The 137,551-nt window shown below is 51.7% G+C and overlaps 5 protein-coding genes across 13 annotated transcripts in view; 2 read left to right on the forward strand and 3 right to left on the reverse strand.

The window, feature by feature from the left end:
- The window catches only part of EEF2KMT (eukaryotic elongation factor 2 lysine methyltransferase), a 6,267-nt gene extending 970 nt beyond the window's left edge, over nt 1-5,297 (forward strand). Inside the window, exons 3-9 of one of the 5 annotated variants that reach the window (XR_009488608.1) lie at nt 1-36; nt 232-336; nt 782-1,080; nt 2,262-2,566; nt 3,465-3,614; nt 4,346-4,721; nt 5,010-5,297. The exon at nt 1-36 is cut by the window's left edge and continues 45 nt beyond it. Coding sequence is in view for 4 of the 5 variants with exons in the window: in XM_059861445.1 (XP_059717428.1) it covers nt 1-36; nt 232-336; nt 782-1,080; nt 2,262-2,566; nt 3,465-3,614; nt 4,346-4,446 (996 nt within the window). In the remaining variant the exon portion in view is untranslated. Of the gene's footprint in view, nt 37-231; nt 337-781; nt 1,081-2,261; nt 2,567-3,464; nt 3,615-4,345; nt 4,914-5,009 lie in introns of those variants that run through there. The other 4 variants (XM_059861445.1, XM_059861447.1, XM_059861446.1 and 1 more) reach the window with 4 other exon arrangements.
- Nucleotides 5,298-6,626: 1,329 nt separating this feature from the next.
- ALG1 (ALG1 chitobiosyldiphosphodolichol beta-mannosyltransferase) lies at nt 6,627-16,169 on the reverse strand. The gene is made up of 13 exons (XM_059861444.1): nt 15,954-16,169; nt 15,803-15,880; nt 14,501-14,604; nt 13,886-14,034; nt 13,304-13,393; nt 12,579-12,689; nt 11,373-11,488; nt 10,432-10,470; nt 9,811-9,870; nt 8,984-9,094; nt 7,946-8,060; nt 7,170-7,245; nt 6,627-6,843 (listed from the first exon to the last, which is right to left on the reverse strand). The coding sequence occupies exons 1-13, from the start codon at nt 16,162-16,164 to the stop codon at nt 6,709-6,711; spliced, it is 1,395 nt and encodes a 464-aa protein (XP_059717427.1). The 5' UTR covers nt 16,165-16,169; the 3' UTR covers nt 6,627-6,708.
- Nucleotides 16,170-23,148: 6,979 nt separating this feature from the next.
- On the forward strand, nt 23,149-33,725 carry NAGPA (N-acetylglucosamine-1-phosphodiester alpha-N-acetylglucosaminidase). Of its 4 annotated transcripts, none has more exons than XM_059861202.1 (12): nt 23,149-23,328; nt 23,575-24,060; nt 26,709-26,848; nt 27,821-27,929; nt 28,158-28,286; nt 29,063-29,271; nt 30,048-30,095; nt 30,409-30,537; nt 31,443-31,574; nt 31,730-31,790; nt 32,329-32,581; nt 32,720-33,725. In XM_059861202.1, exons 1-11 carry the CDS (start codon nt 23,165-23,167, stop codon nt 32,561-32,563), a joined length of 1,842 nt encoding a protein of 613 aa, XP_059717185.1. In that variant the 5' UTR covers nt 23,149-23,164; the 3' UTR covers nt 32,564-32,581; nt 32,720-33,725. The 4 variants fall into 4 exon arrangements, with proteins under 4 accessions (XP_059717185.1, XP_059717186.1, XP_059717184.1 ...); XM_059861203.1 differs by having other exon boundaries at nt 23,575-23,806; nt 23,927-24,060; nt 32,329-33,725; XM_059861201.1 differs by having other exon boundaries at nt 32,329-33,725.
- Nucleotides 33,726-34,049: 324 nt separating this feature from the next.
- SEC14L5 (SEC14 like lipid binding 5) lies at nt 34,050-75,136 on the reverse strand. Of its 2 annotated transcripts, XM_059861199.1 has the most exons (17): nt 75,068-75,136; nt 71,213-71,318; nt 69,291-69,366; nt 55,157-55,306; nt 54,916-55,047; nt 52,687-52,815; nt 51,867-52,089; nt 50,139-50,251; nt 45,446-45,635; nt 44,495-44,583; nt 44,030-44,100; nt 43,186-43,357; nt 42,440-42,574; nt 41,933-42,070; nt 40,985-41,230; nt 39,910-40,088; nt 34,050-38,972 (listed from the first exon to the last, which is right to left on the reverse strand). In XM_059861199.1, exons 3-17 carry the CDS (start codon nt 69,351-69,353, stop codon nt 38,867-38,869), a joined length of 2,136 nt encoding a protein of 711 aa, XP_059717182.1. In that variant the 5' UTR covers nt 69,354-69,366; nt 71,213-71,318; nt 75,068-75,136; the 3' UTR covers nt 34,050-38,866. The 2 variants fall into 2 exon arrangements, with proteins under 2 accessions (XP_059717182.1, XP_059717183.1); XM_059861200.1 differs by lacking the exons at nt 71,213-71,318; nt 75,068-75,136 and adding an exon at nt 64,457-64,605.
- Nucleotides 75,137-81,184: 6,048 nt separating this feature from the next.
- Nucleotides 81,185-121,057, reverse strand: LOC132335404 (syntaxin-binding protein 4-like). Its single transcript, XM_059861935.1, has 22 exons — nt 120,880-121,057; nt 119,318-119,391; nt 112,369-112,464; nt 111,498-111,567; nt 110,423-110,497; nt 101,883-101,968; nt 101,058-101,178; nt 97,889-98,030; nt 97,593-97,699; nt 96,692-96,845; nt 95,045-95,117; nt 92,053-92,150; nt 90,329-90,425; nt 88,216-88,343; nt 87,637-87,729; nt 87,076-87,141; nt 86,792-86,980; nt 86,238-86,354; nt 85,097-85,146; nt 84,119-84,249; nt 82,793-82,850; nt 81,185-82,028 (listed from the first exon to the last, which is right to left on the reverse strand). The coding sequence occupies exons 1-22, from the start codon at nt 120,924-120,926 to the stop codon at nt 81,926-81,928; spliced, it is 2,175 nt and encodes a 724-aa protein (XP_059717918.1). The 5' UTR covers nt 120,927-121,057; the 3' UTR covers nt 81,185-81,925.
- Between the last annotated feature and the right edge of the window lie 16,494 nt (nt 121,058-137,551).

Here is a 137,551-nt window from a genome sequence, read left to right on the forward strand (position 1 = left end):
TACAGGAGGTGCTTCCTGACTGAGCTCATCAAAAAGGTACCTCTTGCTTTTCAGCTTATTTTTCACTTGTTTTTCTCTCTTTTTTTTTTTTTCCCTTGAGAATACCTCATGCAATAACCAACCACAACATTCACTGTAAATACACTGTACTAAAATGAGGCTTCGAGTGCAGTTGTTTTCTCTTTCATGGCAATGTGATGCTCAGAGCTGCCCTGTTCTCCTCCCCCACAGCTTGAATCCACAGCAGCTGAACCCCTGGATGAACTCTATGAGGCACTGGCAGATGTTCTAAAAGAAGAAGAAGAATCTACTCACTGTTACAAAAACTACTTACTGGTAAAAACTGACTCTGCACTGTTCTAAACCACATTTACTCACCCAAACAAAGCAAGAATTGGCTTTAGAAACACCCACCCTTATTGTAAATGCAGGGTGCCTCAACCAAGGCAGGAATGATGCATCTGACTCCATGTTCTCAGAAGGCTAATTTATTACTTTATTATACTATATTGTATTAAAGAATACTATACTATACTATACAGAAAAGATACTTACTGGATGCTGTAAAGATAATAATTGAAAACTTGTGACTTTCCAGAGTCCCGACACAGCTTGGCCCTAACTGGCCAGAGAGTCAAAACAACTCACACCAGAGTCCAGTCAGGCAATCCCCTGTGGGTAAACAATCTCCAAACACATCCTAGAGGAGCACAACACAGGAGAAGCAAATGAGATTAGAATTGTTTTCCTTTTCTCTGAGTCCTCTCTCGCTGCCTTTCAGCTTCCCAGGAGAAAAACCCTGGGTGAAGGAATTTTTTCAGAGAATGTGAATGCCACACACCCTGAAGCTTGGAGTGTTTCCTGCCTTTTTCCAGGTGCTCCTATTGATTGTAAACTCTCAGTCATGGCCTGTGCTGATGCATCTTTGCCTCCCTGTGTCCCACAGCCCTCGGGGGACTGTGTGAGCCTCTGCGAGAGCACAGCGCTGATCTCCGGGGGCACCACGGGGCTCCTCACGTGGGAGGCTGCCCTGCACCTGGCCCAGTGGGCCCTGCAGAACCCCGGCCTCTTCAGGGGCAGGTATGGCAGCAGCAGGGCTGCACTAGAGAGCTCCTCATTCCTGCAGGATCTCACGATGCTTTGGCTGGGAAGGGACATCATTCCATGTCCAGGGCCATCTCCCACTGTCCCAGGCTGTTCCAAGCCCTGCCCAGCCTGGCCTTGGACACTGCCAGGGATCCAGGGGCAGCCACAGCTGCTCTGGGCACCCTGTGCCAGGGCCTGCTCACCCTGCCAGGGAACAATTCCTTCCCAATATCCCATCCAGCCCTGCCCTCTGGCAGTGGGAGCCATTCCCTGTGTCCTGTCCCTCCATGCCTTGTCCCCAGTCCCTCTCCAGCTCTCCTGGAGCTCCTTTGGGCCCTGGCAGGGGCTCTGAGGTGTCCCTGGAGCCTTCTCCTGTCCAGGTGAGCACTCCCAACTCCTGGCTCCAGAGCAGAGGGGCTCCAGCCCTCTGATACTGTGAGCTACACAAATGTAATTTCATAACAGAAATATTTAATAACAGACTGTGCACACAAAATAACTGAAATGACACCCTTTGTCTGCTGAGTAATTGCTGCTCTTGTCTCTTCTGCCAAACTTTAACCCAGGAGAGGGCCTGGTTTAGGACATGGTTTGGGATCAAACCCTTGCACTGTGCAGTCTGACCTGCTCTGTGAGGTCAGCTGTTCAGTTTTCAGTAATTTCACTAACACCCTTCCCTCCATGATGGGATTCACCAAGGATTATCTATGTTAGATTAGTGTGCAGCTCTGATCACATAATTTTCACTTTATTATAAGCAGTCAAGATGAGCAAGGAGTTTTGAGGAAAGATAATTTAATAATAATTAAGCTCACAGGGGAAGGAACTGTACTGCTCAGTGTCTGTTTCTCTCCACTGACTAAAAACTGGAGAGCCAGCTCAGGTGGAACCAACTGTGCTGCAGATGGCTAAAGCCAGGTGGGAATGTCTCTCATCCCTGTGGTGGGAATGCTTTTGCCTTACAGAAATCAGCATTTCAGCTAATTATTTTTATGCTGACAATTCCACCCTCAGTTATTCCCAACTCTCTGGTTGCTGGGGACAAAGGTTAGAGTGTGGATGGTTCATTCAAAAATTATTGTAATTATCTGGAGCTGATTTTACCTTTAATTATATTTAGAATGTTTTGATTTCTAACTCAGTGCGGAGTCCTGATAGTACTTTTTACTCCTCAGGACAGTCCTGGAACTGGGGAGTGGGATTGGCTTCACTGGAATTGCCATCTGCAGGAGCTGCCAGCCCAGGACATTCATATTCAGTGACTGCCACCCCCGTGTTCTCAGACAGCTGGGGGAAAACCTCCAGCTGAACGGCCTCACCCCAGAGGGGGTGACCTGCAGCATCCAAACAGAGTCCCAAGGACAGGAGCTGGAAGGACAGAACTGCCACACCCCAAAAGTGATTGTTGCTGAGCTTGACTGGGGCTCAGTGACAGAAAAACAACTGCTGGCTCTCAGAGCTGACATTGTCATTGCAGCAGGTACTGCAGCCACAGAGAGCTGGGGTGGGCAGGGCTCAGCAACCCCAGCAGCCTCTCGAGGAGTAACAGAGTAACAACAACCAGCTACAGACTGCATTTGGACTTGTCTGTGTATAAATTCAGAGAGAGATTTATAAATAATCCAGTCATGGAAAATCTGGTGGCAGTTGGATGATGATGGTGGTACCTAGTGAGAGCAGAATGTCTCAGCTGTAGGTCTTACACCCTGATTTGGAGCTTTGCAAAGAAAAACCTGAGGATGCAGGTGCAAAAATGACTTTGGCATTCCAGGTATCACAGGATGCAGTGAATGGGAATTGTATAAAGGAAGTCACTGCATGGTACCTAATGGCAGTGACACTGCTCAGTGCCCAAACCAGCCCCAGCTGGACTCTGAAGGCAAGAGCTGAGGGGCACTGACATCTCTCTGCTACTTGCTGTTACTCACTGCAGCACAGGTAACTGCAGTGGTACACACCTGTGCAGCTCTGTGTAGGGAACAGCCCCCCTGAGCATCAGCATTCTGCACCCCTTGGTGTTCCCTGACCTCCCACCACCATTTCTGCTCTCCAGGTTAGGACTCCAGATGAAAACATCTGCAAGTCCTTGGCAGCAGCCTCTAACCCACTCATTTCTAACAAGGCAGGTTTGTTTTGCCAAGGGCAGTGGGAGCAGAGCACCAACTCAGTGGTTCTGCTGCCTCCCTTAGGATGGGCTTAAATAAAATATCTGACAATCCATTTACTGAAAGGAGCACTGATTTTTAGTGATGAGGGCATAGCCCATAAAATGTCAATATTCTCCTACACTGTGAAGATTTTATTTCTGCTTTGCAGTTTTTATTCTGGTTTTTACTCAATTCTCGATAAATATTGTATGTTTGTTTTTTTTTCTCTAGATGTGGTGTATGATCCTGAGATAATTTTAGCCCTCATTGGGATGCTACAGAAACTCTCCACCTCCAGGGCAGACAGGAAAGCTCCTGAGGTGTTCATTGCCTCCACAATCCGAAATCCAGACACGTATCAGCTGTTCCAGGCTGAGCTGGGTGGGTGCTGTTCCATCCAGTGTTCAGCAGTTCTGCCTTTTTGCCTCTTTCCCCATTACTTGTTCTGTGGTAGAGAGGAGCAGGAGCATTGTCCAAGAGCTGGATCTTATCCTAGAGCTGGATTTAAGAGCAGTAGCTTTTGCACATGGATTTCATCAGGAGCTTGGAACTCACCTTTGGGTACATCCTGGCTATCACAGCTCATATCTGTGAGGGGTGATTTGTAAGTCTGGTGCCAGTAGGAAAGTAAAAAGAGGTTTAAGCTTAAAGGAGGGAGCCATCAGTGCTGCACTGCCAGTGATAACACCTGAGATGCATCCTAAACCCTTGATCTTATCTTACCTGTTCTTTGACCTGACTCTATTTTCTCATTTTCTCTTTTGACAAAAACCCCCAACTAGAGGTTAAATAGAGATTTGGGGATGTTTCTTCATATAAACTTATAAAACCTATCCTTTGCAGTGTCTTTGCTGTTCAGCTGGTGTTCACCAACTGGACCTGATGATTCCTGTGGGTTCCTTCAGCTCAGGATATTCTGTGAAATGCTGGTTAATTCACAAAGTGACACTGAGTGTTCAGCAGAGGCATTAATGAGATTTTTAAAAAACACTCATAAGCATTTCCCTGTCAGTCACAGCATGCTAAAGATCTCTTCTTACAGAACTTGTCATGCAACTTTTGCTCTTCATTTTATTAGGCATAAATATGATTCTCAGTGTTTCTCTTCACAGATAAAGCTGGGATCAGGTGGCAGGTGATCCCAGCCCACAGCAGCTGTCATTTTCTCTATGATGAGCAGCCAGATGTAACTATTCTACAGCTATTTATATAGGCTTGGCAGACAGAACTGGAATTTTGAAACCAACAGGAGCTGTCTCAGCCTCGTAACAAGATTATCCTGAATTCTGGAAACGAGGTTCTGAGGATACAGCTGGACACATGGAGTCCCTCCTCTTAATTCCCAGCATGGATCCAAGCCTGCAGCTGCCCCTGGGAAGTGACTGAACCTCAAGCAACAGAAACCAAAAAGCTTTAATCACACTTGACTTGATTCTGTAGAAGACAGCAGAATTCAAGCAGGGCTTTTTCCCAACTGTGTTGTGATTTGTAAGTACTGGGGGCAACCTGCAGGATCACAGGGTGAGCATCTCCCACAGACAAAGGAGCAAAGCAATGTTTCAGAGTGATCAGTGGGTTTTGGTTTTAAAAGCAGCTGTAATAGTCTACTCTGGTGTTTTATGTCTGTGTGTACTTGCAGTTTGGGTTGGCTTAAAAACCCCCAATAAACAGTGACCAGTACCTGTGGTTGTGTCCCAGGATGACTCTGCTGCAAATCAGCTGCATCTTTACTCTGCAGTGATGACAAGTCACAACTGATGTCCCTTTCTCTCACAGGACTGCCACTTCCACAGTGGCTGCTGGCAATCCAGGCAGGGCTGGCAATGAAAAAGGAATTGCTCTCCATAGCAGTGTTCCAGGTGTCCTGCAAGGAGGAAGGACTGAGCTCTGAAACTTCCATCATCCATTAATCCCTCTCCTGTTGGGCAGCATTAGTCCTGAAGCACAAAACTCAAAGTGATGCTCATTCTTCTCTTTTAGCTTCCTTTTCTCTATTAAAAACTACTTAAAATTAAATAAAAAAACTTCAACCTCCTCCTCCTGTAGCAATGGAGAGAAAACTGATGATACCTAACTTGAGTCCTGAAGAATCTTCTTATTCTTCAAGTTAAAGACCACAACTGCTGGGATTGAGCAGAAATAACCCCAGCCCAGGTTTTGGCTCCCTGTCCCCAAAAAGAAAGAACTCCAAGGTGTTATTTCCAGAGCAAACACAAACTGGCAGCCCACACAGGAGCTCCTTTATCTCCCCTCACACAAAATTCAAGACAAAGGTTCTGTACAGAGCTCATTTTGGATCTAAAAAGTTCTGTTATATGAAGAGGACACTTCTCTAAAGCCTTTGGCATTACTGTCTAATTAGAGAAGTGCCTAATTTACCTCCATGTGCACAGGAATGGCCAAACCTCTGGACAGGATTTTGACTGAAAACAGGAGAAAACCACTAAAAAATTGGCAAATCAATCTTTATGGATCATTCTTCAATCCATAAGCTGGAGGTTTTGCCAAATTCCTGCAGTAAAGCAACTTGACCCTATTATCACCTTTTCTCTTTTGACAAAAGTAGATACTCAGTAGTTGCTCAGAGTTTAAAACTGCTGGTGCAGAACCCAGTCCTCACCTCCCAGCCAGAAGCAGGAGCTCTGAGGAGCAGTAAGCACAGTCCAAGCCAAGTGCATTCACCAATGTCTGACAACTATTTTATCATCAAAAAGGTGATGAAAAAAATCTTGTAAGCATTAGGCTTGCATGTGAATACTGAGCTTAATAAAAAGCTGAAGGCTGTACCTGAGTAAGCACTCACAAAGCAAAGTGCCTTCTGACTAAGTTATACATACTTTCTCCATGTATTTTGAGTTTATTTTTTCCTTTTCTGTCCATCTGTCCAAGAAGAGAGGAATTTTAAGTTCTTTCCCAAGGGCACATTCATTTCAGAGACAGGGACAACACTCACTGCAAGCTCTGCTTTGCTCTAAGTGCCCAGTAAAGCTGTCACACACCAGTGCTGTGCTTCCACACCTTTGCACACATTGTCAAAAGGGAAAACAACTTGGAAACAAAATGGTTCTGTCCCAATAAACCCACACAGGAGGATATTCAGTGCTTGGGCAGTTACTGGCCATTGAATTGACCAGCTGAAATGAAACAACTCCAAGGAAAAGCATCTCCCATGTGCCAAAGAAACCATACCCAAATCACCTACTAAAGTGCTGACTGTACAGGAGGTGAGGCTGGTGATAGTTTCTATCTGTATTCAAGGATCTTCACCAAAAAGGGCCCTTCAAGCAGCACAGGTTCTCACACAACAAACAGCCTCAGCACCTCCTACTCTCCCAGGACGCTGAAACTGTAAAGGAAGTGTGAGAGCCAAGAAAATGAATTAGAAACTGCAAGTGCAGACAATACAAAATCTTTATTCACTGTTTCCCAAATCCCTGCAGCTGCAGGAATGTGTCTGACACCCTCCTTCCCCCAGTCATTCCCTGCTGCCCAGCAAGGGAAGGACAGTCTGGTCCCAGCTCTGGTCCCAGCGCAGCTGCCGGGACGCTCGCAGGTTCTCTCGGAAGCTGGCAAGTTTCCCTTCCGGGCTCGGGAAATCCAAGAAAAGCATCTGGAATTTAAAAAGCAAAAGCACAGAAAAATAACTATCACGTTCCATTTCAGGCTCATTCCAGCCTCCCCAGCATTAGCCCTCAACTACAGCTGCAGTTCTGCGGTCTGGCCCCATGAAGAGAGAACAAGGACAGAATCTGAAATGCTTTTGCCAGCTTCAGCTTCACATTCAAACAGAAGTGAGGCAGACAAAGCTCACCAGGCCAGGCAGTACCTTGTGAGAATGCAAAACACACAGGTGATGTTCAGAGCTGAAAAGGCTGCTCACCCAGTGGCACCTCTGGGCTTATTTCTGGGGGGAAAGAAATCAGTCAGAGCCATTACCTTCAACTGTTTTGCAAGTTCCTGCGAGTCCCTGAATACCAGCCCATTCTCATTGTGCTTCACCAGCTCATGTAAACTGTGAAAAAAGCCATAAAAGCAGAGCTGAGGCAAAAAGCAGCCAGTGGGACATTCACAGTGTGGCACAGTGACATCCAAAGGGAGCAGACCAGGGGATCTGTATCATTATGGCCCCACACCTGACATCGTGGAGTTGAGCAGTGAAAGGCTTCTCCTTTCCAAGTCAGACTAAATCTACCACAACTGTACTAAAGGGCCCTCATTCTGTCTTTGTGCCACTCATCTGGACATCCAGTAAAAACCAGGGCAATTATCTACTTTAAAACTAGATTTTTTTTCCACCAGGAAAATCTGTCCACGATCCATCATGAAATCTTCACAGGAATTTATCTTCTTTTATAAAGCTACTGTTTTCCCAAAGGACCATCAGTTCCAAGAATGCCCATGCACACACTCAGCCTTTCACTGAACAGGTGTGTCTATGCAGAAAAAAAGATTTTTTTTTTTTAATTAAACATATGGAAACAATGGAATCCAGGGATTATTTTAAATCAAGTGCTTGCATTAAATGCTCCCAATTTTGCAGAAGCTAGCATTAACTTTTAAACTTAAACCAACCTTGATTTCTATCTTATTTAATTTTAAAAATGGCAAAATACAGGAATCTCATTGAATTCCTGCAGTAGCTGCTGAACTCTGGCTTTGTAAGAATATTGTTTTATGTGATTGCCTTGAGCTGTAACAGAATAAGCTCTTACCATTCAAAATGTATTGCACACACAGGCAAACAGCAGCCAAACATATCCACCACCTTCATGGGCAAATCCAAACCACTGGAGGATTTATGGAGACACACCCCCAGGTCTGCTGAGCCTGAAATCCAACACAACACAGTCTGAACTCTCCGAAGGCAGCTCCTCTGTCCTCCTGCCAACCTTTGTTTTTGTGCTGCTTTGGATGGAGCAAGTGAAACTTTCAACTACCCAGATACAATTTCAAGGAATCAGGGGAAAAAATAAAGCACAGGGTGTTCTGGGACTCAAAATTAGTTATGTTTTAGAAAAATAGCAAGGGAGTACGTGTTAAATTAAAGGGGATTTTGAAGTTTTATGTATCTTAAAACAGCCTTTCTGCCTCTTATTCTGCTAAAAGTGGGTAAGTAAAGGAAAACTCCATCCCAATCCCATCAGTATACACTGTGACCTCACTAGTGACCTCTCCCAGCTGAAGTCAGCTCAAAGAGAGGAATTGTAGTGAGATTTTACAGACATTTTGTTTATTATTTAAAAAGGACCAAATAAACAGTGTTTCACAGCCACATAAATTGTCAGCCTCCAGCCCTGCAGAAGGAAGATCACATTGAATATGGATTTTATAACTCTACTACTCCCCCTTTATGCTGTTGCAATGAAGATGCTGAGGGAATAACATTCCAGTGACATGTAAATTTAGAATTTCAGCTACTTTTGGTAGCTCAGCCAACAACATTTTCACTTCATTTACTGGAGTGACCCTGAAGGTAAAGTAGAACAGGCACAGGCACCTGTATTTCAGCACTGCTGGAAGAAACAGAGTTCCAAGAACAGGCTGAAACAGCACAGCTACTTCTTGGGAAAGCAGGGAAAAGCCAGCCAGAGGAATTCAGCAGCTTTGCTGGAATGAGTCAAATCCATGAATATCCTGTCACTAACCAGCAACATTCCTGGCTATATTCTCCCAGTCTGCATCAGCCCCCTGCAACTGTGCTGAGTTGTTTCCCACACATCCTCAAGCCTTTTCCATCACCCATTATTTACCAAGCAGAAGAGGGTAATCCTCAGCCTCCAGCCAGGGTGTACAGATCTGGATATGCTTAAAGTGCAGCTTTTGGATCAGTCCATTGTAATAATCTTTCAGAGGTCCTTTACCTGTGTAAAACAGAAAAAAAAAAATGTTTTATCAAGATGACTGAAAACAGTGTGGTCTGTGAAATACAACCTCCTGTTGGAGGAGGTGCACAAACAGGGTACAACATTTGTGGTACCCTAAAAAGACATGAAAATATTTAAGTTTCCTTGAAAGGAATGTGCACATGGGCTTCTCTTACTCAGTACTTCAATTAGTTTTCCATCAATGTAGAATCATGGTGTTTTTAAGGTTGGAAAAGCCCTCTCAGATCAAGTCCAACTGTTCCCCAGCACTGCCAGGGCCAACACTGACCTGAGTGCAACACCCACAGGGCTTTCAATTGCCCCAGGGATGGGGACTCCAGCCACCACTGCCCCGGGCACCTCTGCCAGTGCCTGACCACCCTTTCCATGAAGGAATTCTCCCAATGTCCAGTCTAAGCCTCCCCTGGCACAGACTGGGGCTGCTTCCCCTGACATTGCTTTTGCAGCATCATCTCACCATTGGCCTTAGACTGTTTTCATGCAGAGCTGGAGCAGACAGGGAGGCTCTTTAAGGATGTGCCATAATTGGTGGATGGTGCAATAACTCAGCTAGAAATCCCTGTCCTGATAACCAGGCACAAAGGCAGCAGTCCCTCCTTTCTCCCACCAGCAGCAGAAGAGTCAGCCCAGAACAAAAGTGACAACTAAACCTTCTGTTGGCACTGGAAGAACTGTAACACAAACATTCTCACCTGTTATCACACACACCAAAGCTGGAAGCTCAGCTCCCTCCTCGATAAACCTCTCATAATCTGGAGAAGATAAAACACTGGTCAGAGCTGACAAATCCCAGGGTGCTTGCCTGAAGAGTGGTGACAGTGCATTAATTATTGACCTTCCCACTACAAGCAATTTCCTAACGAGCATGTGTGAGTATCACAGCAGTAAAACCAGCAATGTTAACATTTACAGACTCCTCCAGAAATAAATCAGGCTGTTTATGCATGAAGCATTTCTTCAACTGCTTCCCAATCAGTTGCTTCAATAGATCAATTTGGAATTGCAGCTGCAAAGTCTACAAGATAAGACAAAGTACTCCCTCCCTTCCCATTAGCAGATACCTGTGGAGAGCAGATGTAATAGCTCAGAAAATAAAGCAGCAGTTTAGGAGCCAGTTAGAGATTTGACTTTCCCTGACAACTCCTCTAATTGAATTCACTGTTGTATTTCAATTACTAATCTGAAATTAGTGCTAATTAATCAAATACAACTGCATTTTCACCTGAATATAGAAGCATTGCTCTTTAGCAAAACCCTTCTTAAGTGTCCAGAAGATCTCTTTGAAAGAGTGAGATCAATTCCTTCATACCAACCTTCTAAAGCTCTTAAAAGGACTGAGAAGTCTTCATCCTCTGAAAGAGAAGGCTTCATTAGTAACATTCATATTTCTACCATTTTTCATCTTTGACTTTAAATAACAATTGAGACTTCCCTCATCTTCACCTCCACAATTTAAATACAGACCATGTACTCAAAGGTTAAGTACATAGTTTGTACTTAAAGGTTACTATTTACTAAAATGTTCTATTAAAAATCCCCTAGTTAATTTTCATAAATAAAAATCCATAACCATACACAGTGTTTATTTATTTCCCTTGTTGGCAACATGACAGACAAACTAGCTACAAATACTTTATATCTTTGAAGCTATTAAAATTTTCTAGTTTCTGAAGCTGAGAATGAAGTGTAAAAACTGCCCTGATGATTCAAAGATAAAGACAACCCTGCCCATGGTCACTGGCAATGGATTTTTTTTTCCAGTCTCTGTTCCCTTCCTCATACAGAGGAAAAAAAAAAGTACATAATTATGTAATAAACATCATCAGAAATCATTGGACACACAAATTGGTGTGGGTTGGATGGGACCTTAAAGCTCAGCTCATCCCAGCCCCCTGCCATGGGCAGAGGCACCTCCAGGGTGCAGGGTGCTCAGTAAGGAGTAAATATTTAAGTTTCTCAATCTGTTTTACACCATGCAGGATCATATGTCTAGAATGAAAGCTAAAAAAAAAACAAAGAGGAAACCTCTTAAAAGAGTTTCTTAAATCATTCTTGAAGTTGAGCTCTATAATTAAAATCCAACTCCAAAACAAGATCACTCATTTCTAGTATTATTTAAGTTACACAACATTTCATTGTATCATACACACCTTGTCTTCAAATTCTCCCAGGAGAACAAAGGAAAAACACAACTGGGAGTGAGAAAAAGCACAAGCAGCCCTATTTGACACGGAAAGCAGAAGTGATTCCCAACCTGTCCAGCTGGTGCTGCTGATGAGGAGGGCTGGCCGGCCCCCGGCCTTCAGCACGCTGCCGCTGCTGCCATCCCTCCGGGTGAAGGCCGAGCAGTGAGCACCGGGACTGACAGCTCTGCACTATGGAAACACAACTTCCTGAGCATCAGCTGCACACAGCCAGCGACAGCAGGCACCACTCTGCTCTACTGGCACCAATTCCCACACATTTGGCTTCAGATTTGCTGCTCAACTTGTGTAGAAACAGAATTGTTACATGACAGAAATACCAGGACAGGGCAGGCCATTTCTCCCTCTTTCCTGCTGCTACAGGCACAATTCCACTTTCCAGCCAAATGTTTTCCTTCAGAAGCTGAGCAGAGTCAGCCTCCCTTTCCACAGTCTGTCTCACACTTACCACAGCATGGAGGCCAACAGCACATTTACTCAACTAAACTGAGAACCTCTGTTGCTTTGATTTTTTAAGATTTTCTAAGCTTGTTGATGTTTACATTCTTGTAACAAACTTTCTCAGACACTTTCTGTAAATAACTTATTGTTTTGCATTCTTTTATGGAGGAAGAGAAATTTGATAGACTGTTAGTTTGTCAAGTGTCATTGGAGAGGTGGCACTGTCACCCTGCAATCCACTGTCACTTTTAGAAATCTATAAATGTTTGAGTCAGAAAATGAGCTTCCCTTTTTCACCTTGAGAACAGCGGTGTGTGCTCTTGTGTTGTTTCGTGTCCTATAGTGACAAACCTACACATTCTGAGCTGGGCATTTCCAAAAAATCCCCACCATGCACTGTGGATTTCACTGCTTTTTCAGGCCTTAGTTTGGTGAAGCCAGCTCCCTGGTACACCTGCTGCAGGGACATCCTGCACTGCCAGAGGGAAGTGTTTAACCCTGGGACCAAGATCCTGAAGGCTGTGCACAGTAATGAAGGAAGGGATGCTATTAAGGAAGCATCCAGGCACTGCAGTGGGGTCAGTGGGAAGCAGACACCTGCAGAGCTCCACCCCAGCCACTCAGCACAGACTGCCTCAGAAACAAAACACTTCTACTACCTGGGCTACCACAGCTCAATCATCTCACTTCTGTGGCCTCTCCAAGGCACCTCAGTGGCCCCTGTGCCTGCTGGGGTCAGAATACCCCACACAAGGATTTTGGTGACAACTCCAGGTGCCCATCAAGGATGCAGGGGCAGCTGCACTTGCACATACCGTGGTCTGAAGGGCTCGTAGTCCTTGGCAAGTTTCATGAACAAGTTGTGTTGGAGGTCTAGTGGTGTTTCCTTAAAATAAGATGCTGGTCTGTCATACAATGTTACAGCCCTGGGAGGAAAGAAGTGTGCAGCTTAAATAAGATACAGATGGAACAATATGCACATGGTATGGGGCATGCTGCAACAATGTGATCAGAAAAAATTACCTAGAAAACTAAAAAATTAAGTGTACAGCAAAGTAATTCGTGTTTTGATTCTTACAACTTCCTGTACTCCTGAAGTTTGCTGGATCACAGCAAGGCAGGCACAAGTAACAAAGAACCCCTTTCTTGTGTGCTTATTCTAGGGGTGAAATGCACCTGTAAAAACTGCAGACATCACTGGCCTGATTTTCAGACTTACTCCTTATCTTGAAGCCCTCAAGAGAAGCTGGCAGGGCAGAGGAACCGTTCAAATCCCAGTGACACCTGACCCTCTCTGGCTCCAAGGCAGCCTGCAGCAAACGTCCTGGCTCCTGGACTGCCACCTCAGCCAGTGGGGTGTTAGTTTGGAAGGATGATGATTCCTGAAGGCCCGCACCACACTGGCCCATCACTAAACCGAGCTGATGTGTTTCAGTGGTGGTGGATGAGCTCAGGAAAGCTGCTTTTGTAAGATCCCCCTGAATCCTCAGGGATCTGTTACTTAGCACACACACACACTGAATTGAGGCACATGACTTACTTTATCTTGAAATTCACCCAGAGATCTTTCTTCATGGCATCAGTGACACACAGGTTATAGTCAGACAAGCGCCCAAAAAGCTTTTCATACCTGACAAAAACGAAATATCAGTCAGAAACCACAGGCAGGCAATTGCAGCAACTGCTCCCAGTGCCCATGCTTGATGACAGCCCAGCAAAACCCAAAGAAACCCAACTGCCCCCAGAACTGAAATTTGATTGCCAATTTTTGATGGACTCCTATTCTCCAAAGCCTTTAAAGCCTTTAACTACACATAACCAATTACATTCAGCAAGGAGCTGTTCAAAGAAGAGCTGGAGTGCAAAGCAGCTTTAGAGAATAAAAAACCCAGGACATATAAAGAAACTCCAGTAACAAGATCAACATTTGCATAGGTAGGTAAAAACAACCTGCCCAATTCCTGCAACCTCCTCCCATGTGTTCAACAAAGCAGCTGCAGAACAGAAACCACACAGCAAAGCCCAGAGCCCCTCCCTGTGCCAATGACACCCTCCCCACTGGCCTCCATTCTGAATTCACCAAGGCACATCATTTATAGAGAGCAGAAACGAGGGCACAAACCATTTTGCAACCAGGACCAGTGGGTGGCTCCTGCCGTGACTCAGGCTCATGATGGTGTACCCATAGTTGTGCCAATCAATGATGAGTTTGCTCCCCCAGCACAGCCCTGCCACCCAGGCAACAGCTATACTGGGCAAGCCTGGGGGATTCTGCTCAAAAACAAAACCAAAATAGCAGCGGGTGCGACCAAGTGACAAACACAAAGCAAATACCAGAAGCAAGAAATCAAATTGAAGTTGCATCACCTTAAAGGAGCTCCATGAACAGAGCCTGTTTGTATTCACTTATGAACACTGGCAGGCACTTCAAATTAACCCCGGATCAAGATCAAAATTCCCCTCCAATAAACACACAGACATTTCCAGTCAGATTTATTCTTTACTGCTACCCATGGCAATGAAGTTTGAAAGCACAAGAACTAATAGGAAGAGAAAACTTGACTTGTTAACAGACCAATCAAAGTTTAGAGCCAAAAACTACCTGCATACAGGTTTACACCACTGAAGAGGCCAGCTCAGCTCTGAAATAATTAGAACATTGTCTGAGATGGCTAAAACCACCCTGTACTGTAGCACCACTTATTTGTACTGAAATTAGTCCCAACACAAAACATACCTGAAGCAGAATATAGGATGGCTGATCTATCCTCAGCAACGTGTACAGTAACTGCACTGACTGCACGAGCACCTTTAGCACATACTGCAACAGCTTTGGCCCCACTGCAAAGTGACAGAAAAACAGGTACTGGCATTGCAGCCCTCCCCACAGAAATGTGAACATCAGCACCAGGCAGCTCTGCAGAGACAGGGTCAGAACAACATGAAAATGGACACACTTTACCAACGAGCTGGGTAAGTGATTGGTGCACCCTCAGCAAGTTTGGAGATGGCACCAAGCTGGGTGAGAGTGTCAGTGTGCTTGAGGGTGGGAAGGCTCTGCAGAGGGATCTGGACAGGCTGCATCACTCCAAGGCAGACACCGAGGGGCTAGAGGGGGTCCAGGGAAGGGAACAGAGCTGGAAAGGGGCTGGAGCACCAGGAGGGGCTGAGGGAGCTGGGAAGGGGCTCAGCCTGGAGAAAAGGAGGCTCAGGGGGACCGTGTGGCTCTGCACAACTCCTGACAGGAGGGGACAGCCGGGGGGGGGAATTGGGCTCTGCTCCCAGAGAACAGGGACAGCAGGAGAGGAAGTGGCTTCAAGCTGTGCCAGGGGAGGTTTAGGTTGGATATTGGAAACATTTCTTCATGGAAGGGGCAGTCAGGCACTGGCAAAGCTGCACAGGGCACTGGGGGGGGTCCCCATGCCTTGGGGGATTTAAAAGTGGATGTGGCACTTGGGGACATGTTTTAGTGGTGGCCTTGGCAGTGCTGGTGGAATGGCTGAACTCAATGTTCTTAGAGGGCTTTTCCAACCTTTGTGATTTTATTCTATGATCACTATAAAGCCAAACAAACATTTCGTGATCCCTACAAATTCTCATTCTGTATTTTGTATGGAAAGAAATCCTACACTCGTTGAATGGTTTGGGTTGGAAGGGACCTTAAGGCTCATCTCATTCCACACCCTGCCATGGCCAAGGACACCTTCCAGTGTCCCAGACTGCTCCAAGCCCCAGTGTCCAACCTGGCCTTGGGCACTGCCAGGGATCCAGGGGCAGCCACGGCTGCTCTGGGCATCAGGGCTAAACACAAGGTGGGGGAAAAAGGGAAATTATTTTAATTCTGCCTCTATTTCACTGTGTAGGTGAACAGTACCAATGTACCGGCAGGTGTTTAACTCCAGCGGCTCCTGTTGAAAGAGAAAGGCAGACAAGGGTGGGAGCCGGGCGTGCGGCGGGGCTGGGCCCGCACACGCTGCGGGCTCGTTACGGTCCCGCGTTCCCCCCGCAGCCTCGGCTCCCCGGCCCGGCCCGCACGCACCTCGCAGCCCGCTCAGCTCCGCCACGGGCACCAGCCGGATGTTCTGGCAGCGCAGCACGTCCCGGTGCGGCCGGCTCTCTGCGGGGGGAGAGCGCGGTCAGCGGCGCGGCCGCCCCGCCCGGCCCCGCGGCCCCGGCCGCCCCTCACTCACGGAGGTAGCCCAGCAGAGCGACCTGGCGCCCGTGTCGGGCCAGCGCCAAGGCGTGGTACTGCATCCGCGGGCTGCGGCCCAGGTCCCCCAGCACGGCCACGCACACCCGGCCCGCGCCGCCCGCCCGCCGCCGCCGCCGCCAGAGCAGCAGGAGCAGCAGAGCCGCCAGCAGGGCCCACAGGCCCGGCCACGGCCCCGCCGCCGCCATCATGGAGCGCCGCCAGGCGGGAAAGGGGCGCGGCGAGCGCCCCCTGGCGGAGCGGAGGTGCCGCGCTGTGAGGGGCCCGGCCAGGCCGCGGGAGCGGCAATCACCGAGAGAGCGGTTCGTTAATTAATTCATTACAGCATAGACGGGCCTTAATTAGTTACAGCGGCACTGGACACTCGTCCGCAATATGAGGTTTCCTCGTAGATTGTAGAGCATCTCGAAGTCAGGAGTGATTTCAGAGCAGCCCCATTACCATCCAATGCATGTGCTTTTCCTTAGTTTGAATCCAGCTGAATTCTAGCTAGCCCTTCTCTGGATCCGAGTTAATACTCTGCATGTTTCTGTGCTGTCCCTCACTTTGCCTCAGTCCCTGATCCTACTAGGTACTAAATGCTTTCAACATCTGCATCCCACTGATTTCTCATATGTGTATGTAATAAACAATTTCCATCTGTTTTCAGCTTGCTGATCCCTGTTTTCTGGTGGAAATACAGAACAAGCAGAAGCCTGCTGACAGAAGCATTTGCCACATTACCTTGGCACCATGGAAGTGACTGAACACCACGCTGAAGAAATCATTAAGTCGTACAAAACTTTAAAACCAAGTTCAGTTTACTGGCCAAGTGGGGTATTTTCTGAGGCTCCCATTGAAAGGAGGAAATGATGAATCTGACTCCATGTTCTAAGAAGGCTAATTCATTATTTTATGATCTATATTATATCAAAGAATGCTATACTAAATAGTAGAGAAAGGATACAGACAGAAGGCTAAAAGATAATAATGAAAAACTCGTGACTCTCTCCAGAGCCCTGACACAGTTGGACAGGGATTTGTCATTAAGTAGAAACAATTCACATGAAACCAATGAAACAACCACCTGTTGGTAAACAATGTCCAACCCACATTCCAAAGCAGCAAAACACAGGAGAAGCTATTGAGATAATATTGTTTTCCTTTTTCTCTGAGGCTTTTCAGCTTCCCAGGAGAAGAATCCTGGGCAAGGGGATTTTTCCAGAAAATATGATGGTGACTGGCCAAGAATCCAATGAGATTGTCACGCAATGCAGAGAACAAATGGTATTTCTTCACTATAAACAGGGATAAAGATAAAATGAAAGATGTTGGTGACCAGGGACAGGAAACAGCTGGAGCTGTGCCAGGGCAGGTTTAGGTTGGAGATCAGGAAAGGCTCTTCCCCAGAGGGTGCTGGCACTGCCCAGGCTCCCCAGGGAATGGGCACAGCCCCGAGGCTGCCAGAGCTCCAGGAGTGCTTGGACAGGGATGCCCAGGGTGGGATTGTTGGGGGTGTCTGTGCAGGGCCAGGAGCTGGGCTGGATGATTCCTGTGAGACTCTTCCCGACCAGAAATGTCACAATTCCACGATTCTCTCTGCAGACCTTGTGGCCCCCCATCAGAATGGTATCCCGCTGTTCCAGGGTTTCTTTGCCCCTTTGACAAAGGCAGACAGCAGATGTTGCATTTCCAGTGTAACTCTCCATATTGCCAAACAGCAAGTAGGCAGTAACAATGAAACCATTGCTCCCTTTTAAAACATATCACTAATTACAAGTGTGGGCAGACTCGTTTCACAACAAAATACAGCCTGGAAAGTTTGCTCAAAGATGCTCGGAATGCATATTTTTCTACTGACAAAGCATGGAGTCACAGAATATCCTGAGTGGGAAGGGACCCGCAGGGATCACCCAGCCCAGCTCCCAGCCCTGCCCAGCCACCCCAACAGTCCCACCCTGGGCACCCCTGGCAGCACGGTCTGAACACTCCTGGAGCTCTGGCAGCCCCGGGGCCGTGCCCATTCCCTGGGGAGCCAAGGTTTCCTCAAGAAAAGCCCACATCCCAACCTGCTGTTACACACATCCATTCCAACCTGTAGGAGGTCTGATCTTGTGGGAATCCCTCCTTTCAGTCCCTCCTCTCACCTGACAGCTCCTTGCTTGTACCATTTTAATGCAAAATGCAAATTGCTTTTCTGTTTACCTCCTTGAGTAAAGTGCAAATACCCTGGCTGCAAAGGAATGAGGGACTGATGGATTCTTGCAGGCTATCAAGCATAACACCCCAACTCCATACAGCTGTATTTTGTGGCAGGTTACCAAAGTACTTAAAATTACAAGTGTTTCAGCTTTAGGGATGTGGTGACTTTCAGTTTAGGAAGGTAGAGTTGCAATAAAAGTCCTTTTGACCTATGTAATCTTCAGAGTACTTAGCTGGAGAAAGATAAATAAGGTGCAGTCATCACTTCTGGCTGAGGCTCTGAGAACAGGGATGCACTTGAGAGAAATGCATTTTCAGAGACTACTGACCTCTGCCCGGAGAATTTTTCATATGTATTGAATAGCAGTTCTGCTTTACAGAAGCCTTTTCCTGTCTCTTCCTCCTGACCATTTCAGATAGTTTGGAAATGCTGTTTGCACTTACCCTAGAAACAGTCTGTTTAAGCTCCATGCCCTGTCCTCCTGCCCTCAAAGGACTGCTGTGAGTGCAATAAACCGAGACAGAGCAGCCAAAATCCCTCTCACAAATGGAACTTCTATCATCTCAGAAGTCTCCAGTTCAAGTGTCTCAAGCAAATCTCATGACAGCCTGCAGCTACCCTGGTTACTCTTATAGCCACATGATAGATGAAGTTGAAACATTTTTTAAAACCCACTCTTTTTTTCTTTCCTTTTTTTTTTTTTAAGTTGCACTGAAAAAACAACAAAGTATTCCAGTGACAAGAATTTGCACCAATCACACCTGCACTGTGGGGTACAATCCTCACAAACTCACCACGACTCCAAAGGCCCCCAAGCACTGGCACTGTGCTATACCATGAGGGATAAATTATGGCCATTTTTAACAGCAAGGCAATTTGCTTCTGGTGTTTGTTCTCTTTTTGCTCCATTTCTAAAGCACAAGCCCTGCCACAGCAGAGATGAAAGGAGCTGGCTGCAGAACAGCCTCAATTTGGAAGCTATTCCAGGTGGCCTGACATGCCACTGCAGGTGGCCCAGCACTGAGCCCACAGCCAGGCCTGGTGCTGCTGGGACACCCCAGGTTTTGCCTTGGAGATGAAAAACCTTTGGTGTTTGAAGGGAGGACTGGCCCTGATACTCTTTTAGCAGTCCCCATGCTCTAAAATACTGAATTAATGTTATTGTTGACTACCTGCACCTGCTTTACCTCATCTAATGTCAGCTGTTTCCCATAAACTTTTCACCAAGCCTTCCAACCTTCCTGTGGGAAGGGAAAATGGCACAAGATCACAGAATCAATGAAGAATTTGGATTGCAAAGGACCTTAAAGATCATCTTATTCCAACCCACTACATGAAAAGACACTTTTAATGCTCCTTTTTCCTCAAATGCTCCAAACTTTGCACTCTTCTTGCAGTTGCTGCCTTTTAACCTCACCAGCCACTTTTAATCTGCTTTATTCATTTTCTCCCCACCCAAAAAATCTCTAAGGAAGGAGTGAAGGTAAAAGAAGTGACCTAGGAAATTTTTACATAACTTTCCAAAGGCAGTTTCCCCTGAATGGTTTGTATGTCTTAGACAGCTTTTCAGGCAGGTACAGGTTTAGGTTATAGAAATACATTTCTTATTCCTCCCAGGGCATAGAGGAGGAAGAAGGGAAATAATCAGGAAAAGCAAAGCCAGTGTGGTTATCAGCCATGTGGCTGATAACCAGATGGAAATTCAAATCAGTAGACAAGTTTTTTTCACAACACAAAATTTTCAAAATGCAGGAAAAGGATAAAATACTTCCTAATTGCAGTCATGCCCACATTTTCAGAGCTGGCCTGAACTTCAGGCTCAGAAGTACAGAAGTACAGCTGCCTTATATTCCAATATAAAACTGGAATTAGTATTAGATCTAGACATCAGCATGCACACTCCTCTGATGATATTCACTCTGATAACAGAAAAAACCACCCACTGGCTGACCTTCACTGAGTGGATAAAATAGAGATATTCAGACTTAGAGCCTGACTTAGACTTCAGCTGGGGCTGGGGTTGTGTCTTCATACCAAAGCTCAGTGTGGTCACAAGGTGTTTTCCCAGCCCCTGCACAAACATGTACTTTAGACCCTGCATTCTGGGGACATGAATGTGGTTGTGACACAGCCTGGAATGGAGACTGGTTATCTTTGACAGCAGGTGGTTATCTCAATTAGTGGGGAAATCATGTGTCACTGCAAAACAAACACTGGAATTCTGACAATGCCACCCTGAGCAATTCTGGAAAAACAAGTCCCTTGTACTCCACTTAATCAGGTGGAAGGAGCTGCTTTAGAGAGGAAAGTAAACTGAAAAGCAATGCACTATGTGGAAAGGAGAGACATTCCTTTTTCAAATACTGCTTTGTTTTTCATTCCAGTTTGGAAGAGGTTTCTGTTCCCTGTGGATTTCCAAAGGTAGCTTTTGGCCCATGGGTTCTACACTGCAAGATGTGATTCCAGGCTCTCTTGTAAGCCATGGAAAAGACCAGGTGAGTTTGGGAACTGTGTGGAAGCCTCCCAGTGAACTCTGAGTTCATGAAGGTCTCTGTGAAAAGGTGAAGCTGTTTGAGCAGAAGACCGAGCACAAACTTGCAGCTCTACTCATGCTTTATGTAGAGCTGAGTTCAGACCATGAAAACCACCTTTAGGCCACCCTGGAGTTCCACTGGACAGCTTGTTTCCAGCTGGAAACACAAGCAGGACACCTGCAGTTCTCCATGGCTGAATGAAACTGGAGGCATAGTAACCCATTAGCTAAGATCTTTTAATGCACTGGCTTGTCCTGAGGGAGTTTTCTGGCTCATTTGTGACATAAAACTCCATTTTCCCACCTGCAAGACACCTGAGACAGCAGCACATTTATTATCTGAACCAGGTGTGCTTATCCTGGGAAAGCTGTGGCATCACCCACTGGCCTTGGAAACACTGGGTTCTGCTCCTGCACTGCAGCCTCAGGCTTGTGGCTCCACAGCTCTGCTGCCCAGGGTGGTTCCTTGTCACTGTCACATTTTCTGGAAAAATCCCTTCACCAGGATTTCTTCTCCTGGGAAGCTGAGAAGCCTCAGAGAGGAATGAAAACAATAATTATCTGATTGCTTCTCCTGTGTTTTCTGCTTTGAAATGTGGTCTGGACCTTGTTTACCAACTGGTTTGATAGGTTTCATGTGAATGGTTTTAACTTAATGACCAATCACAGCCAGCTCTGGAGAGTCACGAGTTTTTCATTACCATTCTTGTTAAGCCTTCTGTTTGTATCCTTTATTCTTTAGTATAGATTTTAGTATAGCATTCTTTAATATAAGTACATAAAATAATAAATTAGCCTTCTAAGAACATGGAGTCAGATTCTCAATTCCTCCTTCGTCCTGGGGACCCAATAAATGCCACAGTTCCTGTCCTAGTACCACCTTGTTGATGGAATCAAGGCCTGAAGAGAGCGGGGGAGGGACTTTGACAATGTGATAAGACAAGGGGAATGCTGTGTATCCAAGACTCCTCATTCCCCCAGAAGGGAATGTGGCCTGTGGAGAACCTGCTGCATGTCTGAGGTGGGCAAAGCCACTGCTGCAAATGAACCACAGGCTGACAGTGGAGGAATTTTCCTTCTTGAATACCTCAGTCCTCGAATGCCTTAGTAAAGAGTTTTGATACTATGGGCAAACATGGACATAGTTACTACTCACTGAGTAAACCAAGCTGCTGCCTGCCCTCTCTCTGAGCAGGCTGAGTGTCACCATCACCCCATTAAATTCCACTCCAGCAGTCTTAACACTGATAAAAATGTGGTGATAGGACAAGAGGAATGGCTTTACCCTGCCAGAGGGCAGGGCTGGATGGGATATTGGGCAGGAATTGCTCCCTGGCAGGGTGGGCAGGCCCTGGCACAGGGTGCCCAGAGCAGCTGTGGCTGCCCCTGGATCCCTGGCAGTGCCCAAGGCCAGGCTGGATGGGGCTTGGAGCACCTGGGACAGTGGGAGGTGTCCCTGCCATGGCAGGGGTGGGATGGGATGAGCTTTAAGGTCCCTTCTAACACAAAACGTTCCATGATTCTGTAAATTAGATTCACTGAGGTTAGATTCAGGATAACCCAGAGCGGCTTCAATGTACCATCATTCCCTCAGTGTAGATATTTTTCCCTTCTAGAAAACAGAAACAGTCTTAATCCCCCGAGCGGGGGTGATGGGTCTGCAGGGGCTGGAAGGGCCGTAGGTGCTGTGGAGAGAGAGCCGGACCCTCGGAGCCTGGGCTCCCGGCCGTGTCCCTGGGGGAGCTGTCCCGGCTCCCGCCCGTGTCCCTGGGGGAGCTGTCCCGGTTCCCGGCCCGTGTCCCTGGGGGAGCTGTCCCGGCTCCCGCCCGTGTCCCTGAGGGAGCTGTCCCGGTTCCCGCCCGTGTCCCTGGGGGAGCTGTCCCGGTTCCGGCCCGTGTCCCTGGGGGAGCTGTCCCGGTTCCGGCCCGTGTCCCTGGGGGAGCGGTCCCGGCTCCTGCCCGTGTCCCTGGGGCAGCTGTCCCGGTTCCGGCCCGTGTCCCTGGGGGAGCTGTCCCTGTGGGAGCTGTCCCGGTTCCGGCCCGTGTCCCTGGGGGAGCTGTCCCGGTTCCCGCCCGTGTCCCTGGGGGAGCTGTCCCGGTTCCGGCCCGTGTCCCTGGGGGAGCTGTCCCGGTCCTGGCCCGTGTTCCTGGGGGAGCGGTCCCGGTTCCGGCCCGTGTCCCTGGGGGAGCTGTCCCTGGCGGAGCTGTCCCGGTTCACGCCCGTGTCCCTGGGGGAGCTGTCCCGGTTCCGGCCCGTGTCCCTGGGGGAGCTGTCCCTGTGGGAGCTGTCCCGGTTCCCGCCCGTGTCCCTGGGGGAGCTGTCCCGGTTCCGGCCCGTGTCCCTGAGGGAGCTGTCCCGGTTCCGGCCCGTGTCCCTGGGGGAGCTGTCCCGGTTCCGGCCCCGCCCCGATCCCCGTCCCGGCCCCGGCAGCCGGTAGGGGGCGGTGCCGCTGCCCGCGCGCCCGGCGCCCGCCAAGATGGCGGCGTGGGGGACGGCGGGGTCCGCGGGTGGCGGGCCCGACCGGGCGGGGGTCGGGGCGGGCCCGGCCCCGGGACGGGGATCGGGGCGCGCAGGGGTCGGGACGGTCCTGGTGGCCGCGTTGGCGGTGCTCGGCTCGCTGCAGGTGGCCCGCGGCGCCGGGTGAGTGTCTGGGCACCGTCTGTCCCGGAGCGCGGCTGTGCCCGGCTCCGGGGGCTCCCGGTGCCCTGAGGTCGGGCCGGTGGAGCGGGTGCCAAGCGGGACGGCCGCCCTCGAACCGCGGCAGGTCACACCGGGGACGCGGGAGAAGCGGGTCCGGCTGTCAGCGAGGCCGTGCCCACCCCGAGCTGCGCCGCTCTCATCACCCCGCCCTTGCGGCCTTGCGGCAACCGGCTGTTGTCGTTGCAGGAGCGGCCCCGGCGAGCCCCCGCTGCAGCCCTACCCGCCCGGGCAGCACGGCCCTCGGCACGGCCACCGGCACGTCAGGGACTGCCAGCCCGTCAAGTACGGAAACGTCACCCACGAAGCGTGGCCCGGCGACAACAGCACGGGCGGCCCGGTGGCTGTCACCAGGACGTTTGTCTCGTACATCCACCCGGAGGCCAGCGACCGCAAGGTGATCTACGGCCACTTCACTTTGGTGAGGAACCCCCTGAGCACCTTCTCCGTGCTGGAGCCGGGCGGTGCCGGCGGCTGCCTGGCTCAGCGCAGAGCCCCCGTGGAGGAGACTGCAAAGCTCAGGAAGTGTCTGGTGGCCCAGAACGGCGGGTACTTTAACATGGACACTGGAGAGTGCCTTGGGAATGTTGTGAGCGATGGGAGGCTGGTGAGAGACTCGGGAGGCCTGCAAAACGCTCAGTTTGGCATCCGGAAAGATGGCACCATGGTGTTCGGGTAAGAGCTGGGGGGCGTTTGGAGAATGCTCTCTAGCCTGAGGACTTTCAGGCATCCCTGGGCAGGGAGCTCATCCCAGCACTGCCTCCTTGGCCTCCCCTGTTAGAGCAGAAGCTCACTTGGAATGCTGAAGCTAGGGATGTTCTAGCTGTGCCGGCTGGAGCTATCTCGGTGGCCCTTGGCTCATGTCCTAGGATGAAGAGATGCTCAGTAAGTGATGATCTCCAGCTGCTTAGGTTCCAGTGTCTCCTCTCCCAGCTTGCAGTGGGGACACTGGGTGGGGTAGAAGGAGAGAGGGCTCTGTGCTCCTCGCAGAGGAGACACAGAGTGCACTGTGTGTGCTCTGGCTGCAGTGCAGAAAGGCTGGGTTTGGAGGGGACCTCAGGAGGTGCCTCATCCAGCACCCTGCTCAGCACAGGTTGGATGGATTGGGCTGCTCAGGGCCATGTCTGGTTGGATTTTGAAGATCTCAAAAGATGGAGACTACACATCCTCTCTGGGCAAACCTGTGACTGACCATATTAACACTTTTTTGGAACACTTTAAGGGTGGTGACTCCACCACTGCCCTGGGCAGCTGTGCCAGTGCTGACCACCCTTTCCATGAAGAAATTTTCCCCATATCCAACATACCTAAACCTCCCCTGGCTCTGCTTGAGGCCATTCCTTCTCAATCTGTCCCTGTTCCCTGGGAGCAGAGCCCGACCCCCCCGGCTGTCCCCTCCTGTCAGGAGTTGTGCAGAGCCACAAGGTCCCCCCTGAGCCTCCTTTTCTCCAGGCTGAGCCCCTTCCCAGCTCCCTCAGCCCCTCCTGGTGCTCCAGCCCCTTCCCAGCTCCGTTCCCTTCCCTGGATCCCCTCCAGCCCCTCTGTCCTTTCTGTCATGAGGGGCCCAGGACTGGAGGTGCCTCAGCAGTGTCCAGCACAGGGATGGTCACTTCCCTGGCCCTGCTGGCCACACTGCTGGTCCAGGCCAGGTGTCACTGGCCTTCTTGCCCACCTGGGCATGTGACCCTCCCCAAGCAGATGGAGACAGAAGTTCTAATCACCCTCTGATGAGGAATATTTGACTGAGAGACTGTAGTGCAAGACCTCCAGGAGCTGCCCTTCCCCAGCAGCAGGAGGATCCTAAAAGTCCCAGAAGGGTTCCCAGGACCCTTCTGCTGGTCTCAGAAGATGCAGCAGCAGCCTGGAATTTGCATCCTCCACCTTCTGGTAGCTCAGTCCCAGACCTCAGGCAGGATCCCTGCAAAGGCACACTGAGTGTGCTTAAGCCAGGGCTTTATCCTGCAGCCATTCTGGCAGCCCTGAGCACCATGGCCTTGATTTATGTGTGAGAGAGGGGCTGGGTGGGTCAGTGACATGTCCTTTCAGCGAGGGGGCTTCTCAATTCAACAGCAATTTCAGGGTCACTCTTGAGTCCTTAAGCTCAGCTCTGTCCTGCTGCTCCCCAGCTCTGGCAGGAGGTCCCTGTTAAATGGAGCTATCGTGGTGTTTGGTGGCTTCGTGCCTTCCAGACCATGATCAGAAAAATAATTTGGGTGTGAATAATTTTGGCTGTCAGCAGAGTGGGGGAAGTCGTTCACACCTTCACTCTCTCAGCCTGCCTCACAGCCAGCAGGACACAGCCCAGGGCACAGTCACCCCACCCTGCAGAGCTGCTGCTGCTCCCTGGGCTGACAGTGGGTGAATCCAGGCCTTGAAAGCTGTCAGTCCCTGCCCTAACTGTTTTGTAGTTTGATCTGTTTTCAGCCCCGTTAATGTTGTCTTCTTGTTCCTTTCCCATGGGAAAAGGGAATTCGTTTGGCATGTTTTCCATTCAGGTGTTTGCAGTTACCCCTTTCTACAAAGCACAAAGCTTTGTTTGCCTACAGACATGGATACCAAACAAAAGTTGAGCATCCAGCTCCCACAAGACATCAGAAAAGTCACCTTTAAACCCAAATCCTCTGGCAGAGCACTGCTGTCCAGCCCCTGCTCTCATCCTCTCAGCTCAAACATCCCCCAGCCCAGGCTCCCATGAGGCAGGTGTGTCCCATCACCTAGTTCAGGAGAGAGCAGGATCCCTGGGGCAGCACCCTCTGGTGACACACAGCACCTGAGCATGGAGGTGGCAGCTGACCTGTCCTTTGGCTGTCTGCAGGAGCAGGGGAACCTCCTTCTCAGATGGAAGGAGCAGGTGGCATCCAGTGCAGCTGCTGGCAGGCTGGAGGCTGCAGCTCCAAATGCTCTCCAAAGCTGTTTGGTGTCACATTTTTGGAGAATAGAAGCTGACAGGCAGCAAGATGTTCCAGCTGCTTCCACAGATCCCTGAGTATTTGGCAGTGGCTCTGCCCTTGTGTTCTGCCAGATGCTTTCTGCTCTTGTTGCCCTGGCTCAGATCCACTGGCCACATTGCTGCCATTGCTGGCCACATTGTCTGAGGCACAGGGGCCTGGGACCATGGTTAGCTGTGGGTTTCTGCAGAAGAGCAGAGAGCAGGGGCTGCTAAAGTGCTGTTTCACACTGCTTGGCCCCTGGTTTTGGATGTAGCTGTTCTTCACTCTGCCTTTTCCTGCCCTTCTCCCTGCTTCAGGAGCCTGCTGGCAGCAGGAGAGGCCATAAGGTGGTGGGCAGTGCCCGTGGGTAACCCTGCTGCCCTCTGTTCCCAGCTACCTGTCTGAGGAGGATGTCCTGGATCAGTCCAACCCTTTTGTGCAGCTGGTGAGTGGCGTGGTTTGGCTGCTGAGGAATGGAGAGCTGTACATCAACCAGAGCCGGGCAGCTGAGTGTGGTGACACTCAGACCACAGGTAATGCTGTGGGGCCTGGCTGCAGCCTGCCCATGGGCTGTCTGTGCCCTGGCACTCTGGGGAGGAGGGGTGCTTCAGAGGTGTTGTCTTTGGGCTGCCCCCAGACAAAGGGAGGAATGATGGATCTGGCTCCACGTTCTCAGAAGGCTAATTTATTATTTTATGATACTATATTATATTGAAGAATGCTATACTAAACTATACTAAAGAGTACAGAAAGCATACTTAGAGAATGCTAAAAAGAAGATAATGGAAACTCGTGACTCTTTCCAGAGCCCTGACACAGCTTGGCCCTGATTGGCCAAAGAGTGAAAACAACTCACAGCAGAATCCAGTAAAACAATCTCCAAACACATTCCAAATGAGCAGGAAAACACAGCAGAATCAGATGAGATAAGAATTTTTTCCCTTTTCTCTGAGGCTTCTCAGCTTCCCAGGAGAAAAATCCTGGGCAAAGGGATTTTTCAGAAAATGTGAATGCCACAAAGAGGTCCAACTTTCATAGAATCATGGAATAGTTTGGGTTGGAAGGACCTTAAAGACCATCTTACTCCACACCCCTGCTGTGGGCAGGGACCTTGCACTATCCCAGGCTGCTCCAAGCCCTGCCCAGCCTGGCCTTGGACACTTCCAGGGATCCAGGGGCAGCCACAGCTGCTCTGGGCACCCTGTGCCAGGGCCTCAACACCCTCACAACCAAGAACTCCCATCCTGTCTAACGTGTCCTGAGAAACTCAAAGCAGGAGCCTCTTAAAGGAATTTGAAGCCAAGGGATTGTGAATCCCCTGCTTTGTCCCTGTGCCAGACAAAAACTTAATCAAGAGCACTTTTTTAGGGCTTGGATGCATGAGAGGAGGCTGGGCTGTGCTGTCCCTGTGTTTCAGTTCAGATGAGGCCCTTGCTGGGAGCTCTTTGGCAGACAGATGTGGCTTAGCAGCCCCAGGTGAGTGTGAATTGTCCCCTGTGCTGCAGGAACCTTCGACAGGTTCATCAATGTGATCTCAGCCAGGACTGCGGTGGGACACGACCGCCAGGGCCGGCTGGTCTTGGTTCATGTGGATGGACAGACAGAGTCCAGAGGGTAAGGGCTTGCTCAGGGCTCAGTTCCTGGGCTCGAGGGGATCTGCTGCTGTCAGGGACATGTTTTGAGGCAGTGACTTGCAGAGCTCTGGGGAGCTAGAATGGGCTCACAGAGCCCTCCTCAGGGTGCCTGGGATGGGAGAGCTTCCCCTTCCACCACAGAGAGCAGCAAGCTCCTGATCTAACAGCTTCACTGAGGGCAAATCAACATCCAGCCTCTGCTTTGCAGGGTCAGCCTGTGGGAAATGGCAGAATTCCTGAAGCAGCAGGGAGTCATCAATGCTATCAACCTGGATGGTGGAGGCTCTGCCACGCTGGTCCTGAACGGGACCCTGGCCAACTACCCCTCTGAGCACTGGTAGGTGCTGCTGGCTCTGCCCAGGGCCCTGCAGCTCCTGTCGGCCTGCAGAGCCCAGCCCCACGGCCTGGCCTGCCTGGGAGGGCACAGCAAGGGCAGGTGACAGGATCTGCAGGAGAGAGCAGCTCTAGAATTTAAAGAGATTGAGTGACTCCATGTTTTTTCTACTTAGTCATGCAGGATTAAAGCTGAACTGGTTCCAGACAGGCAGCAAAGCTGTGGCTGTGACTGAGTGGCTGATGTGGGAATCAGATAAGGCAGCAGCTCTTAGTCTGGGAGATTCAGAGCTGCACATCCATGGGAATTAGCAGAGATCTGCCAGCAGCTTATTATTATGGAAGAGAAACACTGACTGGGAGACCCTGCCCTTCCTCATTGGAGGGAATCTAAAGAATACTTTGTTTTAAATTCAACTTTTTAGTCAGTTCTGACTGTAAATGTGAAGGGATTTAACATTCAGTTGCCATAACTACAGTGATATAATTTATATCAAAGCAAAAACATTCAAGAAAATGTGTGCCAAAATGAGGGAATCTGGGACTGCTTTAAGGGGGATTTGCTTTCTGTAATTCCATGTTTGAAATGATCCCTATCAGACGGGATTTATAACTCAGTTAAAACATCGACTCCAGTGCAGTTTGATGTTTCTGTTTCCCCAGTATTAGTGTTCATGTTCGGCAGTGTGGCTCAGGAGGAAATCTCTGCGTTATGTCACGGGTGTTGGTTGGGCTGGCCAGTGCAGGTTGAGCTCAGGCTGTCCCCTCTGCTGTCCTCAGCTCCTTTGACAGCATGTGGCGCTGTCCCCGGAGCATCTCCACCGTGGTGTGCGTGCACGAGCCGGGCTGTGACCCGCCTGACTGCAGCGGCCACGGGCTCTGCGTGGCCGGGCGCTGCCGCTGCGACAGCCCCTTCTGGGCGGGTCCCGCCTGTGACACCTTGGACTGCGGCCCTGCCAACTGCAGCCTGCGCGGCGTCTGCAGCGCCGGTGAGTCCCTGTGCCGGTGACACCGGTGACACCGAGGGGCCCGGGGCGCAGCAGGGGGGCGGGACCTGGCCGCGCATCCCTGGGGAATGGCCCGGGGGAACGTGGTGGTGTGCCAGGCACCAGCTGGCTGGGTGGGGCTGCTTCCCCTCTGCTCTAGCATCCGAGGCAGAGATGGTCAGAACACGTTGCCTTTAGGAGCCAGCTCTGTGCCTCAGTTTCCTTTTGTGCTCCAGGGTTGTGCTCTGGGTTTTTTGTGAGGCTGCTGATGGGCAGGGCTGTGTATTATGCAGTGTGACAGCAGCTGCTTCTGTCCCCTCCCTTTACTGTTCTTTCTTCACCTGCCTCTCCTACTTCATAATTTTTACAAGTGTGCAGTTGCTGCTCTTCCATGAATCTGAGCCTAGGGATGCTGGAATGTCTGCCCCCAGCTTCTGCCCCTCTGTGCCCAGCCCTGTTACCCTCTTCCTGTCCTGACTCCACTCTCATTCAAGTGTGCCCCATGCAGTGGCTGGGCAGAGCTTGGTGGGTGCAGGTGTTGCCAGTTCTGCCCCAGAGCTGGTCCCAGGGAATGCCAGCAGCAGGGATTCTGCTGCATTTGGCAGCTGGGGGCGGGGGGGTGTGAGCCCACCCTTTGTGGGACTGCAGGGTTTCTCTTCTGGGGGCTTTGTTGACAGGGGTAAGAGGGAACCTCAAGAGGCAGAGGCTCCTAGTTTCAAGTCCTTGCTGCCTGCAAGTGTTTTGTTGTTGTCAGTAATGTCTGTTTTGTGTTTGCACAGCTGGATGCCTCTGTGACGCTGGCTGGACTGGCAGCAACTGCACCGAAGGTAAATACTGGCTGCTGCTCCACTGCCTCCTGACAGGCAGGGAGGGGGCACTGGGAACCACTGCCCAACAGCTGCCTGCCCAAGGGGGGAGCAGGGAAGGGAAAGGCCACCCTGTGGGCTGGGCTGCTCTTTTCTGGCAGTGTGAGTTTAATGCAGCTGCAGTGTCTGCAGTTGGCTTGGTGGGAGACACTCAAGTCCTTGCTCCTTGTTCAGGGCACACACTCAGCTTAGGGGAGCATCCCTCCACAGGGATGAGCTGTGGCTGTGTGCTGCTCACCTCTGCCCTGGTGACATCTGTGCTTGTGTCCTGCAGCTTGTGCTCCTGGCTCCTTCGGGCAGTCCTGCAGCCAGAAGTGCCAGTGCCAGCACAGCAGCTCCTGTGACCCCGTGCACGGAGCCTGTTCCTGCCCTGCCGGCTTCTACGGCACCAGCTGTGAGCATGGTAAGGGTCTCAGCGACCTCTGGGGCTGGGGACAGCTCTTTGTGTCACCTCTGAGCCACCTCTTGGCTGCACTTCTGCCAGGGGAGCTCAGGCTTGAACATCACCAGCTGGCTCCCAGCTCTTCTGGGCCTGCCTGTCCTACCCAAATGGGCTAAAAAGGAGGGGAAGGAGCAGAGAGAAAAGAGGAGTAGGAGGAGTTTGCTTACTCAATGGAAAATTGTGGATTCCTGGTTAGTCTCAGCCCCAAAGAACTGCATTCTTCTCTCAGAGCCCCTGAGTGACCACAGAACATCCTCTGCTCCAGGGTGTTGCACCAGGCCCTGCTGAAGCCCGAGCTGCAGGTGATGCAGGTCAGTGCCTGTGGAATGCTCCACAGGGCTGTCCTGCCATCCCACCCCGACATTCCCTGTGCCAGTGCTGGGTGTTCTGCCTGGTGTAACCACTCCAGGTCCCCTGTGTCTGAGTGAACGATTGAATTACAGGGGGTGTGAACTTCCTGGCAGCCTGGTTCTGTCAGTGATGCTCTGTTCCAGCCTGGGAATGCTCAGCCAGTCCCACCCCAAAGATGTTTCCCAGAGCAGCGGTGGCTGCCCCATCCCTGGAATCGTCCAAGGCCAGGTTGGACGGGTCTTGGAGCAGTCTGGGATAGTGGAAGATGTCCCTGCTCCTGTCAGGGGGTGGAGCAAGATGACCTCTGAAGACCCTTTCAACTCAAACCATTCCAGGATTCTGTGATCCCAGTTTTACACAAACTTCCCTCTGAAGCACACCAAGGAGCAGCCTTGAACTCGCAGCCAGGCTGCTGCAGGCTCAGCTGAGCTGAGGGAGCTGCAGCCACAGCTTGGGTGCTCTCAGAGAAGGCAGAGCTTTGTCAATGACCAATCCCTTTGTGATCCCATCCCCAGAGTGTCCCCTGGGCTGGTTTGGGCCGAGCTGCCAGAGCCGCTGTGCGTGTGACCACTCGTGTCCCTGTGACCCTGAGACGGGCAGCTGCAACATCACCCACCACGGGGCACTGCAGGACCACTTACACAGAGGTATCCCACTGCAGGGGGCTGGGGCTGGAGTAACAGCTGGAAGAGCAGCTTTAGTGCATAGTGGTGTTTGCTTAGTCACCAGCTCTGCTTAACCTTGCTCTTTTTTAGTGGAATTTTACATCTTGCCCCACCTTTCTTCCCTCTTTCTTTTCCAGCTGGACAGTGTTTGGCTTCCCAGGAAAAGGCAAAGAGCGAAGAAAAGTTCTCTCTGTCAGAGTAAGTGTTTGGTGCTCACTGTGCATCTCAGAGGCTCTCTCAGAGCATGGTGGGGGGGTGTCCAGTCTGCAGAAAAGGAGGCTCAGGGGGACGTTCTGGCTCTGATCAGCTCCTGACAGGAGGGGACAGCCAGGGGGGTCGGGCTCTGCTCCCAGGGAACAGGGCAGGACAAGGGGATACAGCCTCGAGTTGTGTCAGGAGAGGTTCAGATTGGATATTGGGGAAATTCCTTCCCAGAAGAGTGGTTGGGCACTGGCACAGGGTGCCCAGGGCAGTGGTAGAGTCTCCATCCCTGGAGGGATTTAGAAGCTGTGTGGATGTGGCAGCTGGGGATACGGGTTAGTGGTGGCCTTGGCAATGCTGGGACAATGGTTGGACTCGATGATCTTGGAGGGCTTTTCCAACCAAAATGATTCTGTGGTTCTGTCCTGCCTGAGAGCAGGTGCACAAGCTTGGGAACACACATAAGGGAGGGCAATCCTCTGCACACTTGGGCACACAGGTGAGCTCTTGGTGCTGTGATTTGTGTGTCTCACAGGAGCTCTTGGCTCTCCCTGAGCTCTGCCCTGGCCCTGCTGCTGCTGCTGAGCGCCCTGGGGAACGTGGGGCTGCTGCTGCAGGGACGGCGGCAGCAGCGGGGCCGGGACTACCGCTACCACCCCCTGAGGGACATCAACGGGGACACCCCTCACAGCTCCACCTCTGCTGCCTGGGACCACGAGGACACTCAGGAGCCCGAGGACACTCAGGACCCAAACCAGGAGTTCCTTTAGAATCATGAATGGGATGAGGTATTTCACCCTGCATTGCCCCTCAGCACCGACTGCGACTGGGGCTGGTCCCATTGGGAGCCTCAGATGCTGCCTGAGGAGCCTCAGCCCAGGAGCTGCCCTGTTGAGGCTGTGCTTTCCTTTCCTCTGCTGCCCCAGCACTGCAGCATTAGGGGATGCAGGACATCCCTTGGCTGAGGGAATTCCACAGCTGCAGCAGGAAAGGAGATGAGTTGGTTCCTTCCAGAACCTGAGGGAAACAGGTGAGGGAAGCAAGTCACAGCACCTCTGAAAGACCCCTGCTCACCTGAGCAGTGCTTTTTAAGATGTTGGTTAAACTGCCTGTAGTACAAAGCTGGGCTTAAGGGTATTAGTCAGTGTCTGCCCTTCCTTGCTAAACTCAGATTTTAATCAGAAAAGTGACCAAAAGTTTATTCTACAAGGTTGAAGCAGGTGCAGCGCCCAGTGCCAGCAGAGCCCTCCTCTCCCGGCCGTGGTGGTGGCTCAGGGGTGACACGCAGGGTTGTGACAGTCCTGTGCAGGGCTGGGCTGTTTTCTGACCAATCCTCAGGCCAGAGCAGCCCCAGAGGGTGATGAGTGCTGTGTTTTGGGGCAGCTCCTGCAGCACAACGCCAAAAAAAGCTCTCTCAGGTCCCAGGTTCCACTTGTGCATCTCTCCAGCTCCCAGGAGCCAAAGGCTCTGCCCAGCTCCGAGGGACCCTGGCACTGGCACAGCCTGGAGCTCTCCCCGTGGGGGAGGGCACAGACAGGGACAGCCTGGCATGGCTGGCATGGACTGGGCTGCCCTGCCCCAGCTGGCCACTCCTCAGAGGGACCAGCAAGGGCTCCAGCCCAGCCAGGATCCCAAGCACCCCCTCTGGAAATGTGGAACACGTCCTTGCACAGTTCCATTCAAAGAGTGTTGGAGTTTGCTTCCCCATGGGGGAAACCAGCCTTGGCCGAGCCCCTTGGATGCTGCAGAGGGGTGAGAGCCTGTCTGAGCCCCAGACATCTTCATGCACTCGCTCCCTTTTTACCTCTCCAAGTAAAGGATGTGTATTTTCTGTGCCAGTGTTGGCACCAAATCAGCCTGTAACCAAGAGACTCTATTTTTCTATGATTTACAGAAGTTTATTTGAAACTTGAATAAAGTCTTTTAGTGCTACCTGCCTGAGACTCTCAATTCCTGATGTGCAGCTGCAGAAGGAGCTGATCCTTTCCCAGTTAACCTCAGCCACACAGTGGAACCCAGGGGCTCTTTTCTATTTAATAAAACCCACACTGCAGGATGTGTTGTTCCATCCCACTCTGTGCTAGGAAATTAAACAAAAGATGCTGGTTCTGTAGAAAAAAGCCCAAACATTTTAGTTAAAAAGCAGGAAAAAGTGAATACAAACATTACCTCTGCTTCTGGGGGCAAAGAGAGAAGCACACAGGCTTGAATTTTCACTGCCCTGCAATTTCAACAGTTGAGTCAAACAATTCCACATACTCTCAGAGATATTTTATTTCCCACATACCCAAAAGTACAGCTCTACCAGGACTCACACACACTGTCACAGGAGGACATCTGTTATTTCAATGCCCTGCAGTGGGCTCTTACAGGAGGTTTGAGGGGTTTGGCTGAGAAAAATTAAGATTTCAGTATATAAAACCAAAGCCAGCTGCAAAGGAGAGAAAGTAAGTGCTGCTAAAAAACTTAATTAATGCCCATTTAGCTTAGGTGTAACTGAAAGCCTGGAAGGGCGTGTTGGTGTCACTAAAAGCCAGCAAATGTGACTTGACTCCAATTTCACCTTCCAAGAGAGAATTAATCAGATGTAAGGAGCATCACAAAGGTGGTGGAGGAATATTAAAGGTACCTGCATGCAGGAATCTTTGACAGCTGCTGTCAGGTAAGTCTCTAATAGCTGTTCTGGCATTAATTGCTCACAGTACAAACATGTGGGACATTAAAGCAGTGTGAGCTCATAAAATGCCTTTTGAAATGAGGGATGCCCTGCCTGGAGCAGGGTTGGCCTCAGCCCTGCAGCTTCCCAGCCCAGTGTGGTGGGCAGCTGGGCTTGCCCCTTCCTAGTGGGAATTGTGAGTGGATTATGGCATTTTCAGAATCTGCCAGCAAACCAAACTGGGATTACAAATTCTTATTCACAGTTGCTGAAAGGGAACAGACAGAACCAGAGTGGCTGAGCAGAGGAGCTCAGCTGCATCTCAGTCACTCAGGAATGCCTGGCCTGCTCACCGGCGGGAATCGTTTCCAACAGTGAGTTCAGGAGCTGAGGAAGGACTGAGCTGAGTTCGGGAGCTGAGGAAGGACTGAGCTGAGTTCAGGAGCTGAGGAAGGACTGAGCTGAGTTCAGGAGCTGAGGAAGGACTGAGCTGAGTTCGGGAGCTGAGGAAGGACTGAGCTGAGTTCAGGAGCTGAGGAATGACTGAGCTGAGTTCAGGAGCTGAGGAAGGACTGAGCTGAGTTCGGGAGCTGAGGAATGACTGAGCTGAGTTCAGGAGCTGAGGAATGACTGAGCTGAGTTCGGGAGCTGAGGAAGGACTGAGCTGAGTTCGGGAGCTGAGGAAGGACTGAGCTGAGTTCGGGAGCTGAGGAAGGACTGAGCTGAGTTCGGGAGCTGAGGAATGACTGAGCTGAGTTCAGGAGCTGAGGAAGGACTGAGCTGAGTTCGGGAGCTGAGGAAGGACTGAGCTGAGTTTGGGAGCTGAGGAAGGACTGAGCTGAGTTTGGGAGCTGAGCAATGACTGAGCTGAGTTTGGGAGCTGAGCAATGACTGAGCTGAGTTCGGGAGCTGAGGAAGGACTGAGCTGAGTTCAGGAGCTGAGGAAGGACTGAGCTGAGTTCGGGAGCTGAGGAAGGACTGAGCTGAGTTTGGGAGCTGAGCAATGACTGAGCTGAGTTTGGGAGCTGAGCAATGACTGAGCTGAGTTCGGGAGCTGAGGAAGGACTGAGCTGAGTTCGGGAGCTGAGGAATGACTGAGCTGAGGAAGGACTGAGCTGAGTTCAGGAACTGAGGAATGACTGAGCTGAGTTCAGGAGCTGAGGAAGGACTGAGCTGAGTTCGGGAGCTGAGGAAGGACTGAGCTGAGTTCGGGAGCTGAGGAAGGACTGAGCTGAGTTCGGGAGCTGAGGAATGACTGAGCTGAGTTCGGGAGCTGAGCAATGACTGAGCTGAGTTTGGGAGCTGAGGAATGACTGAGCTGAGTTCGGGAGCTGAGGAAGGACTGAGCTGAGTTCGGGAGCTGAGGAAGGACTGAGCTGCTGCGGTGCCTCCCTGAGAGAGCCCCAGAGCCGACTCCCAGCGCTCCCCCAGCACCGCCGACACCTGCGGGGCTGGAGCCGCCCCTGGTGCCCCGGGGGCTCAGCCCTCCTCCTTCAGCGGGGACAGAGCCCTTTTCACGGCGGAGAGCAGCAAAGCACGGCTCAGGACTGTGCCCTGAACGACAGCTGAGGCCATCCAGCATCCATCCTCAGGCTCTGTGTTTGCTCTTCCCAGCCCTGGACAGAGCCCAGGGAATGGGGCACAGCTGGAGAACTCTGGCAATGAAGGTGTCACATCTGGATGTGTGACCTCTGGTACAGCATCCTGCACTCCCCTGCCACCACGGGACATGGCACCAGCTCTGAGGTAGGTGTTGTGTTTGCATAGGGAATATCTGGGCCAGGGACAGCCCCAATTTCCTGGGAGCCACTTTTTAACCAGCAGCTCCTTCCCTGCACACAGCCCCAGCTCAGCGGCCTCGCTGCTGGGGAGGGAGCAGGGAGGGCTCTGCTGCATCACCCAAAATGAGCCCAGTGCCCAAGGTTCTGCCTTAGGAGATTTCTGAGGATCCAAAATCCCTCCCAGACTCAGCTCACTGTGAAGAAAACTCTGAGTTTATTTTCTAAAGCACACTGATGTAGTTTGGGGGGGGAAAAGGTGATGTAGGAGAATTCTGTGTGTGTCTCTGGTATCTGCAGTTCACAAGGTCAGGTTTAGAAAGCACAGCACAGCATCCAGGCTGTTGCTCCCTTTCTCCTGTTAATATTTAGGAGAAAAAGGAAGAAAATATTGAATTATTTAAATTCAAATGGTTTCAGAGTAAATTGTCAGGTGGGATAAACCAGGCAGCCTTGCCAAGGAGAGGTCACAAGCTGCTTCACAGACCTGTGCACGATCTCTGATGGGCAGAGGAGTGAGTGGTGCTGCCAAGGCACAAGAGTTAAAACTGGGATTGGGATTATCCCTAGAGCCAGGAACACTCTGTGGAACCACCCCTGACCTCACCCTTCAGAGATCTGCCAGGGGCCAAGCTCCTTCACTGACAAAAGTCAAACTTCTGGTGGGCAGAAAAGAGCATATCCCACATTTCAAAACAAATTTACAAAACAAAAAATCCAGGGCTAAGGGCAAGATTCTTACCCAGAGCAAAGGCAGGGAACAGGAATGCTGCTACTGTGAGCAACCATGTGAGAAGGGAAGGTAAAATCCTGAAACAGCACGGGGGACAGGGCTGGGTTTGCTCCTGAGGCTTTGGGAGTCTGAAACCGTTTCCAGAATTCGATTTTATTCTGGGTCAAGGATTTTCCATGAGGGATACACACATGCACTTTTGCTTCCAGAATTCCTGACCTTCCAGAGGAAAGGTGGGAATTACATTTACATTTGTCCCTCTTTATCAGACTCCAGTTATGCTGAAATGCTAGAGACAGAAGTTTCATTTCTCTGGGAGAAACATGAAAGTCCATGGAACAACTGAGAATTGGAAATCAGAACTTCCCTGAGCTCTACATAACCAAGACACCTGTTCACAGGGAGAGATGCAAGGGGCACAGTGATTCCCTTGGCTCCAATCCTTAAAAAACCTCACCAAACAACTCAAACCCGTGCCAAGTTCTTTGTCTCCCATTGTCCCAAATATTTTGGCTCTTTGCTCTTTTGGCAGAGCCTGGTGCTTCAAAACCAGGGATTAAAAACACCAGGGTGGGAAGGGACAACTTCACAGATTCCTGAATAAAAACTTGGTGAGTATTTGACACCTGCTCTCATTTTTTTTTTTCACCTGGACGACAACATGGATAACTTTGCTCCCCATCCTGACTACAAGAACAATCAGAGATTAGGGACAAATGTGGCATTTTTGGTGTGTAGGAAGACAGTGCATCTTCATGACAACTCCTGAACTCAATCCTTGTTTCTTAATCCTAAAAAACAGTCTAAAAAAGCAGGGGACTCTCACCTCTCCTTGCAAGGAAGGTGACACAAGCCCTTACCCAATGCAGCCCTTTTGCAAGAACATCCATTGATCACAAAGATCAGGACCCAAGCAGAAAGATTGCTTGGGATTGAAGACATTCAGTTATTCCCTTCTAAAACAAAGTTCATCCCATTAAAAAAGGTGACTGTATTTAATAAATAGTCATTTCTGACACAATAAGTTAAAAATTTAAAATAAGCTAGTATAGAATAAATAGGCTTCAGTAAGTGCTTACATACATACATGTCTCTCTGAATGGTTTCAAGTGAGCTCATGTTTAGAAGAAGCAAGTTCTGTAATACTGCCAGAAAATCTTGTGCCTTCAGGAAATCAAATATTGCTTTTCTTAGCCCTTTAGGACTGGATTCAGTCCCCATCCTCTCGAGAATGGGACAGACCTACTCATTATTGCTGTAAACCTGAGTAAAAAGAAATAGTTTGGAAGATGCCACTCACTAGGCAGATTCAATGCCTGGAATTTCTAAAAAAGAAAAAAAACCTTTTGACCTTTTGTTTCTCAGCAGGGTTAAAAAAAATCCAACACATTTCCCAGAGCATCCTGCCAGACCAGAAGAGGTTTTTGGTTTGGCCTGGCAGTGATTTCTGAACCATCCTGCCTGTACCCAGGTGTTGGCAGTCCCTCCCAAGGCCCTGCCCCTGGAATGCCCCCTTGGCTGCCCAGTGTGGAGGCAGCAGCCTGTGGGCAGCCAGGACATTCCCTTAGCTTTGCCACCCAGGAATTCTCTCAAGGTCCAACAGTAAGGCAACATCAGCCTCCTCTGGGGGAAAGAGCTGACAGGAGAGCCCTTTGGAGTGCAGTGGATCCTGCAAACTCACAGGCACCCAAAATCCACAGGTGCTGAAGGAGGCTACTGAGAAGCAGGCAGCTGACCCTAAACCCCAAAACCTGCCCCTGGAATTTCAGTTTTTGTGGTTGCAGCAGCCCCCAGAGGCCTCTCTGTGCCCAAATGGCTGCAGCTGCCCCACAGCTCAGGCCTGGAGCTCTTTGGTTTGGGGCTGGAGCAGCCCCGGGGTGCCCCTGCTGGTGCAGCCCTGGCTCTGCTATCTGGAGAGGTGGGAGCTGCTCTGGGACTGGCTGGAAGATGTGGTGACTCCACTCAGCTGGGAAAAGCCACTGGTGCAAGATTCCAGGCTGGACATGGATCCCCTGGGATGGGACAGAACAGATGTGCTGTTAGCAAGGCTGCAGTGAAGGGATTCCTCCCACAGATCTGCTCCCCCCTCTAACACTTGCACAAGTGCCTTTTGGCCCATCATTTCCCACTTGCTCTCTAAGAATCTCTGTCTCATGATGAAGAAATAATCAGAGACATTTTTTCCTATTTACAGATATTATTCCTTGTCTCTGAATATTGTTCTGGGGAAAGGGACACAGCTGGAGCCTCTGGGAGCTGTCCCTGAGGAGAAAGGAAAGCTCCAGAGCATTCCAAATGCAGCCTTGTGAACCCAAGGACTCCAGGCTGCTGAACACCAGAGTCCCAGCTCAGCATCTCCAGCTCCTCCTGCCAAAAGCAGGCTGGGCTCAGGAGGAGCATGACTGGAGTGAGGCATTTCTGCTGCTCTGACCCCACAGGACCTGGCCAGGTCACACCTCAAGCCACCACCTTCAAATCTGCTCTGCCCAATGCCTCCTCCAGCTCTAGGGAAGGGCCAAGGACTTGCACAGAGCTCAGAGTAACAGGAGATGAGGAGGTGCTTCTGCCATTGAAGGAGGGGGCCAGGCACACCCTGCCAAGGCTGGCTGTTCTCCTGCCCAGAAGTGCTCATCCTTCTCAAGTGCCAAACAAAATCATCTGGGAAATGGCCCAGCTGATATTCAAATTACTCCAAAAGCAGCTTCTCAAAAGATTCCCAACTAAGATACAAACCCTCTTCAGTCAAAAATCTGCTCTTCAGGCAGCTGCAAGCAAGGCCCAAAGCACAAATTCCACTGGTGGACACAGATCCAAGGGAATCTGAAAATGGCACCAATTTTGTGTCCATCCACTTGTCAGTGAAACACAACCCCTGTGGGGGTCTCTGATTTCCAAGTGTTTAACTCACACTCAGTGCCACTCGTAGTAAACCCCTTGGAAATGCCCTACCTGAAGTCCTTGGAGGCCAGCACCTCGTAGTAGTAGATGAGCTTGCACTTGTGGCTGGAGCCCTGCAGGGAGGCCAGGACATCATCCACACGGGGCAGGCTGGAGCTGGAGCAGGGCAGGGGCCCGTGCATCCTCCACTGCAGGATGTAAAAGCCAGGCCAGCGTGTGACATGGGACCCCTGCAGACAGGGAGGGACAGCAGGTGACCACGGGTGTCTGGGGGAGTAGCTGAATGACCCAGCACAGGTGTCATTCACCTGGCTCACCTCCCTGAGACACAGCCCTGTAGCACCAGCAGGAAAAGAAAAAAGCTTATTTAACTTATTTCCCTAAGAATTTTAGCTTGGAGTCTCTTTCCAATGACTCACTCTAAATAAGGATTTCCCACTTTCACAGGGCATCCAGAAAATGATCACAGAATGGCTTGGGTGGGAATAGACCTTAAAGCTCATCCCATTCCACTCCCTGCCACCACCCCAGGCTGCTCCAAGCCCTGCCCAGCCTGGCCTTGGGCACTGCCAGGGATCCAGGGGCAGCCACAGCTGCTCTGGGCACCCTGTGCCAGGGCCTGCCCACCCTCACAGGGAACAATTCCTAATTCCCAATCTCCCATCCATCCCTGCCCTCTGGCAGTGGGAGCCATTCCCTGTGTCCTGTCCCTCCATCCCTTGTCCCCAGTCCCTCTCCAGCTCTCCTGGAGCCCCTTTAGGCCCTGGCAGGGGCTCTGAGGTGTCCCTGGAGCCTTCTCCTCTCCAGGTGAGCACCCCCAGCTCTGCCAGCCTGGCTCCAGAGCAGAGGGGCTCCAGCCCTCAGGGCATCTCCATGGGCTGCTCTGGACTCTCTCCAACAGCTCCACATCCTTCCTGCTGCTGTTGGCCCCAGGGCTGGGGCAGCTCTGCAGGTGGGGTCTCACCTGAGGGAGCACAGGGAGAGAATCCCCCCTCCTGCTGCTGGGAATGACCACAGCACCCTTTTCTAGCAGTTCCTGATTTCCCACACCATCAATTCCCTCCCTACCACTGCACTCTGGAGCTGGCAGGACTCTGAAGCCATGGCAGGACCCCACCCCTCTGACCTGGATGCTCTCTCCTTCCCTGCAGACCAGGGGAGATTCCACCCGGCTGTAATCCACCCCCAGCACCCAGGTCTTGTCAATGAGCTGCACGTTGTCCCCTGCACCAGAGGGACTTGGTGAGGTGCCTTCTTTGTGACTTGGCTGAGGAGCTCGTTTGGAGTGGAAGAGGCTGAACACCACGTCTCCTTTCAGGATGTCAAAGTCCCAGGTGATGACAGATTCCCCTTCCAGGATCTCCACGAGTATCTAAGAAAGGAACAGAACAAGGCCTTTGCAGGGTCAGGTGCTCAGGTGGCAGCACTGTGCTCCTCCCCACTCTGGGGCAAACAGACTTGGCTCCACAATCCTTCAGCTGGCTGATGGTCTTGGTTCCTGAGGGGGACACATGCCACCTCCCACTGCCAACCCTACCACAGTACACCCACTCAGGTGTTTTTACCTTTTCTCCCCATATCACAGTTGCTTGTAAATGAGTTACTTGTTCCAGGAAAACCTCAGTGGAACTGAGGCACAAAGAGGCAACTCAAGGTGACTCCCCATCAGAGAGGCCAGAAGACTGATCTGACACTGATTTGCTCCTTTTTGGGACATCCTGTCTCCTGGTGACTCCCAACAAGCAGTTCCCAGCACACACCTCCCTTTATCACCCCCATTACTGTCCCAGCTACATTGCTGGGAATGGGAGCTGAACTATCCCAAGGGAAACTAAGTGCCCTTTACTTCCCCCAAGAGGAGGAAGAGACTGGACCTTACAGAAGATCAAGCCACAGCAGAGATAAGAGACACTGCTGCTCAAACTGCTGTTCTTCACTCCCACACTTGCAGCTGCTCCCTTGCAGGAACAGCAGCTGCTGCCGAGCCCTGTGCTGGGAGCCCTTGGCTGCTCCAGCCAGCCCCAGCAGAGGGGACACATGTCACTGTGCCAGCCCCTCAAGGTGTGCTCTGTACCTCGTGTGGGGCTCCTTTGAGGACACTTGCAGAGTGGTAGATGGTTTCTGTCCACAGCCGGATGTGATCAGAGTTCTCCGACTCGTCCTCGGTCTGGTACAGGGACTTGGGGACGAGCCCCCCCTCTGAGACAGTGCACTGCAATGGCCACACAGACAAACAGGGGCTCAGGATGGTCCAGCAGGGACCAGGAGCTCCTGCTGGCTGTCAGACACGGGCTGACCCCTCAGCTGAGCCAGAGCTGCAGGTGGCTCCGAGCTCACGGGAACTACAGAGCTTTCTGTGAGCTCCCTGCAGAGAGCTGCCCTCTGACCCTGCTCCAGGATTCCAGGGCAGCACCAGCACTGCAGGGGGCAGCCCTCTGTGCCCAAATGAACTGCCCTGTGCCCACAGCAGGGGCATGCTGGCCAGCACAGAGGCTTAACCCCTTCCAGAAGGCAGTGGAAGGCCAGGGTGGTGAGGAAATCAGCTCCAGATTGCACCTGTGCAAGAGGAAGGAAAACTCACCATGCAGTCTCCTCCCAGGAAGTCTGGGATCACATCCTTGTCCACATAGTCCACCAGCCCTCCTGAGCCCTGGTAGTTATTGCCACTGTAGATGAGGAACTTCTGCCGTGTGTTCTCATTGATAAAGGGACTGACCTGAAAGACAAAGGGCACACAAGACATGGCTGTCACTGAGGGCAGCTGGGGACGCTGGCTGAGCCATCTCTCGACAGGTCTCAGCAGTGTGCAGAGCTTCACAGCTCTGAGGCACTTCCCAAAGAGAGGGGTAACAAATTGAAAATGTTCTGTATCACCATCTCACAACACTTTCTGCTTCATGTAGAGCAAGTCTGCAGTCACTGCCTCCCCTACAAACCTCACAAGAAATGTAACAACCACGTTCTCACACTGCCAGAACAGTCAGCAGGCACCAGGCAGAACCAGATTTATCACTTACTACTTATTGTTACTACTTATTGTTACTACTTATTACCCTTCAGTGTCCTACAGCATGAGATTAAGAGGTATCTGTCTTTTCCCATCTATATCAAAGCCCACCAAGTTTGGGTGGAATGGGCAATTCTGATCCAGGTTTCTCATCCTGTCCTGGTGGATGGCAGTGACAGAACCCAGTGAGCTACAGGCACCCCATGGCCTGGCTCTGCTGTGGCTCTTCAGGAGCTCCCCAGAAGTTGCCTGGAGATTTCCCCTCCCTGCCTCTGCTGATGTAGCTATCTGTGACCCTGCAGAGCCCAGGTTTCACCCACCAGGGTCCAGAGCACAGGGAAGACCCGTGGTGCTCTCACGATCAGGAGCCTCCCCAGGGTCTCAGGGTAGTTGTCCTCCACCACCTCAATGATCCTGAGCAGGGCCTTCACCCCAGGCCGCCAGAGGTGCCTCATATTGAGCCCTTCCAAGTCCACCAGGCATGTCCAGGATCTAAAATAACCAGGCAGAAAAAGACCTGTCAGAACTTTAGAGTGTGGTGCTGCTCAGTTTAGGATCCACAGTAACCCCACAGCCCGTGCAGGATCCAGGGAAGCCAACAAGAGACACGAGCAGTTCCAATAAAAGCACATTTCCATTCAGGCAGCAGACACCTGAATCCAGGTGAGCTCCAGGTAACACACACACCCAACCCCAAGGGCAGGAACATCTGTCACTCCGGAAGAAGGGGAAGGTATGCAGGCCTATTGCCAAAAATAATGTAAAAATGCATTTTAAATGAAGGTGGAATCTGGCAGACAGGCTCCTGTATTAAAAAAAAAAACCCAGAATTTCAAAGAAGTGGATTAAAATCACCAAGACAGAAAGATTAAATTAATCTGAGATGGGATATGAAAATGATGTAAGAAGGGATCAATACTTGCTTTCCAACAAAACTGCAGGATTTGTCTGCATTTAAGTCCAACAAATAAATTTATATATACATCTGTGGTCCCCATCCAGCCCATAAGACACACTGCTGTCTGCACTGTAACCCTAAGACATCACCCCACACCACAGCAGCATCCTTCACCATGGCCCTGAGAGTCTGCAAGGGCTCAGGAAAACCAATTATCAACCAATTATAAACCAATTATCAACCAATTATAAACCAATTATACTGACGTGATGGGGCGGCCAAAGATGTTGGTGTTTTCCTCACATCTCTTCTGTCCTTCCTCATTAATGGACAGAACCTGGAACCAAAGACAGCAGAGATAGAGATTAGCCTGAGAATGGCTGAGTAACCAGGATGGCTTGAAGATCTTATTTTTAAAAATACAGAAAGTAGAGGGCAGGGATGGATGGGATATTGGGAATTAGGAATTGTTCCCTGGCAGGGTGGGCAGGCCCTGGCCCAGGGTGCCCAGAGCAGCTGTGGCTGCCCCTGGATCCCTGGCAGTGCCCAAGGCCAGGCTGGACAGGAGCCAGGTCAGACAGTCCCATCCCAGGGACAGTTGAAGGTGTCCCTGGGATGGGATGAGCTTTAAGGTCCCTTCTCACCCAAACCATTCCAGGATTCCTGATGCACCACGACAAGACTTCCCAGCACCCTGAGGGGAAGAGGTGACACACAAAGGCACAGCTCACATGTCTCAGCAGGGATTCCTCTCCCAGGGCCTTCACCAAACCCTTCGTGTCCATCTGCCCGAGGCGGAGGATGTAGAGTGGCCGCCCATCTTCAAACAAAGGGGTTAGAGAGGGCAGCACTTTAGTCTCCCAGGATATCACTCTCATACCTTTTTTAAAAGCTACATTAAATATTTGAAAAGGATAAAAATCACTGCCAAAAGCAATCTGTTCAGAGAAATTGCTTTGCACTCACTGACTGATCTGTGCAGAAGAAATACAATTACAGGGAAGCAGAGTGGCTACTCATAGGCACTCAACTGCTTTGTTAACTTTAAAAATGTCAATACAGCTTTCCTCAACATCCCAGGCCACCAGTGAGGTGCCAGGGGCAGCTCCTCACGGTGGGAATCCATAAAATCAGAGGGTTTTGGGAGAGCTGCAGAAGGCAGCCTCAGAGACAGCAGAACTGTGATCAGAGCTAAGCAGCAGACATGAGATTGGTCAGCAGAAAAATTTTGTAAAAAGTAGAAAAGTAAGGACAAATAGAACAATGGTCTGTGTACTAATGCTTGTCTAGAATAACTCCCTAAGCTGCAGAAAAGTCTATCTAGTGAGATATTAGGAAGTTTTAAGCTTAATAATGGAGCTCTGTGCATTGTGTTTTAAGGCTTGCAAGCAGGTCTTGTATCCAAAATAAGCAGGCATTGCTTTAACCAAAGGTACCTGTGCTTATAGTGGTTGGATGGAACCACAATGTGCTTCTGCTTTGTGTGATTGGTCAAAAAACTTTTAAAGTGAGCTGTAACATTAAGTTCTTGGTCTGCTGCCTGAGATGAGAGCTGTGGCATCTTCCCACTGTCATAACCATGTAATGAGAGTGATGCTGGAAAATCAAACAGCCCAAGGCACGTTCCCAGCAGTCCTGTCCCGTTGGTGATTTGTACAGAGCCCCTGGCTGGCAATCCTCACCTTTGTCCTGGTAGTGCCACCCCCCAGTGTAGTACTCCTGCAGCAGGGCCGGGGGTCTCCAGGACTGCAGGATGAAATCCACCTGGTACTGCTTGCGCCAGGCCAGCGACTGGCACAGCATCTCCCGCGCTTTGTCGATGTTGAAGTCGCGGGCGCGCAGGAACCGCAGGATGTGCTCGTCCTTGGGGATCTGCCAGGAGAGAAAGCCCCAGCATCAGCACTGGAATGTTCCATCTGGCCTGCACAGGAGGCTGCACAGTTGACACCTTTTTTTAATCTCTTCAAACTAAGACAGCAAACGTTAAAGTTCCCTTCCGCCTCCCTCCCTCCGTAGCTACCCCAGCTGGAAGCAGCAGAGGGTGCCAGGAGCACAACAGCAGGGACCAGCTCACCAACTGTGGGAAGCCCTTCCCCAGTGCAATTCCCAGGAGCTCCAGCAAACCCTGGCCTGGCTGATGTTTCCCTTGGCTGGTTATCCTCAAGGAGCTCCAAAATACTGTGTGAAAGTCAGGGAGCCGCAAGTTCACCTGCCCAGGGCAAATCAGCATAGGATGGGAACAGGTAACAAACAGCCACTGTCCACACCAGGCACTGGAGGGAATCACAACTGTGCAGTCTGAACAATGCCACCAGTAGCAATTCCAGCTCTTGTGCAGGCCCTGCTGCTGGTGTTCGAACAGGAAAGCTGCTGAGTGCTTCAAAGGCTTCCCTGCCCCATTACACCACAAAAACTCTTGATCCAAATCGACCCAAACTGCAACACACCCTCTCCCAATCACTCACCCCAGCACTAGCACTAATCCTAACATCACAGGCACAAAAGCTTCCCAAAGCAAGTCTGCAGAACGGCTTATTCCAACCTTCTTCCAGATCTGCCACGTTCTCTTTAGCTGAAGAATCAAAGAAAGCTTGGCAGGAGTGCCAAGCAGCAGGAATTAACAACAAACCTGATGGATGCCACAGAAGTGCCAAATCTAAGAGCCTGTCTGCTGCAAATCCAACTGGATTAGAGCTGCACGTGCCCCTGGATTCACAGTCCCTCACTCCAACTTCTCCAAAAATGCTTAGCCTCATTCTCTACAAGTTTCCATAAAAATATCCAGCTCTGTGGAGCAGGGATTGTCTCTTCCAGAGTATCCATGTTGTGCTAGCACAACCCAAGCACTCCCAGCCCTGCTGGGACACAACCCCCCATGTTCAGGAGTCAAAGCTCCTTTGTTTGTCCACTGCCATGCTCAGGGAAACAGAAAGCTGGGTAGAAAGCAAGGCTGGCAGCTGTGTCAGGAGGGAGCAGTCCTGGATTCACAAGCAAGAGATGGTAAGAATTGGCTCACCTAAAGAAGGGGCAGAGTTAGGCAGCCTAAACCAACCTTAAAGCACCTTAGGAGCAGGGGGGAGGTTAACACTGGTTCTAACACTGTGTCCTGGAAAAGAGAGAGCAGCCTTCCCAAAGATGATCTCAGGAGTATTTAGAAGAATTCAGGGTGACAGCAAGTTTAGAGCCAGCAGAGTGTTCATCAGATAATTCAGGTTTGTGTTCCTGCTGCTCAGAGGCAGCTGTCACTCATCAGACCCAGCCCAGACACCCACAACAGCTCCTGGATCTCTGCAGGAGAGGGCATGGCTGGTGGAAGGTTTGATATTTTCCTGTTTCAAACGTCCCCTGTGCAGGGCTCCAGGCAAGAGGCAAATCCAGCACTTCTGTTTGGACCAAAGGCAGGAAGCTCCAAGAAGACTCATTCCACAGCAGAATTAGTCTTTTATCCCTGTCCAACCAAAGCAGTAACTCCCACATGCAAGAAAACGAAGGTTTCATTTCAGCCTGCTTTTGTATTCCCTGGTAAAACTGCTGCACTCTCCTGCATGGTGCAAAGCCTGGAACAGAGCTTTAAGTTGCTGCAGTTTTAACACCATTTACAGTTTGTTCCTTCAACTCCTCAGATTTCTTTAAGCAACAACATATCTGATTGTAAAGGTAATGTCTGCTTTGGAAAGAATGGGGAAAAGATAGTGAAATAGGACAGAGGACAAAAATAAGAAGGGCCATTTTCCAAGAAATAGGAGATCTATTTTTTGATAATTTCTGACAGAGGAATAAGGCCATCCCTGCTCTGAATTAAAGAACAGATTGTCACAGCAAGGTAAGAGCCTCTCCAGGGATAACCCCAGCCTTGCAGGATAAACTCCTGATTTTGGCCTGCTCTGTCAGGGACTCAGGAGAAGCAGCTGAGCAGTCAGGGGGTTCAATCTGCAGTTTCAGTAGCCAGCACCTCCCCTCCTGTGTGCCCACATCCTCCTGGGAACAAGGCCCAGCAAGGCCACCCAAAGGCCCGAGGCAGCTCCACTGTCCCTGGAGCTCTCAGGATTCAGCTGCACTTCCCAGGGCTCCCAGCACAGCTCAGGGACAGGGGCTGCCACTCCCTGCCCGGCTCCAAGCACCCAAGGGGCAGCTGCTCCACTTTTGCCTTTGTGCTCTCACTTTTTCCTTCTCCAGCTTGATCCCCCACCCTCTGGAGGGGGGAAAACCAACCTGTGGGTTGATACTTTCCAACCTAAACAAAGGTTGAGGTGGTGCCTGTTCCAGCTGAGAACAGGATCCTTGTGGGTCACACCAGGGACAAAGCCTCCCTGTCTCTGGGATGTCCTCCCATCCAGAACCCCCTAGGTGAGAGATCTCCTACCCCAGTGGAGCCCACAGCACCTTACTGTTCAGGGCTCCTGTCCTCTCTGAGGGCACAGTCACACCTGGGGACTGATCCCTGCCTGCCCGGTGCCTCTCATCTGACTGCAGGCTGGATCACTGGAGGCTGGATCACAGGCAGACACAGACCAAAAGGAGTTTCCAGCAGAGCCCCTTTTGTTGGTGGAGCTGTTCCTGCTCACACAGCTCACTCACCACCCCTGGCTGGCTGGGAGCCCAGCCCCAGCTCCTTCCTCGGGGCAGAGCACCACAGTGACACAAGAGCAGCAGCCAGGGAGATGTCACAGCCCTTCAAGGGGCCCTTTGCTACATCGGGTGTGTATATATACAATATATTATATATCACACATCTATTCCTGTAGTCTCTACCTGCCTCCAGCAGTCCCCACCCTTCTGGTCCAAGTTATCCAAGCTGCTGTTGATGCCACTGTACACCAGGGCCTTGGCCAGCTCTGGCAGATGTTTGGGGTGGGAATTTATCAGCTCTTACAATTCAACAGCACCATTGGTGTCTGGAGCTTATCAGCTGCTGGGAGCCTCTCACAGTGCCCCAACACCTCCTGCTCTCTTCAGAGTGAGGTTTGCTGGGAGCTCTTTCTCCATCCACATTCCTGGGTACCAACAAAACCCACGTGCCTGCTCACACACAAGGGAACTTCAGGAGTTCTACAGCAGCAGAACAATAGCACTAAGTCTTTGTTACATTTTATTTCTACAGAGGTGATTCACATTCACTTTTCCAAGAGAAAACAGCATTCTAAATCATGTTCAGAACTCCCTACTCAGATGAGACATGCTCAGCTCTGAGACATACAGCACAGCCTGCAGGACTGGCAAAGCTCCACTGGTAAGCAGCAGTGGCTTTTGGAAAGGCCAGGTAAAGGAAAAAGAATGAAAACCTTCCCAAACTCAGGAATGCAGAGTAGCTCACCTAACCCATCCTGACTGACTGAGCTGATTCCTTCTAAGCCAGGAAGCTTTTACTGTTGAAACCTCATCCAGCTGCTCTCTGCTTACAAGCAGGATCACTTGCTCCTCTTCCTAAGCATCCTTTAGCTACTCAGCCCACTCAGCTGCTCTCTCTGGTGCTATCCTTGGTCCTTCTTTCCTTCCCTCCTAATCCCTCTCCATCAGGAAATCTGGAGTTAAACCCCTCTTGAGGCATTCAAGCTGCTCTAGACCCTTTCTTTTCCCAGTCACCTATCAGTTACCCTGCTGGTCTGACAGAGACTTTCCTTTAACCAAAAGGAGCCCAGGGCATTCCAGCAGAGTAGAGACACACCTGTCCCTCAGTGCCTGTGCTGCTTCTCAGGGAAAAATCAGAGAACCATGGAATTTCCTTGAGCCAGGAGGGACCCACAAGGAACATCCAGTCCAACCCCTGACCCTGCACAGACACCCCAGCAATCCCACCCTGTGCCTGAGGGCATTGTCCAAGCACTCCTGGAGCTCTGGCAGCCTCGGGGCTGTGCCCATTCCCTGGGGAGCCTGGGCAATGCCAGCACCTTCTGGGGAAGAACCTTTCCCTGATCTCCAACCTGACCCTCCCCTGCCACAGCTCCAGCTGTTTCCTGTCCCTGGTCACAGAGAGCAGAGATTGGAGCTGCAGCCCCAGTGAGCTCTGTGCTCCATCTCCTCTCCTCCAGCTGAACAGGCCAAGTGCCCTCAGCTGCTCCTCCTATGGCTTCCCCTTGAGACCCTTCCCCACGCTCATGTTCCTCCTTTGGACACTTTCTGACAGCTTCAGATCCTTCTGATACTGTGGTGTCCAGGACTAGAGGTGAGGCCTCTGTGGCACAGAGCAAAGCAGGACAGTGCCCTCAGTGACCCTTCGGGCTGCCAGGGCTGGCTCACGCTCAGCTCAACATCCACCAGGACCCCCAGATCCCTTCCCACGGCGTCGCACTGCAGCCTCTCATTCCCCAGTGTGTCTGTGCACCCAGGGTTCCCCATCCCAGCTGGGGATCCCCCTGGGTGCCTCTCTGTGCCCACCTTTCCCTTGTGAGTCTCCTGGAGCCACTGGCGCAGGCGGATCAGGCAGCTCTCCTGCAGCGGGGTGAGCTGGCCCAGGTAGCGCTCGATGTAATCAGCGTCCAGTTTGTCAGCTGCAGGGGAAACAACAGCTCAGAGCAGACTGGCACAGGCAGCAGGGAGGGGAGCAGTGTTTCTACACACTGGGCTCCCCATGCTTTACATGGGATTTGCTCAGAAGCCTCATCCCAGCAGCCTAAAGGAGGGATGGAGGGACCCTCTCCTGGTGACTGGGGCACGAGGCAGCATGTGCTGGATCACAGCTGGGTCACTCCACCAGGCTCTGGCTCCAATATTCCACTCAGCTCTGAACTGCTCCATCTGGAGCTTTAAAAGATCTATCATGAGCTCTGGCACTCAGCTCACCAACCACTCCAAGACCTGGGCACTTCCACCTCCACATGTCCTAAATCTCATGCACAACTGCAGTGACAAGTGGCTTGCTGGGAAACCAAGTCATTATTCTGCCCAGGGACACCAGAGACTAAGGGAGAACAACAGCACATTTCTGACATCCAGGAGGATTCTGGCAGGAGGAGAAGTCCTGTGCACACCAAGCAGCTCAGTGCTCCTCCAGCTCAGAGACAAAGGACAAGGGGTTGGTGACTGCCAGCACCAAGGGACAGAGGGATGTGTCACCCAGGGCTGGCAGCTGGCAGCCAGGAGAACAGGGCAGCTGGGGGGAGCAGCCTAGGCAGCAGCTGAGGTGGAAGACACAGGGAGCAGGGCTGGGGACACCTCAGAGCTGGCTCTTTGTCAGGCACAAGGTTCCAGTAGATGCCATCACCTACAGAAGGTGGCCTGGACACCCACAGGATAAGCAGAATAACAGAGAAATTGCATTTGGAAGTGAGGCATCCCATGGAACCCCCAGAGCCAGCAAGGTGGGGAGCAGGCCCAGGGGAACTAATCCTGTCCTGAGCAGGAATATGGGCAGAAAAATAAGGGCAACTCTCCTCTTCTGCTAGCTGGGACCCACCACTCTGAGGACAACATTCATCTCAAACATTTCTCCTAATCAGCTTCCCTGTGGATTCCCATCTTTCTCCAGAAAAGCTCCCAGAGAATGCCAGGTGAGAGCAGAACTACTGATATTTCCAAATTCCAAGCTTTTTGCCCAGTTACACTCAGGAAAACAAGTGCTGCCTTTCCTTCTCAGGAATGATAACAACTGTTTCTATTACAACAACTCTGGATTCAAAGGTCCCTCTTATTTCTTTTTGCCAGAGAAGTATTTTATTTAGTCTAGAAAATATCATCAGACGAACACATGGAAAGATAAAGTTTGTTTCAGGCATTTTGTGGGAAAAATGCATTAGGAGACATTCCTCGTTTGTCTTGGCCTGATACAGGGCCAAAAACCATCCAAACCTGTCCCCAAGAAAATTAATTTTGGAACAGATAAAATACTTAATTCCAGCATACTGAAGACACCTTCTCTAGTTTCAAACATAAAATAACTTAAAGGGCCGATCAGACCTAATTTTTTTCTAAGCTCCATAACATACTGCCTGCACAGCTTTTCTGTTTTAGGGGGAAAAAAAAAGTTCCATTGTTTATTTTCCTTGAATAAAGAAAATAGCTTTCCCTCCTCCTCCTCCCCCACACTCCAGATGAAAAACCTGATGCCAAGAGAAATGAAAATAAGCTCCTTGGCCAGTGCTACTGAGTGAGTGCTGCAGTGCCTACCATCAGGGCTGGCAGGCTCTGGGGGCGGGCAGGGGCTGGCAGGCGGCTCCCTGCTGGTGCCAGCAGCCCCGGATTCCAGCAGCATGGCACCGGGGGCCCGGCCCACCGCCGGGGCTCGCTCCTCCTCCTCCTCCTCCTCCACCGCGGGAGGGCTCCAGCGCGGGATGAACGTGATCCCTTGGGAGATCAGCTCCTTCAGGTAGTGCTCAATCACCTCCTTGCCCTGAAGGGGACAACTCTCATTAGGAAAAAGCCTCCTCCAGAGCCAGCAAGGCACTAGAGTTTCCTCAGGACAGAGGATGAATGCTGCTAAGGATAAACAGAGGGGAAATCTCTCCTTCCATCCCCAGGATCCTGGTAAAAAACCTCCAGAATCAAAGCCCCCTGTGAAAGATGAATTACAATCATCAGGCAAATCCCAGTTATGGATGCAGCTGCCTTTCTAACCCTTTTACCCCATCCTCCTGCTCCCAAACCCAGTTAGCTGCTCTGTTCCCCTGCAGCCCAGAGCCACGGTCCCAAGCCCAAGCTCTGAAGACACAGGGGGTGTTTTTCACCCAGGACTTTCCCTTCCTGCACAAGAAGAGTGTCCTCAGTGTCCAGGAGCCCTGCACTCACAGCACCCCATGCCCTGCTCCTCTGGCACAGCCACACCCCAGCCAGCTCTGCTCTGCACTCTTTGCACACTAGCTTGGCCTTCCTTTGCCCAGCTGAGGCACTTCAGAGCCATAAGCAAGGGCACAAAGCTGCACTGGGTGTGTTTACAGAAAGGCAAAGAGAGGGCCTGGGGTGCTCAGGCAGCCAGGGAAGCCCACCTTACCCGTTTGATGTTGGAGGTGTACTGCTTCATGGCAATTTTTTCCACGGTGCTTTCAAAGCCAAAGAAGGATTTGATGTCGAGAGAGGCTGACTGCTCAAAGCAGGTCCACTCCTCGTTCTCAGGGTGAACCTGCAGCCAGGGGAACACAACACACAGGAGGGATGGGGGCAGATGGCTCATGGCCCTGGCACCTCACTGGCTGTTCAACCTCCACAGCCAGAGGGGGCAGAGGAGGCACTGCCACACCCAGAGTGACCAGCCAGGTTCATTCCCCATGTGAACTGGACATCCAGACTTTAGCCAACCCAACATTCTTCACGTGCACAAGGAAATCAAGATTTAAACCCATCCCTGCCTCAGCAGACCTGAACTGTAGTAGCAAAAGCTGCACAAAAATAGCAGTGGAACTGCCCACTGCAAGCCATCATGTCAAGGCCTCCTTATGGAAAGACAGGGATGGCCTTGTGGAGCATGCAATTAAAACTCCTACACCTGCAAAGAAGAAAAATGCAAACCAGGTTTCTTTTTTAGTTTTGGATGGGAGACTCAGCAACTAACATCAGCCTTTTCCCCAAAACACTGGGGACATGGCAGAGCAGGGAGTTTCCCCACTCTTCAGCTCAACACACACCTTTCCCTTATTTCCCCTCTGTTGCTCTCTATATGGTGGAATCCTTCCCTCTTTTAAACTTAACCCTTTCCTGAGGAGGCTCTGCCTTCTCTCTGCAGGTACTGCTCTTCACAAACTGACAGGAAAGAAAAACAACTCCAGCCCCCACACAAAGATACCACAAAAGACAAATTCCCTGGGGAGATATTAAGTAACTGCAGGAGCAGGATCCTATTTCTCCAAGTTGCTTCAGAGAAGGCTGCAGAAAAGGAAAGATGAGAATAAACCTGCTTCCGGTGCACTCTGGCAGGGAAAAGGGAACTGGTAAAAATAGAGCAGGGAACCATCTTGAGGATGCAGCCAGCAGCTCCCACCCTGTTCCCCTCAAAGCCCAGATGCTGACGTTTCCTTCCTAAGGACACAGCCAAAATCAGCAAGTGTAACAATCTCAGAGCAGACCTGGGAGCATTTCAGACCTGCCAGTGCCTTTGATGATGATGGAAGTTGAATTTACAGCAGTTTTCAGGCGGCCTTATGCAGCCACCAAGGGATCTCTGGCCCAGGAACACCCTCACCATCCAAACTGTTCACAGCTTTTCCACTCCTCCTCTTCCTGAAGCTCCTCACAGCCTGTTTACTCCCAAGAAGCTGAGCTGCTTTCCAGTTGCCAAAAGGGCAGATAAATAACAGGAGCTGGACATTTGTGTAAGGAAAGACTGCAGGATCTGACTGCTTCCAGAAACACTTGAGCTATTTCATAGTGGCTGTGCCCTCAGAGCACCATTGCAGTGAAACAGCACAGAAACAGCCACAGAGAGAGACAGCCCTGGACACAAATAAGGCTGAAGTCCTTTCTCCGAATCTTTAGAGCACGAAAATAATGACAAACAAGGTGCTAAAACTTTCACTTATTTGTGGGCAAAATAAATTGTCAGGCTTCGCTCAGGCCCTTATAATAATGAACAATAAGAGTTTAATTCTAGATATCCAGATTTATAGACATGCCCAAGCTCTAGATGTTTTTGTCAGCCTGAATTTCAATCAAAAAGAAACTGAGGGAATACCAGCAGCTCTGGAGTACCAATTCTGTTTTCCAATTCACTCCAAGCAGGGAATCACAATCAACCTGAAGAAGTTTCTCAAGCCTTATGAAACCACAGAATGGTTTGGATGGACACACAGAATCACTAGGTTGGAAGAGACCTTTAAGATTATCAAGACCTTAAAGCCCATCCAGTCCCACCCCCTGCCATGGGCAGGAACAACTTCCACTGTCCCAGGCTGCTCCAAGTCCTGTCCAACCTGGCCTTGGACATTGCCAGGGATCCAGGGGCAGCCACAGCTTCTCTGGGCACCCTGTGCCAGGGCCTGCCCACCCTCACAAAGAAGAATTCCTTCCTAATGTCCAGTTTGTCTGGGGGAAGCCATTCCTCCTGGTCCTGTCTCTCCAAAGCAATTGAACATTCCCACAGCCAGGACCCAACAGCCTTTCCAGCCCCAGAGTCTCTAATCGCAGCCCAGTGCTGCAGAGGTGCTCAAACGCTCTCAGGCACCCTCCCCCAGTGTGTGAGTGCACAGTTCCCCCCTCCCAGCACAGCCAGCCCCAGCAGGGCTCTCACTGAGTAGCTGCAGGTCTCCCTGACCACCACCCGGCTGGCAAAGGTCTCGTTGTGGGCCTCGATGCGCAGCGTTCTCTCCCTCCAGTTCACCGTGTTCCTCTGGATGAAGAAGACATGCTCTACCCCTGCAATCTGAAGAGGAGGGGCAAACACAGAGACAAGAGCTGCTGTAAGAGCCTTTATCTATCTGAGCCAGCCAACAGATTGGCTCAGGCCTCTCTGCTCCCGAGGTTCCACCTGCCTTCTTCAGCAGCCTGGGAGCATCCACGTTCAGCTTGCAGCTCCGCTCAATGACATGGATGGCTCCGTCCTCACTCCTGGATTCGTGCAGGATTTCACTCCCCAGGAAGACTGGGATCTCTGGGCACGTAGGAAAGCGTTTCTCGTAGGCCTAGAAATGAAAATAAAGTAAATTTCAGCTTCTGGGTAAATCAATTTTAACTCTTTCTGAGTTAAATTATTCCCTTACAGTGAAAGTCCAACAAAACAGAGCCCCCCGAACCCCGGAGTTTTCCTCAGTTTTCTCAGAGGTGAAGTGAAAGCAGAGTAGGTACAAGCAGGGACAGCACCATGTCAGTCACCAGCCAAACATGTCCTAACATAACTTTTCCTTCACACATGAAATAGAAACAGAATCCTCTTGTTGAAGAGCACTAGGAAGGGAATCATCACTTCAACATCAGGAAGCTCCTAACTAGCAAAAGCAAACAGAGCTCTGCTGATTTCTGCTGGCCAAAGACTGGAACATTATAATCTCTGGGTCAATACTGTCTGTATGAAGCCTTAAAACACGATGTGCCAAACAGTTCTTGTTGCCCTAAACTATCAAGAGTAAGACCACCAATAATTGGCTACTCACTTTGCCTCAGTTTATCCATTTCTAAAACAACTCTGTCATGGCTCTGAAATGTTCCCTGCTCAATTAGGACAGTCCTGTGAAAAGCCCTTTCACCAAAGCTTCTTTAGCAGCCCTAGCAGAAATCCACTCTTCCCTGGCACTTGGAGAGAAGTTAACTTGCATGAACAGTACTGACTGCTGCTGCTCCTTCCCTAAATTCTTCATCTCTTACTATATTCTAAGATGTTTGCAGGATGGAATGTTTTCCTTGGAGTTCTGAAAAACCTCTTGCATGTTGTGCTGCTGTTGCAAATATGTGGTAGCTGCACAAGCTGCCCAGAACTCCACTGCAGCTGTTCCAGGAAGAGAACCTGTGCTCTCCTTCCACTGGACTCTCAGAGCTCCACATTTCCATCCTAAGATGTTTCTGCCATTTTTCCAAGGCAATTCCTCTAGGAACTCCTGTCATCTTCCCACCCCACCTTCCAGAAGACACCACCATTTTGTACAGCACAGAAAAATAAAAGCACCCATGAGCTCTCTGTCCCAAAAGCAAACTCTGATGTGCTGATGCTGGAGCTGGGCTGGGCTGTCAGCTCCCCGTTAGCACAGCCATGCAAAGCCTGGATGCCCCTGCACAGATTCATGTCCCTGCTCCCAAAATAGCCCAGGCACTTAAGGACACATTCCAGATCTCCTGCTCCCGGACCTCTGGACGGGAAAGGAGCTATTTCAGATTATCATGTTGCTCCAGTATCAGGAGGGAAGTGCAGGCAGCTGCCAGCTGGAGTCCTGGCCAGAAGAGAGCACGCAGGTTTGAAACCCTGCTCTCCCAGTCCCTCAGCTACGTCCTGCTTGCTTTGCCACACTTCTCAGAGAACTTTTCCCATGTTTTTCCACCTGTGCTTTTCACTCCTCACCACAGCAATAACAAAAGCAGTTTAGATAAATCCAGATATCCCGTGGTGACTGTTTCCAACACAGACCCACCTGGCTCCAGCCAAGAGAAGCACACTCACTGCTTTGAGCAGCTTAATTTGTTAGGATGGGAGTTCATGGGTCTGTGTCAGGCATTGCCCTAGGACACTCCCAGCCATCCTCTCCTGACCCTTTGCTCCAGGGCCACCTGGCAGGAGGCCTGCACACCTCAGTACCTGCTCTCCTCCCTGCACTCACCAGCCCATTCACCTGCTCAGGCAGAGTCAACACCCCTATTTGTGCTTCCACCTGCCCTGTCCCAACTTTCCACACTCCAAACCACCCCCCAGGGCTATCCTGGGGCCAAAGCCTTCACCTTGCTGGTCTCTTCTGCACACACAAAATGTATCCCTTCAGGCCACCCATTCTAAGTTACTGGAGTCCCAAGTGGTTGGGCAGTGCATGCTGAGAGCACCTTCAGAGGCCACTGGTATAGCAGAATATTTAGCAACTGGTTTTGGGCAGATTGTCCCATGTCACTGCACACACAAAATGTATCCCTTCAGGCCACCCATTCTAAGTTACTGGAGTCCCAAGTGGTTGGGCAGTGCATGCTGAGAGCACCTTCAGAGGCCACTGGTATACCAGAATATTTAGCAACTGGTGTTGGGCAGATTGTCCCATGTCACTCCAGACATACGCCCTCAACACACTTGCAAGAAGTGTCACTGAAAGCCCTTCCCTGAGAGAATGCTGCCCCAATTAACTCCACAGCAAGGGTGGACACTTTGATAGGACAATGGGAAAGGGTTTTAAACTAAATGAGAACACACTTAACTCAGATGTTAGGAAGAAATTCTTCCCTGTGAGGGTGCTGAGGCCCTGGCACAGGGTGCCCAGAGCAGCTGTGACTGCCCCTGGATCCCTGGAAGTGTCCAAGGCCAGGCTGGACAGGGCTTGGAGCAGCCTGGGACAGCAAAAGGTGTTATATCACCAGGGGTGGGTGGGACTGGATGGGCTTTTAAGGTCTCTTTACACCCAAAATATTCTGTGATTCTGCCCTTTCAGGGGTGCAGCTGTGCCAGGAACGTTTGAGGGAATTTCCAGACAAACAAGAGCTGTTCTAGTGGGACCAGGACCCTCCAAAGGCCTCACTTGAACAGCTCCACCTGTAAGTGCCCCCTCACCATGGAGGCACCACAAGAGCCAGACTGAAACCACCACTGAATCCAGGTGTCTGTGGCTCCTATCTGAAAAACCACTGGATCTCAACTCCCAGCTGCTTCTTTCTCCACTAACTATGGACTTGATCCAGCTGGAAACAGGCTCCCTAATAAACTGTCATTAGATCCAGCAAAATTAAGACCAGGACTAAGAGTCCAGCCACTTTTTCAGTCAGCTAAGCAACATCTGGAGCAGGAAGAGAGGCCAGGGCAGAGGCACATGGCAGGGCACAGCCTGGTGATATAACTGTGACACGAGCCCAAACACATTGCCTAAATAGGGGGAACACTGCCATATTTGACAAAGAATCCATATCCACATCGATATTAAGTCCTTTGCTAATCTTCTTTGCACAACAGCTCTAAAAATACAGCAGGGAAGATGCCTGAGATCACATGAAGGACAGCTGAAGCCCCACGCTGCAGTCACAGCAAAGCTGTTCCCAGAGCACCCAGACTTTCCATCCCTGCAGACTGAGCTGAGCAGGAGAGCAGCCCATTCCTGCAGCCAGCAGAATCCTCTTACCAAAATCCTCCTCTCTGTGCAACAGCCCATTGCTGCAACAGGGGAACTGAGGGAGCTTATACAGACAGAGAAACAATTTTTTTTCAAGCCATGACAAGGCTGTTACGTCTCCTCCTCTGGGATTCTGCAGAGTCCAAGGTGGACAACAGAACATCCCAGAGAAATGAAAGGCACAGAGTATTTAGTAATAATTGTTTTAACATTTTGGCTTGCTCTTTCAGCTCCTTCCAGCAGGAACTCTGCACTGAGCAGGATACAGAAACTAGGATTTGTCTCTCCCTTCTGTGCCTCTCCCTTCCCAGGAGGAACAGCAGCAGTATTGTGCCAGCACTGGGTGTTAAAGCTTTACTGTGGGACTGCACTTCAGACTAACACTGGGGTGACTAAAGTCTCCAACAGAATCAGATATATATCAAATATATGTATATATAATAAAATCAATGGTGCCATGAAGCCACTCCCTCCCTTCCTGTAAACCCCACTGGGATTAACACCTCATACCCAAACCAACCATTCCACAAGAGCTGCTGGCTCAGGACCACTGTCCTTCCCTAAACCAAACTGGTTTTCCCCAGATTTCTGACAAAAGAATTGTTGCAAAAATCAGTGTTTTTGTTGTAGTAGACTGTGACCAACAGTTCAAAGAGTCATTTAAATCTCTGCAGTCCTGAAACTGAAATTACACATTCAATTTCACAAGAGAGCTGAGTGAGGACAGAGGGACCTGGAATCTGTTTGAACTCATCAAGATCGTTTGCTTAGAACTATAACCAATTATTTTTGGGTGCATCTAAATGTTAAAAAAAAAAAAAAAAAAAAGTAAGCATTAAATACAGTTCATTGGAATGAAAAAATTCAACAAAGAAGAAATTAAATGGAAAAAAAAAAGTGAAACCATTTCTAGGTGACAAGTTAAAACATGCAGGAAAGTTAAAGGTCTGAAAGGTTCAATAGTGTCAGCTTTTCCTTTCACACTGAAGAGAGCCCAGACCAGGATAAGGGTATTTCCAACTGGTTACAGTGACCTCTGCACCCCAACAAAGACCCCGCAGTGCCACTGAGGCTGACAAATGATTAATTACAAGGAGCAAGCATTAACAGTGATACAGCTGACTGTGAAATCAGCAGAGTGCTCTGACCAAGCTTTTGCCCTCTGACCTCCTGGGAAATACATCCGAGTGGTTTTACCTGCTCTGGTAAATATCCATCCCAAATGGATCATGCACCAACACTGAAAAGTGAAAATCAGCTTGTGAGAGGAGAGCTTGAGAACAATGCAAGAAGCCATGCTTGGAAGTGTTCTGAACTGCTGGCTAAATACTCAGGAACCAGCACAAACCCCACACCTGTGAGAAGACAGTACTCCAAAGGTCAGCCAGGTGCCAAACAAGAACAAATTATACAAAACCACAAGTGTCAAACTCCAAATGGGCCATCCTAAAGCCTCACAGCCACAGAAAAAAAGAGGAAATTACCCTCCTTTACACCCCCCACTCCACCTGCTCAGCCCCTTCCCCTGCAGAGCAGGGCCCCCTGCAAGCCCTGCCCACTCCCAGGTGCCAGAGATCCTGGCAGTGCCAGAGTGCTCCTGCCCTCCACTTCAGGGGCTGTGTCACTGCTGTTGCTGCTGGAGCCACAGGACAGGGCCAGCAGGCAGGATCTCTCTAACAGCTACTCCTGTTTCTCCTTGGCAGGGTTTTCTAGGAAGTGACCTTGAAATCAATTTACACCACAGAGACCTCAGGAATGCACAACAACAGGGACGTGGAACCACTGAATTACTGCAGGAAACAAAACACCTCAGCAGCCAAACCCCCTGCACACCTGGAGGCAGCTCCTTCCAGCCTGCTGGGTCCTGAGTGCTTTCCATGGGCCTCCAGAGGCAGCTTCTGGGAGATGGGATCCCTAAGAGCTGTGGGGGGGAAAACTGCTTTGTGTGGAGCACAAAGAAACTTAATTGTGATGATGTAGACAGAATTTATAGTCGATATTACAAAAATATGTGACAAGGAGAAGACTTCATCCTTGTGCTAAAACACTTCAAATTTTCATGACCAGACAATGCTTAAATCTGTATTAATTAATGAGATTCCTCAAGGTCATGTTACAGCCACGTGCAGGTTGCCAGGAAAAAGGAACTCCTGTGTTCAGAGGGAGGGAAGTGAGGAGGAGGTACAATACCAGGTTTTGAGTTGAAGATGCCCAGATCATCATCCCTTTGAAAAGAGATGATGAGAAGCAAGATGAAGACACCTCATCACTTTTAAGTAGGAAGTGGATGCCTTTGGAGAAGCTTTTGAGCAGCTCTAATGATACAAAAATATTCCTCTGCAGATTCAGGCCTTCTAGGAAAAAAGAATTTCATCCTGCAGTTCCTCCCACTGCTTGGTCTCAGTGCTGAAGGGAACCACAGAGTCTGCACACACCAGACACAATAATCCACGTGCTTTGAACAGACCAGATCCCAGAGTCCCACTAGCCACAAAATAAGATAAAATATACAAGGAACAATGTGGGAGGGACAAAATGCATATTTAGGGTACAGAAAGGCACTGATTCAGGGAAAAGAGAACTTCATTTCAAGGAGGTGCAGAGTATGCACAGCAAAAGTGTTTGGGGCCTGAGGGAAAAAAGAAACACTTCTGTTGGCCAGAGGAAAGAGATTTGCCAGCGAGAAGTGCATGGGACAACAGCACCCAGGCTACAAACATTGACCCAGTGTTATCTCTGCCTGGACTTCAGCCAAGAATTTGCCTCATTCCTGCAGATTTTGGTGAAAGACACAATTCAGGGAGCAGCAGCATCTACTGCGATAGAGGCACAACCGAGGGCCACAGCAAAGCTCCCCAAGCCAGGCCCTGCCCTGCAGCTGCACAAAGCCCTCCCAGGAAGCACCAACGTGCCTGAGCTCCTGTCTGAGGAGGAACAATGCCCCATTCAAGCTGTCCTGCTGCAGCCTTCTCTCTCCTCTGCTGGGAGAAGGAACTCTGTGTGGAGCTGTTGGGGTCACCAACAGCACAAGGCATTGGCCTTTACAAAAAACTGTGGAAGTGACATCTTATCCAGGAACCACTGCTTGTCACAGCCCAGTGGGGAGAGAGAAACCAAAATGGGAAGGCAAGGAAGCAGAGATCTGGTGTGACTAACACCTGGAAGAGCAAAACACAGCAGTCAAGTGTCACATCACACATTTACTGCTTGATGATTCACCCCAAAATCAAACAGCCTGGCTCACAAACTGATGGCTACTCAGAAGGACACTCTGTCATTGCCAGAAGCTGCTGTGAGAATTTATACAAACTGGCCATGATTCAGGGTCAGACCTGGGAAGGTCACTATGCTCAGCACTTAAACAAGCCCATACTGGCTGGGATGTAAGAATTAATTATGATTCTAAATTTTACCACCTGTTTTAGTCCCTGCTGAAGAATTTATCATTTATCTCCTGCACCTACACATTCAGTAGGGAAGGGTCTTTTGGTCACTACTGGAAGATGAGATAAAGGTGATACAGCAGAGCTGGAGGTGTCTCCCTGTGCTGTGCCTTAGAACTGGAGCTCCCTTCAGAGCTCAGCCATCCCTGCACCAGCCAGATTAAGCTTGAGACACAACCCATCCTTCAGGGAAATAATCTCCATGCTGCAGCTGGAGAAGGTGAGGAAACCTTACAAACCCTTGGAATTAGTGCACACCTTCTCCAGTCACACATGGTCAGCCCCATCCTGCCCAGCAAATGGAGTCTGAGCAGTGGCAAAGCTCTCAGAGACCTCTGCCCTCCCCACAAAACACACTGAGGGTGATGTGCAGATGTTGCCAGCAGTTCCTCCATCAGTGCCTCCCAGAAAGCTCTTCCATCCTCCAGCAGCTGGGACAAACAGCACTCACCAAACACTTTCTGCTCACTTGAGGGGAAACATCCCACACCAGGGTCCTAGGAGCAACGTTAGCTCTTGCCCAGCTATGGCTCACTCTCAACCTGCTCCATGCCAAGGGAGGAGGTGGCAGGGCCTGGGGCTGAGCCCCCAGGGCAGAGCCAGCCCAGCTGACACACACAGCATCACTCCCAGCTCCTGGTGCCAAATGCTGCTCAGCAGGAAGATGAGGGGATATTTTTAGTGTATCTTGACAGCAGAGTTTCAAGCCTTCAAGTCACACTGAAGCATCAAGTCTTGAGTCAACACTAGATTATCTCTAAGTGCATAAAATGTTAACCCAGTAGCTTCTGGCAGTCACAGCAAACTCACCTTCCAAACATGGCAAAAAGTAGGGACGAGGGAAGCTGCCTTCTTTAAAATATCTGGTACAGCCCATGGCTGCAGGCAGACCATGCACATCCAAGAAGGAATTGTCAAGTTTTATATACCCAACAATCTATATATCAATAAAAATCTGTAACATACACCTATAACATATAACAATCAATTAAAAAAAATAAACAAAAAATAAAGCAGATCCTGCTTTGCAGGTATTTCTTAACTTCTTACCTGTTAGGTAATGATCAAGACATTTCATGTCATGTGTGGCACGGGCTGACCACCAAAGAACACCTGTTTTGAGGCATTCTTCCCCCCTGCACATTGATTTTCTCTCCATCTCCAGGGCCCTGCCACCCAGCAAGAGAATTTCAGGCAGCACCTGAAAGCTGTGCCATTACCTGCATCACAGCAGCTACAAAGGAGCTCCCGAGCACTGGACACACAGCAAAGCTCTTCCCTGTGCCACCTGCAGCCACACACAGAGAGAGCAGCAGGATCCTCTCCCCTGGCACTCCTGCAGCTGCTGCACTGAGAGCTCCACTCCAACCTCCCTGGCTGCTCCACAGCCTTCTGTGCTGCTCCTGAGCATTCCAGCTGCCAGGAGCTGCTCTGCCTCCCTGCAGCAAATGCTCTCCTGGCTCCAGAGCTCCCACTTGAAAGCAGAGGCTATGAGCCAGCATCAAATATTTTAGTTAAGATTCTACTTTTCTTTGTTTAAAACCAGGCTGTGACCATACCATAATAGTGACAACAACTTGCAGCCCCAGATGGGGCCATTCCAGCCTGTAACTACAACTTGGCATTCAGGAACCCCCAAAGTGTCCTCTGTGGTGCATCAGTGCCATGGCACTGTAGGTGACCTGACAAACAATCTGCAGCACTAAGGAAGCAAGACAGCAGCAGCCTTTGAGGCCTGGCTGGGCTGTGAACACACACATTGAACTGTCACTCTGCACAAACCCACAGAGCTGATGTGACCCCTGCCAGACATCAGCCTGCCTGTGCATTGTACAGCTCTCAGCATTTGTCTGTTCCCAGCACACCCCAAGCTGTTTGGGGGTTAAGTAGCAAAAGGGGCTCAGAGGTTCTGCAGGAGCATCACTTCATCAGCCAGTGAAGAATCAAACCCTTTAAGACACCACAGCATTGGGGAGGAGAGCACATCCAGCACACCAGGATTTAAGCAGTCTCTTTACACATTCAATCTGCTAAAAGCAACGGGAAGAAGTCATTAAATAAAGCTACTTAAAAATCTAAAAACTAACACAATGCATGTTGATGCTGAAAAGGAAAATAAGTTTGAAAAAGTGTATGGAAAGCAATTCTGGTTGTCAGGACCTGACTTCCAGCATTCAGAGCTTCTTCTCCTCCAGTTAAGCCTGACAGCCAAAACAGCAAGGAGCTGTTTGCAGTTAGCCTGCATCTACAGACCTCCTAACAGTGGTGACAAAAGAATGTTAGAGTGGTTGTGAAATGAGAGATGCATTTGGATTTTGGTTGTCCTGGATGGTGACTCTTGCACGCAACCCTGGGCCAGATCCTCAGCTGCTGGAAAGGAGCAAAAGCTTTGCCAGGGAGCAAACAGTGCAGGGAAGGCTGAGGGACAGCAGGGAGGACCTCTGCCAAATCCAGCGAGAATCACTGGGACTGCTCCTGAGAGTCAGGCACAAGAGAAAGACATCTCACACGGGGACCATGGATGTTTGCCTTTCATGGGCATGGCCCTGTGTACAGGACAAGAGAGTAGAGGTGGTGGAGAAGGAATATCTCTGCTGCTTACCTCATGAGAAGTAAGTTCTGACTTGAAATAAACTTGCAGCATTTGTAGCCTGAATTAAACTTGTCACTCAGCTTGTTAGAACCTCTGACACTCAAACTATACTGAGCTGAAACAGAACCATCCACGGGTAATTTCCTGCTTCATCTTACCTGTGAAATAAAAAACTGCAGATCAACTAAATGTAAAGAACATTGGAGACCTACAAATCTGGAGATGGACTTTGGATGAGGGCATACAGTGATAGGACAAAGGGGAATGATTTCACCCTGCCACAGGGCAGAGTTAGATGGGGGGAAATTGTTCCCTGTGAGGGTGCTGAGGCCCTGGCACAGGGTGCCCCGAGCAGCTGTGGCTGCCCCTGGACCCCTGGAAGTGCCCAAGGCCAGGCTGGACAGGGCTTGGAGCCACTTGGGATGGTGGAAGGTGTCCCTGCCATGGCAGGGGGTGGGATGGGCTTTAAGGTCCCCTCAACCCAAACTGTTCTGTGATTCAAAGAACACTGAATCATCAGTAAAACCAGAAGAGTCAGGGAGCTGCTTGGAAGGGCAGGCCAGGAGCTCAGATGTTGCAGCTTTCACCTGCAGAGCCAGGCAGGGGGCTCCTGAGCTGCCACAGGTCTGTCAGAGACTCTGAGTGATGCTGGAGATGAGAAACACCCCCACACCAAAGAGGCACCCCAGAGGAGCCACCCCCAGCCAAATTCTGGCTGCAGGAGCAGAATTGCCCTGGCCTGAAGAGCAGCACTCAGGCAGCACAGAAGCACACACCAAGGCTCCCCATGTGTGTGTCCAAGAGCTCGGGCTCCCAGCTGCACAGATATGTGTCAGCACACGCCAGGGGCAGCACCAAGAATTGAGGTCAAGCAGAAAGCAGCACTGACTCACATCAGGCACATGTGGGGCTCCACAGCAGTTTTGTCTCAAGCACAAAATGCAACTGCACAGGCAATGGGAGCTGATGCTCCTGCAAACCTCCCAGTGCCTGATCTTTGTTCTTTTTTCCCAAATCATGACTTATTTCTATATAGTAGTGCAGAAAGATCCCTCTCTTGCAGCAGAAACCATAAACTGCTCTTAGCACAAAGTGCACTGTGGCAAGAGGAGCAAATAATTGACAAGTGCTGTCAGAGATTTCTCATCTGCACCACTAATGCAGCAACTGAAATTACCCATCACATACAGAAGACCCTGTAGGACCTCTGGGGGGTTATTCCCAAGCTGTAGCTTTAGGGACCTGACCCTCTAAATCACCTAAAGTGTGTGAAAATGGTCAATGTCAACCTTGAGCGTGAAGGGCTGAGGCACTACTAAAAAGAACAGGAACACAACTCCCTGCCATGTTCAAAGCTGAAACCTTCCAGCCCCAGCATCTCATCTAACCTAATAATTCATTGCAAATAACATTAAATATGCAGTATCCCTCTCTCAGCCATTTCCTGCATGTTGGACTCGCTCACCCAAACCAAATTCTCCTCCCCAATACATCACAGAAGGCTCACAAATATTTGCATCACTCATATGTGGCAGAGGGACCTCTCCTTCTGGATTTTTCATTCATTGGAACATTTTAAAAAAAATCCCTTTTAGCTTTCCAACTACAACAAAAAGAAAATGAAAAGTAAGTTTATACTTGGGAATTTTCTTGGCTGTAAGATAAAATTAGAAGACATGCAATGTCAAATCTACTGATCTAATTGAAGGGAAGACAAGATGAGACCCAGAGAGGCATGGACAATCCATTGGAGGAACAGCTCCATTTAAAAGAGGACACAGACAAAAAAGATAATATAGAAAGGAAAAACATGACAAGATAACAAAGCCTAACAGAAGTCAAGGATCCTTTCAAGTATAAGGTATAAAGGTGCCAAGCACTGAATATGTGTTTGAAGAACATAATACTTTTGATCCATTAATGGGAATCCAAGTTAGGAACAAAGCAGGTGGAAATGACTACAGTGACCTTGGACAGGTGTGGAAAAATCACCTTTTGCTTAAATGTGTTTTAGAAGGAAGGACAAGAAAAAAATCAGAACTCCCAAATGACAAGAAAAGACTTGTTAAGCTGATTCTCTTATACTTCCTCAGATGCACAGGACTGGCAAAGAGAGCAAGGAGGGGAATGTTCTTCCAAGGACTTGGAATACACGTCAGATCTCCTGCCTGCAAATGCTCCAACCCAAGCTGCAGGGGCATTAGCAAAGGGCAGAGTGTAAATCCAGAGACAATTACCTTGACACAGGCAACAAAGGTATCACAGGAAAAGCCCCAGCTCATCCCTGAGCACAGCACACACATGGCCTCTGCACAAGTCCAAGGAGGAGAACTCCTTTCCCTGGGGATGGGCTCCACAAAGTGCCTGGGATGTGTGTGAGCCCAGAAACCAGGAATTGCTTGCCAAATTTGGCTGTGACAACCCTATTTCTCAAACTCTCCCACGTGAGCAAAGCACACCCCCTGCTTTCCAGGGTCCAAACGCTGGAGGTTCTGAGGGAAAAATACATTTCCCAACTTACTTCCTGTGTTCTGTTGGGATGACCAACAGAACAGGCTGTGTTGTGAGGGATGACCCTTCCCAGTGAGGAATTAAGCACAAGTGTATCAGGCTGAAGGGTGCCCAGAGATCTGTAAAACATGGGGGTGTCTTGAGGTCACCCTGCAACCTCTGCTTTTCTACCACAGCCTGAGACCTCAGCACTCCAAAGGTTCCCACACGGCTTTGGAGGAGAAAAGATGAAAGCAGCTGAATCTCGGTGCTGAGGAAGCTGCTGTCAGATTTATGGTGAAGGAGATTAACAGCAATGCCACGTGCTGAGGAGCAAAACAGCTTCACTGCACACCCACTCTTCCCTGCAAAACTTCCAGCAACTGACAGCTGGGACCTGACAGCTCCGTGAGATCCGTGCTGCCTCCACACAAACGGGAGCAGTGAACGGTGGCACTGAATGGTGGCAGCCAGCTCTGCACCCAGCCCAGCCTACACCGACCACCACAAGGCTGGAATGCTGCTTGACAACAGCAGATCCTGCTGGGAACACAGGGTTTTCACAGGACATCGTGGGGGGAGCTGAGGGGTCTATATTGTGCTCCCTACTCCACAGCAGAGTCTGCTGGGTGAGCCTGTAAAAGGAACTTGTTCATAAGAAAGAGGACTGACAACTTTGCTAAGATTTGCTGAACAATAAAGGATGACATTTACAACCCCAGCCCTCAATTCCCAGGGAATTTTAAGTTCTGTTATGCTGAAAAACTGAAAGCAAATAAAATTAAACCACTGCAGAACTAAGCCTACCAGCCCCAGGCCTTTAGGCATGTGCTAACAAGCTTACAAAGGATTTGTCTCAAGGCAGCCCTCCTCAATTAGCAGCCAATCGACTGAGGAGCATCTGGTGGTAGCTTTATCCTGGTAATAGACACAACAGGAATGTGGAGAGGTGTACATGGAGCAAAGGCTCCCAGAATCTTCATCACAGGTACTGGTGTCTTATTCTCACACAGGATGCACGGAGAGAGCAAAGAGCACAGCCAGGAAAGCTCCACTGCCACAAACATCAGCCCCACACTGGTCAGGGCAATTCTGTGGCACGTTACTGGTTTAGCTGTGAACAGACATGGCCAGTCTGGAGAAGACTGGGGGGAAAAGGGGTGGATTTGGGAGGGAGCTCAACTGCCAGCAAAAGCAGTGTTCATCTGGATGATCAGGGAGCAAAGTGAGCAGCAACCACTCCCAGCTGCTGGTGCCTTTGGGGTCCCCTATTCACAAGGAGGAACAAACTGATGCCCCCAGTTTTAACTGTTGAAATAAAAGGTTGGAGGCTGTTTCAGATAAAACAAATCTTAAAGCATGAATTTCTCAGAAATCTTGAAGAGGCCACATTGGCAAGAGGAACTCAATAGAGGCTCTCCCTTCCATTCATGGGAGTCACATCAGCTGTCTGCAACAGCTGCAGCTTCCCATCTTCATTCTGGGCTCCCATAAACGAAAGGAACTGGGAACAGGCAATAGAAGAGGCAGCAGGCTAAAAGTGGCAAACACCAAGCCTGGGGATCCCTTCAGCTGACTGAAATTTTGTCATCAGCAGATTACAAAACGAAACCTTGCAAGACTCCATAAGCAAGCTCCTCTAACAACACCCAAACGCTGCCCTCGAAATGCATCAGCAAACCTTTGAGAAGGGTATTTGACTCACACCTAATTGTGACAAAGTCCAGAATATTGAAAAGAAGCTGCCTAAAGCAGCTCCCACGGTCAACACCAGCCTTCTGCATCACCAGTGAAAGAACTTCAGTGACAGCCCTCAAACCCCCTGTGGAAATCACAAGATTTGGAGAGGTCCTGACAGTTCAATCACAGAGTGGGTGGGGAAGAACAATACAGAAGACTTTTTCCAAAGATTTCCAGCCTTTAACCAAATCCAAAAGCTGAGTACTATTCAGAATCCAGTTGTAGACACATCCATACTACAGTGCTGATTGGGATCACATCTGGACAGATTTTGAACTGAGTGGCATTTGGTGATATGGCAAAGAAGGTGTCTGGCCACAAACTGACCCTGCCTAACAATGTCAATTTTTTTTTTTTCCTTCCTTGTCAAAGAATAATTACATAAGGTTGGATTTTCTTGGTTTTTTTTTTTTCTTTTTTTCCCTTCTAACAACTAAGCTGCCATTCTTAATACTGAGATAGTGATCCTTATTTTTCCTGGAAAATTGGAGGAGGGGAGCTGAGGCTCTGTCCCTACAGCAGGACTGTAACAGACATCCAGCCAAACCCACAGTCCCCCACCTCCCACTGGCCCTCAGCAGCTGGAGCAGGGAAAGTGCTGAGTGTTACTCACTGCCATGACGAGCTCAAAAGGGTATTTGTAGACTCGAACTGGAGACTGGTATTTCTGCACCATTTTTACCACACACCTGTAATAGAGAGAAATTGGAACATTGTAGACCCCCACACCAAGCAGTGCAATACATTCTAGGTGATTTTTACAGACCTTACTAGAAGCTGTAGCTCTTTTTTACAAATAGAGAGGAGATTTATTAGGTAGAATATCTTGCCTAGTAAGTGGCAGAGACAGAGGCAATTCTCTGCAGTCCCAGTCCAGAGCTGTGCCCAGCATCTTGTGCTGCTTGCCAGCACTACTGCAATAAATTCAACTTGGAGCTCCAACTAAACTCCCAATAATTAAAGCACAGTACAGAGATGTAAAGCCAGAATGAATCGTCCAGGAGGAGCCTGTCTTAGGGGCCTTACAGAGCCTACAAAGCAATTCTTCCCCCTATCCCCCTTCCCTATGTTAGATCTGTAATCATTAGGGCAAAATCTTTTTCACTCAAAGCTTCCACAGCTCCCCATACCTCGGTGTTTTAAATGCTTTTGTGCATAAAGTAGAATTCAGTTGTTTTAGCTCACTGAAAGGAAAAGGAAGCAGTATGCTGAAAGAACATGCCTGATGCTAAGCTGGCAATCACATCCCACTGCCTGGATGCCCACTGTTCCAGCTGAACTGAGGCAAGAACTGCAGGCAGCAGGAACAATCCTGTCCTCAGCATTTCCCTGCTCCCAGCCACCTCTCACTGTCCTCGCCAGCATTCCTCCCTCAGACTCTCCTGCCTGGTTTTAACCCTCAAACGTGCACCAGTAACCACCATCTCAAGGGAAGTGCACAAATCATTATAAAAAGCATCATTAGGTTCCTTTCTGCAATTCCTTGAGGAGTTCCTTTGTACTGCTCCTGCCAATGCCATCCATGAACACCAGGACACAAAAGGCTGGGTGGCTGCTTGGAGGCACTGTGCTCATTCCACCCCACTCAAATTCCACTGCTGAGCAGACACAGCCCTCGGCAGCGTGATGCAGCGGAGCGCTGAACTCAGGGCACTCAGACAACTTAGCCCTGACATTTTCAGCCCAAAACCCGAGGTGAAACATGAAGAGGCAATAGAATCTCCCTCAAAAATTGCTGCAAAATGCCATCACACTGTAAAATCTATGCAAGGGCGAAGGAAAAAGGACTTGAAAAGTTTGAGTACCTGAGAATGGGGGATTTTTGGAGAAAAAGGGCCCAGGGATCAGACAGTTCTCTGCAGAGGATCACATTACCCAAGCAGCAAAGGTCAGGGCTCCCTGGATCTCTCAGTCTCACTGGTGCTAAAAACCAGCCCATGCCAAGCCAGTCAATGCAGAGAGAAGCTCCCAGCAGAGCATCCAACCCAGAGTGCAGCGAGAGGAGCAGGGCAAACACATCCCAGGAAGCCCAGGCTGCTATCAGGTATCAGACACCCGAGCCAAGAGGCACAGGACAGGGCACCTTGGAACACGACCTGTAACATGATTAGGCTGGGCAGGGACCCTCCCGTGAGCTCAAACAGAGTGGGAGAAGACTCCTCAAGCACATTTAGCTGGGATCTTGCTTATTCTGACCTCACCTCCTGCACCTCGGCAGGAGAAGGTCAGAAACCTCCACAGCAGGAAGGCTCAAGACAGACCAGTCTAGAATCACCCACAGAGGCACCAAAAACAGAGGCACCAGCCACAGAACAGTGGGATGACACAAGCTGTAGCTCAGCAGCCATAACTGTGCTGCCTGGACAGAGCCACTGCTCCCAGCAGCTGCTGGACCTGACTGCCACAGGTTTATTGCCTCTGTGCTCCTCCAGCTGAGGGAAGGCTGGAGAAAAGAGCCAGTAACTATTACAGCCACAGGAAGCTGTGGAAAAATGAGAGCTGATAACTCACACCTGCCCTAGAAATCTTTCGTACCTCAGGAGAGTGCAGTGGCAGCAGACCTTCTATGCCCTCTCCTCCAAACAGAGCTGTGAGATGGTCATTGTGCTTCTCAAAGCAACAGGGACTTCTGCTGTAAGTCCTGGAAAAAAAGGGAAAAACCATCAGAAAAGGCATTGAAAGGTGGCTACTTGGCACACCCAGCTGAAGATGATGATGAGCACTGATAAGGACAAAGAGTCCCAGGTGTTACCTTGGGCATCTGGGCCATATTAGCTCAAGAGTGCTTTAGCACCAAAGACAGATGTGTTTTTAAATTCATCTCACGTTCTACTCAAATTATAAACAGGTATGTTCAACTACCAGAAAGAAACCACCCAAAAAGAAAGTCTGTCTGCTCCTCAAACATCCTTCCAGCTCTACAGTGGCCCAGGCTCCCTGCTCAACTTCCTATTTGCATCTGGCTAAAAAAACACATTAGGGAAGACAGCTCAGGTGAAGAGCAGTGACCCACTGAACTGCAGCATGTCCACTGAGAAACCCCAATCCACAGGTGGAGGCACACCTGGAGCATCCATGGGGAAACACCAGGAAAAAGGCTCAATACCAGCTGGCCAAGCCCAGAGTAGCTGATAAAAGCTCAGAGGTTTGGAGCCATCAATGCATTGAAGCACCAAATCTGGCTATTAACAACCATCCCAATAATAGCAACCCTAACCATCCCAAGCAGATATTAAAAGTATTTCAACTCTTGCACAGCTGAACACAGCAAACAGCAGCAGCCACCACATTTCACAAAGCATCCTCTGACACTCTGTGCCAACAGCAGCGAGCCCTGGGAGCCTCAGCTCCCTGGGCACCCCTTTTGCTCCAGCCCACACAGCAATTCCTCTGTGAAGCAGAGAGAGCTCATTACAAGCTGGAGATCCACCTGCTGGGTGCTCCAGGGAAGGAGGTGGGAAGAGGAGGGATATGGACCCCTGATGGCACTTGCTGTAACTCAGGGAACATTCCAGAGAAATGGATTCTGAAGAAGCAGTGGTGAGCCCCCAGTGTGCAAAGCTCCCCCAACACAGGAGCCAGGCCCACACATCACTTCACATAGCAAGGGACAGGCAGTGACAGTGACTGGGTGTGTTTCCTTCTCATCCAGAATCAGCCACTGCACCTGAGGGATTTTCCATATGCCTGACTTCTATTCTACTATGTGTAGGAGCAGCTTACTTGACAGAATACAGCCAGATGGTTGGAAATCAGAAACTGAATGTCTAGATTAAATACAAAGAAATCCCTGAATCAAACCCCCTGCCCCTGCTTCTCAGCCAGGCACAGAACTCACTCAGCTCCTTCCACACTGGAGCTGCCTGTTGGATGTGGAACTGGCAGCAAATGACTTTATTAACTTCTCCCACCTGTGGTGGCTGCTTTTCATCTTGAAGAGAACCGAGCAGGTTTTTTTGTTTTGTTTTTGACAAAGAACTGCTGAAAATAGCAGGATTCTTGACTTCCTCAAATACCATTACACCACGTGAAAGCCAGCTGTGGCACCCAGCTAAGCTGATATTTCCAGTTAGAAAAGGGGGACTCCACAGGGCTGCATCCTTTCCTCCTGCCTTCTAGAGAAAGGTGGAGAGAAAGGTGTGTGACATTTCCTCTGCCTGGAGCCCCTTTCACTTAGGGAGATATTGTAGTTGATGCTTCACACACAGAATAACAACACAGTACCAAGCTGTAGGATATTTATTAGAGCTTTTTGACCTAAGAACTTAAGAACAAGTCTCTTGAAGCTTGATATAAGGAAGGCTCAAGGCAGAATGCTTCCAGAATAAACCTTTACCAGTTTTTAGAAGCAGAGATCTGCTCAGGCAGGGCTTAATCCTGCCCCTGAGAAACACTTCTGGAGCAGGTGAAGCAGCACGGAGGGTGCAGGAGGGAGCTGAGGTGGAGCCTGGGCATTGCTCCTACACTTGGCAGAGGTACCTGGAGTCCTGGCATGGATCAAAACCAAAGACAAGCAACACCAAGACCCAAACAACAACATTTGTACCTTCCTGACCACACAATAAAGAAGTCTTTTTGGCTGAGGGGAAGAGGGAAATGGAACAGTGTCCAGCACTCTGCTCTCAGAGCTGTTTCTCTTCCATGTGTGTATCACAACAAGCTCCATGCCCCATATTTCCACACATCCATCTCCTAAGGTAATTTTCTCACCAAAGAATCACCATGGAATGTTTATGCACAGCAATACATTAACTCCCTGATGTTTGCCAGCCTGCAGCAGGAGATAAGCATTCCTGAAGTAAACCCCACCTTAAACCCCTTCACCTTACTACTCCAGAGGAAGTCATACCACATCCATATATCCATCCAGTGTAGGAAATAGGAAATAGTTCAATTCTCAAACACAATTTAAGAGTAGGAGACACAGAATCCTGGAATGGTCTGGGTTAAAGCCTATCCAGTTTCCCACCCTGAAGTGGACAGGGACATGTTCCACTATCCCAACCTGCTCCAAGCCCTATCCTACCTAGCCTTGATCATTTCCAGGGATGGGCAGCCACAGCTCCTCTGGGCAACCTGAGCAAACGCCTCATCACGCTCCATGCCTTGTCCCCAGTCCCTCTGCAGCTCTCCTGGAGCCCCTTTAGGCCCTGGCAGGGGCTCTGAGGTGTCCCTGGAGCCTTCTCCTCTCCAGGTGAGCACCCCCAGCTCTCCCAGCCTGGCTCCAGAGCAGAGGGGCTCCAGCCCATGAGGAATCTCCATGGGCTCCTCTGGACCCACTTCAACAAGTTCGCATCCTTCTTCTGCCAAGGACCCCATGCTTCAGTTTAACACGTAAATCAAGAGCAGAGCCAGGCAGAAGCTCACTCGACAGTACAACAAAGCACCAGCAAGCTGTTTCAGTGTGCCTTGAGTTAAGTCTGCAGCTGTATTTTCCTTTAACAGCGGCTGGCTGTCATCAGCCCCACCAGATAAGTGGTGCCATCAACACAAGCACCGTCTCACCATCTACAGACCAATTTTACTGCTTGGAGGAGTTTAGCCAAGTGACCCAGAGAATATACTTGGTTCACCTTGAAGCTGACTTGAAAACATGGAATCACAGAACAGTTTGGAAGGGACCTTAAAGCCCATCTCGTTCTAGCCCCTGCCAAGGGCTAGTTCTAGCCCCACCACCCCGGGATGCTCCAAACACGGTCCAGCCTGGCCTTGGGCACTTCCAGAGATGGGACAGCAACAGCTTCTCCGGGCAACCTGTTAAATCCATCAATGGATAACAGCCATTGATCAGGGTCACCCTTTGAGTTTATAAATACTTCAGGGCGAGTTTCAGGGTGGATCTGTTGAACCCCGAGCCCCGGGGAGCTCGGCGTGCCCGGCTCTCCGGAGCGGCTCGGGCTGGTGCCGGGGTCCCACTCGCAGCCCCCTGCAGGCTCGGCCCGCCGGGAGCGAGCCCCGCCCGCCGCGCTGCCCCGGCACCACAGACCCGACAACTTCAGAACCGCTCTATTTTGTCCACAGACCTCAAGGGATCCCTCGCCACCCCAAGCCCACCGCACGGGTCTTCACCGGCTCCTTCTCTAATCCCACAGGATTAAGACTAAAATTCCCCTCTCGGCTCCCCGTGTCCGAAGGACAGCGGCTCCCGGCGCCCCCACACCCACCCACGGCCCCCGCTCCGCCGCCTCACGACGAGCCCGGCCAGGCACGCGAGGCAGGAAAAGCCTCACACCCACCCCCTCTCCCGCCCGCCCCTCCCTCACACGGCGGCCCCGAGGGAAGCCCGGAGAGCGCTGCCCACCGCGGCCGCCTCCCATACCCCACACCCAGATTCCCGAGCCCGTCTCGCGGTTCCCCTCCCGCCCGTCCCGCTGCCCCTCACCCCCTCACCGCGGGCGCGGCGCAGCCCGGCCGGACCCATCCCGCTCTCGGCGGCTCCCGCGGCTGCGGCGGCCCCGCCCCCCGCCGGCCCCGCCCCCCGCTTGGCCCCGCCCCCGCAGGGCGCTGTCCATTGTGCTGCGGGGGCGCGGGCAGGCCCCGCCCCCCGCACGTGCGGCCCCCCCGCGCTCCCCGCCGCCATCTCGCTGAGGGGCGGGCGGGTCCCGGCCGTGAGGGGACAGCGCTGCCCCGTGTCCCGCCTGACGCTGCCCTCTGGCAGTGGGAAGCTGTTCCCCCTTGGCCAGTCGTTCCATCCCCTGTCCTAAGTCCCTCTCCAGATCTCCTGGAGCCCCTTTAGGCACTGGAAAGTGCTCTGAAGTCTCCGCGGAGCCTTCTCCAGGTGAACACCCCCAGCTTCCTCAGGCTGTCCCCACAGCAAAGCTGCTCCGTCCCTCTGGTCATCTTGCTGCCTCCTCTGGACTCGCTCCGGCAGCTCCGTGTCCTTCTTGTGCTGAGGACTCCAGACCCGGCCAGGTCTCCGGGTGGGGTCTCATGTGGGCAGAAAAGGAGAATAACGAGGGCTGTGTGTGGAGATGGGCTCACCCCATCCCACAGAGAGGTCAGAGCAACAACCCTGCCTGAGCTCCAGGAGTGCTCGGACAATGCTCTCAGGTACAGGGTGGGATTGTTGGAGTGTCCTGTGCACGGCTGCGTTGGACTGGATGATCCTGATGGGACCCTTTCAGTTCATGATTTCCATGTTTTTATGATTCTCCCCCAGCTGGCACCTGCCCTTGAGGAGGAGGAACCTTCTTGGGTCAGGGCAGGAGGAGGCAGAGCCACAGCTCACAAACACAATCTAATCCTGCTCATCCCAGGGTGGATCAGAGCAAAGGGACCTGCTCACCTCAGCCCTTTATCACTGCACTGTATTGAATGATTTATTACACACCTGTGAATCCATTCCTTGAGCAAATATTCCCCAAACTGTACTGTCTGATGAGGTAGAAGGGGATCACCCAGACAAGTGACACTGAGAAGGACACTGGGAGACATCCTCACCTCTCAGCTTCCCCTCTCCCACCAGCTCCAAAAGCCTGTGCAGTGTTTGGTGAATCCTGGGGGCTTTGCAGCTCAGGGTGAGTGGCCCCTGTGTGTCAGGCCATGTGCTTGGCAGTTGTCACCATTCAGTGACAGTCCTTGGGGCCGTGGCTCTGTGGAGGAAATGATGCCAACACTGCCTGACTTTGGGGTGTCAAAGAGTGCCTGAGCAGCTGGTCCTGAGGCAGGAGAGGCGTGTGGCACCAAAAGTGGTGGAGGAGAGGGATGTGGAGGCCTGGGAAGTGTTTTGCACCTTCAGAGCCTCCTTTCAGGTTCTCCTTAAGGACCAGCTGCCCCTTTGCCTGCTGCTATTGAAGTAACATCACATTTACTGCTGCTTTGTCTTTTCCTGCCTCCTTATCACTTCCAGCTGTGGAGTGTCCCCTTATCTGGTCAGGCATTTCAGGAAGCTGCAGTGCTATTTCTGATCAGCAATATTTCCTGAAATGTTCTGCTATCTCAGACTGAGGAGACCAGCCTGACACTGCTCAAAAACAACCATGGACCATCAAATGTCAGAGCTCCCAGGGCTGCAGCCTGTGGAGCCAGAGCACTTTTCCTAAAGACCTTTGCAGCACAACTTGGCATTAAAAGCCACAAAGTTACTCAAGGCCTGCAACATCTACTTTATAAAGATATATTCAGAATAAAACCAAAATGTATTTGTTTATAAATAAATATTCTGAATTTCCCATCACAGTGCAACTTTCTCTTTTAAAGAAGTTGTATGTCTCTTCTGTTCCTCATTTACTGCTAAATTTCCTCAGAGAAAACAGAAGAAGAAATGAAGCACTATTTCCATCTTCTTGCTACAGAATTTACACCAGCCTGTAACTACTCTGTGCCCTAATTGTGGTTGCTTCCCTTTTGTTCAGGTCATCAAAGCTGGATGAGATTTTGGTGAGTCCCAATCCATCTTTTTCTCTGCTGTGCAGCCCTGACTATAATTCCTATTTTCCAACACTTGTTTTCTCCTGCTGCCAGAAGGTCACCTTGGCATTTTCCAGTGGCAGTGGGCTGCCTTTTCCCCTGACACAGGGCCAACTCTCCAGGGCATTCCCAAGGGCCCTGACTGTCCTCCTACCCACCAGGACTGGGTGTTTGCCTCAGGGGCTGGCACTGACCCTCAGTTTTTTCTCATGGGAGCTCCTCAGAAAGAAGTTCTCACCCCTCAGCAGCCCAGCCCAGGAACTCCTGCAGTTAGAAAGGAGAATGTCTTCCAGGAAGGACATCTGGTCTGGAGATATCATTCAGCCTCCACTTCCCCCATTACAAGGGCATTTCACTTCTAATTCTGCTTTTGTCTCAACTTCTCTTCCTCATCTGGTGGCATAAATTTAAAAAACTCAACAGCAGTTCAAATGCATTGGCACGTCACGTGCAGGAAAGAGCTTGTAGGGATTGTTCATGGTGGTGTTATTCCTCTTTACCTTATGAGGAAAGCAGCTGAAAGAAGTTGCAAATGAGGTTTGTGGCAAAGCTGCAGTCAGCAAGGCCAGGAAATTCAGTGGTTTGTGATGGAGGTGCTGGGGTAACTCGGCCCTGAGCAGGGGGAGGATCCCTGAGGGAAAGGAAAAGGAAAAGGCAAAGGCAGCTTCACACCTCCAGCCCGGCCCTTCCTGCAGTGTCACTCTGAGGAGCTGCTGTCCAACAACCCTTAGAAAATCAGCACTGGTTAAACATTAAAGGCTTGCTTTAAAAATTCAGCAGTAAAGTTCACCTGCCCTTTAGAGCCCATTTAAGCAGCGTGGAGGTGAATTCCACTCTCTAAACGTGGGCTGCAGTCCAGGTGTCACAGTGGAGCTGAGAGGAAGAGGCTCCCCACACTGCCTCCAGCGCCGGGATAGACACACCAGCCTCCTCCCCTGCACTGTTCTGGGCTGGAGCTCACCTCTGCCACCTCCACACCTTGGTAAAGACACCTTTGAGCACCTCATCTCGCTCTGTTTCACTAGAGCTGTGCAAAAGCTGGATCTGCTGTTCCGAGAGCCAGGAGAAGCTGAACCACTGAGGGAAAGCAGAGCAGCAGTCCCCAACCCCACAGCGCTCGCAGACCCCCTCGTGCCGGGAGGTTGCCCCACATCCCGTGGATCCCTTTGGGCTTTGCCTTGCCCGTGCCACTCTCAGTCCTGTTTGTTTTTTGGTGCAAACCTGAGATGAAATGTGCTGCCCAAGGTCACCCAGCGAGGTGAAACCGGAGAGCAGCGGGCTGAGATTGGGTTCCTTTCCCCGTGGGACTGCAGATGAACAGTGTGCTAATGGCTCTGCTCGTTCACCTTCCAAGACAATGCCGGGGCTCCCTGCCCCGCCTTCCCCGCCTCTGCAGCTTTTGAAATGGATGCTCCAATCTTGGTTTGATTTGTTTTGTGAGGCAGAGGGGTCTCCCACCCTCTGACCCACCGGCAGCTAAGAACTGAATTTCTACTTTGCGTAAGAGAAATACAAAATAAACCCATCACATCGCTAATATTTAACCCCCAAAGCTTCCAGCTCAACAGCTGATCCCACTGATGCTCTTTAAATGCATCTTTTTGAGTTTATCACCTGCAGTGTGTTGACATGCCCTGTTTATGGGGGGTCTCTCTGCATTTTAGCTCATAAAATATTTGCCATAGTCCAGCCTATCATAGAATCATGGAAACACAGAATGGTTTGGGCTGGAAGGGACCTTGAAGCTCATCCAGTTCCATGCCCTGCCATGGGCAGGGACACCTTCCATCATCCCGGGCTGCTCCAAGCCCCAGTGTCCAACCTGGCCTTGGGCACTTCCAGGGCTGGGGCAGCCACAGCTTCTCTGTGCCAGGGCCCCACCACCCTCACAGGGAAGTTTTTCCTGATATCCAATCTAAACCTGCTTGAAGCTCCCTGTCAGTGTGAAGAATTCTCCTTTGTCCTGTTACTACATATTGTAAAAACTCCCCCTCCATCTTTGGTGTAGGATCCCTCCAGGATCTGGAAGGCCACTCAGGAAGATCTAATACCATTCAGGTCTCATTTTTATCACAAATACTCCTTCTCATTTCTGTGCAGTCACTCTGGGACCCTCCAAGGCACATTCTCTGAGACAAACACAGCACATTGTGACAGCAGCACATCTCCACAACCGTACAAGCAAGGCAAAAGTATTGCAAATTAACCCAGAATTCAGCTCTCTTGCAGAGTGCTAGGCAGGCCCTGTATGAATAAAGAACACCCTATTTAAATAACTTCTCTTTCTGTGCTGTTTGTTCCTTTATGTATTTCCCCTTTTGCCTCTTGGTAGTTCTGTGAGGAGATGTCACCCTGTGCCTTGCTGAGTTCTGCCTGATTCCCCTTGCCTGGGAGTAAAGCCTGACACAGGTTTGTTATTCTGGGTCACCAAAATCAGTGTCACCTCCAGGAGCACAGCTCTTGTCAGAGCTTAGCTCTGAGCACTGCTCTGCAGAGATGGTGTTGGAACAGCAGGGTTAACAGAGAGGGAAGTCTGCTGGGCTTGGAGCAAAGGCACAGGAATATGGCAAATTCAAAGGAAATACTGGAAACCAGCTGAGAAACATGAAAGCTTTGGGAAGCATGCAGTGCTTGGTCCTTGTTTAACTTGAGGCTCTCCAGTGGCTGATGGGAACATGGAGGATTTCCTTTCCAGAGCCAGTAAGCTGAGAGCACAGAGCTGTTGGGGCTATTTAAAGGGTTGAGAACTTCACAGCTCTTTTGGAAACAGACAGCTCGGGAGACCCTAAATACAGTGGCCTTGGAGCAGCATCCCCTTCTTTCCACCCCTTGCCAGGTGCCAGCACCAACCACACAATGCATATTTCAGTCAAACCCTCACCCACTGTGATGCTTTAATACAAAATCTTCTTTCTTGGGACCTTAACTACACATCTATGGAATAACACAGACTGTGGAAGCAGCAGCAAGAGTTTCTCTTTCAGGCCATGTATCTGGTCCCTGCTGGTCCCTGCTGGGTCTGTGCCTTTCCAGTACTCAAGGAGGTGGAGTTCAGAACTCATATTTTGAGAAAAGTATTCCATGACTGTCAGAGATGCTATTGAAACTTCTGTGGATTTCCACAACAGATTGTTGATTTTCTAGCTGATTAAGTGCAGCCTAAACAGGTGTGTTTTCCCCATAACTTTGCCCTTTTCTCCCAGGTGTCTCAAATGACATTGGGTACATGAAATAACACAGCACAACCCAAGACCTGCTCCTTCCCAAAATCCTGTTTGTGCTGTTCCCTGACAAGTGTGACAAGCAGTGGCTGGAGACATCTCCCTAGGATGTCACCTCCAGCCAAATGCTTTTGGAGAGACCTTGCCAGGAGCAGATTGGGATCTGCTGGTTAACCCCAGGGGAACTGGAGGTGTTTTTCCAGAGCCAGGGTACACCAGACTGGTGAGACTGGATTTTGCTGTGTGTGCCTCTTGCCTGTCTGTGTAACACAGGAGATGAGAACAAAGCTCTAGGGCCAAACCCACAGGTAACACCAGGATTTGCTATCATTCCATCACAGCAGAGAGCACTGGGGAATGAGCCATTAAACAAGATATCCCAAGATGAATATTTTCTCCTTCCTGGGAATATTCCTTGTAAGCAGTCCAAAGGATTATGTCTCCTTTTAAAAGAAGTCCTTTAATTTATATTCTGAGGTATGCACTCCCAAGATTTAATTTACCCCAAGCTATGAAATTAAGCTTACTCAAAATTTCAGACTGGTTATTTATGTGATATACTCCACCACACAGTTGCTGGTTTAGCAGTGCAGTGATACCTCGAGTGCAGGAGACACTGGTGAGGGTCCTGATTTTGCCTAAGCCTTTAATTTAGACAATAAAGGATCCACATGCTTTGAACCCCCACAAAGAAGATTTGAAGTAATCTTAACAAATTATTTGTAAAAGCCAGATTGTACCCCATTTTCCTGCACTTCTCAATGCATCTCCCCAGGAGCTGCCAAAATAAGAGGGAGGAAAAATGGTCTCAGGCTGTGTCTTTGTCTGTGAGACGCTGAACGCAGCAGCTGCAATCAGAACCCAGAGAGCAAACTGCTTGTGAGGAGTGTTTCCATTTTATTTTCCAGACCTCTGCCCATCTCAGATCTGATGCCCATCCGCTGCTGTCCCAGTCTTGCATCACGTGGATCTCATTTCCCAGTGACACCAGGGACCTTTCCTGAGCTATGTTCACTATGCCCACGATGTCCTGCCCTGCGTTCCGGGGAGGGCTCGCTGTCCACGCCGTGACCGGAGCACCCCGCTGCCTGTCCTGCACTCTGGCCAACAACTGCCTGAGCTGCTGCTTCCCACTCCAAGCACTGCAGCTGGGATAAGCTATACAAAAAGAATAAAAAGAGAAGTACCTATCCCAAGACAACTAGGACGCTAGGGATTAAGCTGCTTTGATTACAGTCACTAAATAGACTTTGGTTTTTCATCTGAAATACCAAAAGAGATCTGTTGAAGACCCCCGAGTCCCTCAGGTACATTCATGCTACCCAGAATACAAGCTCTAAAAGGCTGCCACAGAAATCCAGGCCTCTGTAGCCTCATGAGAATATTTTTCCTATAAAGCTGCAAAACCGTGAGCAAAAAGCCTTGTATGATAACTCAGAGGTAGATGCGCAGGGGAGGTTGCTGAAAAAGTCTTGGATAGTTAGGAAGAATGATTCTTGTGTCAGAAAGCTTGTTCTCAGTCTGCTTGGCCTGGAAGCTGAGGTGCCTGGGGGGTGTCTTTCCCATCTCCCATGGGATGGATGGCTGTGGTTTGGAGCACCACCAAGCCATGGGATATTTATGTCGACTTCTTAGGCAGTTCTGTTGGGCTTGGTGGCTGTGGCTGGTCACTCTTGGTCTGGCCTGCAGGAGGGGGCCACGTGGTCTTCTGATGAAGGTGGCTGAAAAGGAGAAATATGCCTCAGGTAGTTTGGGAGAAGGACACAGAGGGTAATGTGAAGACAGCACTCGTTATTTAGGAAAGAAGAGGAAGCCACAGATCTTGCCTGGTTAGACTGCAGGCCGCCTGTTTTGTCTGAAAATGCTTTTCATAACCTTGAAATTATCATTTGCAAATGGGTACTTTGTACCTAAACAAAAAACTGTGCTGGCAGATCTTCAGGTTGAGTTAGGCTAAGAAAGCAGTAGGAGATATTTAGGTCTCAAAGTGCCCTTTCAGATAACTTTAGGAAATGGCTTTGTTAAATACAAGCAGTTTAAGAAGTTTCAGGGAAATTTAACAGTTTAAGGTCCAAACAAAGCCATGTCATCCTGCTTTCCTTGTCTGGAGCTTCACAGCATCTCGATATCACTGCATAAAAAATCAACATATTCAGTGATGCTTTTTCCCTTACACAGAGTGCACTATAAAAATGCTGGCTAGACAAGAAACAGAACCACAAATTCCCATCTGGCCTGAAGGAAAACCAGCATTTTATAAAGCAAAATAGAAATCCAGGAATTCACATCATGCAGGGCGGGAAGTCTCTTTCTGTCTAGGAATTTCACAGTACTTCTCTGTCATGGCCATCTGGAGGCCTCTCCTAGACTGTCTGATCAAAAGTCATCAAGCAACAGTTTTGGTTAAAAAAACCCAACAAAACAAACAGGAATTTTTAGTATTTGTGTTGTCCAAATTACAGACCACGGCAGTTCTGACACCTACTCCTTGTAATCTGGGATTCCTTCAGCAGGCAGGCACTGGTCCCTGTCCCATGGCAGAGCTGCAGGAAGCACAGAGCCAAGAGTTAGTGCAGAGAACATGCCCAATGCTGCTGCATTATGATAATGCACATTTAAATGGGGCAGGAGCTCAGAAAATGCTGACAGCACTCATAAACCAGAGGTGCTCCTGAAAGGCTGCAATTATTTCCTTTGTGTCTTGTGCTTTGAGACAAAGCAGTGCTGGGCTGTGGCCACACTGAGCTGGTGAATAGCATCAAGGAGCAAGGACTGGGCACCTGTTTGGGGCTGTGCATTCACCTGGACGTGACACTGAGGAGGTCACACAGTTTGTGGGGGAAGAGACAAGCAGGGTCAAATAATGGCCACCAAGAAATGTCTATGGCTTATGGACCAGCACAGAGTCCCAGACTGGAAAAGTGAATCCAGACTCCCATGGAGCTGGATGCCTGGTTTGCTCACAGATGTGAGGAAAAGGGAGCATGGCTGGTTTTCCCTCCAAGGAAACAGGGAGGTGACTGTTCCCTTCTGCTCAGCAGTGCTGTAATGGTACCTGGATGACAGAAGGAAAGTTTGGATCCTGGGTTTAAAGCTGTTGGGAAACTGGGCAGGATCCAACAAGGGAAGACCCAGGCCTGCAGGGAGAGGCTGGGGAGGGCTGAGGGAGCTGGGCTTGTTTAGCCTGGCAAAGAGGAGGCCAAGAGGCAACTTCACAGCCCCCAGTGCTACGTCAGGGCAATTAAAGGCTGTGGAGCCGAGCTGAGCTGTTTCTGGCAGTGCTGCCAGTGTAAGAGGGAGCAGTGGTCACAGGCTGCCCCTGGGGGAGCTCAGGCTGGGTGCTGGGAAGATCTTTGTCACAGAGCAGTGAGGGAACACCATAGGGAACACCATCCAGGAAGGCTGTGGATCTCCATCCTGGCTGGATAAACCCCCTGCTAAACTGCAGATCCCCTCTACTGGGATGGCCCTACCTGGAGCAGAAGATCTGATCTCCAGCAGTGCCTTTCAACCAGCATTTCAGTGATTCTGTGAAACCCTCCTCCTGCCTGTTAGGGTTTTTCCCCTGGGTAAACACCTTTCCTCTGGCCCTGGGCACAAGTCTTTGACTCCATACCCTGTGAGTCTGCATTGCAGATTCACAGATGAGTCACATGGATATAGGGGAATTACATCTCAATGAGCATGAGAGAATCAGGGAGGCTCAACTGGTGTGGAAAAATATGGAAGGTGCTGGAAACTGCCAATAACACTGGCAGAGATCCCTGAGACTTGCTGGGATTCAGCTGTCTGCAGTTAATTTAGTGCTTACCGTCCTTGTTGGAGAGGATGGGTGCTAACAGTTCTTTAGCTTCTGACAGCAAAAGGTCAACAAGATCTGAAGGTGGGAGAGATGTGTCTGAGACTGCACCTGTTTTATCCTCTTCTGTTTCATGGTTGACGCTTATAAATACGGAAAGTGCCATCAATACTTCTGTCAGAGAATGGGCATTGACAATCCTGGCCAGCCTCTCAGGAAGGATCTGCTAAATTCTGTGTGTTTGGGGGGTTGCATCTCCATCCCTCTGCATTCAAGTGTCTGTTAGACACACTTGCATTGCTTTGTTACAGAAAAATAGCAAAGTATTCTTTAGAATTTGTCAAAAGCATTTCCCCCGCATTATATTAGAAATAACCAACTTGGAAATTTAAAAACTGATTTCCATCCCTGTTAAAAACTGGCTTTTATAGGGACTGGTCATTATCAATGGGACAGTGACTTTTCAATTATTTAATCAGTTAAAAATACACATAGAGTTGTGATACATTTATGCCCAAGTGATAGGAGATAGGCTCAGGTTGCAGGGGAGTCCAGAAGCCTGAGCTCTGTTTCTGCAGCCATTCATGCAGCTGAGAGTCTGGAGAGCTCCTTGCTTACACTTTGTCTGCTCTAACTGCTGATAAAAAAGGATGTGGTCCTGAAGCCAAAACCTGGTTTATGTTTGGAAAAGCAGGTGGGTCAAAACTGCTGCTCTGAAACAACCTGCTTGGGGTCTCTGCTGACAAGAGCAATTTAGCCCAAGCTGAGTTTCAGCTCCTCCCTCCCAAAAAAAGCCTGAACAGAGGCCCAAGTCCCCCAGCACCAACCCACCAGCAGCCTCCAGATCATCTTTCTCCCATGGTTTCAATTCCAAAGTGAAAGTATGTTTAGAAACTCTGGGTAGGTTATGTGTGAAGCACCTTCCCCAGAGAAAGGTCAGAAAAGGACATTTCATGTTGCTGTTCACAATTCCCAGAAGCCATCTCCTACCTTTTCTCATCTGGTAAATGACTGTGTGTGCTCAGGACCTTGTAAATGTTCTGTCATGCAACAGAAAAAAAAAAAAAAAAGGTTTCAAACTTGTAGGAATGAATAATTCCTGAGAACAAACCCCATGGGTTTTTCCTGATGATCAGATTTAATATGACAGTAATCAGCTTCTGCTTATTCATTGCCCTTGAAGCAAATATCTCAAGGCCTTTTGCAGCTCAGGCAGCATTCATGAATTTACAGACACATCTGAATTCTGCATTTTAATACCACTGCTAAAATGTATGAAATGCAACACAAAAATCCTCTTCCAAGGAATAATTTTGCAGACTGCATTTCAGTGATCATGGCTGCCAGCAACCCCTGGCTCCTGGGTTGGACCTGCACGTGTAAGCTCTCATTACCACGCACTTCTCCAACACTGCTGAGGGGTGGAGAAAAAAGGAAGACATTTTGCTCCAGTGCTCAAAATCCTGTGATGTTTGACCCTGAGGTCAAGCGAGATATATTTCCAAAGTCTGACCCCAAACTGCACAGGCTCTAGCACATAGTGCTGAAGGTCTGGGGGGCATTTAATTCTTCCTTCTCTGGAGCAGAGGACACAGCATCTACATTTCCTTTTGCTCCACTGTTTCTGCTTGATTTCAAGAGTTCTTGGGACAGGCCACCAGTAGCCATAGCAGATACACTGACTACTAATGCTTCCCATGCTGGCCAGTTTATTAATTACACCATATAGGGAATGAAGTGGAAAACCTGTCAACTGAAAGACTAAACTGAGATTTTGCAGGAAATCCAGGGGGAAAAGCACTGGAAGAGCAAAGCCACTCTCCAGGTTCCTATTTATAGAGCAAGGGAAGGTGAGCAGGGATGATTTTGACAGCCTCAGCACAGGGAGCCAGGAAGAGCAGAGCCACCAGCAAAACCTGCACCACGGAGTTTGCATTGCTCCCAGGGGCATGAGGAGATCTGAGCTCATTCCCTGCTTCCTCCTAGCCAACAGACAGTGACTTTTTTGGGTGAGAGAAGAAAAAAAAAACCCTCTTGCTTATGGAGCAGGAAGTTGATTGGACTTGCAAAAGCACCCTGAAGGAGAGAGGCCGTGGTGATGCTGCAGCAGCGGGGCAGGTCCACACCTCACCTGCACAAACAGGAGCAGTTTCCTATTGCAGATCTCCAGGCGCTTCCGGGAGACTTCAGATTTTCGTAGCTGGCCATCAGCCAGGGACAGCTGCCTCTTCAGCTCCAGGATGTCCTCCTGAGGCAGGGACACAGGAGGAGGAAAAAGGGGATGATGATGCTCCAGCCTTGGCTTTTGGAAACAACAGTTTGTGGCATTCGCTAAGAGCAAAAGCAGTGTTGTTTGGGAAGGGACAGTGGAAGTTATGCAAATTATAACACAGATCCAGAGACTGTGTTGGCCTTGTGGGCCCACACGGCAAATATTTCATTTTCTCCCGTGTAAATAGAAGGAGGGTAACCTTAGCTGTGGCTGCCCCATCCCTGGAAGTGTCCAAGGCCAGGCTGGGCGGGGCTTGGAACAACCTGGGATAGTGGAAGGTGTCCCTGCCCACAGCTGGGGGTTGGAATGAGATGAGCTTTATGATCTCTTCTGGCCCAAATGATTCCATGACCCTATGAACCCACAGAAGAAGAGTCTGAAGGGTTGAGGGTTTTTCCAGGGGGTTGCATTACCTCTATTTCAGAGACGTGCTTTGCTTTTTTCCCTGCCAGCTGCATCTTCAGTTCTGCAATTTCAGCCTCCAGCAGGTGGATCACTTCCTCGTAGTCCTGCTCGGCACTGTGGGCCTGTCTCTGCACCACCTCGGCCATCTGCAGTTTGCTGTGCAGGCTCCGGTTCTCTGACAGGAACCCCAGGGCCTTCTGCAAGCACCAGGAGCTTCTGATGAACACACCACGTCCCCCTCAGCTGCCAAGCCCCAAACCCACCCCAGCACTCCAGAAATCCCTCCACTAACTTGGTTCAGCCTCTGAAGCTCATCCTCCATCAACTTCTTGCTGCTCTCCACTTCTCTCAGGAGAGACTGTGGGAAATATTTTCACCAGATTAGAAGCAGCAAATGACAGGACATTTTCTAGAGTGCCTCTACCCACCACAATATTATTTTACAGAAGTTCTGTGCACTTTGCCCCCCCCCCCAGGGAGAGCTTTTAGAGCTGTGACCTGCAGAATTCCACCTGGACACAGCTGAGGTGCTCACAGCCAGGTGAGGGTGAGAGCACAGGTTCTGCTTCTGTTAATCACACACTGGAATTCTTAATGAGAGCTGCTTTTTAAATATATTAGCTCCCTGCTGAGAAGGGACTGCATGCTTTGAGTACAAATAAGTTTTCCTTTGAGGTTGAGAGTGAGAAAGAGGCAATTAAGGAGAGTGGAGGGTGAGAGGCTCCCGTGTGACGAGGAATGCACAGAATGCAAACTGGTGACTTCTCCAGAGGGACAGGCCACCCCATTACCCCCACAGAGAGCTACAGCAGAACACCCCAGCCAAGAAATCTGCTCTGAGGGGAGGCTCCACCTTCAGCTTGCGGACTTCGTGCCGCAGATCCCTCATCTCCAGCTGCAGCTGCTCCAGGTCCTCGCTGCCATTGCAGTTGAGAGAGTCAAAGGTCTGCAAGGAGAGGGACAGACTCATCACACATTGAATCAAAATCACCTAAAAAAGGAGTCAGCATTTTTATGCAATAGATCAAAAGGCACATTAAAGAATTCAGCTCCAGGATGGATCATTTTGCCCCACAGAATTTTACTCCCTGATCCCCATCCTTGCTGATATAGCTGAGCTAGAGTGAATATTCACATTGTGAACCAAATGAAATTACTTAGAATTGATTAATTATGGCTATTTCTCCTTCTGCATAACTGCCAGGCTGCTTCCTCATATTATCCCATAGATACTCTTATTTCCTTATTAAAAATGAGAAGTTTGAGGTCTTTTATAGAATTTTCTATTAAAAAATGATTAATTAATAGTTCTGCTTTGTCTAACTCTAGAACAACCAGAAGATGGTAATTTAGCTTTTCCCATCTCAGAATTCCATGGATTTCATGTAGAAGATCCATGGATTCAATGTAGCAGAGCTCTGGGGTGACTGACCAGGGAGTGAAAAGCTGATGTGTCCAGCAAATTGGCCACTTCGTGCTGAGTGAAGAGCACAGAGCTGGAATCCAGAGCAGCCTCGTCCAGCTCCTCCTGCATCAGATCCCTGAGTGCTTGGAGAACGTCTGTGAGAAACAAGCAGTTTTTACCAGGCTAAAAGAGATAATTGTTGTGGGTTAAGAGAAGATGCCACTGATTTTGGGGCCATCCACTGGTGCCAAGCAGGGTTTAGAGATTCCAGACAGGTTTCTCTAATAATCCTGGGTTTGTCAGCAATCCCATCAAGCTTCAATGAGTTGTTTACAGCCTTTATCAGACTCCTGTTCCTTATCCAACTGAAAAATTTGACTTTTTTAAAACCCAGAAAACCCCAGCTATTTCCAGAGGGGAGTTTTCACAACTGTGATTCTGAAAGTTTTAAAATTTTAAGCTAAACCCACATTTCCCTAACAAAAGGCACCTGCTGTGCATTTCTTGTGTTGCTGATTTAAACAAAAACACAACTCAGTGAGTTCAGTACTTAGAAAAGGGGTTAAACTTACAAGTCTGAAAATCCATATTAATTTTGCTTTCAGACATGAAGGAAGGCCCAACAGAAGGGGCTGCGTGGGACAGGGTGGGACCATCAGGGAGGTGGCACCAGGGTCCCAGAGCTTCCAGTCACAGAATCACTGAAACATGGAATGGTTTGGGCACAAAGGGACCATAAAGATGATCTTATTCCATCCCTGCCATGGGCAGGGACAGCTTCCACTATCCCAGGTGCTCCAAGCCCTGCCCAGCCTGGCCTTGGGCACTGCCAGGGATCCAGGGGCAGCCACAGCTGCTCTGGGCACCCTGTGCCAGGGCCTGCCCACCCTGCCAGGGAACAATTCCTTCCCAATCTCCCATCCAGCCCTGCCCTCTGGCAGTGGGAAGCCATTCCCTGTGTCCTGTCCCTCCATCCCTTGTCCCCAGTCCCACTCCAGCTCTCCTGGAGCCCCTTTAGGTCCTGGCAGGGGCTCTGAGGTCTCCCCCAGAGACCTCAGAGCTGGAAGCAGCTCTGCAGGTGGGGTCTCACCTGAGGGGCAGAATCCCCCCCTCCTGCTGCCCATACCAAGGCTCAGCCCAGCCCTGGGTGCTCACAGCCAGGGCATGTCCAGCTCTCACCCTCCAACACCCCAAATCCTCCCCCAGGGCTGCTTCCCATCCCTTCTCTACCCAGCTTGGATTTGTGCTTGTGACTGCCCTGACCCAGGTGCAGAACATGCACTTGGCCTTGTTGAACTTCATGAGGTTCACATGGTCCCACCCTGCAGCCTGCCCTGGATGGTCCCTGGGCTGCAGCAGGAGCCAGAGTCTCTCTGCAAAAGCAGCACATTTGCTAAATACCCCCAGTCATCCTTTTTTTTTCTCTTTCCACAAACAACAACTCCAGTCACTCGTGGGAGAGGGCCGTGGTTCTGTGTCCCATCCCTCACTCAGCACAAAACATTGATCCAGATGCCTTGTGACTGTTCTCTCTGCTGGGGACATTGCTGATGGTTTTGGATTTTTGCTGAAAGCCTTCTGGGGAGCAGACCCTGTGGGCCAGCCGTGCTCTGGAAGGCCACAGAAAGCAGAACTGACTTTCATTTTCTGTGTCTCCTCTGGCCAGCTCCTGCTAGGAAAGCTGGGATTTTAAGGAAAGTAAACTCTTGCACCAACTTTCTTTTAGTCTGAGTTTACCCATGATAGGACAATGGGAATGGCTTTAAACTGACAGAGAGTAGGTTTAGATTAGATGTTAGGAATAAATTCTTCCCTGTGAGGGCAGTGAGGCCTTGGCACAGGTTTCCCAGTGAAGCTGTGGCTGATCCTTCCCTGGAAGTGTCCTCTTGTATAGGGCATGGAGCAGCCTGGGATAGTGGAAGGTGTCAGGTGGAATGAGATGAATTTTGAGGTCCCTTCCAACCACGAATCCATGATTGTACAGAATGCCTTCTTTTGTGTTTGTGCTTTCCCCCCTTTATAGGCTCCATCCCTACCCAAGCAGGTGTCTCACCAGCCACTTCTGTCCCCTTTTCCCTTGTTAGATGCCAGTGAAGCTGCACAAAAATGTCAGATCCCCCCGGGCAGAGCTCCTGCTCACCTCCATAGGCCACAGTCCCCTGCGAGTCCGTGGTCAGGCTTTGCCGGAGCTGCCTCTTCTTCTCCTCGGTCACATCCAGACCAAGGTACTGCAGCACCTTGAGCAGAAACAAGGAGCCTTTCAAAAGAAAAATACTGGAAAAGCAATTCTTTGGGGTAAGCACTGGGAAGACACTTGATGCTGGCTTTCTCCAGGCAGCATCTCCCAAAGGAACAGGCTTGGATTGGATTTGCAGACTCTCCTTTGCTGCACGTGTACAGAAATGTCTGTTCCTGAACACAGGTTCACATCCCTCCTAGAGCATTTTATCTGCAATCAGATTTGCAGCTCCAAAGAGTTTTCAGGACTTTTATCAAAAGCCAGTGGAGTCTCAGCAAGACTCAGCTGGCAAGAGCTCAGCCTCTCCTTTCTCTTACTGCCCAGAAATTGTGTTTGGGACCAGGAAGATAAAAGCTATTAACAGAGTATTTCTCATGGAGAGAGGAGACATTCAAACATTTTGCTCCTCCACTGCATGTTTTGCTCTCTCATTACTCCTGATGCCCTAACTTCTACTGATATTTATCAGTTCAACCTCAGGGCAGCACACAGAAGCAGATAAGCCTGTGCAAGCCCCACTTCCCTGCTGGCAGCAGCAACTGAAAGCTTTTAAAAGACAAAGTCGAGCTCAGCAGACTCTGGGAAAGAGCCCGAGTGAAAGGCTCACCTGTGCCAGGCTGCACTCACAGCTCCTGCTCCCAGCAGTTCCCAGGAACTCCCTGGGAAGGGGCTGGGGAGGGATCCTCGCTCACCTTCCCAGCACCAGCACCAAGTCCCTGGGATCCCTCTGCTGCCCCGTTCGAGTCCCACCTCCCGCTCCGCTGCCCACCACCCCTGAGCACGGCACCGCTGCAGGCTGCAGGACTTCGGGATGTTGGCCGCCCCAAAACCACCTCGGGTTGTGCCACTCGGTGTCACCCCCGAGCTAACGGAGCTTTGGAAAGTGAAGCCAAGCGCTGCGCTCCTGCCAGCCGAGAGGAGCTGCTTTGTCCCCGCGAGGAGCAGAGGTCGCAGCGCTCCTGCCAGCCGAGACCCGCTCTGGGAGAATCCGGCGGGCTCAGAGGACGGCTCCGCTGCGCTGCCGTCGGGTGGCAGCAGATGTTCGTCACATCGGGGCCTCCGTGGTGTCCCCGGCCCCGCACGAAGGGCTCTGTCCCCACATCTCCCCACAACCGCCGGAAGAACCCAAGGTGCCAGACTGAGACAAGGCCCCCCAAGGCACCCTGCCCCTCCCCAGGGTCTCGGTGAGCACATGGGCAGCTCTCCTCCATGTCCATGGAATGTGTTCTCCACAAAATGATGGAAGAATCAGCGGTTCTGGATGGCTCCTCGATGAGATAACTCCTACCTCAGCCTTCCCTCCTGCACACCAGGCTGCCCGAGGTCACCCTAGCAGTGACAGCAGCACCAAAAGTTTGGAGGGCACAACCTTAGCCAATGGCATGATGTCCAAGGGAGGTGCAGCAGCCAGGAAAAGACTTCTGGAACTTCATGGAGCACCAAGAAATAGGCAAGATGAGCCAAGGGATGTTTAAATGCCCCTTTGGACACAGTCAGGATGTTTCACCCTCTTTACTTTCAGAGCCTGGATTCAACCTCCAGCAAGCTCACCTGAAGATGACCTATTTCCTGCACAGTGCACAAGGAGGAGACCTTGCTTTGGGGAGAGGGACCCTGCCACTTACCAGTTCCAGTTTTCCATCCTTGAGCCGGATATGGGGATCCAGTGCTACTTTAGGTTTGGTTCCTGAAGCTGCTTTGTAGTTAGAAGCTGAAACAGGTGCTGAAAAATCAAAACCAAATATTAATGAGGAAGCATTTGGGTAGAGGTGTCTGCAAAACTCACATCTCTTGTTGCATAAAATATAAAGTGTGTGCAGCAGGGCAAAAATCCAAGTCCAGGATTTCCTGAAACCAGCTCTGGAAGGCTGCACTAGGCCTCTCTTGGAAAGATTGGATACTGGGGCAAATCCTTCTGAAAGTGGTTTAAAGTGAGATGTTTCATCCAGGGACAAAGGACTGCAAAAATTTTCCAGCACTTTGGAAATCTCCAATCACAGTTTTGTGGAGTCTTGGAGTTATGGTGAACTGTGAGAAAAATGAATTAAAATCTGCCTGGTTCTTGTCTACTCTGATTAAACAAACCAGAAAGAATTCCTGACACCCATGGGAATGAGCAGATTAAAAGTGATGTGGAAAAGCACCACTCTGAGATTTTTTTCCCTCCCCAAGACTGCAAAAAGCCTTGAACCCTTTTCCCCTCAGCTGGGCAGGCAGGGTTTTTGGGTAGAAGGAGCCACATGTGTTGTGAAGCAGGCACAGAAGCAGAGAGAGGCAGAGGCAGCAGCTGCTGAACTGGTGAAAAGCTGTCATGAGCTGGAGGATCCAGCTGCTAACAGCTGGCTCAGCATTGCCAGCACTGCTGCACAGCTGAAAAGGTCCAGAGCACAAAAGTCCAGTCCTGCCCCTCCATTTCCTGGAGGGAGCCTCACCTTTTCCATCATGATTCACCCTTGCCTGTAAGGAACCACGATACCCCCTGGGAAGAGGGCTGCAGGAGGTGTTCCCTGCTCCTGAAGAACCCAGCCAGACTCCAGAAGGGGCAGGTCTGTGCCTGCCCCTGCCCACCCTCAAACCATCAGCCCAGGTGACAAGATTCCTTCTCATGCCAGGGAGCAATTCCTGTTGCTGGGTCTGGATGACATCCCAGGGTGCCCTCTTTTGCCAAGTCCCACACCTCCTCTGGAATCCCTGCAGCATTTCTGCCTCACCTCACCCTCCTGGCCATTGGGGCAAGGCCCAGGTGCCAGGAGGAGGCAGTGAGTAGCAGAGGAGCTGCATAATCCTCCTAATCCAGGCATCCATCTGCTCTGCTAAGGCCAGCAGCTGGGAAGCAGCAAGAGGCAGCAAGTGGGTTTGCTGGATCAGCCACCACCACTTCCCTCTCCAAGTTCAAGGGCAGAGCCATTACCCTTGGAGCCATGGCTAATCAGGATTAGCTCCATGTGCCTTTGCTGTCAGCTCTGGACACAGCCATATCCAGGGCATCCATAAGGCACCCAGAGAGAGGCACTGCCTGGCCCAGGCTCCTAGCCTGGCTGTCCTTTGAGAGCCAGTTGTCTGTCTCCATGGATGACAACACTGACACAAAGCCTCCTTGGCATCCCACATTCAAATCCTGCAGTGATCAAATCCCCAGCTAAGTCAGGCCACGGGTGGGTCAGTGCTGCTACTGGGTTGCTCTGTCCCCATCACCAGGACTGGCTGTCCATGGTGACCACCTGAGAGTGTCCCTGGCACCTGCAGGGCACTCAGGACAGGGAGGACAGAGCTCATCCCCATCCCAGGGCCTCTCCAGGGGAGCATGGAAGGCAGAGCTGAAGCTGCTGAGCTTGCCCAAGGTGAGCCAAGCATTCCTCAGAGCAGCTGCTCCATCTCCTGCTGGTCCCAGGTATGGACTAAACACTGTTCAGCTGCAGGGCTTGCTCTTAGCCTTCCAGAGGGGAATTGCAGCAAGGCACAGGGATTTGTAAGCAGAGCCAATGTCCCAGGGAAGGAAGAGCTGTTGGATTTGAGGCTGCAAAAATGGTGGGCAGCACTTGTTCAGGATTTGTTGGGAAAGTCCATCTTTCCCTCGGGGCAGGAGTAACCTTCCTATCACAGGGGTATGGGGTACCTTGGTGGAGGTTGTCTCCCTGGGCTCTGGGGGTTATTGAGGTTTCCTCAATAGTATTAAGGGATTTGGGAAGCTGCAGGGTGATTCAGGTTCACCCCCCATTGCTGCCACACTGTTGGATGAACAGAGTGGTTCTCTCTACAAAAGGTGAGAGCTCAGGAGACCCAGAGCATAGAGATGAAACACAGAATAGAAAAATAAGCAAAAACTGAAGCTTGGATGTAGAGAGAAATCTGATTTATTTAACATCTCTAAGCCATTTCCCAGTTTGGCCAATTGAGGGCATCCTCAAAGCCTGTTCAGAGCCCAGGGTTGCTGTGTACATCCCAGCTCTCTACCTGACTGCTTTTGTGCTGTGTGTCCAAGACCCCCCATTCCCCCAGAAGGGAATGTGGCCTGTGGAGAACCTGCTGCATGTCTGAGGTGGGCAAAGCCACTGCTGCAAATGAACCACAGGCTGACAGTGGAGGAATTTTTCTTCTTGAATACCTCAGTCCTCAAATGCCTTAGTAAAGAGTTTTGCTACTATGGGCAAACATGGACATAGTTACTACTCACTGAGTAAACCAAGCTGCTGCCTGCCCTCTCTCTGAGCAGGCTGAGTGTCACCATCACCCCATTAAATTCCACTCCAGCTGTCTTAACACTGATAAAAATGTGGTGATAGGACAAGAGGAATGGCTTTACCCTGCCAGAGGGCAGGGCTGGATGGGATATTGGGAAGGAATTGTTCCCTGGCAGGGTGGGCAGGCCCTGGCACAGGGTGCCCAGAGCAGCTGTGGCTGCCCCTGGATCCCTGGCAGTGCCCAAGGCCAGGCTGGGCAGGGCTTGGAGCCACCTGGGACAGTGGGAGGTGTCCCTGCCCATGGCAGGGGGTGGAAAAGGCTGGGCTTTAAAGTCCCTTCCAAGGCAATCTATTCTGTGATTCTGTAATTTCCTCAGCTCTGAGGAGCCACGGCTGTTTGTCACCCACACAAAGGGAATGGTTGAGCAGGACTCACCTGAGACTGTGAGCTCTGGTGGACAAATGTCTGGAGACAAAGAAGGCACAGGAAAAGGATTTTCACGTCTATTCTAGAAAAACAAGACAAAATGGCACAGACAGTTGCTAAGAATTTGTTGGTGTAAATAATGAGCAGGAGATCGAGTTCAAGGCAGAGCCATGAGGGCACCACATACATCCCTTGTGCAGGTGGGCCTAAAGAGATCCCAGGGGCTTCTCTGGGAGAACCTGGCACAGCCTGAGCCACCCCAAAACCTCTGGTCACAAACAAACAGCTCTGCCCTGAGTGTAACTGTGCTTGAGTGCTGGGGCTGGTTTTGACCTTGCCTGGTTTCTCCACAGAGGTTCTCCCTAGAAGCTCTGCATCCAATCCAGCAGGGAGGTCCCAAGTCTGACCACAGCCAGGTGAAATATTTAGCCCAAACCCATAATTATCCCAGTGAGCAGGGAAGGAAACTCAGATCAGTTCATAGCCTTTCTTGTGTGCTATGTCATGGCTGAAAGCACAAGCAAGAGGGAAAAATAATCCGAGGGTGAGCACCACCAAGAGAGCTGTGACACAGCTGGGGACTTGGGGGCCAAGAGGGCACAGGACTGGTGTGAGGACATACAGACAGGCAGCACACCTGCCTGGGCACTCTTTCCCTGGTGTGGAAGTCCAGACCTCATTAGAAGTTCCACCTTTCAGCAGCAAAGTGAGGAAAGGAGCCATTTCAGTCCAGCCAATGGTGGGATTTTAAACAAATGCACAGCATCCCACAAGCTGGGGGTGAGAGGTCCAACCACAGCACCCAGCCACAGCTCCAGGGGCTCTGGTGCATTTCCAGGGCACATCTCCAGCCTGGTGCACCCAAAGGCAGCACATATGTGACATTCATGTAAGACCCCACAGGTCTGGAAAGCAAGGGGTTTTGTGAATGGTCTTGCATGAAAGGAACATCCAGCCAGCCCCTTTTGAAGGAAATTTGTGTGGAAGAGGGCAGAAAGGACACCCAGCATGGCACCAGTCCAGGAGGGGAGTGACAAATGCACAGAATGGAGCTGCAGACCCCGAGGGTTGTGTGGTTAAACCCTGTCCAGCCATTCACAGCTCGAGCACTTCTCTGCAAACACAAAGTGGAGCTTGGCTTTGCAGGAGGAATGAGCCTGGCTTATCATTAGAGCAGTCAGGAGCAGGAATGGGCTGTGCAGGAATGCTGGGGATTCATCCTCATCAGAGGGCATGAAGAATAAAGAGCTCTGCCTGCCTTTGGCTAGGAGCCTAGATCAAACTGACTCCAGAGATCCCTTCCAGCCCTATGACTGGTGCTGAATGAAATGCAGGTTGCTATCCACAGAAAGGCTTTGTGTTTTTTTAAACCTGAGACTCTTGAAACAGGTCTGAATGCAGGCTCTGGAGATGAAACTCCTGTCATTACCTCCACAGATCCATCTCTGTCTCAAACCCAAGAGAGAAGAAATTATTTCAGATTTAAAACATCTGCCTGCAGGTAAATACATCAACAGTACAGACTTCCCACTGGATTTCCAGAAGTATTACTAGGGACTCCCTAAAGAGGAGTTCTCTGATCAAGGAACGATCTCAGGATTGGTATCTGTCTCCAGGATTGGTATCATATCTCTTTAGAGATGAATTTCCACCTACCTCTGGGGACCTCACATGGACCTTCAGCCTGCAGGAGCTCAGGCCATTTCCCACAGCCTTTGGAGGTGGGGATGGGCTGTTGCTGTGCACTGACAGTCCAGGATGTAACCGTCCCCTCCCAGGGATAAAGGCCACTTCTGTGCTTCCCTCGTGTCTTCAACAAACAGCAAACACACAACATCTTATTAATAAAACAAAAGGCACAAATTTGCAGAGCTCCTGTGCTTGTGGTTCTCTCTCCAGGATAACCTCGCCTAAGCCTGAGCAGCCTGCACCAGTGCAGCTGGATCTCCACCAGCTGCATTCCATTGAATCATGGAATGGTTAAGGTTGGGAAAGACCCCTCAGATCATTGAGTTCCACCATTTCCTGGGTACTGCTGAGGCCACCACTGACCCACGTCCCCAAGTGCCACATCTCCATGGCTTTTGAACACTTCTAGGTGATTCCACCACTGCCCTGGGCAGCCTGTGCCAAGCACTTTACAACCCTTTCCATGAAGAAGTTGTTCCTAATATCCAATCTAAACATCCCCTAGCACTACTTGAGGCTGTTTCCTCTTGTCCTGTCACTTGTTAATTGGGAAAAAAGTCCAATCCCCACCTGGCTCCACCCTCTCGTACAGATCCATAAGGTCTCTCTCCTTTTTTTCCCTTTTTTAAACTTAAGTTCTGTTTCAAAGCTCTGCTGGGCAGTGATAGGAGATACTCATGAGGCCCAGAACATTGGGAAAGTCTGGATTACACTTTAGGATGATCCATGCCTTCAAGATTTCCTGATGTGACCACCTTAAAGAATCATTTCAGGCTCATAGTGCCCTTGAAGCCAAACCTTGGTATGAAGCAATCTGCCTAAGACTCAGCAGCACCTGATGATCACAGGAAATACTTTCTGTGCCTACCTGAATTTGGCTTTTTCAATTATTTTTCTGGCTTCCTCATGTGTGCTGCCCACCAGAGAATCCCTGTTGATAGCGATGAGTTGGTCTCCAGGTCGGAGCCGACCATCCTAAACAAACAGGGAGAAAGACACAGCATTGAGAAGGGACATCTCTGCCCAAAGCCTTCTCCTGCAACACAAATCCTCATTAGTCCATGCAATTATCCATCTACTCTTAGAAAAGCTGCTTCAGAACAGCCACAGCCTCTAGGAAAGGTCCCCATGGCAGAGCTCCTGAGGGTCTCCACACCGACTTACTTTGTAACAGTCCCCATCTGGTGAAAGCTCTTGCACATAAATCATGGGCCCGTCAGGCCTGTTGGATCCACCACTGATTGTCAGCCCCAAGCCAGAGGAGTTTGCTACAGAAATGCTCTGGATTCCTGAGTCAATGGAGTAGCTGCAAGGGAGAGAAGTCAGCAGGTGACTCAAGGTGATCTGTGTTATCTTCTCCTATCACTGAACAAACTGCCTGGATTTATTTCCATGTGTGATCCTTCTACCTTCTCCCAGCCTTTTATTTGCATCCTTTCTTCCACCCACCATTGGAAAAGGGAAGTAGGCCTCCTGTTCTTTGGCAGACATTGTTTCAGTGTTATTAAAGTGACTGCTTCCCCTAATCCCCAATAGGGGAATACTTGTTTAGAGAAGAAACTAAAGATTTAACCAGAATATATTCCTGGTTTTATAGGCAAAAGCACACAAATGATTAACACAGTTGTTGCTGGAATCCAACTAAATCACCAGACAGCAATTTACAAATGGATCAGCTATCAGGCAGTTCTTAGGAAACATCAAAATGAAGCTCAGGATACACAGCTGGGTGTGTCTTAACCAGGATTTGGACCCAAAATCATGCAAGATGCCTTAAGAAATGAGCATCCTTACAGCAACACCCACCACACTGTCAGCTGCTGCTGTGGCAGGTGGCTTGCCCAGTTGAGGATGGAAAGGAGCAGCAGGAGGCTGGAGCCTTCCCTCCAAGAGCTGATGGACAGGACTCAGCAGGCCACCAAGGCCCGGCCACAGCGGTGGCTCTGTGCCAGCAGGGAGGTCTGGCAGTAGCAGAGTTGTGGGAGCAGAGATTTCACTGAGCTCCCACGGGCAGCACTGCAACAGGGGGAGCTGGGCAAGGATTTGGTGGTCATAAGGATAAGCAAGCCTTTTCCTCCAAATGGGATGGGTGCAGCTAGTGGGTGCAGCTGGCTTTTTGCTTTTCAGTTTATTTCCACAGCAGCCACTGCCCAAAGTGTCTGCACTGGCTCCCCGTGTTACAACTTCAGACACAACAGCAGCTGTGCATCCCATGCCCCACGGTGACACCAGCACATGTTCCCAAGCAATGCCAACCCTGGTGGTCACACACCCCAGTGGAAGGGGTGGATGGGCCATAGTGTTATGAAAAAACATTGCTTTCAGGTGAACAATCCTAGGGAAATGAAGTCATGAAATACAGCACTGAAATGCTCTGTTCAACCCAGAATCTCAGACACTGACTGGTGAGATTGCATTGCATCCAGCTCCCATTGCTCACTGGAGGGGCAGGACCTCAGGTGATGCCACAATGAGAAGTCACAGCCTGGGGACAACCTGTGGTGAGCAGAAGGGGTGGCAGCCACATGCATGAAAAGACCCATGGCCCAAATTGCATCTCACAGCTGACCCCCAATGCTCAGGTGAAACCAGTGCTCTGTGGTTCCAGAGGAAGACCTCTGGGGCCTGGCAGCAGCACGAAGAACATGGCACAGCATGGCAAGGAGGCCACCAAGACAGGCCCCTCTAGTGTAAATGTCCATTTTCCTGCCCATGGTGGGGGGGTTGGAATGAGATGATCTCTGAAGTTCCATCCCACCCAACCCATTCTGGATTCTACACCTCAGCCTGGAGGGGAATTAACAGCACAGTAAGGATGGCTTGTCCAAAGCAGCTGCTAAGTAGATGATCTGGTGTCTCCTCTGTGTGGGTCTCTCACTCCGTGCAAGCAGCTTAAACCTCTGGTGCCAAATATTTGTCCTCTGCAAATCCCTAATAAGCTGGTATTTAGCAAGAGGATTTACTGGTTCTGCAGTGAGGGCTGATTCTCTTTACCAGTGCCTCGGCTTGTTTGTGCTGGCAAAGGAGGGGAGCTGCGAGCCCTGGGGACAAATGGTCCCCATTCCATGACTGAACACGCTCCGAGCTGTCCCTCTGGAGAAGAGCCCTGCAGACGAGACTGCAGAAAAACCAGCTTGGCCTGTCCAAACCTCTGACCCTGCGGAATGTGCCAGGGCAGATGGCCACATGAAAACACTCTGGGAGATGCTCTGGCCACCAAAGGATGAAGTGACTGCAGACTGATGACCCCAAAGCAAAGGGCATCAGGGATGTTGGCATGGAAAGGTGCTCGTGCTCTTGGAGCATGGGTCAAGGCGCCAGGAGCAGGGCAATAGGAGACAAGCTCCAAAAACAGCTCCTGAAAGCAGCACCAGCCTTGCAGGAATGTTCTGCTCATGGTTTACAAGGTGATGTGCAGGGCCCTCTCAGCTGTCTGGAAACCATGGCCTCTCCCTGGGATTCAGAGGGGAGGAAGAGGGTGGAAACCCAGGGCACCAGGAATATTTTTCTGTCTGCTCTGGGGTGCCCTGACCCCCAGGGGAGCACTGACTTTGACCCTCATTCATGGAGAAAGTTTCCCAGACTTCAAGATAGACTGGAATCCACAAAAATGTGAAATAGATTATAGAGAGCAGTGCAGGTGTGTCACTGGGTGAGAAATTTAGGTTTTGGGATTTTTAGTATGTTGTGGATGGAAGCAAGATGGAGGGCACAGGGTGTCATCACGGGGTTTCTTCTTCATGCTTCTTCTTCCTCCTTCTCCGTGGGTTTGGGTGGCATTTTGTAATTGGGCAGAAAAGTCCACATTGGGGCTCTTTGGGATCAGTTATTGGGTCAAAAGGGAAAATAATCCAGGTGTCAGTTCTTAATTGGATAGTTTAGTCTTAAAAGACCTTGGTACAAGAGAATGTTGGCCATTTTGTACCTTCTAAAGAAAAGCTGCTGAACTCATAGCAGTGAGGCTGTTTTACTGATAAGAAATAATAAACAGCTGAGTCCAAACATGAATGACTGTCTCAAGTGCCTTCAGTCCAGAGTCAGAAAAACTGACGACTGGTACCCCCACAGAAGAGGAGCTGCTGCATGGTGCAGACATATTGATTGTCTCAACTGGGCACCTTTTCACCCCCATTAGAACAAACTTCCCAGGAACAGCCAAGATGCCACCACCACATCCAGGAGATGCTGTGGCCTCTGAACCGTTGTGATAGAAGAGTAGAGAGGTCATAAAGGTGAACAAGACTGTCCAACAAGCACTGGAATTCTTTGGTGGGTGTGGCCCCTGACATTTGGCGGTGCCCCGGTGGGCCGGGCTGGTGGGATGTGTACGTACTGTGCGTGAGGAGCGTGTGCCAGGCTGCCCAGGAGGGGGCCCTGCGAGTTGGCAGGGCTCAGCAGCAGCGGGCTCTGCGAGCGCGAGGACGAGCCCGAGGAGGTGCTCTCCAGGTACCGACCTGAACACCAAAGGCACAGTCAGTCCAGGGCACACAAACACTCCAGCATCACCCTCCCCCCCGCTGAGAGATGGTGCTGCACTCCTGGGATTTTGGGGAAAGCCACATGGGGGTTAAAGACATCACGATAGGGCTGAAGGAGAGAAAACATTCAGCCTCCTTGGCACAATTCCAGCGTGGGATTGCCACCCCTCTGCCAACCCTACACACCTCTGCCGTAGGGGAAGGGTGGGATGTCTGGTGGGATGCCAAGGTGTAGGGAAAGCTTTCTTCCCCAGGCACACATGGCTTTTTTTGCTGGCATCTTGCTTAGGTCAACCTTGTTGCATCTCATTAAACATTTCCTATTTGCAAATGAAAAATAATGATCTTTAAGTGAATTACTGCTGAAACGCCTTGAAATCCAGAGCAAAAATGTACAGCTGCATTTCCTGATGGAGTCACCTGCCCAGCACATCAGTTAGGCAGAATGTGGGGATCAGGGGAGTGGTTATGACCTAATTCAAGTCTCCCTTGATCACCCCGTGGCAGCACTGGCCACACTCTTGGCATGCAGCAAGGGTCTGCAATAAGGACAAGCTTTCCTCAAACCTCCACCCCAACACCTACTCAAATCCAACCACAGCTCCTTCAGAATGACATTGGGATAAAGGAAACTCTCTCTGCAGAGAGAGAGGCTTTCAGTTCCCTGCTGAGCTACTCACTGCCACCGTGCAGGACCGGCGAGCTCCGTGCTGAGCCCGTGTTGCTCTGGGAGCCAAACTTCTCCAGCAGCTCAGAGAACTCTCTCCTGCAAACAAAACCATGGTGCAGTCAGCTGCTGCTCAGAACTCCCCCCACATGATTATATGGCAAAAGAGCCCCTGGTGGCAGGGACTGGGTACCAAGGCTGCAGGGCCGGTGCTCTCCAGCTGTGCGAGCAGATAAAGCTTCCTCGTGCACAAGGGGAACACCCTGCTTTCAAGAACTTGTGCAAGGCTTCAGGTCTATAATCAATCCCATGGCAGAGCAGCTTTCCTGTGACGGGCTGGAGCTCCAGAGTGCTCCTTCCCTGCCCTGGAGTGTGTTCAGGGCAAGAGGAGCTGGGAAGGGACGTATCCTTAAAGATCTTTTCAAATCTTTATGATCCTATGATTCTATGGACAAGCTCTGTGCTGAGAAAACATTCCTGAGAGAGGGCAGGATGGACACTGGAGCCCTGCCTTGCATCCTGCCTTGCAGCCCTCCTCATGGACCCTCCTGGGAATGTTTTCACCCCCAACTGTAAGGCTCAAAAGTTTTGCAAACACACCACACAGATTAAAACCTGCCAGAAGGAGCTGTAACTGCAAACATAACCCAAAAATTCTTGTCCTATTTGTGACTTTTTCTAGTACAGTTAAATACAGGTTATTCTCTGTTTTCCCTCCTCTTTTCCTGGACAGATTAAAACCTGCCAGAAGGAGCTGTAACTGCAAACATAACCCAAAAATTCTTGTCCTATTTGTGACTTTTTCTAGTACAGTTAAATACAGGTTATTCTCTGTTTTCCCTCCTCTTTTCCTGGACAGAAAGCAGATCCTGTAGGTCTTGCTGGAGAAAAGAGGGAGATGGCTTTTGGGGCACCTGAAGAAGCATCAGCCCCCTCTCCCAAGCCATCTGTGATGATGGTCTCCAGGAACATCACAAGCTATACCCTTGGAGCATGACACCTCAACAAAGACCTGAATGCAGCCTCATCCCCAAAATCCTCTGGAAACCAATCTCCATGCCCAGGCACCAGATGCTTTATTCCAGGTTGAGTTTGACCACTGTGTGTTGAGCCCTTGATGAGCTGGAACTCCCTGTACACCACAGGTGATTTTCTTCGTGACCTTTTTTTGTGGTTTTGGACTCCATTAAGAACTACCATTGTCCACATTTACCAGCTCCTGCCTCATCTCTGTAACCTTTCTTTGAGTTGCTGTGAGCCCCTCACATCCTTTCAGATGAGAAGGCAAGGAAAGGAATCACATCTTCATCGTGCTCGTGTTTAGCAGCCTCCTGATCCCGCCCTGCCACGCTGTTCTCATGTTGTTCCTCTGCAGTGGGGGGTGTTCTCTCCCTTCATAACCCAACCCCACCTGAAGGATCTGACCTTTTGGCAGACAGATCCTCAAGGATGACTAATTTCTTACACATGCCAGTTAATAAGCATCCAGGCAGTGGGACAGACCCTGAGAATGTTGTTTCAGTGGCCACAGTAACACCATTAGATGTCATCTTTGAAGGCAGGAGGGAATCCCCATGGGAAGGAGCCTTCCTGATGCCATAGCCCCAGGAAAAGCCTGGTTATGAGTGGCTCCCTCTCAGGCTTGACAGTCAGACAAGCTCGAGAGGTGAACCTGTAGGAGCCCAGCCACAGCAAAGTTCCCCGAGCGAGGAGACTGCTGTGACACACTCGCAGACGCTGCATCATCTGCCTTCCTCACCAGGACAGATGTTGGGTGTTATTGGCCAGATTAGAGTCAACAATATTAAATGATGAATGAATCATCAGCTCCTCAGGTTCCTGCTGGAAATGCTCTCAGTAATTTACATCTTCCCAGTCACAACCAGCTCATTAACAAACTTCAAAGACCAGCGCATGCCTTATCTAATATTGCCATCAAATTTATGCCTTATTCATTCCATTTAATGCTAATTTAAAACCTAAGTGTCACACAATGCTCAGTGACGTGCCTTGGTGAATCCCAATATTTGCATCCATACTATTGTCTTTATCAACCAAACCCATGACCTTAAAAAAAGACCACAACTTTTTGTTCAGAAACCCCACGTCCCACAGAGCTCTTTTGGCTTTCACCTCTTGGGCACAAACTTCCCAGGAATATCCAAGGTGCCACTAAGGACACCCAGAAGATGCTGTGTCCTCTCAGTCATGGTGGTGATAAAACAGCAGGGGGGACAAGAGGATGATCAAAGCCATTCTCCAAGCACTGGAATTCTTTATTGGATCTAAATAAAGACAGTGGCAGGCATTTTTGGTGGCCCCCCAAGGGACAGCTGTGTGGGGCCAGCCCTTTGTGACCTGCACTTACTGTGCATGAGAAGAAGGAAATTTCATACTGTAAGGCACCAAAATATGTAAATCATTAGGAAAATTTCTCCACTGAAAGGATGCCAGGCACTGGAACAGGCTGCTCAGGGAAGTGGTGGAATCACTAGAAGTATTCCAAAACCATATGGATGTGACACTTGAGGACATGGTTTAATGGTGGCCTTGGCAGTGGTAGGTTAAGGGTTGGACTCGAGGGTCTCAGAGGGTTTTCCAGCCTTAATGTTTCCACAAGCTCTGGGAAAGCAGAAGGACAAGTCAGCCTCTGGTTGGCTGGATCCCTGAGCTGAGCCTTGGGTGGATCTCAGCAGAATTATTCCAGTTTCCCAGCACAGCCTCTGTGTTTCTGCAGCTGATTCACACCAGTTTCACTGGCAGCTCCCACAGCCATGGCGTTACCCCTCCCTGACCCCTGCAGGGGCAGGTCCAACACGCTGCAATCTCACATATTATCCCCAGTGCTTACCAAGGCACCAGCACTCAGGTTTTGTTTTGGGCTGGGTATTTCTGTGGTCTTCTATTGTTCTATTTTCCTCAGATAATAATCCAGCAGAGCACACAGGAGGTTATAAACACCAAACAATGGCTGAAATGCTCTTAGTCAATGCAAATGCAACTGGTGCAGCAGCTCTGTGACCCTGCAAACCCCGTCACCAACTTGTGCTGCCAAACTCTGTCACAAGTGAGGACATGCATGGGCTCAGCACTCCTTGTTGTTGTTTATTTTGTGTCCTGAAATTCATCCACAAAGGAGGTTTATCATTATTTTCTCAGGAGCCTGAATGAGCTGTGAGACTGGGTCCAGCCCGGGGACAATGTGACCAAATGCCACCGTCCCCGCTCCCGCTTTGTTGGTCAGTCCTGCCAGCCCCAGTTCCACCAGGGACACAAACACATGACTAACTTGAGGCACACATCCCAGCAGAAAGTAAAGCACTTTCTGGTGCCAGTCTGGTGGGAATTAATTTTGTGCTCAGTGCTGTGTTTGGAGGAGCTGGACGCGGGCAGACAATGCCCAAGCACTGCCGATTAATGAACGAGCACTGCAGGAATGCCAGCAGGCCTTGCTTTGTGCTTTCAGACACCAAGAGGCTTCAGAAGATGTCTTTAATATTTAAAATGTGACCCTTACTAAAACATTGTGAATTGTCAGGTGCCTGCAGGACTAAAATGCCCAGCTTGATTAAAAAACAACAACCGTGGTGTTGTATGAGGTGGAAAGTTCATTTTAACAAGCCCTTCTCCAGTTTTTTTCATTAGGATGCAAACATTTGAGGTCTGGAGGATGCTTGCAATAGAACTTGGCCCTGGACAGCCTGCAGCCAGCCCCAGGGTGGGATGGGGGGTCTGCCAGCAGCAGCCAGATCCAGGATGACTTTGCTACAGATTAAGCAGCAGGGGGTCAATCTCCCTGCAGAAAATTGTTGTTTTATCTCATAATGCCTCTTTATCCTGCCCTTTTGTTCCTGGAAGAACAAAGGGTGAATCCTACATCAAAGGTTACACAGCGTCTGGAAACCGCAGCTCTGCACCACAGCTGGGAGAGAAAGTGAAGCCTGTGACATCAGAAATTACTGGTTTGTCTCAAAAAAAAAAAAACAAATACCTGCAGGTGAGTGGGAGCCATGAACCCAGAGCACTCCAAAAGCGTCACAAAGGCAGATTTTCTCACACAGCTCCAGTGGAATTAGGGCATCCCCAGCCAGCCTGGAGCTGACACCCAGCTGTGTGGGGAGGTCACAGCCTGGAGGGGAGGGATGGGGCATCCAGAGGGACCTGGACAGCCTGGAGAGGGGGAACCCTCAAAACTCATAAAGCACAACTCATAAAGCACAACCAGTGCAAAACTCATAAAGCACAACAAGGCCAAGTGCCAGGGTCAGGGCAATTCCAAGCCCCAATCCAGCCTGGGCAGAGAAGGAATCAAAAGCAACCCTGGGAGAAGGATTTGGGCTGTTGGAGGGTGACAGCTGGACCTGCCCTGGCTGTGAGCACCCAGAAACCTCCCTGGGCTGGGCTGAGCCCCAGCGTGGGCAGCAGGAGGGGGGGATTCTGCCCCTCTGCCCCTCTGGTGAGACCCCACCTGCAGAGCTGCCTCCAGGCCTGGGGCCAACAGCAGCAGGACCTGGAGCTGCTGGAGAGAGCCCAGGGCAGCCCATGGAGATGCCCCAAGGGCTGGAGCCCCTCTGCTCTGGAGCCAGGCTGGCAGAGCTGGGGGTGCTCACCTGGGGAGGAGAAGGCTCCAGGGACACCTCAGAGCCCCTGCCAGGGCCTGAAGGGGCTCCAGGAGAGCTGCAGAGGGACTGGGGACAAGGCATGGAGGGACAGGACACAGGGAATGGCTTCCTACTGCAGAGGGCAGGGCTGGATGGGATATTGGGAATTAGGAATTGTTCCCTGGCAGGGTGGGCAGGCCCTGGCACAGGGTGCCCAGAGCAGCTGGGGCTGCCCTGGATCCCTGGCAGTGCCCAAGGCCAGGCTGGACAGGGCTTGGAGCACCTGGGACAGTGGGAGGTGTCCCTGCCATGGCAGGGGTGGGATGGGATGAGATTTGAGGCCCCCTCCAACCCAAACCATTCAATGCCTTCCCTCTCTGTGGGTGGGATGGAAGTAGTGCCAGGCACAGGTGCAGCTCACTGCTCTGGAAAAGGCTGGCTGCTTTTCCCAAAGCACAGCCTTTGTCCCTGGCACACCCAGGCTTGCTGGAGTCAGCCCCAGCCCTCCCTGCCAGCTTAGCACCGAGTGCTCAGAACAACAGAGCCATGGGCTGAGCTGTCACTGTCACATGCAGGGCTGGCAGGGCAGGAGGGACTGTCCTGCATCCACACCAGGCCAGGCACCAGCTCCTGCCACAGCCCCTCTGCTGGAAGACACAGGGTGGGCACAATGACCTGGGAAGTGGTTCTGCCCCTTTACCAGGGCCTGGGGTCAGGTCTGGGCCCCTCTCAAGGCAGACACTGAGGGGCTGGAGGGGGTCCAGGGAAGGGAACAGAGCTGGGGAAGGGGCTGGAGCACCAGGAGGGGCTGAGGGAGCTGGAAAGGGGCTCAGCCTGGAGAAAAGGAGGCTCAGGGGGGACCTTGTGGCTCTGCACAACTCCTGACAGGAGGGGACAGCCGGGGAGGGGGGGAATTGGGCTCTGCTCCCAGGGAACAGGGACAGGACAAGGGGAAACAGCCTCAAGCTGTGCTGGGGGGGTCAGGTTTGACACCAGGAGGAATTTCTCCATGGAAAACATGGTCAGGCCTTGGAAATGGCTGCCCAGAGCAGTGGGGGTGTCCCCACCCCTGGAGGTGTCCAAGGAACAACTGGACATGGCACCCCATGCTCTGGCCTGGGAGATCAGTCAGAGGTTGGACCCAAAGCTCTTTTCCACCCTCAGAGATCCTGTGAGTCTGATCCTGCTCCATACTCTGCAGCAGCCTTTCCTTCCTGCTGCTCCTGTGAGCCCTGCTAATGCAACAGCCCCTGTTCCTGGGATGCTGGGGATGCATCTCATGTGGAGACACAATGAATTTAGCATTTTATCCTGCCAGGAGTCAGAGGTGCAGCACAGACTGGCTCCTCCCAGTGATAAACCTGACAGACCAGGCCCATATCTGTGCCACGCAGAGAAACAAGGAACTATTGTAACTTTCAGGCTGAGAATGAATAAACAATAATTATGACTATGCAATAAAATTATCCTCATTAGCTGAAGGTGAGCACAGACGAAAATCAGATTTAAGCATCACCTAAACCTGGTGAGTCCAGCTCCAAATCTGAACCCTCTGCTTCAAGCCCTGGCATTACTGCTGCTCTCTGCAGCCCAGCTGATGTGACAGGCCCAAAACATGCATCTGATACATGCCAGAGACTGAGTTCCATGAAAAGCACAGGTAATTTGGGCCTATAATTAACTCCAGAGACAAATAATAGCGTTTATGACTCAAATTCACCCGAGGGCAACCACAACAAAATGCTACTCAGCTGAGTCATTGGGAAAATTGGCAGGAGGGTTGGATCCGAACCCAGAGCCAGGATGTTCCCTCCTCCAGAGTGCTTTGAGAGCTCTGAGTGAGGAAGGATCTGAAAATAAACTGAATTTTCTCTGCCCCGTGTCCTCCTCAGCTTTCAGGTCTCATGGGGTGCTTTGCTGGGCAGGGGGAAGGGGGGAAGCTGCCCACAGCTCACGGCATGGCACCTCCCCGGGCATCACCCCCAGGGCTGATGGGCCCCTTCCACCCCCTGGCTGCTCACCCACGCTCAAGGACAGACTTGAGAGATAGCAGGGCATCAAGAAAAGACAAAACTAACTGGAAAAAAAAAGTGGAGAGCAGAAAAGTCCTTCCCCACGTTCCCACAGCCCTTAATCCTGGAGAAACGTATTCGTGTATTAAACAGTTTGTGAGATGATTATGTAAGTGAAATCTCTGCAAATCTTTTGGAAAAAGGAATAAATAAACTGATTACTGCCCCGCTCTCCCTCTGGCTAACCTTTTGTAGATTTAGCAGATAACCAAGAGTGAACGGAGGCCAAAGAAATCGTTTAGAGTTTCACTGCCCTGCCGGCCTGCCCCAGCTCCCCGCAGGGCGGCCGGGGATGCCGGAGCAGGGGGAGCCGAAGCCGCGCCCGCCAGTGCTTCAGGAAACATCTGCTGCAGTTTGGGATGTTGGGAGCTGCAGGAGCAGCTTGGAACAGAGCACGGGGGAGGCAGAAAACCTGTACTGGGGGCTGTGGCTGAGAAGTCGAGTGTTTCCGAGCAAGTCGTGCTGCTGCTGGACACAGGGATGGCAGCCGAGCTGTGGGATCCCGTCCCTCCTGCTGGGAGAGTGTGAGATGCCCGCTGGCCCTCTGCCCCGCCAAGGGCACTGCTGTGATCCACAGCTGCATCCTGAGCATCCCCACCTGCAGCAGAGCATCCCTGCTGACCTACTTGCTTCACCCAGCACTTCCTCTGAGCTGCTGAAGGACTTGCACTTAATGTAATAACAGGAGATGCCATTTCCCCTGGAAGAGGGTGGCTAAAAGCAGCCCGTCATTAATAGCAAGCAATTCTTCCAGCAGTGTATTGCTGTGTCAGAATCGGTCTCACCCCTGTCATTAGAGCACTCTCACTGCCCTGCCAAGGCAGGAAGGCTGCACAGCAGCTGATGGATAAGGAATGCATCCATCATTAATCTTCCATCATCTCCACACTAACGGGATCTGGATGTGCTCAGCAGGGACTCTGACCCGAGGCACCCACGGGCAGAGCACAGCCTGCCTGCCCACAGCCCCTCTCTGCCAAATCCCACCCTCATTCCTCTGCTTCCTGCAGCACCTCAGCTCCCCCAGCCCCTGGGAGAGGATGTGAGAGCTTCAAGGGAGAGGATGTGCCAGCACATTGTGCCAGATCTCCTGGGGGATATCAGCAAAGAGCCCACTAATCCGTTCCTGGGTTCCCACAGCTCTGCCCTCTCTCATGGCACCATCATTGTCCCAAACAGCTTAAACCCAGTCAAGACAAGACTGAACTCTTCCCTTCTCCTTCCAAACCCTCTAAGTCTCTCTAGAGAGAGCGAGGTTTTCCAGGGGGAACAAGGGGACAGGTTTCAGGGAGAAACTTCTCCTCTCCCTGAGAAAGAGGAAACCTCTGGGAAAGGAAGACCTTAACTCAGTGTGTCTGATCCATGCCATATGCTCACCCAAGATCAAGGATCAACTTAAAAGATAGCAGGGCATCAATAAAAGACAAAACTAAGTGGGAAAAAAAAAAAAAAAAGTGGAGAGCAGAAAAATCCTTCCCCATGTTCCCAGCAAGGAAAGGGAAGATCCTGCTGTCTCTGCACATCTTCATCCAGTGCTCTGTGCAGGATGTGCTGAAACACCACACAGCAGAGCTGAGGGAGCTGTGCCACCCTACAGCCAAGACTGGAGCAGCCCTGGCTCTCCCATGTGGAAATCTGCTCAGTGCTGGAATGTCCCACAGACACGGGCCCCTCACCCAGGCAGGGCTGGAGCTGGGAGCCACCAAGGGAAGCTTTGCTTCCTTCCATTACAGCTCCACTGACTTCCCAGCAGTGCCCAGTGACCAGAGACCCCTGGCCACCCCTGCCTTCCCCGTGGGCTTTGAGCCTGATTTGCCCCAAGGCTCTCCAGCTGTGGTGCCCAGGAGTGCCACGAGGTCCCTTCCCAGTGTCCCCCTGACCTGGCGTCGTCATCGCGGGCGATCAGGAGGCGCATGTGGCTGGTGGCCGATGCTGTCCTCAGGATGTCCACAGCCCTGCAACACAAGGACCATGACAGGGCAATCCCAGCTCCCAGCACTGCTCCCCTGGCCTCACAGCTGGCACAGACCCCTGGCCTGGGCAAAGCCTGCCAGCAGCCGAGCTTTGGCTGCATGCCCCATTCCCTGCCCTGGCAGTGAGGCCGAGGGCAGCCCAGCCATATCCTGGTTTTCCCACTTCTGCAGTAAGTGAGAAGCCCCTGACAGCAAAACCCAGAAGACAGCAGAGCAAATGCTCCTGCACAGCCCATGGCAGGGGCCTGGAAGGAGGTGCTCTTTAACATCCCTTCCAACCCACACCATCCCAGGATTCTGTAATTCCCAGCCTGGGGAAGCTTCCATCCCAGGGCCAGCCATTTTCTGGGTTGAAATTCAAGTACCCCTGGCAGGCAGGGCAGCTGCTGGGAGCCAGGCACAGCCTCCCACAGCCACAGGGATGTTCTCATGGACAGCACCAAGCCCAGCTGCTCTGGGGCTTTGGCAGCAGGACCAGCTCCTCATGCTGCTCCCCATCCAGCCTCAGCAGCTGGTGCAGGAATGCAAGGCAGGCAGTGGGACAGCACAGTGCTCCACGGGAAAGGAGAGCCCCAAAGTGCTGGTGCTCCTGTGGAGCTGTGAATGATTCTCTTGGTGGGGAGCTGAGGGGCTGGACCGTGGCTCCAGGAGGAACTGGAGCAGCACTGTCAGGCTCAGGCACCAGCTGATCTCCTGTGCTGGGAGGGCAGGACGTGCTGGGAAGCTGCAGCAGATGGAGTGGAGGTGCCAGGAGCTGTTTAAAACCCAGCTTTTTGGGGAAATGTCTGAGTGTCTCAGATACAATTCGGTCCCTCTTGTCTATTTTTATATTGAAGCTTTCTGTCTGATAATTATCAAGTTGGCTTTTGGAAAAGCACCCGGAATGATGCCCTGGTGTCCTCCACACGACCCACAGCCCAGGCCACTTCACAGAATCCCACAAAAGCAACAGGAATGGGAAATTTCCATTTGGACATGGTACCTCTCGCTTGTAACCCCAATTAGGGAATCTCCATTGACCTCCAGGATCTGGTCTCCTGGCTGCAGGCGCCCTAGAAAAGAAAACTAATGGATAGAAACTGTGGAAAATACAGCTTGAAGGGACTGGGAGAGGCTGGGCAGTTCCCCCAGTGCCCAGAGACAGGATGAAAAAAGCATGGGCTGTTCTGGAGATGCTCGTCCAACCTGTTTTTCCAGATGTCCATAAATTAATTTCTGCAACCTCCCAGAACAGCCCGTGCCAGTGTCCCAGCACTTCCTCTGCTCTAGGAAGTTGCAAAAGTAAATGCTGAAAACTGCAATAAAGCTTTTGCTTAATTCACTTTGAGGTCAAGTGGTTCAGTTCGAGGTCAGGGAGAAAACCATGAGAGGCACTTCCACCTGTTCTGGATTTATTTTCCTTTATTGGATGGAAAAATGATGTAACAGCTGGGGGAAAAATAGATCTTTTTAGCTGAAGTTGTAAAAGGTGAGCTCTGCAGACCCCTGATACCTACTTAGTTGAACATATTCAGAATTAAGTCAGTGACTCAGAGCAGAGCTGAGTTTGCAAAAGGATCTCTGGTCATTTTGGGGCCACAGGGAGGTGGGAAAGGACAGGAAAGTTCTTGTGTGGCAGAGATGGGTTGTGCTCTACACACACAAAGCAATAGAACAGATGCTGAGGAGCCAGTCCAAGGCTACTGTCAGGTGTTAGAACAACTGCCACACTAAAAAAATACCCCCAACCACGGGAAAATCTCCAAGCAAGCACCCAAAATATCTAATAAGGGATGAAAGAAATGTGTGAAATAAATGCCCTCAGTCTGGGCTGCTCTCAGACCTCATGGCACCCTGCCCCGTGCTCCACTCACCATCTGCATAAGCAACACCCCCTGGAAGGATCCTCTTGACATAAACTCCATATTCTTCTCCAGTGAGCTCTTTGATGCCACCAATGACCTTGATGCCTGCAGGAAGAACACAGCACAAAGGCAGGAGAATCAGAGCTGGCACAGGCCATGCCTGAGGGGTGCAGCCCCAACCCTAAATTCATGGAATCATGGAATGGTTTGGGTTGAAGGGACCTGAAAGCCCATCCAGTGCCACCCCCTGCCATGGGCAGGGACACCTCCCACTGTCCCAGGCTGCTCCAAGCCCTGCCCAGCCTGGCCTTGGGCACTGCCAGGGATCCAGGGGCAGCCACAGCTGCTCTGGGCACCTGTGCCAGGGCCTGCCCACCCTGCCAGGGAACAATTCCTAATTCCCAATATCCCATCCAGCCCTGCCCTCTGGCAGTAGGAAGCCATTTGCTGTGTCCTGTCCCTCCATGCCTTGTCCCCAGTCCCTCTCCAGCTCTCCTGGAGCCCCTTTAGGCCCTGGCAGGGGCTCTGAGGTGTCCCTGGAGCCTTCTCCTCCCCAGGTGAGCACCCCCAGCTCTGCCAGCCTGGCTCCAGAGCAGAGGGGCTCCAGCCCTTGGAGCATCTCCATGGGCTGCCCTGGACTCTCTCCAGCAGCTCCAAGTTCATCACTGATGGGAAAGGATCTGCTCCTGCTGCAGATCAAATCATTCCTGGTGACAAGTGTTTCCCACAGGAGATTCCTTCCCTGGGCACACCTGGACAAGCCCCAGGGGTTGGGGACATCTCTGCTCCCCTGCCAGGCCCAGCAGTGTCAGAGCCACCCCTGGGGTGGCCGCAGGTGCAGAGCTGGGGCTGGGGACAGCAGCTGAGGCAGCAGCAGGGAGGTGACCCCAGTTCCATGTGTGACCCCAGTTCCATGTGTGACCCCAGTTCCATGTGTGACCCCAGTTCCATGTGTGACCCCCCTGGCACAGCCCAGCAGCTCCTTGGCACGGGGCTCCTGCTCCCAGAGCCACCACGGGGCCTGGCCCTGGGGCCACGCTAAGCTGGCTGGCAGGAAAAGGTCCAAGAGACTTATTTATCCAGGGCTCATTAGGGCCTGCTTGGAAGTTCCAGGCTATGGGCAGAAGGATTAAGAAGCCTGGCTTTAATTAACAAATCTCTGCCCAGAGCTGCTGGTCGGGCATTTTGCTGCTGAGGCAGGAGGGCAGGCTGGGGACAGGAGTGCCACCAAGGCAGCGCCAGGCCAGCCCTGGCCCGGCTGCCGAGGGCTGCCCTGAGCCCTGGCAGGGCCTGGGCTGTAGGAACAAGGCCCAGCTGCTGCCCTAAATCCTGGGAACCCTTTGTGAAACGGGCAGGAGGGAGGAGGATCCCATAGGGTGTGTGGGAGCTCAGCACATCACTCCTGATGTCCAGAGCTACTGAGAGAACCCTTGGGGGGCTCGGGAGTCCTGGAATGTTGCCAAAAGCACTTGGTGGCTTGATTTTGATCCATCTAGGGATGTGCCACCGATGTATGAGGAAATGGAACCTGTGAGAATCACTCGGGTGTAAATGGAGAAGGGAAGATATCATTATAGGGTGAATCACAAATTTTGGGGTTTTGGTACAGGGGGGTTGCAGAGACAAGATGGAGGAATCAGGGTGTGCCACCAGGCTCTTCTTTCTTCTTCCTGTCTTCCATCTTCTGGAGTGGTGTTGGCATTTGGGGATTGGTCTGGGGTGAGGGTGCAGTTAGTGACGAAGATGATAGGTATTGGGGACAAAAGGTAAATATGATATACGTAGTTTTTGTTATAAAAGATGTGACCACCTTGGGGGTGGGCAGAGTGGCTTTGGCTGCCCTGCTGGTCAGATCCTTCGGGCAGAGAAAGGACTTTATAGATAAGAAATAATAAACAATTCTGAAAACCAAAAAAACCTAGCGTCCAGACTCATCCTTTGAAGCCCAGCGTGCCAGAGCCATCCTGAGCGTGTGTGGGGGCAGAGACAGCCAGCCAGCCCCACAGGGTGGGGATTACTCAGCACGCAGCACCATTTCCATCCCTGCTTCCCTTCTTTTGGTAACCCCAGCTCTGCTCTCCGGCCCCTCGCAGCTTTCATCTGCCTCCAGGGAAAGACTTTGTGTCTCAAGTCACCTTTAGATTAAAGTAGATTAAAACTAAATTATTACAATTTCCCATAAAGACATTTACATTTCTATATGCACCAATTGCTGCTTTTCCCAAGCTCCAAATCCCAGCCCTGAGTGCTGGAGTTTATTCCCTGGGCTTTATGCATTAACCCTTGTGATGCCCTTGTGAGCAGCTGTGTTACTGCTGGAACAGGGAACTCACAGCAGAGCACCTCAGGAATGGGCACGAATATTTTCTAATTTATAATATAAGAGTATAATACTATATTATAATATTATTATAATTTATATTTATAATATTTTATAGTGAATTATAAAATAAACTCATTCAAATTGGAAATATTGCCTCCCAAAAAAGTATCTCTAAGCAGCATGAGCCTCACCAAGGTGTGGGTCAGGTCAGGCACCTGGGCACAAAAGTGGGGAGGAGATGCTGTAAAACCTGCCCACGGCAGGGATGCTCAGCAGGACATTCCTCTGCTCCCTGTGTACCAGGGGATCTCTCTGCTGGGCTGGGCAGAGACACCCCAGGGAACAGGGGCACCCCAGGTATGGGCTTGAGAAACCAAGAGGGGTCCTGCAGAGGCAAAGCCCCATCAGTTCCCTGGATGGAAGAGAGCCTGGACATGACTGAGGAACTCATCCCACGTCTTTCTTCACCCCAAACAGAAAGGAATTAGGAATGAAGAAGCACATCAGACAAATAATATAAAAATCTGCACCTTGCAGAGGCCCAGCCACAGCATCCCCCAGCAGGCCAGTGTGTGCTGAGATACCAAGTCAATAATGACTCATTTCCCTTTTGTGTCTGCAAATCAATTGTAATAATGCCTTAATATAGCTGAGGTATCCCAAATCCTCCTTTATCCCCAACAATGTCAGGAGAAAATCCGATCTTGTTATTAAAATCACTGATTACTCACAGTATTGCTCCAGACACACTCAAACTTGGAGGGGCAGGAAAAATCCCTGAGTTTTAACTCCCTGGTTGGGAAAGCAGCTGGATGCTGCCGAGCTCTGCCCACTACTCACACCCATCACCTCACCAAGGAGGTGCTCTGGGTGCCAGTCCTGCCCCCAAAATCCACTGGAGAGCCCCCACTGGGGCAGGGGGGAGGAGGAGGAGGAGGAGGATGAGGGAGGGCTCACCCCTTCCAGGGCTCAGACCATTCCAGGGGACAGCAGCTGATGGATCCAGGACTGTGGTGGCAGCATTCCTGGGACGATAATTTTTTACATATTTTATAAACATTTACGTCAATCAGATTTCTATTTGGGACCCAGTGTAGGTAAATAACGGCTCTTTAATTATCACAGCATCAAAGTCCCAGTATAATGCTTATTAAGTCATACTTAGGGCCAGATAATCTAGCCTATTTTGGATCCCTCTGTTTAATCTTTCCTCTCTGGCAAAGGTCCTGGAGCTGATGCCCATGTCCCTGGTTTTTTCTCTTTTGCAGAACAAAGTTTGCCAGGAAAACTCCAGATGGACCTGAGGTAAGACTGACCAAGTCTGTGTTTAGGCTCTTAATGATCCTATACATTTCTCCAAGACCCTCAAGCTTCTCTGGTGCCTCTAATCCCACTCCCACTAATGCCAGAGTCACAGTTCTCAGGCTATAATCTCACCTGCTCCTGGATCCACACAGGTCAGGGGGTGTCCTGGCTAATCTGGTTGTTTAGTCCAACTGGGATCATCCTGACCCCACTGCCTGCCAGGCTGGGCACAGAGAGGGGCAGCCTGCTCCCTGCCTAAGCTGGCAATGTTCAATTACATTTCCCTTAATCCCTCTGCTGATCTTGCAGCCCCCGCCAGCTTTTTCTGTCGGGAGGAAGGGACAGGTTGGAGGTGAATCCCTCACTGCCCTGTCCTAAGCAGATGAAGGTCAAGATAATGGGATCTCAGTGTTTCTGAGAAATGCTCCTTAATCAGCACTTCCCTTTGATGGCTGTTCTTTAATTCGAGGTTCAGGTTAGAGGAGCTGCCAGGTAACCCCTTTGAACTTCTGCTGAGGTTCACATGTGGGTTTCCACCGAAAGCCACAGAGCAACAGACCCGCGGCCAAACGCCGACCTGGCAGCCAGCAGTGATGCTGCTCCAAAGGAGCTGCTGGGATAACACCTCACCCTGCCTGGGGAGCTGCTGGGATCACCCTGCATCCCACCTGGGAACTGCTGGGATCACCCTGAATCCCGCCTGGGAACTGCTGGGATCACCCTGCATCCCACCTGGGGAACTGCTGGGATAACACCTCACCCTGCCTGGGGAGCTGCTGGGATCACCCTGCATCCCACCTGGGAACTGCTGGGATCACCCTGCATCCCACCTGGGAACTGCTGGGATCACCCTGCATCCCACCTGGGAACTGCTGGGATAACACCTCACCCTGCCTGGGGACTGCTGGGATCACCCTGCATCCCACCTGGGAACTGCTGGGATCACCCTGCATCCCACCTGGGAGCTGCTGGGATCACCCTGCATCCCACCTGGGAACTGCTGGGATCACCCTGCATCCCACCTGGGAACTGCTGGGATCACCCTGCATCCCACCTGGGAACTGCTGGGATCACCCTGCATCCCACCTGGGGAACTGCTGGGATAACACCTCACCCTGCCTGGGGAGCTGCTGGGATAACTCTGCATTCAGCTTGAGAAATTCAGGAAGGCCCTTTCCCAAATAAACACACTCTGAGCAGACACAGGGATTCTGTAAGCACCACTCATCAGAGAGGGAGGATTAAGCTGCCAGAGGGCAGGGCTGGATGGGATATTGGGCAGGAATTGTTCTCTGGCAGGGTGGGCAGGCCCTGGCACAGGGTGCCCAGAGCAGCTGTGGCTGCCTCTGGATCCCTGGCAGTGCCCAAGGCCAGGCTGGGCAGGGCTTGGAGCACCTGGGACAGTGGGAGGTGTCCCTGCCATGGCAGGGGTGGAATGGGATGAGATTTGAGGTCCCTTCCAGCCCAAACCATTCCATGATTTCTGGAGGATGATTGCTTGTCCTGAGTGCTTCAAGCCTCACAGGAGAGGATGAAGCCAGCAGCTGAGGGCCTTAGGAAATCCACATTATTGTAGCTTCCTCCAGCACATCACAATTTGCTTTGTAGGTTCTGCTAGACCCTGCAAAGACCCTCTGGCCCAGACTGGGGGAAAGGAGAGGAGCTGGAACCCAGGGAAGTGGCTCACAACGGGCTGCCACATCTGTCACTTCTTCCAGAGGTCAGTGATGGCCCCATCAGGCTTTTCTGGGCCTCCTCCTTTAATGAGCTAATCTAACCCAGCAGCTGAAATCCCATCAACTCAACCAAATCCACCTCTGGAGATTAAAATATCATATTCACCAAGTAAAGTCATTTCTCTGAGCTCCCATGAACCTCATGGATGTGGGAAGAGTCAGCAAAGCTGTCCCCCCCCGAGCTGGAAACAGCCAATAATGAACCCCTAACTAATCTCAGGTCTCAGGAAACCTGAACTTCTTTCTCTGGTGACCACTCCGGAGTTGTCCCAAATGGTCATTCTGGGGTCTCACCAAGAGGTCCCCAGCTGCCCTGTGGGATGGTGGGCTGCACTCACAATTAAGGATTAGGGGAAAGACTGTGAAATCCTGATGCAGGATCAGAGATTTTTATAGAGTCCATGGCAAAGCACCACTGGGTACAGAGAGGTCAGAGAAATGCTCTGCCGGATCCCTCTGGGCTGAGTTACATGAACCTGGGATTTGTCACATTCTGATGGATGTGACCTTCTCTTCTCCCTTCTCTGCCATGCTTTGAAGTTCAGAGTGCTGTGGAAGGACACCTGACTCACTCAGTGCTCACTCCCTTCCCCACAGGCCAAACTTTCCAAAGCCAGCTCATGCATCCCAGTCCATCCCAGGAGCACTGCAGGAAGCACCTTCCATCCCCCACTGGGATGGCTTGCCAGGGCAAAACTCTGCAGAGGGGCAGGAGAGTGCTGGGGATTCTGTTTTTCTATTTATTTAGCACTTTAATTGATTTAATCCAAAAAATTCTGAAAGGCCCCTCCCCCTCATCCTGCTGAGGGGGGTGTTGTGGGCCTGGGCTCCTGCACAGCTCCCAGCACTGGCTGCTCACCACTACCATGGAATTAGCTGGAATTTTGACATTCCTTTAATGTCACAGCTGCAAAAGGTGCAGAAGATGCTCAACACAGGCAGGTTTGAGACACAAGATCCAGTGGGACACCAGCCTGCACACAGGGAGGCACATCCTGACCCAGGCTCTGGGGCTGGGGGGCTGTTTGAGGCACAGCCCAGCCCCTGGTTCTCACCCAGGGCAGTCCCTGGTCCTCACCCAGGGCAGCCCCTGGTACTCACCCAGCCCCTGGTACTCACCCAGGGCAGTCCCTGGTCCTCACCCAGCCCAGTCCCTGGTCCTCACCCAGGACAGTCCCTGGTCCTCACCCAGGGCAGCCCCTGGTCCTCACCCAGGGCAGTCCCTGGTCCTCACCCAGCCCCTGGTCCTCACCCAGGGCAGCCCCTGGTACTCACCCAGTCCCTGGTCCTCCCCCAGCCCCTGGTCCTCCCCCAGGGCAGTCCCTGGTCCTCCCCCAGGGCAGTCCCTGGTCCTCACCCAGCCCAGTCCCTGGTCCTCCCCCAGGGCAGTCCCTGGTCCTCCCCCAGCCCCTGGTCCTCCCCCAGGGCAGTCCCTGGTCCTCCCCCAGGGCAGTCCCTGGTCCTCCCCCAGGGCAGTCCCTGGTACTCACCCAGCCCAGCCCTGGTCCTCACCCAGTCCCTGGTCCTCCCCCAGGGCAGTCCCTGGTCCTCACCCAGCCCCTGGTCCTCCCCCAGGGCAGTCCCTGGTACTCACCCAGCCCATTTGCACACTCGTAGAAGTCGAAGCAGTGCACGGTTCGGTCCATCCCGTACGGTCCCATGAGTGTCCTGGGGGAGACAAGGGGGGCAGCCTGCTGTCATGGGCCAAAAAGGACAGAGGCACAGGTGCCCAGCCAGCACACCCTGAGGCACATTGTCCCTCCCAGCCCAGCAGGCACAGCAGACAGCCAGGCTGAGGGACAGCCCCACCACTGCTCCCACACAGGCAAAACCCAGCCCCCAGCCAGCCCCCCCGAGTTTTACACAGATAACTGAGAGAATATGTGCAGGGCTGAGCATCATCCTCCCCACCCAGCAAATCTGCTGGACCTGTCTGTGCTTCATTACCCCAGATTATCGGGGCTGGACAGCTGTGCAGCTCCTGGGAAATGAGATCAGAGCTTGGAGCCGTGCTCTGGAATAAAGCACTTTCACAAACACAGCCTGTAATGAACACAATCCACTCTCAAGGTTTTTAGTGCAGGCAGAGGGTCTGGAAAAGGGGATGCAAGAGCTGCTTCAAGTCCTGCCTGGTCTGGTGGGAGCTTCTCATCACAAGCCAGAGTGGGTGGAAGAGCATCACACACCTGAGATTCCCCCAAGCCAAGTCACTCCCCAAAACATCCCACAGCCTCCCCCTAAACACCTTAGGCAAGGTCCCAGATGAATGACCCCAAAACCACCCTGCCCCAGCCACAGATGCCAGACTCCAATCCTGGAACCACCAGCACTTCTCCTTGGGCTTCTCAGGATGGATGAGCCCTAATCTGAGAAACCCCGACCCAGGTGGGAATCCAGGGCTGAGGAGGCACCAAGGCACTCCCCAGAATCTGAGTGCCAAGAGAGAAGGTGTTTCCCAATCCATATCAGGTCCCAGATCTGAACACGGATGAGGAGGAACAGCAGCGTGGGAAACAAGAGGCTGCTCCAAATCCAGCAGGATGCAGGATAAGAATAACCTGCCGGGACTTACCAGGAGTCCAAAATAAAACTCAAAATATCGAGCTGTCCAGCAAAGCCAGTAACTTCCACCTCCAAGATTCGGACTGGAAGCATTTTCTCCATGTTAAGAAATGCCCCTCCCTGCTATCCTTGGACCACACTGAAGACTGAACAAACAACTGGCCACATCTGGCTACTGAAAAATGTAGCTCGAAGGCACCCAGGGAGGCAGAGCAGCCCTGGGCCCAGGCTGGTTCAGGATTTTCAGGGTATTTCGAGTAAATCACCGAGGAAGTTCCCCGGGCGAGCCCGGCTCAGGGCGGGCGGGCGGGGAGGCACCGCACGGCTGCAGCTCCGGCGGAGCAGATGCCTCCTTGATAGCATCAGCTCTTATCATCATCCCCTGCCAGCAGCTCTTACCATCCTCCCGCTCCGAGGCACGGCCGCCCAGCAGCCCCGAGCCCTCGAACGCCACCAAAGCACGAAACCCGACCAGCGCCGGGGTCCTGGCTCCTCCTGCCACCCTGCCTCCAAACCCCGCTCCGGGGGAAGACGCAGGACACAACCTGGGCTGGAAGTGGAAGCCCCGGGAGCCCCGGGCCCCCTCCCCGTTACCTGCTGATGATGATGGCTCCCTTGTAAAGCACAGAGACCGCGGGCATCTTGCCGGCCGTGCCAGCCCGGCCCTGCCCGGGACCCGCCGCTCTGATTTGGCAGGAATCCGTTAAAGTGATGGGGGGAAAAAAAAATGGGAAAAAAAAAAAATAAAAAGGGGAGGTCGGAGGGCATCACGTGGTCTCCCCGTATGCATGTTAATTCCTCCCAACATTAACACAGATCAGCTCCAAACATCTCCAACTTTAGATTAAAGCTTACGCAAGCCGGAGCCAGCGCGGCCCCTCCAGCGCCTTGGCAGGGCGCGGGGCCGGAGCAGGGCTGGCCCCTCATCCTCAGCACAAGGGGGATTTCTTGGGATGCGCCCTTGGGAACGGCCCCTCCACGGATGGAGGGCGGTGTTCGCTGTGGGAAGGGTGCAGTCCCCATCCCTGAAGGGTTAAAATCCATAGCAAAGCTCTGGAAGCAGGAACAGACTGTGGCACTTACGGGGTTTAGGCTTGATGCTGATTTTTTTTCTTTTAGCATCTTTTCCAGCCCACAGGATTTCCTTCTTAATGCAGGACAAGTTCAGCTGTCCTTGTCTGCTGGAGGTCAGAAGCCTGACTTGCCTCTGGACAGAGAATTCACAGAATGCCCTTCCAGAGAATTCACAGAATCACTGGGCTGGAAGAGACCTCAAAGATCATCGAGTCCAACCCAGCCCCAACAGCTCAACTAAACCCTGGCACCCAGTGCCACATCCAGGCTTTGTTAAACACATCCAGGGGTGATGGTGACTCCACCACCTCCCCGGGCAGAACATTCCAGAACTTTATCATTCTTTCAGTAAAAAACTTTTTCCTAATATCCACCCTGTATTTCCCTTGGTGCAGCTGGAGATTGTGTCCTCCACCCCTGTCTTGGTGCCACCATCCAGCTGGAGAAGCAGCAGCACCCCTGTCTTGTGGGATGGAGGGAATGGAGGGATGAAATACAATTATCCAAGGTTTGCCAGTGAATGGGAATGGACCAGAAGAGCCCACCTTGGGGCTTGGCAGGAGCAGGAGGGGGGAAAGATCTGGTGACCTTTCCTGAGAAGGGAAATATACTCCCCTGGACCCGCAGGAGGACACAGGTCCTGCATCCCAACCAGCTCTGGGGGACATCTGAGGTCACAGGGAGCTCCTGGCCCTGACTCCCCATCAGTGCCCTCCTTGTGCTGCTCCCACAGTGTCTCAGCAGGCTCCTGGCCAGGCCCCATTAGTGGCCCTTGCCCTCGTTAGCAGAGCTCTGACTGCAGCCATGCCTGCCTGGCACTGCCAGCCCCTGCCAAACCATCCCTTGAGTCCAAGCTGCTGGACATTGCTGTTCCCATGTTTGAACAACTGATTTCATCAGCTGGAGCTTCCCTGATGGCCTCATGTGAAGCCTCACTGGGCAAGTGCAAAGTGCTCCAAAACAACGACAAATTGGAAAGGTTCTCCTGCATTTTGTCTTCTTTTTTTTATTGTTTTCACTTGAGGACATTCAGATGACATATAAAACCTGAATAGATTTGACCTTCAGGTGGCCAAAACTTTCCTAAAAATTAAATTATCTAGCTAAAAAAAAAAAAAAAGTTGGATAAGCAATGCCAGTTATACTAACATAGATACATCTGGTGATAGGTACATTGTGCACACCCCACCCTTGCCAAGGCTTTGGCTGAAGCAGACTAAGCTCAAGGGGTGGCACCTGGGCCCATCTCCAAATCTGCTGGGTGCTGCAGCCTTCAGGAGCCTCACAAACCTGCCCAACCCCTCAGCAGCCCAACAGCAGGGAGATGCTCTGTCTCCTGCCATCCCACAGAAAAGGACCAGGGTGTGGAGAGCCAAAAATTAAGGCAGGAGAGTCCAACACATGATGAGCACCAGCTCTGGGTGTTGGTGACTCGTTCAAGGCTGGCCAGGAGGTTTTGTGGCAGAAGATGCACAGAAATTCAGTGCTGGGCTGTGGAACCCTCCCTCTGTGCCTGCTCTACAGTGGGAGCTGTTCCACACCAGGGCACAGCACCCCGAGGGGCAGGAGAGCCCTGGCACCATGCCCAGCTTGGGGTGACCTTTTTGGGCACCCCTCACCAGCAGCCTCCTGTCACTCACACTCAGGACCACACTCTGAGTCCTGTGATGCATCAATAATCTTCCTGGTCAGAGGAAGAGACATTTCCATCCCACCACCAGAACACCACCACAACACCACCTCAACACCATGTACAACCATCCCAGACCCTTTGGGGCTCTGCTGATGCACTGCCCCACAATGACTGCCTGATCCATGGGCCAGAGCCTTGGCTGGGATAAACCAGGGATGCTGAAGGGATTGCACAGGCACTGGAGGCAATGGCAGTGGGATAAAGGTGAAGCACTGGCACAGGGTGCCCAGAGAAGCTGTGGCTGCCCCATCCCTGGAAATCTCCAAAGGCAGGGTGGAAGGGGTCCATTCCTGTGACAGGGAGTAGAATGAGATGATCTTTAAGGTCCCTTCCCCCTGAAGCCCTTCTGTGGCTCTATGATAAGGTCACTTCTCTGACCAGTTTCAGAGGGGCTGCAGGAAAGCTCACTGGAGTCAGGCCAAGCCAAAACTTGCAGGAAAATGGGGAAATTTTGCTGCCTGTCACTTCAGTAATTCACCCACCCTGATTTCTGCATCTCAGGGAACAGTTTCTACCCTCAGGGTTAGACAGATGTGTTTGGGGCTCCACATTTCGGACATGAAGTCCTTCAGCTGCCCCAGGCTGGGACTCCTGGTCCTTCCCACTGGGTGGGATGTTGCAATAAACCACAGACTTGTCCACAAGCTGGTAAAAGAAATGAAAACCAAATCCAAGAGGCCCTCAGGGAAGAGGAGCAATGCTCAGCTTCCAACTTTCTCTCCAAATACTCAGATCCTCAATCCCATCCTCCAAAACACACACTAACCCTGGCAAAAGCATCAGACACTGCTGCTGCTCCCCTTCATTAACATATCTCTCTCAGAGGAAGTTTCAACAGAAACAATTCAGAGGATTTTCAGTGCTTTAAAACTTGGAATCAGCTTCAGGAAGGATTTATAAGACCCCCTGTGATCTACCCAAGGGTCCCAGGCCTAATTTGTATAACAGTGTTGAAGGCAAACATCCCACTGGCAAAGGGCCTGTGCTGTGTGCTCGAGGTCCTTATGGAGCTGGGACCCAGCTGAGCCACTCCAAGGTAATCCAGGATTCTTCTCCCAGGGTGAGACTACAGGTTTTTAATCAGATTTTAGCTTTTTAAACGAGAGAATGGAAGAATTAAGAACAACTGAAATGAGAATTACTGAATTAAGAACAAAGTTACCCCTTGGGGCTGGACAGCAGATAAGCACGTTTCACTCGTTTGTCCACTTTTTCATTGACTGCTAGAAAAACGGGTTTAAAACTCATTGAAAAATGATTTTTTTTCCCAATGGAAAAAATATTTTTTCTTGAAAAATATATTTTTAATAGAAGTTGAGTGAAACTGTATAAGTCAGCTTTACTTAACACTACCATTTATAAGCAGGGATGGGTGAAACTGTAAATAGAATCAAAATGAGTCTTGGAGCAGGAGCACAGAGGTAAAAATGCTGGGTCAGCACAAGTCAGGTGCATTTCCAGTATATTTTTCTGGGAGAGCACGAAGAGGAAAGTGTGGGAGAGTGAAACTGGGAGCGCTGGGAGAAGCACAGAAACCAGTGCCAAGAGGAAGCAGGGGAGAAGGTGGTGGTGATGGGTTTGGGTTTCAGAAAGAAAAGAGGGGAAGAGAATGGCTGAAACAAGTACAACCAATGGTAAAGTTCTGATAAAAAAGAACTCAGGTCTGCCCTTGTCCTTCCTACCCAGCCAAGGAGCAAACAGAGCTGGGAACGGCTGGAGCACGAGGGCAGTGATGGGTTAATGTCACTGCTGGGCAGTGATGGGTTAATGTCACTGTTGGACAGTGATGGGTTAATGTCACTGTTGGATATTGCTGGTTTAATGTCACTGTTGGGCAGTGCTGGGTTAATGTCACTGTTGGATATTGCTGGTTTAATGTCACTGTTGGGCAGTGCTGGGTTAATGTCACTGTTGGACAGTGCTGGTTTAATGTCACTGTTGGACAGTGTTGGGTTAATGTCACTGTTGGGCAGTGCTGGGTTAATGTCACTGTTGGACAGTGCTGGGTTAATGTCACTGTTGGGCAGTGCTGGTTTAATGTCACTGTTGGGCAGTGCTGGTTTAATGTCACTGTTGGGCAGTGCTGGGTTAATGTCACTGTTGGGCAGTGCTGGGTTAATGTCACTGTTGGGCAGTGCTGGTTTAATGTCACTGTTGGGCAGTGCTGGGTTAATGTCACTGTTGGGCAGTGCTGGTTTAATGTCACTGTTGGGCAGTGCTGGTTTAATGTCACTGTTGGGCAGTGCTGGGTTAATGTCACTGTTGGGCAGTGCTGGTTTAATGTCACTGTTGGGCAGTGCTGGTTTAATGTCACTGTTGGATATTGCTGGTTTAATGTCACTGTTGGGCAGTGCTGGGTTAATGTCACTGTTGGGACAGTGCTGGTTTAATGTCACTGCTGGACAGTGCTGGTTTAATGTCACTGTTGGACAGTGTTGGGTTAATGTCACTGTTGGGACAGTGCTGGGTTAATGTCACTGTTGGGCAGTGCTGGGTTAATGTCACTGTTGGACAGTGCTGGGTTTATGTCACTGTTGGGCAGTGATGGGTTTAATGTCACTGTTGGACAGTGCTGGTTTAATGTCACTGTTGGACAGTGATGGTTCAATGTCACTGTTGGGCAGTGCTGGTTTAATGTCACTGTTGGGCAGTGCTGGGTTAATGTCACTGTTGGGCAGTGCTGGTTTAATGTCACTGTTGGGCAGTGCTGGGTTAATGTCACTGTTGGACAGTGCTGGTTTAATGTCACTGTTGGGCAATGGTGGGTTAATGTCACTGTTGGGCAGTGCTGGTTTAATGTCACTGTTGGGCAGTGATGGTTTAATGTCACTGTTGGGCAGTGCTGGTTTAATGTCACTGTTGGGCAGTGCTGGGTTAATGTCACTGTTGGACAGTGCTGGGTTAATGTCACTGTTGGGCAGTGCTGGTTTAATGTCACTGTTGGGCAGTGCTGGGTTAATGTCACTGTTGGACAGTGTTGGGTTTAATGTCACTGTTGGGCAGTGCTGGCATCACACGGTCAACATGTCCAGCAGCAAATGCAAACCCCGTGGGAAGGCATCACCCAAGGCTCCTCTCTCACAAAGCACACTTCCATTTGCAACTGAGGGCTCAGGGAGTTCTCCCCCAGCCACACAGCCCTTCACAGCCTGGCTGCTCAGGCAGCCCAAAATGCCATTGGATTCCATATCCAGCTGTGCCCAAAAACTGTAGTCTTGAACCAAGACATGGGGTCACCTCCAGGCCACGCTGAGGCCGTACAAGAAATGGAACCATCATCTCCATTATTAATCTGAATTAATCTGAATAGTCTCAGTTATTCCAGCCCCCACATTGAGGCTACACCCAGGAACCAGGAGAGGGGAGCAGCTGAGCCCAGGCATGGCCAGACCCCATGGGGGTGCCTAAGCTGGCCAGATCCCACAGCAGCATCCCTGGGTGATCCCAGAAATCCAGGCAGGACCACATCATCCCACAAAGGGGACAGCCCCAGGGAGGATCCTGAGCTTGGCCAGGCAGAGGCACAAGGAGGGGGAAGGGGAAGGGGAAAAGGGGAGAAGGGGAAAAGGGGAAGGAGAGAAGGGGAGGATGTGCTGACAGCAGCACCCCGAGCCCGCAGGGAGCCTCTGTACCCGGCTGAGCAGAGGAGCAGAGTCCAAGCAGGTTTGTGTGGGTGGGGATTAGAGGTGGAAAGACATCCTGCAGTGGAAGTGGGATCTGTCTGAGGCCTTTTGGCTCCGGAAAGCAGCATTAAGGAGGTGGGAGGTGGGAGGGCTCACCCCAGCAGGGCACTGGGTCATGGTCTCTGCCATCCTCCCACCACGCCGGGAGCAGCACGGGCTGCCCAGGCAGCAGCAGGAACTTTGGATCTTTGTTGAGTGAGTTCACTTCATGACACAACAAAATTAGTGTAGGCTGCACAGGCTTTTCCATCTGATTAGAAATTGGAAAATTACAACTGTGCTGCTTGCAGGATCAGCTACAAAGCGTTGGGGATAAATCAAAAAACCAATCAGCTGGGAAGGAGCTGGGAAGGAGCTGGGAAGGAGCTGGGAAGGAGCTGCCCACGGTGCAGCCCACGGTGTTCTCATAATAACACCCATGGAGTCACTTCAGATGAGCTCAGGAGATCAGAGATGCTCACAGACAAGTCTGAACAGAAGAGGGAACAAACAATCATGGAACACCAGGTTGGAGGGGACCTGGAGGAGCACTTGATGCAACCTTTCTTGTCAAAAGTACAGTCTAGGCAAGACAGCCCAGCACCCTGCCCAGCTGAACCTTGGAAGTATCCAGCACTGGGGGATGCACCACGTCCCTGGGGAAGTGATTGCAAAGGCTGATTGTTCCCATTGTGAAAAGTTTTCCTCCATGTCCAGCTGGTACCACCCCAACAGTAACTTGCACCCAAGGGAACCACAGTGCTGGTGATGGAAGCAGGCAGGTCCTACAGGGAGCACTCAGGGATGGACAATCCTGTGCTCCCATCCCAGCCCTGGGCTCAGCATCTCCCTGGGCACCCACCTGCAGGTGGGCAGAGGGTGGCAGCAGCTGCAGCCAGCCCTGGAGGGGTGATGCTGCTCCTCCAAGCCTGGGGTCCTCATCCCCATGGGCGGGGCTGCCAGCCCTGTCCCCACACCCCTGGGCACTTTCCTCCTCCCAAGGACCATGTGGGCCCCAGTGCTTCTTCAATCACTTCCTCTGACCCCTCCAGAGGTCACAGGGTGGCTCCTGGGGAGTGTGTCACCCTCCCCACTGCTGATGGTGTCACCCTCACTCCCACCCAAGCCAAGCCTGACGATGGAGAGGCGAGGAGTATTTGATGGCCAGGCTGTTTTCCAGGGCTTGTTCCCTCCTTCTGCTGTTCCCTCCTTCAGGTCTCCACCTGAGGCTGAGGCACATTCTCACTCCTCAGGGAGGAGAGCCCCTTCTCCCAGGACATCTGCACCAGCCACCAAGAACTCAGGCAGACAGAGATGCCACCTCTCACTGCTGGCCAGGCTTTCCTGTTCTTCAGCCCTTTCATCACCCTCCCCTAAACTCCATCCCTGTTCCCAACACCCTTCTCAGCCAGGGGATTTCTGCAGCACGAGGAGTTCATCCCAACAAACCTCTGCTGTCTCAAAGTCAGATCTCTGCTGCCCATCCCCTTCACCCCCAGGGAGAGAGAGGCTTGAAGAAGGCAGCTGATGCCACCTGACAATTATGCATCAAGCCAAGAGTGGTGGAGAATTTTCTGGAGGTTCTTCTTGCCCTGGGAGAAAATGGTCAGTGCATGGGCACCTGCCTGGCAGAGCTGCTCCTGGAGTCTGCTGGGGCTTAGTTAAACCACAGCAAGGCTTACAGTTCTCTTCTAATGGACATTAACACACAGCTCTTCCTGTGCTGTTCCAAAAGGTTTTGGTTGGGAGAAGGCAAAAAGAACCTCTTCAATTAGCCTGTCTTGCAGTAATTAGGAGAGATTGTTTAAGGCAGAAGGGAGGTCAGGATTGGTCTGCCCAGAAGTTTTTAGGAAAGGCATTCATGCCAGAGCCCAGCTGAGCTGAACATCCCCCAACATCTGCTCCAGCCCAACCCCTGGAGGTACCCCTGCGATGGGGATTAACACAAACAGTCACATGGCAAAGCTCAAACGGGGCCTTCATTTCCACCACAGCAGCTCCAAGGTGTGCTAACATCAACATCTCTCCCACGAGGAAGCCTTTCTCCTTCTCCTCTTCCTCCCCTTCCCATCAGGTGAGTGACCTGCTGCTCACTTGGGGACTGGTCCCATGGCCCCTGTTTGGGTGTCAACTGCTCTGAAGGGTTAACAGGATTATAAATCATCCTGCCTGCCTAAATCCCCTGGGCTCTGGGATTGCACTGTTATAAACTTATTAACAGGGGCTGGTGGGGGCTGCAGGACCTGCTCTGCTGGCCTGGCCACCCTCTGTCCACCCCACACCAATGAGAGAAATCCTGAGAGCCTCAGCAGGAAATTCACCCACGTGAATCCATAAAAATAGAGATGGAAAGAGAGAGGTGTGGGAAATGGCTGGGTATGGAAAGATGGGAAAAATCACAAATTTTTGAGAAAGATTTCAGAACATGCTGCTGAACTGGAAGTGCAGCTCTTGGAAAGAGCTTTGAGCCATCCCTGAGCTGCAAACACCCCCCTGCTCCAATCCAGGCCCTGGCACAAGCCACAGACAGGCAGCAATAATAATTCCAAGAGCACTGGTGGAAGTGCAGGCCAGCCTCGCACGCGGCCACGCCTGGTGAGGAGCCGGCAGTGGATCCAAACACCCCCCGAGCACACAGAGCCTGGTCCGGCCCCGAGCCCTGCCCGGCCCCGGCGGCGCCTTCGGGGCCGTTTGATTTCCTGCTGGCTCCGGCCGAGCTCCTGCACAGAGGCCACCTCTGCAAAACTTGCTTAGAGCTTCCAGCTGCCACTCTGCAGGAGAGCCACCGGCATCACCACCGGGAGAGCCGGGGATGGGGGATGAGGGATGAGGGATGAGCCGCTGCTCCGGCCGCGGCTGCCGCCACCCCCCGCCCTGATGCTGCCGGGTGATGTTCTGTCGACGGCTCGCTTTTATTTATCAAATTCCTATTTCAAACTCCAAAATTAATCTTTTAATCAGCGGCGGAGCGGGGTCATCCTTATCGGAGAGCCGGGGAGGTGTTATCTCCCCGCCATCTGCTCGCCATCCTCCGCCGCGTCCCGGCGGAGCCGGCAGACAGACGGACACCAGCCAGCACAGCTGGCAGCCGCCGCATGTGGGGAACGCTCCCCCTGACCACCCCTCTCCTCCCAAACCAATCATGGCTCAGTGGACAAAGCTGAGGGAGGGTTCGACCCAAAATTCCAGCATGTGAGCAGATTGGTGAGGTGGAAAATGGGGTTTGAGCAGTTTTGCCTCGCAGGGGCAGGGCACCAAGGCTTAGCAGCCCCGTGGAGCCAGGGATGGCCAGGGGCCCCCTGTGAGGCGGCGGGGCTGCTCCCAAACCCACCCCACGGCCCCACAGCATCAGCACCCACCCGGCAGCGCTGCCCCAACTCAGCCACGCCGTCAGGCCCGTCCTGCACCACCTCCTTCCGACCGGCAGCTGATCCTGCCCTTTCCGCACCCAAAAGCAGCAGGGCGGCATCAGCGCAGCCTCTCAAGGCACCGGCTCGGTCTCAGTGACCCCGGGCTGCCGCCCTCGCCATCCTGCGGGCACCCCCGGGGCAGCGCCCCGCAGCCCCCAGCCCCCGCTCCAATGACCTACTTCAGCCGCAGGTGCATCATGTCCGGGCAGGGGCAGGGTCGGCCCCCGCCGCCTTCAGCGTGCTCCGGCCTCTCGGTCCCCGCTGGGGAGAAACCCAGGTCTGGCCAGCCCGAGAAAGGCTCCGCCGAAGCTCACGGTGGTCCGAGACCCCGGCGGGGCCCAGGCCGGCTCTGGCTCCGGCCCACTGACCCCCAGTTAATCGGCTAAAGCCGCACGCTCTGAACCCTGGCCCGGGGCAGAGCCGCGCTCCCGCCGGCTCTCTGTGCCCTACATAGACATCTGCAGCCGCCGGCACCTCCCGTCCCCTCCGCCGCCCTCCCCGCGCCCCGCCGGGCCCCGCTCCGCTCCCACCCCGCTCCCCGGCACCGGCAGGGGGGCGCAGGGCCCTTCTGGGGAGCTCCTGTCCAAGGGCCACAACTGCAGCAGCAGCAGCAGCAGCAGCAGCAGCACAACTGCACGCAGGGGGTGTTGGCGCTTCCCCAGCTGCTGCCTGGAAAATAAATCCCCTTTGGCGGCCCTGGCTGACCCCGGCCTCACCTGAGCACTGCCCCTGCGGGTGCCGCGGGACCCCCACCAGACCCTGCCCCACCATGAACCGAAAATGAACCCAACCAAACAAACCCCGCCGAAAGCCGCGGGGTCACCGAGCCCAGCATCCTCCCCAAGGCCATCCCTGCAGAGCGGATCCAAGGCTCCGGGGGATGCCCGCTCCCGCTCCCGCTCCCGGTGCCGGTGCCGGTGCGGCGCTATCCCGCCCCGCTCACCAGTAAATGAGGGAGAGCCCATCGAAGCGCTCCAGGGCCCGGCCAGGGGGCTGCAGGTGGGACATCATCGGGGCAGCCGTGGCCGGCTCCCGCTGCCCGGAGCCATGGGCGCCGAGTGCCCGCGGCTGCGGGGCTGCAGCCACGGCTCCCTGGCACGGCTCCCCGCCGCAGCGGCTGCACCTAATCCCGGCCGGGCGGGCGAGCATGTGATCGCCCCTCTGCCGGCCCCCCAGCTAAACCCTGCGGGGCCGCGGGGCCGAGCGGGACAGAGCGGGACAGAGCGGGACAGAGCGGGACAGAGCGGGACAGAGCGGCCGGGCAGGGACCCGCGGAGCGGCTGGGTCCAACCTGCGGGGCTGGGCCATACCTGGGCTGGCAGCCACGGCGACCACGGGACCCCCAGGGCAGCCAGCAGGGTCCCATCACCCGTGTGCCACCGTCCCCCTCTCCCTCTCCACCGCGGCCCTGCTTCCATAATCCGAACGTTTATTTTGGCACAGGGACCCCTTCAGCCCCCACCAGCGAGCCTCTCCTTCACCCTGCACTTGCAGTGGCTGCTAGTGATGGTTATAATCATTAATGATGGTTATAATCATTAATGATGGTTGTAATCCATGGTTAACCTGCCACCACAAACTATTTAAAGACAATTGTAGGCGTCTCTGACCTGCACTAAGCCTGGGCTGTGGCAGCACTCAGGCCTCCCCCCTTCCCTGGCTACTGCATGGTAATATTTTATATAAATAAAAAATATTTCTATAAAAATAAGTACGTTATATAATATGGGGCACAAGTCTTGCATTTGGGTATTTTTCCCTCTTGTTTAAAGTTTTCTGATCCTACCCCAGCAACTAAATTATCCTTTAGACTATAAGGAAAGCCCTGGGAGTGAGTGCTGGTGGGCAGATGGAAACTGTTTGAAGTGGGGTATTGTCCTGGAATGTGAATTATCCCAGAGCAACGAAGCCACAGCCAGCCCAGTCGTGTTTGTCCACATCCAGCTGTGGGTGGGATGGATGGACAGCAGGATGGACAGACTGCAGGATGGATAGACAGGCCCTGATTCAGGGTGATGGAAAAGTCCCAAATGAGCATCAAGCCACTGCATTTTGTGTATTTAATTTCTCCCTCTCCCCATCAGTTACGATCCCAGGGCAGCAGCCGGGGCTGGCTGGGACCTGGGGATTAGGTGAGACCTGGGGATTATGAAATGCATCTGTCTCTGTCTGGGGTGGCCTGGGAAAGACACCAGCCCCCCCCAGGGCCAGGTCCTGTGCTCATTGCTCCCCCCAGCTCCAGGTAATGCTGGGACAGGAAATCATGGAATATCCTCAGTGGGAAGGGTCCATTGGGATGATCCAGCCCAGTTCCTGGCCCTGCACAGACACCCCAACAATCCCACCCTGGGCATCCCTGTCCAAGCTCTCCTGGAGCTCTGGCAGCCTCGGGGCCGTGCCCATTCCCTGGGGAGCCTGGGCAGTGCCCAGCACCCTCTGGGGGAAGAACCTTTCCTGATCTCCAATCTAAACCTTCCCTGGCACAGCTTTATGTCATTGCTTCAGGGTGGGACACGTGAGGACCAGCCGAGGAGAGCTCTGAGCAGCAGAGGCAGCAGTGCCCTGCCAGTGCAGCCACTGCTCCCCATCCCGCGGCTGCCGGGCCTGCCGGGGCTGGGAGCTCAGGGCGCCCGTGTGACACCAGTGGGGACACCCGGATCCCTGGGGGGAGCGCAGCCGCCCCAGCCCCTGTCACCCACGCTGTGACGAAGTGCAGGGAGGGCCCCGCGGCTCCGGCAGCCTCCCTGGAGGCCGGGCCGTGCCCGGGGCGCTGTCCCAAGGCGCCGCTGCCGGGACAAGGAGGGGAATTAAGGCCGATCCCGCTCGGCATCCTTTGCGAGTGACTGTGCAGGATGTGCCGGTGCCAAAACCCTTTTCACCTGTCCCCTCCCAGCCCGGTGACAGGTCCCCTGAGGAGGCACAGTCCTCCGCCCTGGACAGCCGCCACCAGCCTGTCACGACCTCGCTCTTACGTGCAGCTCTGCTTTAGGGCTCAGCCCCCCGAGGGCCCAGCCCAGGACCCCCATCCATCCATCGGGGCACCCCATGCTGCGTTTTGGGAGCGTTTGGGGTGCCCGCCCTCCCCGGCCCAGCGGTGCCGAGGGATGCTGGTGTGGGGAGAGCCGCCCGCTGCCGGGGCTGTCGCAACGCGGCCCGGGCGGTGCAGGGCGTGAGTCCCGGGACTGGTTTGTGCCGCCGGGAGAGGACGGGCCCTGGGTTTGCCGAAACCGCGGGGAGCGGGCGGGCGCGGGGTGCCGGGGCTCGGGGCAGGGCCGGCCTCTCCCAGTCTCACCAGTCGGGATTGTCTGAGGCAGCGTCACCCCGCTCTGGGGCAGGACAGAACCCAGCTGGACAGAACGGCGGGGCCACCCCCGGTGCCACCGGTCCCGCTGTGCCGGGGCGCCCGGGGCGCTGGGGCATCCTCCCCGCGGCTGCCGGGACACCCCGGGGATGTGTCCCCCTGTCGCCCACAGCCCTGGGGGTCACAGCGTCCCCCGGGGCGGGCTCTGGGGTGAATCACGGCGGCGTGCTGCGGGGCCGGGCGCTGCCCTGCCCTTGTCCCCGCGCGTTTCCGCGCCGGCGGAAGCCGGGCATTATCTCCCTCGCCCACCGCAGGCAGCTGCCCCTGGGTGCGCTCCAGCTGCATATTTATAGAGATGCAAACATTACACCCCGGAAATTCCCAGTCGTTACATCACAGGCCAAAGCCTGCAGTGAAGCCCTGACCCTTTTCTTCCTCTCGATGTGTTCTGGGGGACTGTGACAGAGTGGTCCCAGCCAGGATCAGTGCTCCTGCATGGATGCTCAGGGCTGCAGCACCGTGCCACTGAGGGGCACAGGGGACACAGAGGAGCCCTGGATGCCCCTGGAAATGTTCAGGGCCGGGTTGGACGGGGCTTGGAGCAACCTGATCTAGTGGAAGATGTCCCTGCCTTGGCAGGGGGGGACTAGATGAACTTTAAGTCCCTTCCCACCCAAATCACTCTACAGTGATTCGATGATGATGATGATGATGACACCTGTGTCCCCACTGGGGGTCTGGGACCCCATCCCTTCATGACACAGGAGAATAAGGACCAAGAGAAGCTGCTGTTGTCTCAGATGCATTCTGACCTTACATCCAGCCCAGCTGTGCATTGCTCAGTGCCATTCCAAAACTCATGGCTGGGGACACACGACAGGGACCTGCCAGGGTGGCTCTGTCCCCGGTGCAGATGTCCCCTGTGCCTCCCCAGTGCCTGCTGTGTGCACCAGCACCCAAAGCCACTCCAGCATGGTGACAATGCAGCCCTCCTGCTCTGTACCTCTGCGCCGGGAGGATGAGGAAGAGCCAAACTTAATTTATTCCGTGCTGCATTTTCATGCCAAATGAGTCAGAGCACCGGCCTCTCTCAGCCTTTGTTTTGCTTGGCTGCCTGCACCCGCTTTCGCTTGGTGTTTGTTCAGTATTAAGTCCCTTGCTGGCACTTGGGCTCAAACCAGCAAGCGCAGCAGAAAAAGTGCAGCACTTCCCTGCTGGGACAGGAGCTCTCCCATCCCTCAGCATCGGCAGCCATGCACTTGTTTTATTCTATTTCTTCCTTACAGTTTGAGGAGCCCTGAGCCCGGTCCTTTGAGCCACCACGTCCCACCCGAGCCATCTAAAGCCATCGAGGCTGGCAGGGGCTGCGGGATAGGGCCGGAGCAGCCGCGCTGGCTGCTGATTTCAGAGCCCCCAAACGGAGCTGGGGGAGGTTTCGGCCGGCTCAGGACCAGTTAGGAACGAGCACGGCCGCATTCCTGCGTACGTGGGAGCCGCCAGGAGGAAGCACGGAGGTGTTTCAGCGCCCTGCTTTCCTGCCGTGCGAGCAGGAGCTCCCTTCCCAGCCCAAAGCCCTGCCGTGGGGGCCGGCAGCTCAGCTGGGCCCTCCAGGGGCTGTCACAAACTCCCCACCCAGAAAATAAATGAGATTTTGGCTCATCTACTGCTGTTTGTGTTCCATCGAGCTTTTGGAAGAGATTTCCAAGTTGTTTTGCCTCAACCCCCCTCCATCAGAAGTGAAATCTGAAAATTCCTGATTGAGGAGCATTGCTGAACAGCTGCCAGGGCTGATCATCTCCACGCCTGGCTCCTCTGCTCCGACGGGTCCCCAGAACCCTCGGCAGTGCCACGGTGCCTTTGGGGGCCCGTGGGGAAGGGGATGCCACCACCCCACTGCCAGTGTGACCCAGCCAGCCCTGGTGCCACCCCGAACTACAATGGGCTGAGTGGGGTGGGACGGTGGGGCACAGGGGGGTGGCCAAGGCCACGGCTCAGGTGTCAGCAGGGAGTGAGACCCTCAGCAGGGAGTGAGACCCTCAGCAGGGAGTGAGACCCCCGAGCTGGTGCCCATCCTGTGCTCTGGGCAGCGGGGTCGGCCTCGGGTGCTGGGGCTGGCACAGGGTGGAGCAGGGTGTGGGATGCCAGAGAAGGGCTTGCCAGGAAAATGTCATCTCGTTGCATAAAACGTGCTCCCCTCCCGCTCCCCTCCCGCAGCAGCAGCAGCTCAAGAGATTCTTACCCAGGTTAAGTCAATATTGCCACATTGCTGCCTCTGTCGAGGTGCTCGGCCCCGTGGAAGGAGCTCCGTGAGGTTTTTAGGGCTGGAAAGAAGCCAAGGGAACACATCTGGGTGGGTGCAGCACCCTGGGGCTCGGCATCCTCCCACCAGCCCCCAGTGGGGCCACACGTGGGGCTGCTCATGGGGCACAGAGGGCTCCAGGCTGGCAGGACAGCCCCACTTCCTCAGGCTCAGCAGGCTCCAAGGAGCCGGTGGCACCGGGCTGTATACCTGGATACCTGGACACCTGGATACCTGCATTCCTGGACACCTGGACACACATGGACACCTGGATACCGGCACGGGGTTCGCCCCGCCCGGCAGCAGCGGCAGACGGGAGGGCACAGAGCACAGCAGGGAGGTAAAGCCACCACGAGGCTCATTTGCAAAATAAACGCTGCAAAACCAACGCGGGCCGAGCCCAGCCGAGAGGGGAACCCCAGCACGGGCTGTGCGGATCTCTGGGCAGGCACCAGGGCCTGAAGAGGAGCTGCCAGCACCCCCAAACCACAGGCCCCCAGGTCCACAAAAGCAGGCTGTGTACAGAGGGCTGTGCAGTGCCTCTGATCCCAAGCCAAGGTAAAGGCAGGATACCTGGGCAGTTTACATAAGACAGAGTTTTCCACTACACCGGAGTTTCTCTCCGCCTGGTGTTTCACCCAGCAGCTGCAGTTTTGCTGCTCTCAAGGGCATTTGCACACAAAAATGAGCCATGCCAGAGATGTGGGGAGATTAGGAGGATTAAGGCTGCAGAACTGGCACAGGAGGAGATGGAAAGCAAACCCCTCCGGTAGGCAGAGGCAGTTCATCCCTAAACCTCTGCTCACCTTCCCACAGGGTCAAGAAGGGGGGCTCTGGGATGGTTCTGGAAGCTTTAAGAGGAGCAACCGGTCCTTTGAGCATCCAGAACATGTTGCTGCTAGAGATGGGGGGATCCCAAAGCACTAAAAGCAGAAAGTGTTTCCAGGGCCGAGTAAAGACGTGCAGGATTTCACGCAGTGAAACAAAAGCAGCCGGGCTGGGTTTCTCTCTCCCAGCTCCCCTCTGTGGGGCTGCAGGGAGGAGGGGGATGCAGCTGCTGCCTGGGCAGGTTGCACAGGGATGCTCACAGCCTCCAAAAGAACCTCAGCACCTGCAAAACCCTCCTCCCAAAACCAGGGGAACACCAGCATGCTCCTCAGCATGGCAGGAGCCTGGCACTGAGGCCATGGCAGGGAGGGTGCCAGGCTCCAGGCAGTGCCAGGGATTCCAGGGGATAACGGGTTCTGGGGATCACATGAACGGTTCCTGCCCAGGGGATCCTCACAATCTATTGGGAGTAAGAATGGAAGCTGGGCACCATGGAGAGCAATTCATACCCTCAGAGATGGTTCAGATGGAGCTGGTGCCATGGCTGGCAGCAGGGAGAGCCCAGAGACGGCCCCGGCCAGGCCAGGGTGAGGCCCAGCCCTGGCTCTGGCTGTCGGGGGCTGCTCCAGCCTCGCACCAGCGCTCCCAGCAGGGCCCGAGGGACAGCCCTGGCACTCAATGCCAGCCGGACCCTGCCACCCCCACCCCAGCTGATCCACCTTCAGCACAACCCTGGGCTCAGGGAGTGTTTTAAATCCATCCCCACTGGCCAAGGGCTCCGAGGTGCTTGGCTGGATGAGGCCACGGGCACACCAAGTGCTGCTGTTTGTGGGGTGACCTTCCAGCCCCAGGGGGGCCCAAGGCTCTGTGGGGCACGGGCTGTGGGTTCCTCGCGGCTCAGCTGGCTCCTGATCACCCCGGAGGGGATGGCACAGCCAGGCAGCAGTGGCAGAGCCCGCAGCAGGCTCAGCTCCTGCCGGGGAACGGCCTCACCCCCTA

Source organism: Haemorhous mexicanus, chromosome 17 (assembly GCF_027477595.1).
Source record: "Haemorhous mexicanus isolate bHaeMex1 chromosome 17, bHaeMex1.pri, whole genome shotgun sequence".
In the NCBI taxonomy this organism is placed as follows: domain Eukaryota; kingdom Metazoa; phylum Chordata; class Aves; order Passeriformes; family Fringillidae; genus Haemorhous; species Haemorhous mexicanus.

Bases quoted from the DNA above. Each gene is read 5' to 3' on its own strand.
- ALG1 (XM_059861444.1), bottom strand. From the start codon at position 16,164: ATGATGGCGGCGGCGGGGCCGTGGCCGGGCCTGTGGGCCCTGCTGGCG. The intron at 12,690-13,303 runs GTAAGTCATGTG...CTTTCCTCCCAG, and splicing joins TGGGTGAATTTCAAGATAAA to GGCTGTAACATTGTATGACA. The intron at 11,489-12,578 runs GTATGTGCAAGT...TCCATAGTGCAG, and splicing joins TACGAGCCCTTCAGACCACG to AGCTGTCAGTCCCGGTGCTC.
- NAGPA (XM_059861201.1), top strand. From the start codon at position 23,165: ATGGCGGCGTGGGGGACGGCGGGGTCCGCGGGTGGCGGGCCCGACCGG. The intron at 24,061-26,708 runs GTAAGAGCTGGG...CTCTGTTCCCAG, and splicing joins GATGGCACCATGGTGTTCGG to CTACCTGTCTGAGGAGGATG. The intron at 29,272-30,047 runs GTGAGTCCCTGT...GTGTTTGCACAG, and splicing joins GCGCGGCGTCTGCAGCGCCG to CTGGATGCCTCTGTGACGCT.
- SEC14L5 (XM_059861199.1), bottom strand. From the start codon at position 69,353: ATGGTGCAGAAATACCAGTCTCCAGTTCGAGTCTACAAATACCCTTTT. The intron at 55,307-69,290 runs GTGAGTAACACT...TTTCATTTCTAG, and splicing joins CTTTTGAGCTCGTCATGGCA to GCCTACGAGAAACGCTTTCC. The intron at 52,090-52,686 runs GTAAGGTGGGCT...TGTCCCCTTCAG, and splicing joins ACACCTCCAACATCAAACGG to GGCAAGGAGGTGATTGAGCA.
- LOC132335404 (XM_059861935.1), bottom strand. From the start codon at position 120,926: ATGCCCGCGGTCTCTGTGCTTTACAAGGGAGCCATCATCATCAGCAG. The intron at 101,179-101,882 runs GTGAGTAGCTCA...TTTGGTGTTCAG, and splicing joins GCCGGTCCTGCACGGTGGCA to GTCGGTACCTGGAGAGCACC. The intron at 90,426-92,052 runs GTAAGTGGCAGG...TTTCTGCTCAAG, and splicing joins AGGATGGAAAACTGGAACTG to GTGCTGCAGTACCTTGGTCT.